General features: G+C 43.3%; 3 protein-coding genes across 5 annotated transcripts; 1 reads left to right on the top strand and 2 right to left on the bottom strand.

The window, feature by feature from the left end:
• Window positions 1–2627: 2627 nt before the first annotated feature.
• Window positions 2628–73915, bottom strand: SLC5A1 (solute carrier family 5 member 1). Of its 3 annotated transcripts, XM_019018692.2 has the most exons (15): window positions 73651–73915; window positions 67102–67173; window positions 50084–50188; window positions 49106–49165; window positions 48532–48636; window positions 34864–34969; window positions 33680–33760; window positions 32171–32391; window positions 31795–31930; window positions 30496–30603; window positions 25099–25249; window positions 17551–17719; window positions 14664–14879; window positions 12010–12115; window positions 2628–6919 (listed from the first exon to the last, which is right to left on the bottom strand). In XM_019018692.2, exons 1-15 carry the CDS (start codon window positions 73783–73785, stop codon window positions 6696–6698), a joined length of 1995 nt encoding a protein of 664 aa, XP_018874237.1. In that variant the 5' UTR covers window positions 73786–73915; the 3' UTR covers window positions 2628–6695. The 3 variants fall into 3 exon arrangements, with proteins under 3 accessions (XP_018874237.1, XP_018874238.1, XP_055230287.1); XM_019018693.3 differs by lacking the exons at window positions 67102–67173; window positions 73651–73915 and adding an exon at window positions 57814–58010; XM_055374312.2 differs by lacking the exons at window positions 50084–50188; window positions 67102–67173; window positions 73651–73915 and adding an exon at window positions 57814–58010.
• Window positions 73916–77111: 3196 nt separating this feature from the next.
• On the bottom strand, window positions 77112–77583 carry LOC101138607 (small ribosomal subunit protein eS17-like). Its single transcript, XM_055374314.2, has one exon. The coding sequence runs from the start codon at window positions 77566–77568 to the stop codon at window positions 77161–77163; it is 408 nt and encodes a 135-aa protein (XP_055230289.1). The 5' UTR covers window positions 77569–77583; the 3' UTR covers window positions 77112–77160.
• A 19986-nt stretch (window positions 77584–97569) lies between these two features.
• On the top strand, window positions 97570–98496 carry LOC101137478 (small ribosomal subunit protein uS5-like). Its single transcript, XM_055374313.2, has one exon. It carries the CDS (start codon window positions 97587–97589, stop codon window positions 98466–98468), a length of 882 nt encoding a protein of 293 aa, XP_055230288.1. The 5' UTR covers window positions 97570–97586; the 3' UTR covers window positions 98469–98496.
• Window positions 98497–121896: the final 23400 nt, after the last annotated feature.

Here is a 121896-nt window from a genome sequence, read left to right as displayed (position 1 = left end):
ACTTCAGAAGCATAGAGAACTCCACTTCTTTTTTTAATGCAGTTTTTACATTATTGAGGTATGGTGAGGCCAACAGATCAGAAGACAACTGCCATTGAAAAGACAGTTTGTAACTTAACAGTTCCCAAGGCAAAGGGGCATGCCACACCACAAAAATCTACATGGGGAAGCCCCAGGGTTGCTCAGGAGGCAGGGGAATGGGAGAAAAACATGGGCAAGAGCATTTATTATGGTTTTGTGGGAAGAAATGCATAAAGCAAGGTAAGCAGGATTGGCTAGTTTGAATAATTTCAGAGGGCTCTGGGGCATAGGGGAGGAAAGGGATGAAAAGTGAAGATGGAGACCGGTGATGTATGTTCACTGAGGTCCATAAAATAACTGGACCAGGAAATAAGGAATGAAGGGAGATGAATGGGCACAAAGAGAGAATAAGAGAAGGTAAAGGGGCCAGAAGAAAGGTTGAGAAAGAGATGGGTGGACTTTTAAGGAAATGATGGTGCAATTCCTGATCAACAGGCTGATGGTGTCCTGCAGCCCTTTGAGCTAACTATAGGAGGTGGAAGGGATTTGTTCTAAGCATGTAGATGTTGGGTAAGATATGGTCAAATTGGTATGGCCCCAGGAGGAGAGAACAACGTCTGAAAGGAAGAAGTTTATTATACTCTCAGATCTCAGAGAGGGGATAGTCATATGTCACACAGGGACATAGGGAAAGCACTGGTGTCATTAGGAGGCAGAAAGGAGTAAAGGAATGGGCCAGCACCTTAACTGGAGTTTCCTTGGGAAAGGCAGAACAGGGCAGAGTAAATGGTTTAGGATTGACTAGTTTGAACAATTCCAGTGGGCTTTGGGCTATTGAATTGGTCTCTAGTTGCCTGGTGCCTGGCCCTAGGATTATTCAGTGCAGAGGAAATACTGGCTTGGTGTGTGGAAGTTGGATTTGGGGTGATAGACTTGGGATTGGTTGGTTTGTATATGAAAGACATGCTCCCAGGCAAGCTCTTTACTACCTGTAAGATAGAAAAGCAGACCTTGCTATCTGTAAGGTAGAAAAGCAGAAGCTGCTTTGACCTCCCTGGGAAGAGCAGTCTTTCCCTGAGTCTGCAAGATCCCCCAAATACCAGAGCATCAAGAATACAGAAAATAATAAACATATAGTTCATTGGCCTTGTGATAAATTGATACCAACTAGACAAATAAAGAATCTTAAGAAAACACAGAACAGGATCTAATCAGTTTGACAAAGGTTAGGGTAGGTGATCTCGGTTCCAAGTGGTAGCACCTAACACTTCTAGCTGACAGATGTGTATTTTTTGTTGAACCATTTTCTTAGGAGGAAATTCTTTTTATTTAAATTTAATTAATTCTTTTAATTACACCTGTGAAATCCCAATTATGTTATCATATAATCCCATTGAAAAAATCATGATGTTAGTATTGACTGGTTTCAGGGTAGCTTAGAAAGGAGCTGAGAGTGGTTCCTGTGTATAAACATGGTTCAAAAGGTAAAGGGATGGCTTGTTCTCATGGAAGGAAGGAAGTTCACAGAGCACTATTTGTAGTGCCTTCTCAGTCTCCTGAAGCGAGGCAGAGGAGAGGGAAAAGTGGAGAATTTCACTTGGCTGGCGTTCCCTAGAGGACTGGATCTGACATGAAGCTTGTGTTATGTTTTGAGTTTTGAGAGGCTAAAGGGAGAGGAAGAAAAGCCACTGGATGGTATGGATAGTGGAAAATGTCTAGACTGTCCTGGATTCGGTTTCTGGTTTTGCCAGTGATTTGCTGTGTATATTTTGGCAAATTATTTAGTCTCAACTGCGTATTTTGTTTTTTTGAAAAATGAGGACATCTACCTACCTCCTGTGGTTGTGATGAGGACACTTTGAAAACGGGATGGGAGCTACATATGCAAAAGATGCCATGCAGATGCTATATTAACCTGCATTATAGTCCCATAAATTAAAATGTATTCCTTTGATAAAAATAAAAACATTAAAACCCCATAACATCCTGATTCCCTGTTCTCCAGAGATTCTGGACAAATACTAAATATATCTATGGTGAGCCTAGTTGGCACAAGATATGGGTCAGGAAGCAGGAGGCCAGGATAGTTGATAATTGGATCTAGCAACTTGAACCATTTTTAAAATATAGGTAAGTTTAGAGATTATTTCAACTGCAGAGCCACTAGTAAACATGAAGTGAGTAACTCTGCCTGTACAATGCCCCGTTAGAATAGACTGAGCTACTTAGGGTGAGCAAATGATAAATTATGCTACAATAATTTCAGGGGCACTATTCATTTCCCCAAATTGAAGATGGTATTCTAGGCCAGGCGCGGTGGCTCACGCCTGTAATCCCAGCACTTTGGGAGGCTGAGGCGGGTGGATCATGACTTCAGGAGATTGAGACCATCCTGGCTAACACGGTGAAACTCCGTCTCTACTAAAAATATGAAAAATTAGCCAGGCGTGGTGGCACATGCCTGTAATCCCAGCTACTTGGGAGGCTGAGGCAGAAGAATCGCTTGAACCCGGGAGGCGGAGGTTGCAGTGAGCCGAGATCAGGCCACTGCACTCCAGCCTGGGCAACAGAGCAAGACTTAGTCTCAAAAAAAAAAAAAAAAAAAAAAAAGAAGATGGTATTCTCTATGGGGTTGAATGACTGCCTATCAGTCCTCAATTTATAGAACTGAAAAATCATGCCTTATCAGGCAAAAAAAACTTCTTTAAATATAGATGCCTATTTAAAAGGAATCTTTCAAAATGCAAAGCCTGGCCTCTGTCCCTACAGAGTGAAGTTGGTCCTGGGGCCTTTGACCTACCTGAGAGCGCTACTTTGCTTGTGTGTAGCTGTGCCCGGCATTGCTGTTCCCTCAGTGACATTCCTTCTTTGGAACTCACTGGAACGCACTCTTTCCTAGTGCTGAAGTCACCATCTTCTAAAAGAGGTGCTGCAGCTTGTGTTTTCTTGTCCTCCTTCACAAAAGTGAACCTCGAGAGAAAAGCATAAGTGAGCTTGCCTGGATGAAAGGGTTTTCTTAACATCCTTCCTATCCTGTCCAAAGAAAATCTCACCTAACCTCCAAATTGTAATTTGATGGATGAAGTTGTTTCAGTGAGGTGGCATTGTCTTGGTAGTTTGGTGGGGATGGGATTAGGGAGGTGTGGATGAGGTCAGTGGGGCCGGTGTTGTGTGACTGGCTCCAAGGGACTCAGGTAAGTACAATTCAGCCCCACAGCCCCATGTTGCATCCTTAACCCAGTCAGCTTTTGAAGTCCTGAGAGCCACTCAGTGAAAGAACAGGCAATTTAATTCCATGTATCCCATGCTTGGGAAACTGGTAGCAAAAACCCATCTGATAAAGGGACCTTCTTCACACAAGAGTGCTGGCAGCTCACACACATGCAGTTCAGAACCAGACCAAGGGCTGCTTAGAGTAGTGATTCTCCAGCTATAGCTTGCATCAGAACCCCTGGAGGGCTTGTTGAAACACAGATTTTTGGGATGCACCCCCTCCCCTGACATTTCTGATTTTGTAGGTCTGGAATAGGGCCTGAGAACGTGCGTTTCTAACAAGTTCCCAGATGATTTTGCGGCTGCTGGTCTGAAGATCACATTTTGAAAACCACTATTTAGAGTTAACTTCTAAAGGGGCTTCATTTCCTCACCAACACTGGAAGAATGGAGAAACCTTTTCCCCAGTTCCTCCTTTGAGATTTGTAGAGCTGTGTTAGGACCGAAAGTCTTTTCTGAAACCAAAGGTGTGTAGGTATGGCTGAGGTACATTACAGCACCCAGGGAAAGAAAAATCTGACCCCATTGACTTTTAGGGCCCATCTGCTTAATTGTGGCCCCTCCTCTACATGTCCAATGCCTGTCACTTTTTTTGGAAATTATTTTTATTTTTTAAATTCACAAATAATAATTATATATACTTATGGCATCAACATATTTTTATATATGTATATATTGTGAAATGACTAAATTAAGGTAATTAACATCTATTACTGCACATATTTTTTGTGGTAGAACACTCACACTACTCTCAGCAATTTTCAAGTATATGTTATATTGCTATTAACTGTAATTGATACATTGTACAATTGATTTTCTGAACTTATTCCACCTAACTAAACCTTTGTATCATTTGACCAACATCTCCCCAGTCCCTCCCTCCCCCAGCCCTTGATAACCATCATTCTACTCTCTGCTTCTGAGTTTGACTTTTTAAGATTCTACATATCAGTGAGATCATGTGGTATTTGTCTTTCTGGGGCAAGGCCTGATATTTTACAAGCTTGACTTTTGTGTTTGGTACTCATTAAATAGTTTATATGCACAACTCCCCACCCACACTGGTTCTCAAAGTCAGTCTCACAGGTGTAATATTTTTTCAGGCAGTAGGGTGAGGGGGAAAGCAGTAATGTTTATTGGGCATCTTCTATGGACCGGGCCTTTTAAGCAATATCAATTGACCTCACCTAATCTTTACAACAGCTCTGTGAAGTCTGCATTATGCTTGGAGGAACCTGAGGTTCAGAGAGATTTAGGGACTCAGCCAAGGTGAGGAACTTGGTGGTCATGGTGTAGGGGTTGACAGTCCCTCCTCCCTGCTGCAGAATGTCCCAAAGCAGCCTTCTAACAGTGATACAGCATCTCTCCTTCAATTCTGAAGACCCTGGAATGGGGATGGGATGTAGACAAGTTAGAAGACCAACGCCTGTTGAGCACCTACTTATTTAAATAAATGTTATATTGATAAATGCTGGCAATGTATAACATTTCAATCTGTGAGCCAGGCATTTATGTCTCTGTTTTCAGATGAAAAATGAAGGTTCAAGGACATTGATCACGTTGCTCGGGGTATATCTGTACTCTGAGCCTTCTCCTCGGGTTGGTCTAGGTGGATATCTTCTCCTGACCAAAAACTGATAGGAGTCAAATATTTTCACCGTCAGAGCAGCTTCTGCTTTTCTACCAAGGTTCTTCCAAAACTTCTGGGAATGCATAACGATGTTTTCTGGTTCTACTTCACCCTGAGCACAAGGGAACCTGGTCCTTGAATGAACCTGCACTCAAAAAATCAAACTAAACACCGGATAGTTTAGATTGGCATAAATGCAAATCAGAGTGTTGGGCTTTGCTTGTATTTGCTGACATGCTATAGTCCCAGAGTCAAGGTGCCAGGGTCCTGGGAGCAACAAATGCATTCCCATTGATTTATTGTTGAAAAACCCTCTGATCAGCCTACCCAAAGGCCCTGCCCTACCCTGCCTTGCCTCACCTACATACGTTCAGTTTGTAATTCTATTTCCTTTTGCTGCACAATAACTGCTTCAGTTTACCTTTTTCACGGGAGACTCTGGCTTGGAAATCTCCAAAATGCATACTTTATCTGTGTTGTGGGTTTGTTTAGTATCTCTTCAAGACTCACTTGCTGACTTCCTAACCCTCAGTTTCTCACAGTGTGACTGTATTTGGAGGTAGGGGCTTTAAAGAGGTGATTAAAATGAAGACATTAGGGTGGGTCCTATTCCAATATGACTGATGTCCTTATAAGAAGAGTAGATTTAGGACACAGACAAAAGGAAGGCCACGGAAGACAGAGTGAGATATGACCATCTGCAACCAAGGAGAGAGGCCTCAGAAGAAACCAACCCTGCTGACATCTTGGCCTCCAACTTCTAGCCTCTAGAACTGTGAGAAAATAAATGTCTGCTGCTTGAGCCATCTGGTCTGTGCTACTTTGTTATGGCATCCCTAGAAAACTAATATAATCAGTTTGACAAATGCATCCCAAGTCATTAGTAACCAGTGGGCATACTTTGTGTAGCCACAAGAAAAGGTTAACTAAGGGCCAGGCTCATGCAAAAAGCAAGCAAGGATTTAAAAATAAATGCCTATGTCATTCATTTATTCAACACGCATTGCTGAAAATCTAAGATATTCCAGGCACTGTGAATGCCAAAGTGAGTGGAATCCCAAACACAGGGAACTCACAATGGACATTTTAAGAAGCCCAGAAAATCCCCTGGACTCAGGCTATCTGCCTCCCCCACTAGCTTGAGGCTGGGGCCCGGGTCCCTCCCTTTTGTGGAAGTACTACCTTCCTCAGGCCTCCACTTCAGAGAGCAAACACCCAGGACAGGGAGCCCATCAAGCTCCATCCTCAGCTTCCATGCATTCCTCAGTTTACCTGATTGACACACCTGAGAGGGAAAGTCCAGGCAAAACTCAAGAGGGATATGATGGGGGGAAAACAGCTTTCTTTTAAAAAAAAAATGGGGAGGAGGATGGACAGGAAAAGTGGCAGGAACCAGGGAGACCAAAGTTTCTAAAACAATATTCAAGGATTACAAACCACACTGACACCCGGAATCTACCTGAGACAGACTCACATCAGACATCAATCACATGGCTTCTGATTCTTAGTCTGCCTTTTTCTGGATGTGACTGAGTGGACTTCCCTTCTGCAGCTCCAGTAGGTACAGATGGCTGTATCACACTGGCTTCAAATGCATAAATTAACAGCAAACTAATGGTTTTCTTCCAGCTAGCCTATAATTACACATGTACACATTTATCTGCCTGGGCAAAATTTACAACTGGCTGATTTCCCTTCAACACCACGGGACGAGACTAAAGGAAGGTGAGTAAGAGTCCAGCCATGGTGAATCTACAGCAAAAGGTAGGACTCAGGCAAAATATGCATGGCAAAAGACAGCCACGGTCACCAGGATGATGCCATTGACGTTCATCACTGTCCTCCACAAAGGCTTCTCAGAGGTGTCCGTCATCTTCATCTTCATGGCTTTCTCCTCTTCCTCAGTCATCTTGGGTGCACCCTGCTGCTCCAGCCCACAAAATAGGTCATAGGCTCTCCTGAAGATTCCTTTTTTCTTCTCAGGAACTTGTGTTTCTGGGCAAAGGCATAGAAGAATTATTGGACACAGAAGCAGGATGGACTAGAAAAGTTTCCAGGGGAGAAGCCACACCATGAAGCATCTGCTATTCTGCAGAAATTTCCCAAAAATGAGAAATTTCCCCAAATTTCCTCCATGTTTTCTTGTTTTAAGGAATGAAAACGGTAGAAAATGTTCCAACAAAGTTAATGACAAAATGATCTTACTATCTGCATCCTTAGGATCAGCTAGTCTAAGTTTTATCTCTATCAGGCCCAATGCAAATTCATTTTGATTTGGAACAGTCAGATCAAATAATAGTTTATAATAAAGGCACATTAATAATAGGCTGGGGAATTGTGCCATAGGAAGGAAAACTCAACTCTGAAACACAAAATCTCATATCTGTTCACTACATCACCAGAAAGCAGTCTGGCTGGCATGATTCAGGAGTGCGTTGGTTACATCTGTCCATTCTAAGGCTTCACAACAAACCCAGCCAGGTGGTAAGAATTGGTCTGAACAGCTCCTGTTGCGGTGCAGCAATGAGCAGTACTTCCGAGGCTTAGGATCTAATGTCACATATCAACACTGCTTAATCAAACTGTCCACACCTGGCCCTGATGCTCAAATTGAATACCCACCAAGGGAACTGATTCCCTCCTCTGAGCCCAGGTGTGGCCCTGGAGGTAGACAAACCTGGTTTCAAATGCCCACTCTGGCACTCACTAGATAAGAGATCAAGCCCACTGTGTTTTCAGCACCACAGTCACAGACCCTGCAAAGCACTTTCCCATTTTTACAAGTCACTGAATTTTATCTTTATTTTTTAAGAGACAGAGTCTTGCTCTGTTGCCCAGGCTGGAGTGCAGTGGGGTAATCATAGCTCACTGTAGCCGTGAACTCCTGGGCTCAAATGATCCCCCCCACCTCAGTCTCCTTAGTAGCTAAGCTGGGACTAAAGGTGCGTGCCACCATGTCCAGTTAAATTTTTTTTTCTAGAGTATCTGAGTATGTTGCCCAGGCTTGTCTTGAACTCCTGGACTCAAGCAATACTCCCACCTTGGCCTCCCAAAATGTTGGGATTACAGACGTAGGTCACCATGGCCAGCATCACAGAATTTTAGCTTTAAAACATCACAGAATTTTAGAACTGGGAAGAATCTCAGTGACCAAGTTCACACGAGTCAGAATTGGGACCAAAACCTGGCTTTATGGTCTTGTTAATTCACCTCCCTTATCTTCAGGTATCAGAAGAATTGGATAAATAATACCTTCTTCATTGTACTAATGAAGAATTTAATGATTTAATGAGAGAGGCTCTAGCTCTTATTGGGGTAGAGCCTCTACCACAATGAGACCTTTTGACACTCAAAATACTCCTAATCCATGTCCCTTGACACAGTAGAGGTCAAAAAGTGTAGGTCTCTTTCTATTCTCTCTTTTGTCTCACACACTCACACCTCTCCCCTTTGACTCACTCCACCAAAATAGCAGAGTGGGGAAGAAGGAGTAATAAGCTAGGATCACTGATGACCTCAAGTGAGAAATACATGACTTTCTGGGCCAATAAAAAGTTGAATGGCCAGCTGGTGCGGTGGCTCATGCCTGTAATCCCAACACTTTGGGAGGCCAACATGGGTGGATCACCAGGTCAGGAGATCGAGACTATCCTGGCTAACATGGTGAAGCTCCATCTCTACTAAAAATACAAAAAAATTAGCAGGGCATGGTGGCATGTAGTCCCAGCTACTCGGGAGGCTGAGGCAGGAGAATGGCGTGAACCCGGGAGATGGAGCTTGCAGTGAGCTGATATTGTGCCACTGCACTCCAGCCTGGGTGACAGAGTGAGACTCTGTCTCAAAAAAAAAAAAAAAAATTGAATGGCCTTAGGAAATTCTCTGTGTCACATTTTCCTGTTCTGGAAAGGAAGGAAAATTGGAAGAATTGTACTTGCATTATCTGCCTTAAGAGGATGATGCATTGCTGAAATGAATCACTAAAGTGTTTATAATTAAAACATGTTATGATCATATCATTATCAATGATGGTGGTGGTGGTGGTGGTGGTGGTGGTGGTGGTGAGGTTGATGATACTGGGACAGTGATGCACCTGCAAAGCTTCCTTGTGTTGCTGTTTCTCAGAGAATGGTGAATGTGACATTCATGGTCTGTAAAATCCCTCAAGATAGCTTAGTTTATTGTGCTTTAATAGGGTAGGATGTTCAGTCTGATTTCACCCTAAGTTCATGAAGACACAACAGAATTTGAGTGCTGCCATGAACCTCAGAGGTCACCAAGTCAAATCTCTAGCCAGTACGGAAGTTCCCTCTACAGAATCCTTGACAGATGTACACATACTGCTCATCCCTGTCCAGACCAACTCAATTAGAAACTCTTCCTTCAAAGCAATCATGATGGTGGTAAATATAGACAATTCTTACAGCAGAGCATAAGAGGCATGGGTTTTCATTTAGAATACTTTTATGTGATGAATCTGAGCTTTAGAACAATGGAATCACTTTCCCAGAGTATTAGGAAGAGAATTGATGATGATTAAATCCCAGTTCTTCCTGATTCCAAATCTCACAGTCTATCTCTGCACTATCTTGCCTCCTTACTCTGAGTTAAAATCGGATGAATTCTTTTCACCCACCAGTGTTAAGTCTGCCTTCTGGCATAAAAATAATCTCTTCTTCCACAATAAGACCTTTTGACACTCAAAATACTCCTAATCCATGTCCCTTTAAAATCTATGATATTCTTACACAGTGTGGAGACATTTTTGGAGGTAGGAGAAGTAGAGGGCATGTTCCTTCCTGCCTGCCTGCCCCAGGGAGGCAGGAAGGGGCTGTTTTCAGCACCATGGCCAGCTGCTGTGTCTCCAGGCTCTCTCCAGTATTTGCAGTCACAAGTTTTAGAATTGAAAGGTACTCGAAGATCAAGAGCAGATTGTAACAAAGCTGAGACCTTAGGCACAGCCTCTCCCTCCCCAAGCCTCAATTTACATGTCTATAAAATGAGATGATAAGACCAAATGATCTCTAGGGCTCTTTCCCCAGGTAGGATTCTATGATGTTCCTGATGGCCAGATTGAGAATCTGTTCTGAGCTACACCTGTGCTCTCCTTCAGATGGAGTGATATGAGGCCTCCAGCCCAGCACCAGGTAAAGCACATATGACCTTGAGCCCCCATAGCTCTGCACACCACACACCTCCACAACCATCCTCCACGTGTGCACGTTTCCCACATAGAGAGGAAAAGTTGCAATACTGAAGTAGAAGAAAGTATTAACTTACAGGATAAGTCTCTGGGCACTGACTAAGCGTTATTTCATTGGTCTTCCAGAGAAATTTGATTTTCTGCATTTGATATTGTAAGCCAGTACGACATAAGATCCCAAGGGCTTCTATCCCCTCATCTTGATGTCACTAGAACTGGCCATAGCTTTGGTTCCATCTGCCCTCAGTTCACAGGCTATGTCAGAAGAGCTCCAACTCTTCTCTTATCCCTGGCCATTCCTCAAATCAAGGCAGGGTGGCAAATTCCTCACCCACACTTACTCACTGAGTGCTGTCAAATATGAGGGGTGAGAATCCAATCAAAAATGGTCAAAAGATTTTAATAGACATTTCTCAAAATATGATATATAAATGGCAAATAGGCACATAAAAATGTGCTCAACATCATCAATCATAGAAATGCAAATCAAAACTACAATGATATATCATCTCATCACAGTTAAAACGGCTTATATCCAAAAGACAGGCAATAACAAATGCTGGTGAGGATGTACACTGTTGGTGGGAATGAAAGTTAGTATGATCAGTATGGAGAACAGTTTGGAGGTTCCTCAAAAAACTAAAAAGACAGCTACCATGTAATTCAGTAATCCCACTGCTGGGTATATGCCCAAAAGAAAGGAAATTAGTATATTGAAGAAATATCTGCACTCCCATGTTTGTTGCTGTACTGTTTACAATGGCTAAGATTTGGAAGCAACCTAAGTGTCCATCAACAGATGAATGGATAAAGAAAATGGGTACATATACACAATGGAGTACTATTCAGCCATAAAGAAAGAATGAGACCCTGTCATTTGCAACAACATGGATGGAACTGGAGATCATTATGTTAAGTGAAATAGGCCAGTCACAGTAAGACAAACATCTCATGTTCTCACTTATTTGTGAGATCTAAAAATCAAAACAATTGAACTCATGGACATAGAAAGTAGAAAGATGGTTACCAGAGGCTGGGAAGGGTAGTGGGGGTCTGGGGATGGGGTAGGGATGGTTAATGGGTACAATAAAAAAATAGAAAGAATGACTAACCTACTATTTGATAGCACAACAGGGTGACTATAGTCAATGAAAACTTAATTGTACATTTTAAAATTAAGAGTGCAAGGCCGGGTGTGGTGGCTTATGCCTGTAATCCCAATACTTCGGGAGGCCAAGGCGGGCAGATCACCTAAGGTCAGGAGTTTGAGACCAGGCTAACCAACATGGAGAAACCCCATCTCTACTAAAAACATACAAAATTAGCCGGGCGTGGTGGTGCATGCCTGTATTCCCAGCTACTCAGGAGGCTGAGGCAGGCGAATCGCTTGAACCCAGGAGGTGGAGGTTGCAGTGAGCCAAGATTGCGCCATTGCACTCCAGCCTAGGCAACAAGAGTGAAACTCGGTCTCAAAAAAAAAAAAATTAAGAGTGCAACTGGATTGTTTGCAACTCAAAGGATAAATGCTTGAGGGGGTGGACACCCCATTCTCCATGATGTGCTTGCTTGCAGGCATGATTGCATGCCTGCATCAGAACATCTCACGTACCTCGTAAATGTATACACCTACTACGTACTCACAAAAATTTTTTAAATATGAGGGGTGAGGGAGCTTGAATGATTCTGTACCCTTTCTTTCCCTTGAACTCAGAGTTAGCTTCCCCAAACCCACTTATCCATCTCATCCCCACCCTGCTCCTCACTGCCCTGGAGGGGAGACATCTGAGCTCTGATAAAATTATTTAGGGAAGAGCTTCAGTAAAGTTGTCTTGTTGTTGTAGGAGTAACTTTTATGGTTTAGGATCTGCTCTGGGTCATAAATCACCTATTTCAATGGTCTCCTTAGGGCCTTCTTGGATGTTCTCCTCTTCCACATCCAGGTCAATACGCTCCTCTTTGCTGTTGCGCAGGCTCCAACACAGACGGTAGAGCTGCAGAGAAGGCAGAACAGGTCAACAGAAAGATCCAAATAGCATCTTGGGACAAGAAGCTGGGGGGGCAAAGAGATATGCATCAAGGAAGGGAAGGGAATGTGGCATCTCAGTACCAAGAAGAACATACACAATGATTCTCATCCATAACATTATCTCTAAAAACATTGGTAACTTAGATGAAAGTAATATACATGTATATACTAGCCTCTATGATATATGCATATTCAGAGCCAAAAGATTGCCTCATATGGAAATGTTTGTTGAATGAACTCTTTTACGTGTGTGTGTGATAAATAATTTGTTCCTTTTAGCACTGGCAGTAGGAAGCAACAAGACAACCATTTGTCCAGGTTAGGAGTGTAAGTTCAGATTTTTGCACTATGTCACATTATGTGGATAAGAAGCTAGAATCATGAGCCATAATAGAATATGGTAGAGCTGAAGGCACAGTTTCTATTGACATAGTCAAGAGCATGAACCAAAAACTTGATCTAGAGCATGAACTCGGTCTAGGGCATCAACTAGAAATGTGTTTGGGTTGTGATACTTTCAAAGACTTGAGACATGAGGAGGCAGTTGATACAACACAAAGAAAGCCTGTGACAGGTCCAGCAAATAGATGTGATTCAGTTCTGCTGCCATAAAAGCAGTCTTTGTTTGACGTTAGGTTTGTCACAGCTCTTAAAAATTTGGCAATGAAGTTGAAGGTCTCTTAGGGATTCCATAGTCTGTGCATGCATGAGTAAAGTAAAGGATTAACAAAATCCTTCTGTTTTCTAGGAATAAATATGACCTTGGGTTAACTTTCTGGCCCTGTTCCCTTGGAAACCTGGAAATCTGTGTTGGGTTACCAGACTACTAATAAAAATGGCTCATAATTGGTCATCTTTATCTAAATTGGGAGAGCCATGAATGAATTCTAAACCAATGGGGGCATCTAGAGTTAAAGAAGAGTAATTGCAACTTTTGAAGTCTTGAATCAATTAGACTTTGATATTGTTAGAAATGTTTTACATCCTATGGTCAATTTTTGGTGGACTAATTTGGAAAAAAAATAAAGAGGCAAACTATATTTTGGGTTTCCCTGAGTAGACTGATTTTTGTAACTAGGTATGTGCTTTGTTGGGACCTTTGAAAGCTTTGACCATGGGACTGTCAAAAGAAATACCAGTTTCTATTTGGAACATAGGCTTCTAAGCCAGGTAGCCCTGTACCACCCATGTGATCTTGCGCACCTGAGCTGTCACTTGGGGAGCAGGTTTCAGAGAATAAGCCCTGGAATAAAGGGTGGACAACTGTGAGGACTCTGACTAAAGACATGGGCTTGATATCAGCCTGCTGGCACACCATGTTTCCTGGCATGTATCCTTCCACGTGAAACCAATGGCAAGTCATGTGAATGTGAATGTAAGATGTATAATTTTGCTGAGGCTGACCAAGAATGTTGTGGCATGTCAACATCACTAATCATCAGAGAAATGCAAATCAAACTATAATGAGATATCATCTCACCCCATTTAAAATGGCTTTTATCAAAAAGGCAATAATGAATGCTGGTGAGGATGGGGAGAAAGGGGAATCCTCAAACACTGTTGGTGAGAATGTAAATTATCACAGCCACAATGAAGAACACTATGGAAGTTCCTCAAAAAACTAAAAATAGAGCCACCATATGATCCAGCAATTCTACTACTGGATATATATTCAAAAGAAAGTAAACCAGTATATCAAAGAGATACCTGTATTCCTATATTTACTGCAGCACTATTCACAGTAGCCAAGATATGGAATCAATCTAAGTGTCCACTGACAAATGAATGGATAAAGAAAATATTGTACAAATATACGGTAGAGTATTATTCCACCATAAAAAGAATGAGATCCTGTATTTGCAACAACATGGATGGAACTGGAGGCCATTATGTTAAGTAAAATAAGCCAGGCATAAAAAGACAAATTTCTCATGTTCTCACCATATATAGGAGCTAAAAGTTTTAAAAACCAAACTCATGGAGATAGAGAGTAGATTGATGGTTACTGAGGCCAGGAAGGGTAGTGGGGAATGGAGGACAGAATGGAGATGGTTAATGGGTACAAAAATACAATTAGAATGAATTAAAATCTAGTAGTTGGTAGCACAATAGGGCAGCTATACTTAATTTATTATATACATATAAGTTAAAGACAGAGTCTCACTGTGTTGTCAGGGTGGTCCCAAACTCCTGGACTCAGGCGATCCTCCCACCTTGGCCTCCCAAAGTGCTGGGATTACAGGCATGAGCCACCATAATCTGTATTTTAAAATAACTAAGAGTGGAATTGGAATGTTCCTAACACAAAGAAATGATAAATGCTTGAGGCAATGGACACCCCAATTACCCTGATTTGATTATTTTATATTGTATGCCTGTATCAAAACATTACATGTACCCCATAATTATATACAACTATTATGTACTCATAATAATGAAAAATTAAAAAAAAAAATAAAGAACATTGCAGTGTGAACATGAAACAAGGACAGATCCCCTAAATGGATACTCACATGCACATCCGGAATGGGTTTGGTGAGGAGGGAGATGACCACGATGGTGATGACAGAAATGGCGAAGAGGATAATGGCAAAGTACAAGTAGTGCACCCCACAGATAATCGTGGGACAGTTGCTGGGCTCCATGCAGCTCCCGGTTCCATAAGCAAACTCAGTAATCATACGTGAAATCCCAATCAGAAATCCTAGGATCAGTCCCCAAAAGGCTCCCTGTGAAAGAAAACCCTGGGTTAACTCATGCTGAACACACAAAACAGATGGCCTTTCTAACATTCTTTGGAGAGGCAGAGGCAGAGGCAAAGGAGCAGAGGTAGGAGAGGTGGTAGCTCCAGGCTCTCTGAACCCAGAACACTGAAGTTCAGAATATGGCTAGGAGTGCTATGCACTCAGACAGACACACTCAGTGTGTCTGTCTATCATGTTTCAGCAACATGATTTCACCTCGATCATTGAACAAGGAGCCATAATATAATGGGGTAAAGTGTCTAATAACTGGAATAGAATGTCAACCTACAGACTTGATTCCAAAAATTCCCTTTAACTTGAAAAATAATTTGAGCCTCTCCACCTGCAGCTACTGTCAACACCAATCTCCAGATTTAGGCATATTCAGATGAAAAGTAATTACTTGTGAGGTAATTTGTATTTCACAAAGACATGGGAAAAGAAATTGGGTCTTTGGAAGATGAAGGAGAAAGAAACTTTTCCATCAAAATATAAGTAACACTTACTTTTTTAGCCCTCTTTGTAGTTTATTTTATGAACTATTTTTAGTTTGAGAACATAAAATTATACTGTTTTTACATTAAATTTTGGGTCTGCATGTTAGAATATGGAAGACTTTAAGAGACCAGAAACATGAGGGGATGATTTTTCAGGGTTTTTTTTTACTCCTTCCTTCCTTCCCTCCTTCCTTTTTTCCTTTCTATCTTTCCCTTAGGTAAGTCCTCACCTAAAGGACTAGGTTTGAGTCTGGCAGGCCAGTGACAAAATAGAATGTGCTCTTAGAAGGGTGGCCCAAAAGAGCTTTCGCAGTTTTATCAGGTGCTGGTCAGCCTCTTTGCTAGCCATTGGTATCCCTGCACTTTCTATTCCAAATTATCAGCTATCCCCCCACATGGCATGGCATGTGTTTTTGTCTCCAGGTCTTTGTACAGCTCATTCTGTCTGGGAGAATACAGGCTCTTCTCTTCCTGGTAATCTCATTCTAGCTTAAATAGGACAAGCTACACAGGGTGGGTGCACCCTTTCTTGCTGTGGCCACAGCACTGTGGACACAGATCCGGGCCAGGACCAACCACACTGCCATGGAATCACAATAGTTCTCTGTCTCCCAATCTGAACCGGGGGATTGCCCAGGAAAGGAAACAGGTTTCATTCACTTTGTGTTGCTAGTGCCTCACCCTATGCTGGCATCTGGAAGTGACTTCTAGATGAAGAAATAAATAAGGAAAAAGAAAAAATATGTTCCCTATTCATCCCCCATACACTGTTTCACTCAAAAAAAATATTTCTTAGCTGGGCACGGGGTGTGCCTGTAGTCCTCGCTACTTTGGAGGCTGAGGCAGAAGAATCACTTGAGTTCAGGAGTTTGAGACTAGCCTTGGCAACACAGTGAGATTCCTGTCTCAAAAAAAATCAATAAATTTGCCACGATATAATTTTTTAAAAATTCAAATTTTTTCATAATAAAAACTCAACAAATTAGGTACAGAAGTAACAAACCTCAAAAACAATAAAGATTATAAGCTATATATGACAAACTCACAGCTGACATCATACTGAACAGGGAAAAATTGAAAGCCTTTCCGGTAAGATCTGGAAAAAGAAAAGGATACCCTTTCACCACTTATATTCAACATAGTACTGGAAGTCCTAGACAGCGCAGTTAGGCAAGAGAAAAAGGGCATCCAAATTGGAAAAGAAGAAGTCAAATTGGCCTCATTTACATATGATATGATCTCATATTTAGAAAAACCTAAAGATTCCACCAAAGGGATCACTGTTAATGAAACCCTGACCTACCTTTCCAGCCACATCTTCCATCTTTCACATTCATAAACTCTCCTTGAGCCAGGTGAGATTCCATACAAGTCCTTCACCCTCACTCCTGTCCTACTTCTGCCTGAAAGGTCTGGGCAGTACTGTTCTCTGACTTGAATGCCATGTCTTCCCTCTCCAACTTCAAATTCTTCCAGCGCCAGCTGGTCCAAGGAGCCTTCCCTGACAGTTTCAGTCCCTGCTAATAAAGCCTTTCTTAAATCCCTTCCTGCTCATATCATGTGCTGTATTGTATCCCTTACTTCTTATGCACTTTGTTTTATGTATAAACTGCTTGTGCACCAGGACTTTGTCTTCACTGAGCCCTGAGAGGTGCTGGCTGGAAAGCCGAGTTCACAGTAGAGCACTGGAGGTACCTCGTGCTAGGACTTTCTCTCACTCACCTAGAGGCTACAGAATGCCTAGGGAGTGCCATGCAGTCAGGTCAAAATCACCAAGATTAGATAGAAAATCTAATCTTGGCTTGTAATCCTAGTACTTTGGGAGGCCGAGGTGGGAGGATCACTTGAGCTCAGGAGTTCAAGACCAGCCTGGGCAACATAGTGAGTCCTCACCTCTATTAAAAAAAATTTTTAAGAAAATCTAGTCTTGGACAGAGGAGACAGAGAGAATGTGGACCCCCCCATACCAACTCCTGAGGAGCTCACTCCAACAGAGAGCCCCATGGTCCCTGGAGGCTTTCCCTACAAACCCTCAGCAGCACATCCGTGTCTGCTCAAGATCTCTGGGAAATAGAATCCCTCCCACAGAGAATATGCAAACCCACATGGAAACTTCTATGCCAGAATGACTTTTCTGGATATGCCCAGATGATACCTACTGGCTCATTGACTCTCTTCCAGAAAATGGCAAGCAGGAAGACAGCTGCAATGGGTGGTCCCAAGTAACTGGTGATGGACTGGATGTAATCGAAGAGTTGCCCACTTTGTGCTGACTGCACAATGGGCACCCAGGCGATGCTGATGCCAATCAGCACCAGGATAAACAACCTGAAATTAAAGCCCCCACAACAAGGTGTCAATAAGTAGCTCTACATGAGTATATATATATATATATATATTTTTTTTTTTTTTTTTTTTTGAGACAGAGTCTCGCTCTGTCACCCAGGCTGGAGTGCAGCGGTGCATCTCTGCTCACTGCAAGCTCTGCCTCCTGGATTCATGCCATTCTCCTGCCTCAGCCTCCTGAGTAGCTGGGACTACAGGCGCCCGCCACCACGCCCGGCTAATTTTTTGTATTTTTTTAGTAGAGACGGTTTCACCATGTTAGCCAGGATGGTCTCGATCTCCTGACCTCGTGATCCGCCCACCTCAGCCTCCCAAAGTGCTGGGATTACAGGCGTGAGCCACCGCACCCGGCCCTCTACGTGAGTATATATTGCTATGTATTATACATATGCATACATACATATACACACTACCACCACCACCACTACCAGCAGCAAATATGACCACAGCAAGAAAAAATAATTTAAAAATGTATGCTTGAAGCTTTTTTTGCCTATAGGAAAGTCATTCATGCCTATGAATTAGTGAAGCACACTTGACTTTCAATAGTAGCCTAGGCCCACTCACCACCATAAGAGAATCTCATTTTGAGAGGCAATAGAGTGTGGGAACAAGGTATGAATTTTAGAGCCTCATAGTCCTGGATTCAAATTCTTATTATTTCTGTGTGACATAGGAGACATTTCTTAACCTCTCTGAGTCTCAAGTTCTTCATCTGTAAACTGGGAATAGGACTGACCTTGCAAAGTGGGAATAAGAATTAGTGATAGTAGTAGTGATACAAACACACTCATGCACTGAGAGAATATTCTGTGGGAGTCACATGACATACACACCAATGACCTCAATACAAGGCCATATATGATCATGTGTACAATACAAACTAAGATCCACAGCAGTATACTTGAGCAAGAATATTCATGTGTTTTTACAAACATATTTTTTCATTCTTTTGTGTAAATATCAAGGAGTGATACTGCTGGATTATAGGGTAGATGGACGTCCAACTTTGTGAGAAACTGCCTGACTGATTTTCAAAGTGCCTGCACTGTTTTGCATTGCTAGCAGCTATGTATAAGAAATGTGTTTGACCCACACCCTCACCAACATTTGATATCAATCTTTTAAATTTTAGTCACTCTAGTGTGTATGGTTTTGATCTCCACTTCCCTGATGCCTAGTGATGGCACTGAATACTTTTTTAATGTGCTTTGTTAGTCTTTTGGCTGTTTCTTAATTTGGTTGTTTTATTATTGAGCTGCTTACATATTCTGGATATAAATCCTTTGTTAGATACACGTTTAACAAATATCTTCTCCCTTTTCACTTGATTAGTGGTGTCTTTGATAAACAGAAGTTTTAAATTCCGATAAAAAAGAATTAGTGATAGTAAAACTAATCTAAGTGATAGTTAACTAAGTGAGAGTAAAACCTTGCAAATAGCAGGCACTTAATAAATAGTAAAAACTATTATTGTTTTCTTCTTCTCCTCCTTCTTCCCTTTTGTCTTCTTCTTCATAATCATGAAGTTATTAATAAAAACACTACACAAGATGATTTTATAAAGGAATGGTCTAGATAGGAAGAAACACTACCAGGTATTTCTACCTCTCCTCCTGCTGAGTTTCACTTCAAGTCCTGAAAAGACTGGAGATGTCCTTGCAAGCTCTTCTTACTTGTGCTCTTGATTGAATTAGAAAGATGACTGTGATTCCTTTTCTCACTTACTTGCAACTTAAATTGACCTCCACAAAGCAATGTTTTCACTCACACATTTCTTCCTCTAAAATGCCTTTCCACTGTCCCCCTTTTCCATATCCCACCCACCATTATGGACTTAGCTCAGGTTCTCCCTTCCCCAGGAGCCTTTCCCAGCCACTCATGCCACACTCATCACTCCCTTATCTGAGCTCCTGGTTGATCTTAGAGTCCCCACAGCAGAGTTTGGAATGGTTTCACATCACTGTGAGCTCATCCAGGACTGGGACAAGCCCCAGGGCAGTAGTTACAGGATACACAAAAATGTGAGCCCCAACATAGTCTCAGGGCCATGGGATTCATCCCTAACGAGGCAACAAAACATTTTCTGTAGGATTTTGCATTTGATACACCTAAATAACTGGAAAAGTCAGTAAGTGCCTTTCTAAGGAAAAATCAATCAAGGTAACAGTGCTACTTTCTATGGCTCAGAGTAAAGATCCTCTGGCACAGTCAGATCTCCTTTGGGTGCCAGGTATCTTGTCAATTGAAAGCGACCTACCATGTTTGCTTTGCTTCCTTCATTCCAATCTTGAAAATGAGACCTATGAGGTAGCAGCCTATACTCCTCCTGCACTCACTGGGAAACTTTCCCTTGACTGATATCCCAGGGACTTGGTCCACCTGCCCTAAGGAGGTTGACCTGCATTAGCCCCATAGAAAAACAAGCAAGGCTCCTGTTGATCCTCTGTCCAGAGCATCTGCTCCATGGATAATCATGATAATGAGCACACCTGACCCAGGTGTTGATACTTTAATGCTTTCAGGACCCTATTGCATTTATTAGCCCATTCGACAACAAGAAATGTGCACAGTGCTTGGTGTTTTAGACTGACTTTACAGAGTATATTCACAAGCACAACTGAACCTTCACAATCGTTCTGCAGAATGTTGCATCAAGGGGTCAAGTCATCAGAGGCACGTGGGCCTCAAAGATGGCCAGTGTGGAGAGCTGCAGTGTGAGGGGCTGAGGAGGACAGTGTGGGGCAGTATAAAGAGCCTTGGACAAGGGCTCAGTTGGCTGCAGATTCCAGTCCTGTCTCTGCCACTGTCCAGACTGTTTGGATTTAGGCAGGATGAGCCTCAACCCAAATGACAGCCTGAGGGGTAAATTAGGTGTTTCTTATGTCCCTTCTAACTCCAGAGGGGCATTGTTCAATGATCTCCAATTTAAAGTTTAACGCCACTGTAGGATCTAGAAAAAAATGGCAGACAGGAGGCAGGACTAAATTGTAGCTCCCACTCAGATGGACAGAGCATCATGCAGAGACTAGCATCATGAACTTTTGCTCCAAGAACTACAGCAGGAATATACCAGGAAAGCCAAGAGGATCCACAGACCCTCTGAAGGAAGCAGATTGCTCCTGCAGGACCCAGGAGACAGCCCAAATACTGTGAGAGCCCAAACTGTGAATGTGGGAAAGGGGGATCATCCGCCCCCAAACACAGACCCTCACTGGGGAACCTGAAGGTCCAGATCACGGGAGAAGTATTTCAACAAATAGCGTGATGAATGGAATAGTACCTCACATCTCAATACTAACGTTGAATATAAATGGCCTAAATGCTCCACTTAAAAGATACGGAATTGCAAAATGGATAAGAATTTATCAATCAAGTATCTGCTGCCTTCAAGAAACTCACCTAACACATAAGCACTCACATAAACTTAAGGTAAAAGGGTGTGGAAAAAGACATCCCATGCAAGTGGACACCAAAAGTGAGCACAAGTAGCTCTTCTTATATTCTTTAAAGTTTCAAAAGAAACTTTAAAGCAACAGCAGTTAAAAAAGACAAAGAGGAACATTATATAATGATAAAAGGCCTTGTCCAAGAGGAAAATGTCACAATCCTAAATATATATCCACCTAACACTGGACCTCCCAAATGTATAAAACAATTACTACTAGGCCTAAGAAATAAGATAGAAAGCAACACAATAATAGTGGAGGACTTCAATACTCCACTGACAGCACTAGACAGGTCATCAAGACAGAAAGTCAACAAAGGAACAATGGATTTAAACTATACCCTGGAACAAATGGACTTAACAGATATTTACAGAACATTCTACCCATTGACCACAGAATATACATTGTATTCATCAGTGCATGGAACATTCTCCAAGGTAGACTATATGATAAGCCACAAAACAGGTCTAAATAAATTTAAGAAAATTGAAATCATATCAAATACTCTCTCAGACCACAGTGGAATAAAACTGGAAATCAACTTCAAAGGGAACCTTCAAAACCATGCAAATACATGAAAATTAAATAACCTGCTCCTGAATGATCAATGGGTCAACAGTGAAATCAAGATGGAAATTTTAAAATTTTTGGAACTGAATGATAATAGTGATACAACCTATCAAAACCTCTGGGATACAGCAAAGGTGGTGTTAAGAGAAAAGTTCATAGCCCTAAATGCCTACATCAAAAAGTCTGAAAGGGCACAATAGACAATCTAAGGTCACACCTCAAGGAACTAGAGGAACAAGAACAAACCAAACCCAAGCCCAGCAGAAGAAAGGAAATAACCAAGATCAGGGCAGAACTAAAAGAAAGTGAAACCAAAAAAAAAAATACAAAAGATAAATGAAACAAAAAGTTGGTTCTTTGAAAAGATAAATAAAATTGATAGACCATTAGCAAGATTAACCAAGAAAAGATGAGAGAAAATCCAAATAAGCACAATTAGAAATGAAACAGAAGATATTACAACTGACACCACAGAAATACAAAAGATAATTCAAGGCTACTATGAACACCTTTATGTGCATAAACCAGAAAACCTAGAGGAGATGGATAAATTCCTGGAGAGATACAACCCTCCTAGCTTAAATCAGGAAGAATTAGATACCCTGAACAGACCACTAGCAAGCAGTGAAGTTGAAATGGTAATTTAAAAATTACCAACCAAAAAAAGTCCAGAACCAGACGGATTCACAGCTGAATTATACCAGACACTCAAAGAAGAATTGGTACCGATCCTACTGACACTATTCCACAAGATAGAGAAAGAGGGAATCCTCCCTAAATCATTCTATGAAGCCAGTATCACCCTAATATCAAAACCAGGAAAGGACATAACAAAAAAAGACAACTACAGACCAATATCTCTAATGAACATAGATGCAAAAATCCTTAACAAAATACTAGCTAACTGAATCTCACAACATATCAAAAAGATAATCCACCATGATCAAGTGGGTTTCGTACCAGTGATGTGACACATCACATAAACAGAATTAAAAACAAAAATCACATGATCATCTCAACAGACATAGAAAAAGCATTTGACAAAATCCGGCATCCATTTATGATTAAAATACTCAGCAAAATTGGCATAAAAGGACATACCTCAATGTAATAAAAGCCATCTATGACAGACCTGTGGGTCATGGCCAATATAATACCAAAAGGGGAAAAGTTGAAAGCATTCCCTCTGAGAACAAGGCAAGGATGCCCACTCTCACCCACTTGTATTCAACATAGTACTGGAAGTCCTAGCCAGAGCAATCAGACAAAAGAAAGAAATGAATGGCATCCAAATCAGTAAAGGGGAAGTCAAACTGTCGCTGTTTGCTGATGATACAATCATATACTTAGAAAACCCTAAAGACTCCTCCAAAATGCTCGTAGAACTGATAAATGAATTCAGCAAAGTTTCAGGACACAAAATTAATGTACACAAATCAGTAGCTCTGCTACATCAACAGTGACCAAGCTGAGAATCAAATCAAGAACTCAACTCCTTGTACAATAGCTGCAAAAAAAAAAGAAGGAGAGAGAAGAGAAAAGAAAAGAAAGGAAAAAAGACTTAGGAATATATCTAACCAAGGAGGTGAAAAACCTCTACAAGGAAAACTACAAAACACTGCTGAAAGAAATCACAGATGACACAAACAAATGGAAACACATCCCATGCTCATGGATGGGTAGAACCAATATTGTGAAAATGACCATACTGCCAAAAGCAATCTACAAATTCAATGCAATTCACATCAAAATACCACCATCATTCTTCACAGAACTAGGAAAAACAATACTCACATTCATATGGAACCAAAAAAAAGAGCCCACATAGCCAAAGCAAGACTAAGCAAAAAGAACAAATCTGGAGGCATCACATTACCTGACTTCAAACTATACTATAAGGCCAGAGCCACCAAAACAGCATGGTACTGACATAAAAATAGGCACAGAGACTAATGAAACAGAATGAAAGAACCCAGAAATAAACCCAAATACTTAGAGCCAACTAATCTTTGACAAACCAAACAAAAATATAAAGTGGGGAAAGGACACCCTATTCAACAAATAGTGCTGGGATAATTGGCAAGCCACATGCAGGAGAATAAAACTGGATACTCATCTCTCACCTTATACAAAAATCAACTTGAGATAATTCAAGGACTTAAATCTAAGACCTGAAACTATAAAAATTCTAGAAGATAGCATCAGAAAAACCCTCCTAGGCATTGGCTTAGGCAAAGAGTTCACAACCAAGAACCCAAAGGCAAATGCAACAAAAACAAAGATAAATAGGTGGGACTTAACTAAAGACCTTCTGCACAGCAAAAGGAACAGTTAGCAGAGTAAACAGGCAACCCACACAGTGGGAGAAAATCTTCACAATCTATACTTCCAACAAAAGACTAATATCCAGAATCTACAAAAAATTTCAAACAAATTAACAAGGAAAAAATAATCACCTTACTCCAAGAATGACTGTAATTTAAAAATAAAAAAATAGATATTGGTGTGGATGTGGTGAAAAGAACACTTTTACACTGTTGGTGGGAATGTAAACTAATACAACCACTATGGAAAACAGTATGGACATTCCTTAAAGAACTAAAAGTAGAACTACCATTTGATCCAGCAATCCCACTACTGGGTATCTACCCAGAGGAAAAGAAGTCGTTATACAAAAAAGATGTTTGCACACGCAGGTTTATAGCAGCACAATTCATAATTGCAAAAATATGGAACCAGACCAAATGCCCATCAATCAAGAAGTGGATAAAGAAATTATGGTGTATATATACATATGTTGGAATACTACTCAGCCATAAAAAGGAACAAATTAATGGCATTCGCAGCAACCGGATGAAACTGGAGACTATTATTCTAAGTGAAGCAATTCAGGAATGGAAAACCAAACATCATACGTTCTCACTTATAAGTGGGAGCTAAGCTATGAGGTTGCAAAGGCATAAGAATGATACAGTGGACTTTGGGGACTCACGGGAAATGGGTGGGAGGGGGGCGAGGGATAAAAGATTACAAATTGGGTTCAGTGTATAATGTTCGAGTGATGGGTGTACCAAAATCTCACAAATCACCACTAAAGAGCTTACTCATGTAACCAAATACGACCTGTTTCCCAAACATGAATGGAAATAAAAAATTTAAAAATAATAAAAGAAAATAATAAGTAAATAAAGTTAAATGCCACCAAAAGGCAAATATAACCAGCCACAGAAATTATTCCCATTCTACCCAGGCATCTGCCAACCTTCCCTAGCTTGAGGGGTAACACAGATGGAACTTCTCTGATCATTCAAGCTTTTGTGGCTTGGGGGAAGCTGCATTTACCTTCCGGCAATCATGAGCTCTTTCTCAGATGCTCTCTTGCGGACCTTGGTGTAGATGTCCATGGTGAAGAGGGTGCTGGCGCTGTTGAAGATGGAGGTCAGGGAGCTCATGAGGGAGGCCAGCATGACTGATAGCATCAGGCCTCGCAGTCCTGGAAGAGAAGGATTTTTCAGTGGCACATAACAGCACCTTCAGCTCTTTTGTACTTGAAAAATATATGAGGATTCAAGATTTGTTTGCCTTCTGAAACCATGCCATGTTATCCAATTTCTCTCTCCAAAAAGACTAGACGCTTTAAGAAGTAGTCCTATGGCTTTAAATTTATTAGCCCATTATAAGCCCACAGCAGCCACAAAGAGCCGGAGACTCAACACACTTGAGGTGAATACTTTGCAACTGGACGATGACGAAGGTGGTGGGGTGTGTGTGTGTGTGTGTATGTGTGTTTCCATCTGAGGGGATTTTTATAAGGTCTCTCACCTGAAATATTTATGATATAACAGAAAGAGATTTAAACTATTATTCAAAAGATGGGGCTCTCAAGAAAGTAAGCCATCCACAGATTGGGAGAAAATACGTGCAAATCGTGTATCTGATAAGGGTCTAATATACAGAACATATAAAGAACTCCTAAAATTCAATAATAAAATGACAACCCAATTTAAAATGCCAAAGGATCTGAATAGACACTTCTCCAAAGCTATACAAATAGCCAATAATGACATGAAAAGATGCTTGACATCAGGGGAATTCAAATCAAAGCCATAGTGGGATAATAACTTTGTACCCACTAGGATAGCTATGATAATAAATTTTTAAAAAACAGAAATAACAAGTGTGAGTGGAGATATGGAGAAATGGGGACCTTCATAGATTGCTGGCAGGAATGTAAAATGGTACAGCCACTGCAGAAAATAGTGTGGGTCAGTCAGTTTTTCAGATGGTTAAACATTCAGCTACCATATTACCCATCAATTCCATTCCTAGGTGGAATTTCATTTCTCTCTACCCAAGAGAAATGAAATTCCATTCCTAGGTGGAATTTCATTTCTCTCTACCCAAGAGAAATGAAAACATATGTCCACTCAAAAACTCATACATTAATGTTTGTAATATTATTACTTGTAATACCCGAAAAGGAGGAGCAATACAAATGTCCACCAAATGATAAGTGGATAAACAAAATGCATAAGCAATTGACAAATGGGTAAACATGTGATGGAATATTATTCATCAATAAAAAGGAATGACATACAAATACATGCTAGGACACAGATGAACCTTGCAAACATTATGTTAAGTAAAAGAAGCAAGTCACAAAAAAACACGTATTATATGATTCTATTTATATGAAATATCCAGAATAGGCAAATCTAGGAATACAGAAAGTATGTTAGTGGTTGCCAGGGACTGGGAGGTTGGGGTGAAATAGGGAGAGACTGCTCATTTCATTAGCAGGTATAGGATTTCTTTATGGCATGACACAAATTTTCTAAAATTTATTTCAGCGATGCTTGCACAACTCTGTGAATATACTTAAAAAACCACTGAATTGTACATTTTAAATGAGGGAATTGTAGGATAGGTGAATTCAAGCTCAATTAAGTTTTTTTTTTTTTTTGAAAGACAAGGCTGTATTTCTAACTCTGATCCTAAGCAAGTTACGTCAAGCTCTAGGCCTCATTTCTTGATGTGTTAAACAGGGATACCTTCCCAAATCAGTATACGGAATACTACACCTTCCCAAATAGGAATACGGAACTCTTGTTATTAAAGTTTTCTCAATTATGGCAAGCCTGGTTGGCTATAATCTCTACTATTCTTCCCATACCAAGGAGTGTACAGGGGGACACCGGCTGAGGCTAGAAGGCCAGGCCAAGCTGAGGACCCACTAACAAGAGTTTTACAGTCTCAGGAGTAAAAGTAACCTTAAGATCACCTAGACCTATCATCCATCTGATACATGAATCCCTTCCACAACATTCCTCTGCCCATCTCTATAGCAACAGGAAATCTCCTACCCTACAGGGAACCTGCCGTCAGACAGTTCTGAGTAGGCTGAAATCTACCTCTCTATAGCATCAAATGTAGTCCTCATGGTACCCAACAGAACAGGTCTTACTCCTTATCCATTTTGCCATCTTTCATATATTCAAAGACAACTCATGTTCCCTTGAACTCTCTCTTCTCTATATTCCTATCTAACTGCATTTAGGAGACCCAAATGTTTAGAACTTCACTTATACCTCTATTAAACTTCAGCTGGTTAGATCTGAGTCAGCATTCATGCCTCTTGAGATCTTTTTGGAACACAATTCTGTCATTCCTCCAGGTTTTATATCTTTAAATAATTTACGGTCTCACCTACAGCCTTGCAAGATGAATTCTAAAGGCTGCCTATTCTAATTATTTTGTCATTTGTTGGGAGGTTTTTTTAATGGCTCTTTCTGAGTTTGTGTGGTATAGATCACAAACTATCAGAGATATAGAAGTTATAAAGATCATCAAGTCCAATTATCTCATTTTTCAGTTGATAAAGGTCCATTTCAAGGAGTTAGTAGGAAGGGCTTTCAGCCCTAGCTCTGCCATTTGTTCAGGATTACTTTGCCTTGAAATTGGTAAGCTGGGATAGAACTTTCCCCACTGTATGACACTCTTATCAGACCCCATTCATTTAATTACTCAACAAATATTTGCTGAACACAATTTTACAGTGCATAATTTTACAGTGGTCTAGGCAAAAAATAATCGTCTATCAGACTAGGGTAACAAAAGTAAAAATAGAGAGATGTACATTAGGAGACAAAATAGACACAAGTTGGTGTGGATTGGTGGGAGGATCACCTACTTGCTGAGTGGAGGAGGCTGAATCCGCAAATGGAATGAAAAGGAGCAGCCAGAGAGGATGGGGAAAATTTAAAAAGACAAACAGGAGAATACAGTATGGTGGAATCCAAGAGAAGAGAACAACTCAAGAAGGATGAGTGATCGATAATGCTGAATGCCACTGAGGGATCCAGTAAGGTGAGGAATGGAAAATATCTATTTAGTCTAGCACAGGGAGGTCATTAAGGAATACAGTAGGCTGGGCACGGTGACTCACACCTGTAATCCCAGCACTTTGGGAGGCTGAGGCGAGTGGATCACCTGAGGTCAGGAGTTTGAGACCAGCGTGGCCAATGTGGTGAAACCCCGTCTGTACTAAAAATACAAAAAAATTAGCTGGGCGTGGTGGCAGGTGCCTGTAATCCCAGCTACTCCAGAGGCTAAGGCAGGAGAATTGCTTGAACTGGGGAGGTGGAGGTTGCAGTGAGCTGAGATCACACCATTGCACTCCAGCATGGGTGATAAGAGCAAGACTCCATTTCAAAAAAAAAAAAAAAAAATAGGAATGCAGTATTTACTGAAGCCAGATTACAGCCAAGAGTAGGGACTAGCAATGGCACAGGGAAGCACGGCATTTTGTTCTGCATGCCACACATCTTTCTGTTGCGCACAGTCCACTCCCGCGTAATGTTTAGTCCTCACTAGGAGGGTCTGCCCACCTAAAGGAATAACATAAACACTCCACAGAGGCCAGTGCAATCCATGCCAGAACTTTTCTAGAAGAGTCACTGTGACTCTTGCTAATTGTAACCTTATGAATAAGCAGCCCAGCTCAGTAGGCTAGTTAAGTATTATTCCCATTTTTATATAATTTGAATGCAAATGGTTTGCCCAAAGTCATGCATGAAGTTTGTAGTTTTTTAATTTTTTAAAAGACTCTCCCGAATTCCTCAATTCCAGCCTTGAGCAGCGTTAAGCAGGCCAAATGCCAGACACCACGTTCCTGCCTGGCCCTGGAAAACTCACCTCCCCTCTATTGGCTTCCATTTCCCCAACTGTAAAATGAAATAATTTGACTAGTCTCTAAGTTTCTTTTCAGTAATACAATTTTATAGGTTTATTCTAAATTTTTCTAGGTAATAACTTTGAAGTTTTGTTCTCCTGAAACCCCCTAACCTAACCCCCTGGCCAGATTTGTATCCCTTGAGCCAGAATTAGGAGATTTTTCTGAAACATGACTGTAATCCCACAGGTCAACTACAAAACTCTCGCTATTCAGGAGTCACAGCTAAGTACTCAATCTCCTAGGAAAACAGATTATTTATGGTGACAAGCCGCCTTGAATGCCATCCATCTCCTGCCTCAGACTCTCTCATTCTAGAGCTGAAATCTTGCCTCTTTCCCCATGTGTTTCCTTGGAAGAGCATAAAAGTCAATTCATTCTCCAGGTAAAACCCCTTGGACCTAGTTCAAGCCTTCATTTTAACATCTGTTGGAGAGCTTTTTAAAAATATTTTTTAATTGGCAAGTAAAAGTTGTGTATATTGAGGGTATATAATATGATGTCTTGAAATATCTATACATTAGCTCAATTGAGCTAATTAGCAAATATATGCATTACCTTAAATACTTAACATTTTTTGTGGTGAGAACAGTTAAAATCTACTCTTGGCAATTTTCAAGTATACAATACGTTGCTATTAACTATAGTCACTATATTGTACAATAGATCTCTTGAACTTGTTCCTCTTAACTGAAATTTTGTATCCATTGACCAACATCTTCCCAGATCCCCACCCCAACCCCTAGTAACCACCATTCTACTCTCTGCTTCTACAAATTTGACTTTTTAAGGCTCTACATATAAGTGAGAATATGTGGTATTTGTTTGAGTCTAAAGTATTTCACTAAACATAATGTTCTCCAGGTTCATTTATGTTGTCATAAATGACATAATTTCCTTCTTTTTGAGGCTGAATAGTATCCCATTGTGTATATACTGTATATTACATTTTCTTTATCCATTCATCCATTCATTCATTGATAGGCATTTATATTGATTCCACATCTTGACTACTGTGAACAATGCTACAGTGAACATGGGAGAGCAGATATCTCTTCAAAACACTGATTTCATTTCCTTTGGCTATACGCCCAGTCATGGGATTACTAGATCATATGGTAGTTCTATTTTTAATTTTTTGAGGGACCACCATCCAGTTTTCCATAATGGGTGTGCTAATTTACATCCACTGTTGGAGAGCTTTGAAAGACCTTCTGTATGAGTATGGAAAGTCATGTTTTTCTCTAACAAGTTTTCAGATCATCTCTTTTCCAAGCCTGACTGATGGGCAAGTCCCAGAACTCACAGAACCCAACCAAGTCATATGTCTCCTTCCCACTGAGAGAGGACATGTCCAAAAACTGAGGACACCCACAATGATGCTTTCCCTTCTAACCCCCCGGCTAAGAAATGTCTTTGCCCAGAAGGTTCACAGGAATCTAGGTGGTGCCTAAACCCAATCAGCCTCCCAAGAAAGACCCTACCAACCTCCCAAGAAAGACTCTCACCATTGGGCATGAGCTCCACCACTAAGGTTGGATAGGCGATGTTGGTACAGCCAACCTTGGTACCGCAATATTTCTCACATTCTGAAGGCACGACACAGGCAATTTTGTCTGGGAAGAGATGGAGAGCCATGTCAGCAAGCAGACATTGGGGAAATATTTCCAAAATTCACCTTCTTTTTTTTTTTCTTTTTTTTTTGAGACGGAGTCTCACTCTGTCGCCCAGGCTGGAGTGCAGTGGTGCGATCTCAGCTCACTGCAAGCTCTGCCTCCCGGGTTCAAGCCATTCTCCTGCCTCAGCCTCCCGAGTAGCTGGGACTACAGGCGCCCGCCACCACGCCTGGCTAATTTTTTGTATTTTTAGTAGAGATCGAGTTTCACTGTGTTAGCCAGGATGGTCTTGATCTCCTGACCTCATGATCCACCCGCCTCAGCCTCCCAAAGTGCTGGGATTACAGGCGTGAGCCACCGTGCCCGGCCAAAATTCACCTTCTTAAAACAAGGTTTCAAACAGGATATTCCTTTCCAAGGCCCTGAAATGGTTCCTCAAGAGTGCAGCTCTCCACAGAACCCTTTGGTGCCTGCCCCGCCCTGCTGGCCCTGACACATTGATGAGCTCTGACTAAGGAAGAAAGACAATTTCTAGGCAAAGGAGGAAAGGAATCAAAGAAACATTCAGGGTGGAAGGGAGACAGCAAGAGATTGCGCAACAATTGAGCAAATATTATTAGGGAGAAGTGACCTGGAGGCATGTCATAACTTTAGAAGATTCGAAAAAAAAAAAAAAAAAGGAGGAAACAATTGTCAACATAAGAGACCAGGGAAGACAACTCCAAAAGTTCCCTCAAGTTGCTCACTGTCTAGCACAGGAACAATAATGCTTGGATATGACCATAACAAATAAAGAAGAGGGCCAGGCGTGGTGGCTTATGCCTATAATCCCAGCACTTTGGAAGGCCAAGGCAAGAGGATCACTTGAGGCCAGGAGTTCGAGACCAGCCTGAGCAACATAGCAAAATCCCATCGCTACAAAAAAAAAAAATTAAAAATTAGGCAGGCATGGTGGTACATACCTGTAGTCCCAGCTGCTCAGGAGGCTGAAGCAGGAAGGTCACTAGGGCCCAGGAGTTACACTTGGAGACTGCAGTGAGCAATGATCACACCACTGCACTCCAGCCTGGGTGACAGAGTGAGACCTGGTCTCAAAAAAAAAGAGGAGGAAGCGGGAAGCTATAGAGCTTTAGAAGTGACTTGGAGACAGAAAAAGGGAGAGTGGTTTGTGGGTCCAGCAGAAGTTATTACCTGTGTACAGAATGCGGCTGATCATTCCTGGCATCACCATGATGAACATGGGCATCAGCTTTAGATACCCACACATGATGCAGCCAGCCTTCACGTGAGACATATTCTTGGCTGAGAGGCAGCGCTGCACAATGACCTGCCAGAAAAAACCCAGTAAGGGAGGTGTGCAGACCAGAGACCCTGTGACACCTTTGTACTTCCTAGCTTCGCCATCTTGGGTCATTGGCCTGGCACTGCTGTATCACTGGGGCGTGGCAACTTACAAACCACCTGAGCTCTCCCCTCCCTGTCCCAACCCTGCAAACCACAGACAGACAGGAGTTCCTGTAGGGCCCTGGGGAAGACTCTGTCCATCCCGCACATCCAGCTTGGGTACCTGATCTGTGCACCAGTACCACAAGGTAAGGATGGACATCCCAAAGATGAACCCAGGCCATGGGAGGTCTCCCGTGATGGGATCTCGGAAGATGTGGAAGGAGTCGGCCCTTGGAGTGTAGCATTTTTCCTGAAAGGTGGTGTTGCCGTCAGACACTATGGTTGGAATGGCTTTCATGTACTTTTCCATGAAGGCGTCATAGCCTCCCACTTCGTGAAAAGCTGGAAAACATCGGTACAGAAATGAACATTCTGAAACCTTCAACTCTTCATAGCAGCTTCTTTCCATAGATGCCTGAGAAACTGCGAGGACCCAACCCACAGACAGAGCCCTCACTGAGTGGCCTTGGGCAAATCACCTTCCCATTCTGGGCCTCAGCTTTGTCATCCATAGAATGAGATTAGTAGCCCTGCCCAGCCCCCTTGGGGGCTATTATGGGGACCAAAGCAATCACTTGTAAAAGTACTCCAACTGTAAACCTCTTTGTAAAAGGGAAGGGACTTTTATTAATCAAAGAAAGACCTTGGTTTGGGACCACATACAAAGACTCTGTTTTTTCCCTCACCCTCTGCTGTCAGCCATGGCCTTTGGAGCCTTGGACTCAAGGCCTAGAGACACACAGACCTAGACACACACAGTGGCCTTTGGGACCTCGGACCCACACCTACCACTCCTGGACCCAGCAGTGTGGTGGGATGGACAGGGAATGGGTGAGGAATCCGGAACCTGCCACCTCTCAATTGTGTGTCTTTGAATAAGTCATTCCACTGCCTGCCTGGCTAACACCCAAGGCCTGCTGGGGAGAACCAAATGAAAGTCCTTAGAAAGCAGAAGAGTGGAGAGCAAATACAAGTTTTTGCAGGATACACAGTGGGCCTTGAGCACCTAGAAATAAAATGTACTTTCTATCCTCCCATAATAAGTACCCTTACCTAGGTTCTCCAGTCTCGTCTTTAAGATTTCATAGACAAGTAAAATTGCAAAAAAAAAAAAAAAAATTAATCGGAGGGCCAACCCTGAGGAGCCAAGTTTTTAATTTTGCCAAATAGGGGCATTAAAAGGAACATTATCACCCACTATCAACAATTCATAAAAGAAAGGACATTTGACATCAAAATGTAGATAAGATATAGCCTAAGATGGAAGACGCAACATTTGACTAGATTTAGCTTGATGGATATTTAGCCTTATCCTTTTTTGTCCAGTTTCTCTGCAAACAGAACACCATGTTATCACAGGCTCACAGCACAACCACTAGCCCAGACTGGTGAGAGAGGGCAGCAGAAAATCCAGGACCAGCCCCAGCTTCAGTCTTCCAGGGATAAGGAAGCTGACCCTGCATACCCACAATGACAGCCCATCTGGGCTGGACCCTCCGTTTGGAAGGGCAGAGCATGCCTCAGCTCACTGCCTAGTCTGGCAACAGGTAGAGAGGCTGGACTTGCCTTCCTCTTCCTGAGGCCCTCTACCTCTGCTCCCACCTCCTCAGCCTGCCCTGGCCCCACTTACCAAACCCAGTCAGGACTAAAGACCCCACCAGCATGATCATCGTCTGCAAGGTGTCCGTGTAAATCACTGCCGCCAGGCCCCCTAAGCAGGCAAGAAGACAACACATCTGACCTCGTGTGGAGGGTGACCTGTCTACTTGCTTCCTTCCCCACTCTCCACCCTCTACTTCCTGCTGGCCTTCTGAGAACATCTCCACAGTGGTTTGCCTGCCTCTCCTTCCTTCCCTCCCTTGTCCTGTTACAGTATTTTGCTATTCAGCGTGTTCCCACAGCTCCACCTGTCACAGAAGTGGCGAATGTTTCTCCCTACTTGAGGGGAAAGAGTCTGGTGTGACCCTTTTGAGCCAGAAGATGGCTCAAAGGAGATGACTCCTCTGTGGTAAGAAGAAGCGTCTTCCACACACAAGGCAGGGAGGAGCAAAGAGCTGGCTGTGGAGATGGTGGGACATATGTCTACCTTTTTCTTAGTCCCCAAAGCTGTGGGGCTGCAGTCAAGCAGCAAGTTCTAAAGCTGATCCCTCCCACCCCCACCAAGGAGGCAGAGTGACCCCTCTGCAAAGGAGCCCCAATTGCTATTTATGCACCAGATTCTTGGGTGGCCACTTGAGTCTTCTTCTGAAACCTCTGTGTGTGAGTCACTTCGTTTCTCCCTCCTTACAGGGGCTCCCAGTCCCTGACACATCAAATCCAAGGCCTCTGCCTGGCTTTCCAAACCCCAGTATACTGTGTTCAAAACACACAGTATACTGTGACCTCATCTGAACTATCAAGCTATATGGTCCCCACAAACCCCCACAATCCTTCAGTGGCCACCCTCCTCCAGCCAAGAGCATCTGCGTGCCCACCCTGCCTCCACTCCCCTGTGCTCACTTATTTCTCCACCTGCCACTGCTCTGATTCTCCCACCTTAGCTAAGTCATCTCCACAACCCACAGGGCCCAGCTCTGCATGCACTCCTGTGAGAAGCTGCCCTGACTATCCCAGCCAACACCACAGCTTTCTGAAACCACTTGTATAACTTGGAGGGTCTATGAGTTGGGACTAAGCAAATACCTCACTCCCAAACTCTTACCTGAGTGTATCTCTCCTCAAGAAGAGAAACCACCTCTCCTACTTCCCTTTATCCTTCACTAGTGCCTGATCCCGAGCTGGGTTTGAGGTGCTGGTTTATTTGAATGGACTCACCTGTAATTGTGTAAAGGGCAGTGATTGCCAATAAGAGAAAGATGGCTAAATACAGATTCAGGCCTAAGGCCAGATTGATGAATATGGCCCCCGAGAAGATGTCTGCCTGGAAGGAGAGGAGAGGCGGAGTTAGGAGGGAGAGTGGTCAGCTGCCTACAGGGCCTATAGTCTCTCTACTCCTGATTTTCCAAGCAAGCTTTATTCAAGATGATAATACGTATTCCATGAGAAAAAGAATTCCATGGTCAAAAAGGTCTATAAAATGCTAAACAGAGTTAAGGCAGTTTCTTTGCCACACAACTTTTCTGAGCCTTTAATATATGCCATGTACAGTCATCCCCAGGGAGGGAACACGGTACATGACATCTCACAAACTCACTGAACTATTGAACTCTTTTTGCCAAGGAACAGCTATTAACACTTAGAGGTTCCTTGCAAGTCACCTGTAGACTGTTGCTCTGAGCTATTGTCCATCTTTTGCACCTCAGTGTACACAGGTTTATCAGAGCTCGTTCCCAAAAGCAAGTCTGAGCGCTGGAGAGTCCATAAGTGAGAAACCCCACCCCCACCCAGGAGCGGGGAGAAACTTAGCAAGTTTGTAATTTTAACTCCCCAACCCGGATGCAGTCCATCTTGACTCAGACACAACTGGAACGTCACCAAGCACCTCTTACATAGCAGGCTTGGTACTTGCTGGTTTTATTTAGATTATTTCATGTAATTTCTGGGAGAATTGCTCCCTCCTCACTCCTGAATTCTTGATGCAGTTCTTCCATCTTCACCCTTTCTCCTCCTTCCTGTCTCTTTCAGCCTTCTCCTAATGAACCTTCTACCTGGCTGGATGGTGCAGTTGCTCATATAAACCAGCAGAGAGCACCAGGGTCACCCCAAATACACGTTCATGTCATCTCCAAAACAATACCAGGGAGGGTAGTATTAAGGGATGATCATGGTGAGTCTTTTTTATTTATTTATTTATTTTTTGACAGAGGCTCACTCTGTCGCCCGGGCTAGAGTGCAGTGGCGTGATCTCAACTCACTGCAACCTCTGCCTCCTGGGTTCAAGCGATTCTCCTGCCTCAGCCTCCTGAGTAGCTGGGATCACAGGTGTGTGCCACCACACCCAGCTAATTTTTGTATTTTTAGTAGAGACAGGATTTCACCATGTTGGTCAGGCTGGTCTCGAACTCCTGACCTCGTGATCTGCCTGCCTTGGACTCCCAAAGTGCTGGGATTACAGGCGTGAGCCACTGCGCCCAGCTGAGTCTTTTGTTTTCAGATCTCCAGGTGTGGACGAAACTGGACTTCCCTAGATGGAATGAATGCACGAACTGTTTCACTGCAGAAACCCTAACATTTCACGGCAGGCAAACAGCGCCCAGACGGAGCCTTGGGGATGGGCCAGCAGGGTTGGACTCTTACTTCTCACATCTCCTCTTATATCTTGCATCTCCTCTCTAGTCCCGTTTCCCAGTCCCCATCCCATTGCTGCTCCTGAGGGCCCTCCAGTGTTTAAGTTTCCCACCATACCTGCCTGTCCCTCCTATGAGAATCTCCTATTCCCTCCCTCCATCAGTTAGCAAAGAGCACATCTAATACCACCTCCATGCTTCTGAGCTAACACATGAGCCCTGGAGGGTGATTCGACCTCCTTCCCGAAGGTGGGCCTTTTGAGGACCTGATGCCATAGTTCCCCTCTGCCCAGATCTCCCCTGAAGATTCTCTCACCCAGGGGACCCAATGTCACCATCTTCCCTGGTGAAGGAGAGGAGGCAGAGCCAGGAGGTGGGAGGAGAGATGGTGAGTTAGAAAGAAACTCCTCTCTCCCTGGAGTTAGCAGTCAGAAGAACCAGCATTTTAGCCCCAGTGCCGCCACTCTAGGCTTGCAAACCTTTGGGCAAAACATTTCCCCTCTCTAATTCTCAGTGTCCTCGTGTTTATGCAGGAAGTCCTGGCTCCAGGGACTTGTGATTCTCAGTGGTTGGAAGTGGGAAAGGTCTGCAGTGAGGAAAGCATTCTTCTCCCGGGTTCTGGACCGCTTCCATTCTGCCTTGCCCTCTGCAGTAGCCCAAGAGGAGGAAGGGGCCCCTGCTGTGCATAAGTCTTGCCAAAAGTGAAATGGCCACTTCTTCCTGACTCTGCACACTGGGCCATTTGAAATTGTAATGAATATTTATAACGCTGGTCCCTCTCCTCTCATGCCTCTACACAGTCACATAAAGTTACTTAAATTCAAGGGGCCCCATTCACTGATTGCAGTGAAATTCTGTTAAATGCACACACGTTTGATTTGGTGGATTAGCTAATAAGTGTAAATAAGCTAGGAAAAGATTACAAAGCTGACACTGCCTTTAAACTGCCCTTGGTTGATTTTCCAGAGTAGTTAATTTTTAATGCTTTATGACAACATGCCATCGTAGACTGTGATACCCTCATTAATATATGCCTTGCTGTCATTAGTCACAAAGAAGCAACACATAAGTTATAAGATAATGCTATAAATGACCTCCATAAAGACTTCTGAAAAGTGTTGGGCTAATAAAAGTCTTGTTTTTATGATATTGTATTTCCTTCTAACAGTACAGATAAAGGATTCTAAGGAAACCTCTCTGGTGAATTGAAGAAACCTAGGACAAATTCTTCCTCACATGAGTCATTCTAACTTCAGAGATGAATTCTGCCCTTGGCATGCCAAAGGCCAGGCTGGGAATACCTTAGCTAAGCTTATGTAGGTGACTCCAGCTGAGCAAGGCCACTCTAGTCTGGGTGCTCTGACATTAGTCTTTGGTCCTTCCTAGCTGCCAAACAAACCTACTAGGGTTGTTTTTTTTGTTTGTTTTCTTTTCTTCATGTTCAGAGAGTTTTACAGTTTACCAAGGACATTTAGGCACATGCGTTATTTTGATCCTCAAAACAACATTGAAAAGTAAGGGACCTCCTTTCTGCTTTCTGGAATATTTTCTACAGAGAGCAAGGTCTTTTTTTTTTTTTTTTTTTTTTTTTGGAGACAGAATCTTGCTCTTTCGCCAGGCTGGAGTGCAGTGGCACAATCTCGGCTCACTGCAACCTCCATCTCCCAGGTTCAAGTGATTCCCCTGCCTCAGCCTCCTGAGTAGCTGGGACTACAGTTGCGTGCCACCATGCCTGGCTAATTTTTTTTGTATTTTAGTAGAGACAGGGTTTCACCCTGTTGGCCAGAATGGTCTCAATCTCCTGATCTTGTGATCCACCCAACTCAGCCTCCCAAACTGCTGGGATTACAGGCCTGAGCCACCATGCTCAGCCAGCAAGGTCTTTTTTAACAACAAAGAAAAAGTTTTTAATTGACTTTTAAAATAAAATCTCAAATAAAATAATGTATGTGTAGGGGGTTAAAATAAACACCACAGGCTAGGCACAGTGGCTTATGCCTGTAATCCCAGCACTTTGGGAGGCTGAGGCAAGCAGATCACTTGAGGTCAGTAGTTTGAGACACCAGCCTGGCCAACATGGTAAAACCCCGTCTCTACTAAAAATACAAAAATTAGCCAGGTGTGATGGCGCATGCCTGTAATCTCAGCTAATTGGGAGGCCGAGGCAGGAGAATTGCTTGAACCTGGGAGGCAGAGGTTGCAGTGAGCCGAGATTGTGCCACTGCACTCCAGCCTGGGTGATAGAGTTTTGCTCAAAAAAAAAAAACAAAAATTGAATAAATAAATAAAAAACCGCAGAAGTTACACACTGAAAAGTAAAAGTAGCCCAAAAGTGACCACTGTCAAGAGATTTTTGTCCACCAGAGGATTTTTAAATGGCTTTCTAAAAATTATATGTCAACAGTTATGTTCTGCAGCCCCTAAAAATAATAATTATGAAAACTGAAACTGGAACATTTACAATTTGATGGTAGGGGTGGGGAGAAGACAACAAAATGATGCCCATATTCTAATTGCAACTTTGTGAAAGAATACACACAATTTGAGCAAGGCCAAAATATGAAAATATTGGTATTGGAGTTAAAGTGTGCATCTCCCACCCCAAGATTTTTAAATGCCAATGTTACATTTTTCCTACAGTTTCAAAAGTGCAGGAAGCAGAAATTTTAAAACAGAATATATTCTTTATGGCTGTACGGGTACCCATATATATGTAGTAAAAATATAAAAACATAGTCTAGAAGAATCCACACCAAGTTCAAGACAGCATTCACCTTTTAGGAAAGAGGAAAATGAGACCAAGAAAAGGGTATAAATAGGTTTTCGGCTATATCTGTAATGTTTTATTTCTTTTCTACAAATAATACATTGTTAAGATCTATAAAATCTGAGTGGTGAATATAAGGGTGCTTGCTATATTCTTTCTGCATTCCTGTATATTTGAAGTATTTCATTAAATTTTTTATCATAAAAATAGGGGACTGTATAGGGAATACAGCACCAGCTTTGATATAAAAGAACTGTCCTGTCATCCTATGAGACCATTTGTTTCACAGCTTATCCCAGATTGCTCTTTCCCTAAATTAATGTTAGCCCTTAAAAGAGAGTAGGGGGAAGGATGGAGGGAGGGAAAGGAAAGGGAAGGGAGAGAAGGAAAGAGAGAACGAAAGGAAGGAAGAAGGGGAAAGGAAGAAAGTGAAAAAAGGGGGAGAGAGGAAGGGGGAGGCAAGGAAGGAAAGAAAGGGAAGGTAACAGAGGGAGAGAGAGAAAGAAAGGAGAGAAGGAGGGAGGGAAGGAAGGGAGGGAGGGAAGGAAGGAAGGAAAGAAGGAAGGAAAGAAGGAAGGAAAGAGGGAAAGGGGAGGCGGAAGGGAAAGAAGAAAATGTCTCCAATGCTGCTAAGCAAAACCAACTTGAAGTGAAATAAAAAATTATGGTCCTCTAGATCAAGAATTGGCAAACTTTTTCTGTAAAGGGCCCGGGAGTAAATGTTTTATGCTTTGCATTTACTGTCTCTGTCACACTCTGTTGTTAAAGCATAAAAGCAGCCACAGACAACACAAACAATGGGCTTGGCTGGGCTCCAGTAAAACTTTACTTACAAAAATAGATCGTGTGTTGGATTTAGCCCAGGGGTGTTGTTCCCATCACGTTGAAAATTTGGCTGAACGATGTCCATGGAACTCATGGGGAATAAAAATACAGACCCCAGTTGGAAAGCATCTGCAAGTAACTGAGTCTCTGATTGGGAGCTTGGGCATGTTGCTTTGCCTTGGCTCTGATGTTTTGAGATCCAGTGATTTTATATGTGTGTGTTTGCTGTCCATTCTGGTCGTAACCAAGATGTATTTGAGCATTCGATAAATCCTGCCTAGCCTCGTGGTTTCAGATGGTGAAGCCCCATTACTCAAATTTCTCTTTCCACTTGTGAAAGTGAGTGGCCCTGGGAATGAGCATTCAAATCTTAAGCAAAAGCAAAAGCTCTTCTTTTCACCCAAGGATCCAAAATGGACAGCAGAATTGCTGTAAACATTTATTGTAGCTGTGATCTGTGATAACAGCCCTAGGAAACACAAATGGGGACATGAACATTCAGTCATCACATGTAAGTCATAAAATCTGAGGCTTTATCTCCAGGGACTGTGCACATTTGCATAAGATGCACATGCCGGGAAGTTTTACTGAATGGAATGCTTCTCAGAGCTTGATAAGGCAGGTGCTCGAGGGAGCCAATAAAATTCAGGAGCTCATGGAAGGACAATCAGTTCTGAGTCTCAGAGCCCAAAAATGCGTGACCAAAAGATGGTAGCCATAGCCAACGCTCCACATCACAGCTGCCAATGGCCTGGACCACATCTGGGCTCTGCACCTACAATGCCCTGTACTTTCTCCTCTCTCGCATTAATTACAACCCCACTGGATCCCTACATTCTCCCCAAGCCTTCGTGGCAGGTCCCTGGTTGTTCACTCTCTGGACAGGAATCTCACACCATCCCTCCTCTCTTCTCACCCATCACAAACCATCTGTGCCCTTCCACACACACATACAATTGGTGAATCTTGGTTTGTGTGGAATATAAATGCCTTATCACCGTATTTTGTTAATGAACAGTTATTTTCTTTTGTCCATGAGCCCTGCATTCCTGTGTGTCTTGAAGTGAGCTTCTAGCAGGTACAGTTGATATCGGTGTAATTCTTTTTAAAATTTCAATGCTCTGTGACCCATGTTGAACCTAAAACCAGCCGAATTTACGAAGACAAAGCCTTGCCTGTCTGCATCCCTCCCTACCCTACCCCCTGCCCAGATGTCCCTCCTTCAGATCCTTCATATACCCAGTGTGCAGCTGATGTTCTCTCCCCACAGTCCTCTCAAATCCTACTCTTGTCCTACTCTTGGCAACTCATTTATATTGTGAGGTTCATTTAACTGGCTCTCTTCATTTTTCCCAGGGTCTTGAATTCTAACCTACTCTGTACTGGAAGAATGAAAGACTTAGAAGGTAGGGGGCATATAATGTCAAAAAGTTTAGATTCAGTGTCAGGAAATCTGCTTCTCATCCCAGTTCTGCTCCTGTTTAACCCCTCATAGTCCCTTCCCCTGTCTGGACCTCAGTTTCTCCATCTGTAAAATGAAAGCGCAGGACATAAGACCACATGATCTATCCCATCCCCTCATTCTATGCCTTCATCCCACCCAAGCACAGGGCAGAACACTGAGAACAGACTTTGGCACTGGAGAGACCCTGCTCCCAGTTCTGGCTTTGCCACATACTAGCTGTGTAATTTGGGGAAATTACCTAACTTCTCTGAGACTCAGTTTTCTCTCCCATAAAATGGAAACTAAAATAAAAAATCCCAGCCAGATGTGGTGGCTCACACCTGTAATCCCAGCACTTTGGGAGGTCAAGGCAAGAGGATCACTTGAGGCGAGGAGTTCAAGACCAGCCTGGGTAACATAGTGAGACCCTATCTCTAAAAAAAAAAAAAAAAAAAAAAGTAAAAAATAGCTGGGCATGGTGGCACATGGATGTAGTCTCAGCTACTCAGGAGGCTGAGGCAGGATGATCACTTGAGCCCATGAGTTTAAGGTTGCATTGACCCATGATCATGCCATTACACTCCAGCCTGGGCAACAGAGCAATACCCTATCTCAGTAAACAAACAAATAAATAATAGAAATCCCTACCCATGCTGTACTCTTCTGAGAATTGGAGAGGGTGTAAGTAAAACCCCTGCTGGAGACTAAATGATGAGACCAGCACTAAGTAGAGGGCAGCTATCAAACTTCTTATGTATTTGTCAAGGGATCCCTGGTCTTGGGCAATGGATGGAGTAAGTATAATGTTGGTCATGGCCTCCACTAATATCATGATTCAGCCTCCTTCACTTTCTCCTCCTTTCCTTCAGGGTTAGTTTTTAATTATAAGATAAAAGCCTGGGCTTTTCAGTCTTATTTGATTAGAGACCAGTGTGTAGAGTCTGGACTGGGAAATGCTGGGAAGGCTGGAGAAATCAGGCTTCAGCTTCCTGAGGGAGGGCAGTGCATCTGTCCAAGAAGAGAAAAGGGAATGTGAGCAGGAGGGTGAGGAGGGTAAGGAGCCTCAAAAATCACACAGAGAGGGAGCAGCACACAACACGTACAATTCAAAAGCCAAATTTAGAAAAAGCGGGCTCCTGGGGGATGGGCTCCATCCAGATCTGAGCTGAAAGAGGCTGTCCCTCAGCTCCCCGGGGGCTCCCAAGTCCAAGAAGGTTTAATCAGTAACTTGAAAAATAGGTGAGGTGATAGAGAAGGCAGGGAGAGAGGTTGGGCACCTAATTTATTTATATGACCACCCCTGCCACCCCTGCACCAGCTCTGAGGACAAAGAGTGCTCTTACCATGGCAACTGCAGTCCACAGACTTTCACCTGCTTGAACTGTGGACTTGGAGGACACTTGCCTGGGAGAAGGGGAGGCCCAGCACCCTTCTCTATGTGCACAGTAGACAGGTACCACCATCCTGCTCATTGCAGTGTGACCTCCTCACCCTCCTGCTCACATTCCCTTTTCTCTTCTTAGACAGACACACTGCCCTTTCTCAGGAAGCCAAAGCCCGATTTCTCTAGCCCTCCCAGCATTTTCCAGTCCAGGCTTTGCACACTGGTCTCTAATCAAATAAAATGGGAAAGCCCAGGCCTTTCATCTTATAACTAAAAACCAACCCGGGGGCCGGGCGCAGTGGCTCACACCTGTAATCCCAGCACTTTGGGAGGCCGAAGCGGGCGGATCATCTGAGGTCAGGAGTTCGAGACCAGCCTGGCCAACATGGTAAAACCCCGTCTCTACTAAAAATATACAAAAATTAGCCAGGCATGGTGGCGCGTGGCTGTAATTCCAGCTACTCAGGAGGCTGAGGCAGGAGAATCACTTGAACCCGGGAGGTGGAGGTTGCAGTGAGCCAAGATCGCGCCACAGTACTCCAGCCTGGGGAATGAGAGTGAAACTACATCTAAAAAAACAAAACAAACAAACAAAAAAAAAAAAACACCAACCCTGAAGCAGAGGAGGAGAAAGTAAAGGAGGCTGAATCACGACATTAGTGGAGAAAGCACAAAGGCATGGGTCGAGGGCAGAAGCAGTGTGAGTCAGGAAGCTACACAAGGAGGCAGCACTATTCCTAGGTGTTGGCCCCAACTCCAAGACAAAACCTTAACAGCATTATCAGCAAGAGCCTGTTTTCACCAAGTTCAGTAAAAACTTACGTGCAAGACCATTCAGTGGGAAAACAATCATTTCTTCAAAAAATGGTACTGGGAGAACTGGATATCCACATGTGAAAGAATGAAGTTGGGCATGGTGGCACATGGCCATACCATATACATAAATTAACTCACAATGGATCAAAGCCCTAAATATAAGCACTAAAACTATGAAACTCTAAGGAGAAAACAAGGGGGTACATTTTCATGACCTTGGATTTGGCAGTGGATTCTTAGAAATGACACCAAAACCATAGGCAACAAGAGATAAAATAGACAAATTGAACTTCACCAAGATTTAAAACCTTTGTGCATCAGAGGACATTATCAAGAAAGTGAAGAAACAACCTACAGGATGGGAAAAAAATTTTTGCAAGTCATATATCTGATAAGGGTCTAACATCCAGAATATATGAAGAATTTTTACAACTGATCAAGAAATAGACACATAACCCAATAAAAAAATGTTTATTCATGTAGGCCAGGACAGGAAGGTAATAATGTAAAAGGGAAAAATAACTGTAGTAGGCTGAAGACCTACACATGTATATTTCCTTTAAAGAAAGAACCAGGGCCAGGCGTGGTGGCTCATGCCTGTAATCCCAGCACTTTGGGAGGCCGAGGTGGGTGGATCACGAGGTCACGAGATCGAGACCAGCCTGATCAACATGGTGAAACCCCGTCTCTACTAAAAATAGAAAAATTAGCTGGGCATGGAGGCACATGCCTGTAATCCCAGCTACTCGGGAGGCTGAGGCAGGAGAATTGCTTGAACCTGGGAAGCAGAGGTTCCAGTGAGCCGAGATCGTGCCACTGCACTCCAGCCTGGTGACGGAGCGAGACTCCATCTCAAAAAAAAAAAAAAAAGAAAGAACCAGATGTGATGTGATCTAGACTTTGTTCAGATCCTGATTCAAACAAACTAACTGTAAGAAAACATTTTTGAGTTTATTAGGAAAATCTTGATATGGGCCAGGTATTAAACTACCTAAATTAAGAAATTACTGTAAATTTTGTTAGATATGATAATAGCACAATGGTTATATTTTTTAAAAGTCAAAGGTACATTCTGAAGAATTTACAGTGAAATCACATGGGATCTGAGATTTGATTTAAAATACTGCTGAGCGTTATTCACAGTAGTAAAGATATGAAATCAACCTAAATGCCCATCAGTGGTGGACGGAATAAAGAAAATGTGGCACATATACACCGTAATACTATGCAGCCATAAAAAAGAATGAGATTACATCCTTTGCAGCACCATGGATGGAGCTGGAAGCCATTATCCTAATTGAATTAATGCAGGAACAGAAAACCAAATACTGCATGTTTTCTCACTTATAAGTGAGACCTAAACACTGAGTACACATGGACACAAGGAAAGGAACAATAGACACTGGGGCGTACTTGAGGGTGGAGGATGGGAGAAGGGTGAGGAACAAAAAACTATCAGGTATTATGCTTATTACCTGGGTGACAAAATAATCTGTACACCAAACTCCCGTGACATGCAATTTAACCATATAACCTGTACATGTACCCCAATCCTAAAATAAAAGTTGGAAAAAATAAAATAAAATAAAATACTGCTGGGAAAAACATTGGAAGAGGATAGATGAACCAAAAATGGCAAAATGTTGACAATTGTTAAAGCTAAGTGATCAGTGTTAGGTCCGTGAGTGCTTGTTATCCTATTCTATCTTTGCTTATATATGTTTGAAATTTTCCGTAATAAAAAAAAATGCAAATGTTATTTAATGTTGCTGTTGTCTCAACTTTAAGTAATCAGGAAAATAGAAACACTACCAACTGTATTTTCAGAACCCTACCTAGCTAGAGTACATGGCTCAATTCAGATCCAATCCAACTCACATCTCACCCAGGGCAGATCTTTTGCAAGATACTGAGATTGGACCAATCTCGCCTTTGGTGCTGGATAGGGGAGAACAACAAGAGAGAGAAAAACTGATCATAGGCAACAAGACCACCATTTTGATAGAGCAATGAGCACTTTGCAACTGCTGGCTAAGGGGAAAAGCTGGAGCTACTCCCTATGTGATCTCAGAAAACACCACCTCTCTCTCTGCCCTACTGCAACCCAGAGAGCTTCTTGCAGAGAGTGGTGAAGGCTCTCAATTAACCATGTTCATTATCATTATATCTTCATTCATTTATTTATTTATTTAGTGACAGGATCTCACTATGTCACCCAGGCTGGAGTGCAGTGGTGCAATCATAGCTCACAACCTTGAATTCCTGGGATCAAGTGATCCTCCCGCCTCAGCCTCCTGAGTAACGGTGACAACAGGTGCACACCACCATGCCTGGCTAATATTTTTTATTTTTTGTAGATATAGGGTCTTGCCATGTTGCCCAGGCTGATCTTAAACTCCTGGTCTCACGCAATCCTCATGCCTCAGCCTCCCAAAGTGCTGGGATTACAGGCATGAGCCACCGCACCCAGCCTCGTTATCATTATATCTTACATTTCAAGAACACTTTGTGTTTTCAGATAAATTCACTGGATGCTCACCAACACCCAGTGATCTAGGCAAGGCAGGAATTACTATCCCCATCTTACTCATAAAGAAGCTAAGCTTTTATGACATTTGCCCCAGGTCACCCGCTAGTGGGCAGGGGAACAGACTAGGAGCCAGCTCCTTCAATTATTCTCCAAGGTAGTTTTCTTACTAAAGTCCTATTTTCTTTCTCTTATTCCTTATCATTTACATTTTCTTTTCTTTTCTTTTCTTTTCATACCATTGCTTTAACCTTTATCAGACTGACAGTCACCTTGGGGACAAAAAAAACGCACACTAAAATCTATAAGCAAACTTTTCTCTTCCTACCATCTTTTGGGCTGTCAGAAAGATATCTCAGAAGTTTAGTGGTTTCCTGATTGTTTTGTGTTTTGTTGTTGTTGCTTTGTTTTGTTTTACAATCAAGAGGAATTGACCTGAACACTTTCAAGGAAGAAAAAGTGAAGTAAAGAAGGAACACAAGGCCGGGTGCAGTGGCTCATGCCTATAATTGCAACACTTTAGGTGGCTGAGGCAGAAGAATTGCTTGAGTCCAGGAGTTTGAGATTAGCCTGGGCAACATAGTGAGGCCCTGTCTCTACAAAAGAGTTTTTTAATTAGCTGGGCATGGTGGAACACACCTGTAGCCCCAGCTACACAAGAGGCTGAGGTGGAAGGATCGCTTGAGCCCAGGAGGTAGAGGCTGCACTGAGCTATGATCATGCCATGCACTCCAGTCTGGCAGTCTGGGTAATACAGCAAGACCCTATCTCACAAAAAGGAAGACGAAGAAAGTAGAAGGAAGAAGGAAGAAGAAGAACGAAGAAGAAGGGAGGGAGGGGGAGGGGGAGGGGAGGGGGGGAGGGAAGGGGGGAGTGGTGGGGAGGGGAGGGGAGAAGAGAAACACAATGTTTGCTCCAGTAGGTCAGCCAAGAGCTGCTCAGCTTTCAAAGGTACCCCAGTCGCCCTCCAATCCTTGAGAAATCTCAGCTCTGCAAGGTGGACCTACAGCTCCAGGTTGTCAAGGACAGCAGGCTAGATGGTAGAGGGGCAGCCCCAGTGGCTGGGTTCAGAGAGAGTAAAAATCCCCCAGAGAGTTAGCAATTAAAGGCCCACAGAGCTGATTCCAAGAAAAAGCAGGAGCCTTGTGCAGGGAAAAGGACAGTGAATTGAGAATCGGAGACCTGGATTCTACTCCTGATTCAGGAGAAGTTCGTTCCAACTCCAGGGTTTTCATTTCTCTGTCCATGAAAGAAGACAGAATCTCAGCAGTGCCTTCCAGAGTTGGCACCGGCTGCTTGTGTTTAAGTGCATGAGAAATGTCACATAGAGTCAGATTTTACCCTGGCAGGGCACAAAGGCCCATGCCTGCCTCTAAAGTTGGGGCCAACCCTTAGATATCCCTAACTTCCCCCTTTTTTAAATTGACAAATAAAAATTGTATATATTTATCATGTACTACATGATATTTTAAACTATATATTATGGGATGGCTCAGTTGAGCTAATTAACATATACATTACCTCAAACAAATACTTATCTTTTTTGTGGTGAAAACACTTAAAAATCTTTTTTTTTTAAGAGGCAGGTTCTCACTACATTTGCCCAGGGTGGCCTCAAACCCCTGGGGTTCCCATCTCAGCCTCCTGAGTTGCTGGGACTACAGGCACACACTACTAAGCCCAGCTAAAATCTTTCTCTGATTTTCAAAACACATTGTTATTAGCTGTAGTCACCATGTTGTACAATAGATCTCTTGAACTTACTCCTCCTATCTAACTGAAATTTTGTATCCTTTGACCGTATCTCCCCAACTCCCCACCCCCTCACCCCCAGACCCTGGTAACCACCATTGTACTCTCTGCTTCTGAGTTAACTTTTTTAGATTCCACTATGCTGTATTTGTCTTTCTGTGCCTAGCCTATTTCACTTAACATAATGTTCTTCAGATTCATCCATGTTATGGACATGGACAGCATGTTCACAACAAATGACAGCATTTCCTTCTTTTTTAAGGCCGAGTGGTATTCCATTATGTATATATGCCACGTATTCTTTATCCATTCATCCGTTAATGGGACTTACATTGATTCTATATCTTCGCTATTGTGAATAGTGCTGCAATGAACATGGGAGTGCAGATACCTCTTCGATATATTTATTTCAATTCTTTTGCATATATACCCAGTAGTGAGATTGCTGGATCATAGGGAGTTCCATCCCTAACTCCCTTTTAATCTTCTGTTAAGAACTGCTTTCCCTGAACCTTCACAAACCTGTTTGTGTTTTCAGCCTGCACCACAGTGGAGGACAGATTTCCATTGAATTCCATTGGCTCCTCGATGCAGAAATAGGACTTTACTCCAAGGCGCAAGAAGGCTTAAGGGGCCAAGTTAATAGAAATGTATAGAACCGCCTCTTGGTGGGCAGCATGTGATGAGGAATGAGAGTGGCAGCTTCTGCGACAGCCCAGCCCTCTGGGGCAGTGGACTCACCGAGATCTTGGTGAAAATGTAGAGCAGCAGGGACAGAAGGGAAAGGTAGACCTGGATCCGGTGGCCTCCAAACCGCTTCCTCAGGTACTCTGGCATTGTCACCACCTGCATGGGGTGCGAGGGAGGTCACTGCCAGCCACGGTGACCAGAGGGCCCAGAGCAGACAGAACAGTGACACCATCCTAATATCAGAGCCACAGAAGTGTGGTCAAGGATTCATAACTTTTGCTGGCGAGAGAAGTCTGCGAGGTGGCCAGATGGCCCCTGACCTCCAGCCGTTTGCTCATTTTAATCCCATATGCCCTACCACTGTAGGAGTAGCTAGGTGTTATCCCAGCGCAATAAACCTGTCACTGGGCATCACTAAGGAGCCAGACCCTTGCCCTGGAGGAGGAGGAGGAATATATCCATATAATGTCACTGCAGACAGTCGGGAATTTCGTAACCTGGGAGTGAAAGCCAATCCACAGATTTTTCTGCCATTTATCCCATAATGTCTCCTCTGCCCTCTAGGAAGACCAAGCTGACAGATACATTTGCCAGCAGGAAATGAAATAACAGAGCAGATACTTACCCCAGCCTTAATGTAGATGGGGACAAACAGCCAGCCCAGCACAACCACCAAAACCAGGGCCTGAAATGAACACAAAAGGTGGACTCAAATTAGGAGGAAATTTGGCCCATCCCTGCCACCTGAAGGGCCCCTCAGCTGCTGCAGAAAAATTACCCAGCATGTTCTCCCCTAAGGAGCCGTTAGAGACTGGAGGACGCCTTTGCTGCCTAACTGACCCATGGAAATAGCAGCTAGAAAACAGCAGAGAGGAGCCCAGGAGGCTGCTCATCAACATCACAGCAGTGGGCCACAGCTAGAGCACTGGGTTCTCCTTCACCTCTTCCCTGGTTTACACACAGTAAAATGCCATTTAGAGAGCTTTAATAATAACAATAATAATAATTAATAATTACATTTATTATTACGACTATTATTATTAGAGGCCAGGAGTTCAAGACAAGCCTGGGCAACATAGCGAGGCCCTGCTTCTACAAAAAATTAAAAAATTCGCCAAGCATGGTGGCACATGCCTGTAGTCCCAGCTACTTGGGAGAGTGAGGTGGGAACATCACTTGAGCCCAGGAGTTTGAGGCTGCAGTAGGCTATGATTGCACCACTGCACTCCAGCCTGAGCAGTGGAGCAAGATCTTGTCTCTAAAAATAAAATAATAAAAATTTAAATAATAATAATAATAATAATGGAAATCTGGTGGTAAGCATTTCCAAACCTCAAACATGGCTAGAAGGGCCTTGGCTTTTTAACATGAAGGGAAAACAGAAAAAATACTATTGCTGTCATACCAGTGGTTTTCTCATGCTACTCTGGTGGAAAGGCAGCAGGGCCCTGAGGCTCCTGAAGTCATGCCCCTCCTCTGTCTGCACCCTGGGATGACCCTGAAGGGTTCCCTAACACCTTCAGCTCCTCCGAGCATAGATTGAACTGGTTGACTGCTAAGGCTCCTTCCAGCCCCAGTGCACCATGGCTGCAGTGTTACTCACATTCCATTCAAAGCCTCCAATGGCGATGCCTGAAGCTGCCCCAGTCCCGGCCAGCCCCACAAAGTGGCCACTTCCAATGTTACTAGCAAAGAGGGAGGCTCCAATCTGGAAACGCAAAAGAAAGTCAGGTGAGGGCTCTGTGCTCCCCCAGGACACTCAGAGTGGGTCAAAGAGAGAGGAGACATGTCAGCCAAGAGAAGGACAAGAAAGAGCAGAGGTGGGCTGGGAGCACAACTGTACTGGAATCATCAGGGACAGCTAGTTCAGAAGGCAGATGTGGAAACTTGGAAGACAGTAAAGATGAAAAGGAGAGGATTGGAGAAGGAGCAGTGGGATGTATCCCAAAACCAGACCATCTGTGAGTCTTTTGTGGGCCCCGTGTCCAATCCTGAAGAAGATATGGGAAGTCCCACAGCCACCAGGCCTCCCTAAAAATCTCCTTCAAGGCTGTGTGCCTAGGAGCATGAGCCCTTGATCTCCATATCCCCCAGCATGCCTGGTGGCTTAGGGTCTTGCCCAATACAGGCTCTCAGTAAACACTGACAATTTTCTTGAGAGAAATCATTTCAAAGGAAGCCTCTGGACCTTAGTCATCTGGTCAAACGAGGAGGGGCGTGGAGCTGATGATTTGCAAGTGATTCCTAGCTATTAAATTATGTGACTCCATGAACTCCCAAGTAACAAGAGATGATATTAATAATAATAATGATTCTCTAGATCATATAGTATTGATACTTTTTACAAAGGTTCTAGGGACCACACGGACACATGCACAAAACACTGCATTTTTCAAGGATACGCACATGTCTAAATACAGATTATAGAAGACAGATTGGAAGCACATGTATCAAATACCCAAGAGTGGAAGACTGGAAGGGGAAAGGAGAATAAGACTGTGAATGGTAGACAAAAAAAGAAAATATCAGGTAAAGCAAGAGAGGGATCTTGCACAACCAATCATAATACTGTGTCAGCAATTCAATTGCATTTGAGGCCAAAAAGAACTCCAGAAAGTTCTAAAGTCCTTCTGTATCCAAGAGGAGAAGGTACAGCAGCATTTGATAAGAACCAAACAAGTGTAATTATCCCCATTCTTGCTAAGCAGATGAAGAGTGGCTTGTAGTTACTTATCTAATGTCCCAAAGATGGTCCAAACCTGGAACAAAACGCTTATTTCCCAAAAGACAGATTATGCCAAGAAACTGTTCTAACTATACCAGCCCCTATTCCCAGTATAAGGCAGCTGGTGCTTAGTGCCAAATATTAAGTCAGGGGAGAGGGAGATTTCTGAAGGCTTAGCCAGAAGAAGTTCTCAGAATGACAGTGGGGAGACAGTGGTTGGTACAGGTGCATTAATACATTTGCTCAACAAATATTAGCATCTACTACACGTGTTAAGCACTAATAACAGCTGTGAATAACACAGACAAAATCCCTACTCTCAAGAAGCTTATATTCAAATACTGTAAACATAAATAAATAAACAACAAAAACAATGATCCGAGAGTGGTAAGTGCTATGAAGAGAATAGAGGGTGTGATAGAGTGATTAGATTGAAGAGTCTGAGAAGGTCACTCTATGGACTTTCTCTAATATTAAAGAATTACTATTATAATTCAGACCTTTAAGCTGAGATCTGAATGACAAAAAAGTTAATCATTCAGAGACCACAGGAATAGCATTCCCCTGACACAGGTATGCACAGTTGAGAAGCAAAAAGAAGGTTGATATATAATAATGATTTGTGATCTTAATATTTTAAAATAGAGTCATTTAGGCTGGGTGTGGTGGCTCATGCTTCTAATCCCAGTACTTTAGGAGGCTGAAGCAGGAGGATTGCTTCAGACCAGGAGTTGGAGACCAGCCTGGGCAACATAGTGAGACCCGGCCACTACAAAAAAAATGTAAAAACTTAGCTGGGCATGGTGCTGCGTGCCTGTAGTACTACCTACTTAGGAGGCTAAGGAGGGAGGATCAGTTGAGCCCAGGACCTGCAGGCTTCAATGAACTATGATTGTGCCACTGCACTCCAGCTGAAGTGACAGAGTGAGACCCTGACTCAAAAAAAAAGTTAGTTTTATTCTAAGTGAGATGGGATGACACTGGAGGATTTTAAGCAGGAGAGGGACAGGACCTAATTTGCTTTTTTAAATTGCTCTAAGTTGTGTATAGATTGCAGTGTTGGGGGCAAGGAAGAAAATAGAACAACCAGGTGGGAGACTATCCCTGGCTTAGGTGAGAGAGGACAGTGGCTTGGACTAGGGAGACAGCAGTTGAGACAAAGGCAAGCGTAGAGATTGGGAAGTATGTTTTAGAAACAAAGTTGGCAGGCTCTGTTGATAGGTTAGATGTGGGAAATGTGGGACAGAATAATCAAAGGTAACTCCTAGATTTGGGACTTGAGTAACTGGGTGGACGCCATTCATTAAGAAGGGGAAACTAGGGGAAGGCAGGTTGTTTAGAGACATCTACCTCCTCCTGCTCAAAGCTTGAGGGGGATAACAGTCCACTTTTTTTTTTTTTTTTCCCTGAGACAGGGTTTTATTCCTGTCACCCAGGCTGGAGTACAGCGGTCCATCTCAGCTCACTGCAACCTCTGCCTCCCAGGCTCAAGTGATCCTCCAGCCTCAGCCTCCCAAGTAGCTGGGACTACAGGCGCGCACCACCACAGCCAACTAGTTTTTGTATTTTTTGTAGAGACGGGGGTTCGCCATGTTACCCAGGCTGGTCTTCAACTCCTGCTCTCAAGCAATCCATCTGCCTTGGCCTCCCAAAATGCTGGGATTACAGATGTGAGCCACCCTACCCAGCCTAACAGTCCACTTTTAATCAAAAGTTTCATTCTGCAAGTGGCCTACCTGCCCTGACCCACTATCTTTTCATTTATCACTTCTTGCTTGATAAATAATTAAGCCTAATGCTGTACTATTAAGGACATAATTACCAGAAATTATTAACTGCATTAGATGAGTCATAAGTTCAAAAAGTCCCCTCCAGTATCTCTCCCAAACAGGGACATTGTCCTTTAAGCAATGTCAGGCTGTCCTGAAGTCCCCACTCACTATCTGAGAAGAGAGTGGAATGAGGCCAGGAGAGTTCGGGGTATCAGAATGTCCTGAGCCCAGGTTCTATTCATTTCTATTAGGGGAACAACCTTCCTCATTCTGGACTCCCTCTCTTTACCCCATGACCTACACTTAATCATTTACCAAAACTCTGACTCTGCCTTCACAATATTATGGCCACCTAGCTCTTTCTAGATAGCCCTTGTGCTGCCTGTCACTATCTCTCAACAGGACCAAGTAGCGGGCTGCTAGAGGATCTCTATTCTCTCCTTTCCGTCAGTCACCTCCCCACCCACCCACATGGCCAAGCAACCTCCCTAAAGCACAGCTCTGATCATAACACTGACCTATTCAGAGACTTTCCTGGACACCCAAAAGGGCCTGTCAGGTGGTCTTCCTGACAGCTACAGGCCTAAAAACTGTCTTAGGAATATAGCAAGGTTTCAAGGTAAAGTTCCCTCAAGTGCAGAGACAGCATGAGCTTTACAACTCAAGTTCGAATGTTTTCTTGACCTCTTACTCTCTGGGTGATTAGAACATCTGCAAGCCTCCGTCTTCTCTCATGGCAGGGTTGGTGCAGGAGTCAAATGAAATTATGAACCAGTTGTGACTGACACAGCTGATTCTCAATCAGTGTCCCTTCCCTCCTTTCTCCTCCCAAGAGGATAATTACTTCACCCTCAAAGACACTTAGCAAAAGCTACAATGGATACTGTTATAGACAGAATTGTGTCCTCTCTGCAAAATTCCTATGTTAAAGCCCCAACCCCCAAGGTGATGGTATTTGGAGATAGGGCTTTTAGGGAGATAATAAGGTTAAATGAGCTCATAAGGGTGGGGCCCCAATCTGATAGGATTGGTGTCCTTATAAGAAGAGACACCAGAAATTTCTTTCTCTCTCTCCCCGTATACATGCACAGTAAAGAGGCCATATATGAGGACACAGCAAAAAGGCAGCCGTCTACAAGCCAGGAAGAGAGGCCTCCCTGGAAGCCAACCCTGAAGGCACCTCGACTTTTGACTTCTAGAACTATGAGAAGACTAATTTCTGTTGTTTAAGCCACCCAGTCTGTGGTATTTTGTTGTGGCAGCCTGAGCCAACTAAGACAGACACCATTGTTTTATGACCTGTACTCCCCTGCCAGGTTTTTACACTGCCGCTCCTGTTGCTGGAACTCACCAACAATGCGTTCATCGTGCCAATTTCCCAAACATTTTCTCTGTCCACTCCTCATCCATGCTCATGCCCATTTGAGAATGGGCACCACTCCCATGCAGGGAGTGACCCAGTGCCGTGAATCATCACGTCCTTCTCTAGAATTTCTCCCCCATGTTCCTGTGAATTCAGGATTTCAGACTTTATCTAAAATTTCCCCAACTTGACCTCACCTCTCACTTACTACTTTACCAACCCTCCTCACCCTCTGATGGGACTCGAAAGGCCATTACAAGTATGTGGATACTTTTGCTGCTTGTTGTGCAAGATGAACTGAGTCTGACCAAACCCAACAGGTCTGAGAGCATGGGAACTGGGAAAATAACATAATGTCACATCACAAAATGCAGAAAGGCTATTTATTCTCTTGATTTTAGGGAATTAATAATCACATTTTACCACGTAGATGTCCTATCCTGGAAGGTTGGTGGGAGGGGAGACGTACGGAAAAATTAACCAATCATTGAATCTTTCAGAGTGGAATGGGTCTGTGGATGCCACAGCTTAAGTCCCCTTTGCAACACCTCCCAAGTGATGGTCAGTTCTTAATGCATACCTCTAGTGACAGAGAACTCGCTACCTTACAATGCAGCTGAATCTGTGGTAGAACAACTCTACTTGTTAAAAAGTCATTCTTTATTTGAGCTGAAGTCTACCCATCAGTCCTGCTTCCACCCTTTATAGTGCAACAGAACAAGTAAAATCTCTCTTCCACAAGTTAGCCCTTCCAATATCTGAGGACAGGGATGGTTTCCCTGCTTCAGTTTTCCCCAGACTTCTCATGTGTCTGTTTCTCTTCTCATGTGTCTGTTCCTCATCGACAGTGGACTTGATTCTCATCACCATTGTTGTTCTCTGCCGCCCTGAGCCCCATCTCTGTCCCCAAAGTGGACCTCAGACCTGAATAGACTATTCTGAACGTGACCCATCCAAAATGAAGCAAGCTGCCCCTCTTGACTTCCCGTAAGATTTTAACATCATCCACCTTCAAATCCTCTTTGAAACCTGTCACTCAGCCATGAGTTCTTGGCCGTACGGAGGACCGAGGCCAGTCCCTCTAATTGCCATTACTATTAAAGAATCCGCCTCTCTGTTATTTGGAACATTCAGCAAGAACACATTTCCTCCCATTGCAATTTAGATTCCTGAAAAGACCGATTTGGTTTGCCTTAACAAGACAATGGCTCTATCACTTAAATTCTTTTTACTTTAGTCCCTCCAGGGTTTGGCACAAATTTAATGTTTCCCCCTTGTGCCTCCTCTAAAGGGAAAACTACCTAAACCAAAAACATCAGGCAAAATCATTTCTCCCTACTGACTTTCTTTTTTTTAAGACAGAGTCTCGCTCTGTCGCCCAGGCTAGAGTGCAGTGACATGATCTCAGCTCACTGCAACCTCCCCGTCCCAGGCTGAAGCGATTCTCCTGATTCAGTCTCCCAAGTAGCTGGGACTACAGCTGCATGCCAGCATGCCCAGCTAATTTTAGTAGAGACAGGGTTTGACCATATTGGCTAGGCTGGTCTTGAACTCCTGACCTCAGGTGATCTGCCCGCCTCAGCCTTCCAAAGTCCTGGGATTACAGGCATGAGCCACCGCAGCCAGCCGCTACTGACAATTAATGTTAGAAGTCAGAAGCTGGCAGGAATTGCATCTGTCTCTCGAACCAAAGACAGGTGTTACTCTATTTAGTGACCCACCCAGACCTATTGAAATCAGAGTAATAAGCTCTTTGGGTGATTCTTATGCCCAACAAAGTTTGAGAAGCCTGCCCTAGAGTGTATTGAAAGCCACTGTTTCCTCCTGAAACTTGTTTTCATCACTCTTTGGAAGCAGGGATGCAGTCTGTAACTATACAATTAGAATGCTAAAATCTGGCCTGGTGGTGTGGTGTCTCAGGCCTGCAATACCAACATTTTGGGAGGTTGAGGTGAGAGGACCACTTGAGGCCAAGAGTTCAAGACCAGCCTGGGTAACATAATGAGACCCCGTCTCTACAAAAAAATTAAAAACTAGCTGAGCATGGTGGCATGTACCTGTAGCCCTAGCTACTTGGAAGGCTGAGGTGGGAGGATCACTTGAGCCCAGTAATTCAAGGTTGCAGTGAGTGTGATCATGCTGCTGCACTGCAACTGGGGGGACAGAATAAGACTGTGTCCCCCCAAAAAAATGCTAAGATCTGGAGGACAAAAAGTGAAAGAGGCTCTCTCCAAAATTCCCTGCTTAACTGCCAGAGTTTTAAAGATCTGTTACCCACTGGGCACAGTGGCTCACACCTGTAATCCCAGCACTTTGGGAGGATGAGCCAGACAGATGAACTAAGGTCAGGAGTTCAAGACCAGATATGGTCAACATGGTGAAACCCCATCTCTACTAAAAATACAAAAAAATTAGCCAGACGTAGCGGTAGGTGCCTGTAATCCCAGCTACTCGGGAGGCTGAGGCAGGAGAATCACTTGAGCCTGGGAGGCAGAGGTTGCAGTGAGCCGAGATCGCGCCATTGGGCTCCAGCCTGGGCAACAAGAGCAAAGTTCCATCTCTTAAAAAAAAAAAAAAATATATATATATATATATATATATGTGTGTGTGTGTGTATATGTGTGTATATATGTGTGTGTGTATATATATGTGTGTATATATGTGTGTATATATATGTGTGTGTATATATATGTGTGTATATATATGTGTGTGTGTGTATATATATGTGTGTCTGTATATATATGTGTGTCTGTATATATATATATATATGTGCGTGTGTGTGTGTATATATATATATATATATAAAACCATGGCACCTGTGCTGCCCAGTGGGTGGCATTTTCACTTCAACCACATGCCAACATATAGAACATGGAGTGAAAGAAACTTTGACTGATCTCACCAGGGAGGCCCCGGAACTGGAAGGCTTGGTAGAATCAAGACTTCCATGATACCATCAGGCTGCAGCAAAGTTATGAAAGCAAAGATATTTCGACTGGAAATCCACTGAAGCTACTCAAAATCTTGGTGGGAAATCATTCCGCAAACAATTTATCTCCTCAAGAGATGGGATTGTGAGAGTTCTCAGAGGTGATCTCAACCACCAGAGACAACAAAGGTTGTTGACCAGAGCACTTTTCAACCTCTCAGCTGTGGCGTGAAATTCAGAAGAGGAATTACAGGCGCTCCAGGCTCTCTGCAATAAAGTCAGTCCCACCTTCTCCAATCTCAGCAGCCCTGCCATGCCCTGCCATGTCCCCTCCACTCTGGCAAAACCACACTGGCTCAATTTCCAAGATGTGCTCTGTGCTTTCCTGCCTCCTGCTTTTGTTTATGACATTTTCGTTTTTCCTGGAATGCCCTCTTCATCAAGCTCTGTCTATAAAAACGCTTCCCTCATCTGCAAAATAAAGCCCAGTCCCACCTCTCCACTGACACCATCCAGAGCCGATCTCCACCCTCCAATCTCTTACCTCATGTGTTGTCTGTTCCCCTCTCCTGGTGCGTGTCACATCCCCACTTTGATAACTGCTTCCACACAAGTCTGCTGCCCCAAATACCTTCTAGCCTTCAAAGAGCCCACTTTTGGGACAGAGTCTTTTTCTGTCGCCCAGGCAGGAGTGCAGTGGCATGATCTCAGCTCACTGTAACCTCTGCCTCTCAGCTGTGGCATGAAATTCAGAAGAGGAATTTCAGGCACTCCAGGCTCTCTGCAATCCAGTCCTGCTTCCACTTAACAGAGGACATTCTTTGCACATGGCAAGGACTCAGTAAAGATCTGCTGAGTGAGTAAGTGATATCAAATCTTTGAATGTTCCACTTGGGGAAACAACAGAAACCATAGCAACCAAATGTCTGAGAGCTGCATTTATTCCCACTGGGGCATGGAGTCAGGACTCTTCTCAGGGACATGCCAAGGACCACTCTCTCCTGAAGAAGAGGCAATAAACCTAGCCTGCCAGGCCTACCCAGGGCCCATAAGAACAGCAGGGTATACTGGAGACTATGAAGTGGCTCTGTGAAATATCAGTCTGGCAACCCACAAGCTCAGTGTTCATAAGAACAAGACCATAAGGGGAACTGACCTTATAGGTTAGTCCGTCAAATAGGATTTTTTTAATGTTAAAGACTTGGTGTTGGCAAGTAAATAGGCTCTCCCACATATTTCATACCATTTTTCGGGAAAGTTGTCGGTTGGTACACGTTAAAATCATTTAAAAGTTTGTCTCCTTCCATTTATATGACCCTATTTTTAGGACTCGGTTTTAAGCAAATTATCAGAGATGCACACAAAGACTTAGATACAAGGATTTCATCAGTATGTTCATTGCTATGTCATTTACAACAGAGGAATGTTGGAAACCACGTAAGGGCCCAACAATTAGAAAAACAATTGGATAAATTCAAGTTCATATTTATGATAGAATTTTAAAAAAATTTTTGTAGAGATGGGATCTCGCTATATTGACTAGGCTGGTCTCAAACTCCTGACCTCAAGCTTTCCTCCCAGTTTGGCTTCCCAACGTGCTAGGATTATAGGCATGAGCCACTGCACCCAGCCATATGATGGAATATTGTGCAGCCATTAAAATTATAGCTTTGAAGAATTCGTTATGACATGAGGAGATACAAACCTATATACCCTATGAGCCCCAAAATGTTTAAATATATGCATAGGTGTGTGTGTGTGTGTACCTGTGTATACATAAATATATCCAAATTTAACAATGATTATCTTGGGAAGACAAAACAATGAGTGCATTTTTAAAATACTTTTCCAGTTTTTTCACAAGGGGTTTGTATAATTTTATAATCAGAACACAATCCTTTAAAATCTTAAAAATAAGGAACAACAATTCCAGAGCTGGCTCAGATTCACTAGCAGAGCCTGAGGACTGAAAGCAAAGTAGACATGTAAGTTATGTGTTTTTTGGGGGGATGTAGAAAAAGACGTGAAAATGTCACTGAGTGCTAACTACAGTTATGTTTTGTGTGCCTGGAAATAGAAAATTGACATCTTAACCCAGCTCATGTGATGTTAGAGCTGGAATTACCTTGGAAATGATTACAGCTGACCTTGTTATTTTCCAATGAAAATAAAATTGTAGCCCAGAAGAAGAAAGTGATTCACGTTTACATATTAATTTTATCTTTACTTTCACACCCTAAGGACAGTAAGTCAGCATGTGCACACTCAGGATCACAAATCCAGGCATCAAGAATTGTCCTGGGGGCTGGGTGCAGTAGCTTACACCTGTAATGCCAGCACCTTGGGAGGCCGTGGCAGGAGAATCACTTGAATCCAGGAGTTTGAGACCTGCCTGGGCAACATAGTGAGACCCCACCTCTACAAAAAAATAAAAAATTAACTGGGTGCAGTGGCACTGTCTATAGTCTCAGATACTCGGGAGGCTGAGGAAGGAGGATCCTTTGAGCCCAGGAGGTCTAGGCTTTGATGAGCTGTGATCACACCACTGCACTCCAGCTTGGGCAACAGAGTGAGATCATATCTCAAAAAACAATGAAAAGAATTGCCTAGGGCAATGGACAACTGGCTTCACAATCAGAGGCAGCCAGGGGATTTTCAAAAAGGATCCTGTATCAATAATCATACTTGAAAGTACAATTAAATGGCATGGACATCCTTTTCCTCCCCTCCTTCAAAGCACACTGTGAACCTTCCAACCTGGTTCTAATCTTGGTTCCGCCATAGCAAACTATGTGACCTTGAGGCAGTCACTTTACTGCTTTTAGCCTCAGTCTCTTCCACTGTAAACCGAGGATAATAATCTTTTTTGGCCTACGCTAGAGGGTGTTACTGGACTTTAATGATGTGACAAAATTTAAGAAAGTTTTGCTCCACAAAGACATGCTATTCTGAAGAAGTATTGATGCTTTTACACAGCCCATGTTTTTATAGATTACCCTGAATTTCCTGAAAGAAACAGAGTCATCGTTTTCTCCTTGAGGAAAAAAGGTCATCATAGCCCAAATGGAAAATGCAGTCAGCTAATTTCAGGAAACATTTTTCTTTGTTAATGAACCATCTAAGACCCAGAATGTCCAGAATTCTGGAGATGGCTTCCTGCTCCCTGCTTTTGTCCTTCTCTTTAAGGGATATCGGGAGATCCCAGGGCGTCTTCTCCATGCCTTCTCTAGGCTGTGCTGGACTCCTCCATTGGGATATCCTCCAATAGTGGTCCTTAAACTTTAACATAATCAGAATACAAGATATACAGTTAAGTCTACCTATCTTGAATATGCAGATTCACAGATAATATATTCATTATACATTTGTAGCATAAGTATGTCCTGAATATTGCATGGGACATACTTATGCTAAAAAAAAAAAAAAAAAAGACAGGAAAGTATGTATTGTTTGCCTGAAATTCAGATTTAACTGGGCATCCTGTATTTTTATTTGCGATATCTGGCAACCCTAATCAGAATCACCTGGAGGACTTAAAACACAGACTGGTCAGGCATGGTGGCTCACACCTATCATCCCAGCACTTTGGGAGGCCAAAGGGGGAAGATTGCTTGAGCTCGGGAGTTCGAGACCAGGCTGCGCAACATAGCGAGACCTCACCTCTACTAAAAATCAAAAATTAGCCAGGCGTGGTGGCACGCACCTGTAGTCCCAGGTACTCAGGAAGCTAAGGTGGGAGGATCATTTGAGCCCAGGAGATCAAGGCTATAGTGAGTTATGATCACGTCACTGCACTCCCACAGAGCAAGACTGTGTCTCAAAAAACAAACAAACAACAACAAAAAAACACACGCAGATTACTGGGCCCCATTTCCTAGCATTTGTGATTCAGTAGGTCTGGTTTGAGGCTAGAAATTTTGCATTTCTAACAAGAGTGCAGGTCTTGCTGATGCTGCTGGTCTGGGTACCACAGTTGAGAGCACCATCCTGGGAGAATAAGAAAGGGAGAGGAGAATGCTAACTTTTACAGCACTACCTTTGGGCCAAGGGTTGGACCATGTATTTCATTTGCTTTTTCTTATTTAATGCCCACTACAGTTCTGTGAGGTTGGTATTATTCTGATCTTCATTTACAGATGAGAATAAGGATCAGAAGATTGAAGTGACTTGCCCAAGGTCTTATAGCCAAAGGTGACTGAAGTCCCAGGGGCACAGGGAGAGGCTGTGGCACACACTGACTTTCTGGTTTTTCCCAGGACATTCCCTTCTGAATGTCCCTGAAGGGGCACAGTGGGGTGAGAACCTCCTACCCATCCCACTGTAAACTCAGGAATGGAATGTGCTCATCTGTGTCATGTTTTCATATTCCTTCTTCACCTTCTAGGAACTTGTCTTTAATCATGATTAGTGTCTCTCTTAGGAAGCTCTCTTTTCACAGAGGAAGTTTGAAAAGATTTAATCTTGGATCATTGCCATCTCAAGGATCACACTTCCTGGATTGGGACAGAAAATCAGATGGAGCTCCTATATTCAGAGTGTTTTATTTCTGAGACTCTAGTAAATATTTAGGCACAGGCTTTGTTCCAGAGTCATCACAGTCTCTATTTACTCAGCCAACTCCTATTCCCATGGACAATGGTCCTCTTTCACTCATTACCTTCATGAACTTCTCTCCTTGCCCAAAGAAACAAAGGGGCAAGAAATCAGGAAACCACTGACATTTTCCCACCAGTTTTTGGCACAAAAGGCAGGTGAGGTCTTCCACTGGCATTTAGAGGTTAAGGAGGCTGAAGACCAATCCATCCTCTCATCGAGATGAGCCCATCTTTGGAATCATCAGCAATTCAGGGTCACTCACTCAAAGCACCTGATCTAAATATACCATCTTGGCTGGGTGCAGTGGCTCACACCTGTAATCCCAGCACTTTGGGAGGCCAAGGTGGGCAGATCACATGAGGCCAGGAGTTCAAGACCAGCCTGGCCAATATGGTGAAACCCCGTCTCTACTAAAAATACAAAAAAATTAGCCAGGCTTGGTAGCACAAGCCTGTAATCCTAGCTACTAGGGAGGCTGAGGCAGGAGAATTGCTTGAACCTGGAAGATGGAGGTTACAGTGAATCAAGATTGCACCACTGCACTCCAGACTGGGCAACAGAGTGAGACCCTGTCTCAAATAAATAAATATATATACCATCTGTACCCCACACTGGCCCCCTTTCAGTTTTTCAAATATCCCAAGCTTCTTCCTACATCAGGGCCTTTGGCCATTCTGTTCCTTCCACTTGGGTTACTCATCCCAGAATCTTCACATGGCTGGCTCCTTCTGATCATTCAAATCTCAACCTGAATGCTCAATCCTCAGAAAGGCCCTCTTTGAGCCTATGTTGAATAAGGAAGACCCTTCTCCCTCCCACTGAACCTCACCCTTGACTCAGATACACTTTCTTCTGAGCACTTAACTATTATTGATAATTTTACATATATTTTGTAAGAATGTGAGGGACATAAACACACACATGCACACGGATATATACCAGCACCTACATGGCATCTGGCACATAGTAGGTATCAACATGCAGTTGTGGAATGAGAGAATAATACTACATAAATAGATGAATGATTCAATTCACAGCTTAAGGAGGAGAAGCTGGAGATGAGAAACAATTACTATTTTATTTTTTTTAGATGGAATCTTGCTACCCAAGCTGGAGTGCAATGGTGCGATCTCAGCTCACTGCAACCTCCATCTCCTGGGTTCAAGCGATTCTCCTACCTCAGTCTCCCAAGTAGCTGGGATTACAGGCACCTGCCACCACACCCAGCTAGCTAATTTTTGTAATTTTAGTAGAGACAGGGTTTCATCATGTTGGCCAGGCTGGTCTCGAACTCCCAATCCAGGCGATCTGCCTGCCTCAGCCTGCCAAAGTGCTGGGATTACTGGCGTGAGCCACCGCACCCGGCTGAGAAACAATTATAATGATGATAATCATGATAGGCATCCCTCGGACAGCATTAACTATATAGTGTCCTAAGAGATTTACGTGTATTAACTAATTTAATCCCAGATATATTTCTAATATGAATAATACAACGAATTCATTTTAACTGATAGTTTCACCACCTTTCTGCCTCTTCCGACTTCTACCAACCAGAAATACGGATTACAAAAAACAGTATTTTTTTTCTGTCTACAGAAGCACTAATCTGTTAGAAAATTCTGGGAAGGCAGCCAGTGAGAAAGGAGAAGCCAGATGCTTAGGTACTAACTAGATGGCAGGGACTTGGTTACACATCAATCAATTGATGCCTAGAAACACCAAGAATACATGGAGTGGTGAGTGGTTGTGTATTAATCAGAGAAGCTACTTAGAGGAGAGACTAAGCTATGAAGAATGGGAGGGAAGTGGTTCCACCAAAAAAAAAGAGAGAAGGATGAAGGGGAGAGAAAGAGGAAAAGAGAAGAGAGGGGAAAGAGAAGGAAGAAAGGGAAGGAGGGAAAGAATGAGGAGGAGGAGGAGAATAAAAAGGAGGAAGAGAAGGTGGAGGAATAGGAAAAGGAGAATGAGTAATAGGAAGAGAAGAAAAGGGAGGAAAAATAAGAAGGAGGAAGAAGAAAGAGCAAAGCAGACACTGCTGTGATAACCCAAAAGCTCCCACCCAAAATATACCAATGGGGAACTGCCAAGTTTTGCAAAACCTCGACTCAAACTGAGAAAACAAATGGCCTGAGGGTGAGGAAACATAGCCACACCAAACTTTACCAAGGAGTCCAGTGTGGGCTGAAATTGGGAACTCTGATTAAGGCTTCCTTTTCCAGTTTTACTCCCATGAGCCTAAATAACAATTTTTCTCTATGCATAAAAACAGAAATTTGGAGCACTGCTGGAGGCAGGCTTTGACTCAGACCCAGCACCCTCCTAACCTCCTGAATTCTTACCACTGTCTATACTGTGTGGCCCCTGCACCAGAGGCCAGAATATAGACTCAGGTCTCAGGTGACACCACTAAGGGGGACCAGCATGAGGGTCTGGGGACATGTCCCTCTTCTCCCTCATTTCCCTTTAATTCAGCCCATATTTGTCAAGTGCCTTCTTGCAGTGCAAGGCCTTGGTGTTGTGAGGCCAAAAAAAAAAAATTAAGGAAAGCGTAGGCCTAACTCTCATCACAGGGCACTGGGATAAGTAAGAGCACATGCAGGTAAAAAGCAAGTAGAGCAGGGAGAGAGGGCCAAATGGACCTGGGCCAGAAGAGGCAGGAATTGTTTCCCCCAGGCTTATGAAGAGTCGAGTACTTATCTTTCCTTCTCACTTCTTCCTGGAGTGCATCCCTGCCTCTCTCATGTCCAGTTGCCTGGTTCCCTCTCTTCCTCTCCAATTCATGAGCTCCCCACCCATGTACTGGGACTACCAGGTTTTTCTAAGACACCCTTTGGCCCCTCTGGTGACATCATAAGTGGCTGGACTTTGATCTGATCATTAGGTTTTAGAAACATAACGATAAAATCAGATATATTTTACCCAAGAGGACTTGAAAAGTTTGAGAACCTGTCCTCTTTCTTCAGGGAAAATTTTCATCAGGGTCTCTGGTCGGCCCCAAATGAAATAATTTCTTGGTTTTCAGACCAATCTTTAGGCCACACCAATTGGCCTCATAAATTTCCATCTCAAAAGACAAGGAAGGAGAAAGAGACCTGAATAACCAGAAGATCAGAGGAAGTCTTAGCTCTGTCATTATCTTGTGTAAACGTGGGCAACCCATGGGGTTAATCATCTTCACTCTACTTACCTCACTAGATCATTGAGGATTCAATCAGATAAGTGATATGACAGTCCTTCAATAGGTTTCAGTTGCAAAGAAGAACAAGAGCTAAACCTGAGGGTGTAATGTGTGCCAGGCTCTGTTCTGAGACTGTGTGTGTGTGTCCTCAAAACAACAAATCTGGCCCTCCACCTATTTTTGCAAATCAAGTCAGCCACATCCATTCATTCATCCATTGTCCTTGGATGTTTTTGTGTTACAACAGCAGAGTGGAGTAGTTGTGACAGAGATTGCATAGCAGCAAAGCCAGAAATATTTAGTATCTGGCCCTTTACGGAAAAAGTTTGTCAACTATTTTGTTGTTGTTTTGTTGTTGTTGGGTTTGGGATCTTTGTTGTTGTTTTGTTTTTTTGGGTTTTTGTTGTTGTTGTTGTTGTTTGAAACAGGGTCTCACTCTGTCCCCCAGGCTGGAAGGCAGTAATGCAATCATGGCTCACTGCAGCCTTCACCTTCCCAGATCAAACGATCCTCCCACCTCAGCCTTCCAAGTAGCTAGGACTACAGGTGCACACCACCACGCCCAGCTAGTTTTTAATTTTTCTGTAGAGATAAGATCTTGCTATGTTGCCCAGGCTGGTCTTGAACTCCTGAGCTCAAGCAATTCTCTCACTTCTGCCTCCCAAAATGCCTGGATTGCAAGTGTGAGTCACTGTGCCTAGCTGAAACTTAGAATTTTAGTCCTGGAAGAGCCTTTGAGATTCCTTATCTGACCAGCTCCACATTATAGAGGAGACTCTCAGAGACTCAGAGATTAATGAATTGCCCAGTGTCACAAAGCTGGAACAAGCCAAATCCTGTGGCTCCTTGTGCAGTTCCCACTCCCTGCCCTTTGGAATGCTTCTTTCTGAATCTAAGGGAGCTGATCCCATGGAGCTGGCTCTGCCAGTAGTCCTGGTAGGTGTGATCAAACTCTTCCAAAACAAGAGTCTCTCACTGGGCTGTGTACCTGGGGCCTCACTTCTCTGTGTAATTTCTGCTGCCAATATCCAAAGAGTGGGGAATTCCCCTTCGAAGCTCAGCCCCTGAGCTTCACAGCTTTCCTACCATCACATCTCCGCACAGACAGCTGTGAGTGAAACGTGGCAAACCCTGGTGCCACATAAAAAGGGAATCCTGGGCCACCAACCAGCCCACAGTTACGTAAGGTACAGTTTCATGGTTTCATGTTACTCAGATGAGTTGCCTTGGCTTGCCTCAAGCATGACTCAGGCTTCCGGGGACCTCCCAGCCCAGATCCCTACGTAAGCTGACTCTTCTTGTAATTTCAATCCTGGAGTCCTTGCTCCTTCTCTCTGACTGTCCCTTGCTTCTATCCTCAAGCCAACACACAAACTGTTTTTCTCTCTGGGCCTCATTCAGTTTTCAGGAACAGAGTCTGTTTCCAGAGTTTCTGAATCTTCACCTGTTTCAGGTCATAACCACTCCTTACAAAGCCGCCTAAACCCCAGGAATGCCCAAAACCACTCTCTATCCAATATGTTTTCAGACTTTATGAGCTTTGATTTTCTCCTACTTTTCTTGTGGGTGACAACCCAAACCCTCTCTGTCTCAGGTATATCAACCCAGGTCAATACAAGTTGTTCCTTCTTCCAGAAGCTTCTCTGCTGCCCACTCTTCCTATGGCACAAAGCAACTGGGATAAAGGCAGATGGAGGGGCAAAGGGCAAGTGAGATGTCAGCAGCGGAGAGCCTCTGACCCCTGTGATATGTTCCTTGGGCCAGCGCATTTGAGAACTAATATTCTGGTTATGGATTTATGGACCAATGATAGGCTTTGAACCAATTTTGTATTTTATTGAAGGACTCTAAGGGTGATTTATTTAAAGGCTATTCCCTTACTACAAGAGATTAAGGGTGCCCAGTAGACCCGATGAGCATGAGACTCACTGTCAAGAATCTGGTTGGGATCCTTGAATCCTAGAATCACCACCACCCAAAGCCAAGAAGAAAATGAGTTCCTAAAGGGAGTATCAGTTAAGCAGTTATGTAAATAGCATTTCAGAGAAAACTTACCGGCCACCACACCATACTTCGGCCTGCCAGGAAGAAGCCTCCAACAGTCCCACGATTGGTGGAAAACATAGCCTGAGGAGGAAAGGGTCAAAAATGTAATCGAAAACTAGAACAGTGGCCTTGCCAGCCAAAAGGACATACCTCCCCATTCGTGCACCTTCTTCTACCCACTCCACTTTCTGAAACACTTTCACATTCCTTCTTCCCCTGCAGCCTCAAAAGACTTAGATGAAGGAGGCAGGAACCTACATTTGACAGACAAGGAAACTGAGGCTCAGAAGATACATACAGCTTACTCTAGGGCTAGTGCGAAATTAGCTTCCAGTATCACTTCCAGCAAGTCACTCCACCTGGATCTGCTTGCTTGTCTGTTAAATGGCAGGAATGGAACTTTTTATGCCTTTCTTACAAGCATATTGAGGTTCCTAATGAATGCTATATTTATTTTAGCCTCCTGAGTAGCTGGGATTACAGCCACATGGTGGCATGTGCCTATAATCCCAGCTACTCAGGAGGCTGAGGTGGGAGAATCATTTGAGCCCAGGAATTCAAGACCAGCCTGGGCAACATAGCAACACCCATCTCAAAAGAAAAAAAGAAAAAGAAATATCATACTTTTAAAAACTACCATATGGGATGTGAGTTATATCTTTGTTACCAGAAAAGTGAAAAAATGCTCTAAGAATGCAAGGCATTTGTACTAAATATTAAATAAAAGACCAGACAAATTCAAGTCTTTCCTCTCTGAGGGTGTAGGTAGCAGGTTACTGGAATCATCATATATATATATATATAAAATGATTATATATATAATGATTATATATATATAATGATTATATATATAATGATTATATATATATAATGATTAAATATATATATATATTTATATTTATTTATTTATTTTAGACAAAGTCTCACTCAGTCACCCAGGCTGGAGTGCAGTGGCACGATCTTGGCTCACTGCAACCTCTCTCTGCCTCCTGGGTTCAAGCAGTTCTCGTGCCTCAGCCTCCTGAGTAGCTGGGACTACAGGCATGTGCTACTACGCCCAGCTAATTTTTGTATTTTTAGTAGAGACGGGTTTCACCATATTGGCCAGGCTGGTCGCGAACTCCTGACCTCAAGTGATCTGCCTGCTTCGGCCTCCCAAAGTGCTGGGAATACAGGAGTGAGCCACCGCACCCAGCCAATATATCATGACTATTGTGTTAGTATAGAGGAAGGGGAGGACTTTGTCAGACCAGGGAGCCAGGAAAGGCTTACAGAGAGAGCAGTATTTCAGCAAATCTTGATTGAAGAAACAGTGGAATTTTATTAGAGAAGAGGGAGGAATGTGGTAAGATTCCAGAAACAGCAGATCTAGAGGTGGAACCTCACCCAGCGTGGAGAAGGAGAGAATGGCGAACAGTGTTATCTGATGAGCCTGGCTGAGGCATTTGAATGGAGAGAGTGGTGAGAAGTGGGGCAGAACACCCACTCACAAATGCCAGGCTAAAAAGTGCAGGCTTTATTGCATCGGCAGTAGGGAGCCACTGAGGGTTCATGAGGAGAAAAATGACATGAATCTTCAATACACGATGACCAGCTCCTCCCACAGATCCCTTGGGATGTTGCCTCTAAGCCTTCGGATTATTTCTGGTCCAGCTCAGGCCCAGGGCCAGTCCTCCAGCAGAAAATGGGGTCAGTGCCTCTGTTCCTGGCCCCTGGCCATCTTCCCTCTTCTTCTTTGTTATTGGCTTCTCTCAGCGGACACTTGCTAATAATGTTAGTAGCTGATAGTGACTTAACCCTGTCAGAGGTGGCACCTTTTTTTTTTCACATGGAGTCTCATTCTGTTGCCCAGGCTGGAGTGCAGTGGTGCAGTCTCAGCTCACTGCAACCTCTGCCTCCTGGGTTCAGGCAATTCTCATGCCTCAGCCTCCCGAGTAGATGGGAGTACAGGCACACACCACCACGCCTGGCTAATTTTTGTAGAGACAGGGTTTTGCCACGTTTTCCAGGCTGATCTTGAACTCCTGATCTCAGGTGATCTGCCCGCCTCGGCTTCCGAAAGTGCTGGGATTACAGGCATGAGCCACCACGCCCGGCCGATGTCTGCATTTTCATAGGTGACCACTGAGGCTAAAAAGCATCACTATTCCAAATCACTATTCCAAAGGCATTAACTCCTGATGGTGACATCTCAGGCACTTAGACACTTATAATTTATTCATCAAACATGCCTGAGACAGATAACATTTTGCTAGGTGCTCAGTCTGCAACGATGTATTGAACTTAGTCCTTTAGGAAGCAGGGCCATTACTGTGTCCCATCAGTCAACATAGATTTCTTGAGCACCGCCATGTACTGGGCAGTACCCGGGAGAGCATGGCTTGGGTCTTTCTGGACTCCTGGCAGGGCTCTTCCTCCCAAAGGAGATACTGTGAAGTCCTCTGTAGCAGTTTTTTTGGGAATAGCAAGAGACCTAAGAATCAGAAAAGGTAGCTAAGGGCCAAAACAGAAAAAATTCCCAAGGACCTGGTCTGTAGCAACTGACCAAGGAAAAGCCATTCTGAAGGTCACTGTGAAGTTGAAGATTGATATCCCCAGCTGGTCTCAGAAATGAAGAGCTTAGAAGAAGAATGTGAGGGCAGAGACTAGAGTGGGGAGCTGAAATAATTCAGGAAAGATGATGGGGAGGGACAAAAGGTGAAGAGAGGTGTGTATGCACCAAGTCTTTTCTTCTCTGGAATTTTCATCTCCTCATCTATGCAAGCCCAGATCCTACCTATTCATCCTTCAAGGCCCCTCAAAATCCACTTCCCCCATGAAACCCTACCTGACACTCCCCCATGGAAACCTCCTCCTTCCCTACAGCCTCCTCACTTCTCCAAATGAAAGTCTGTGAACACCCAGATGACTTCACTTATGCCTTGTTCACAGCCATTACAATTTTTTTTTACTTTGTGTTACCATATTACAAATTTTTAATTTCACATAATGCTTTGGCCATAATGCTTTGTGCACAGAAAATCATTGTTCTGTGAGCACAAGAGGCTCAAAGGAAAACTTTAAAGTTCCAGACACCACTTTGTAAACCACAGTGTTACATTCACCTGTCCACTCTACAACTAGAAGAGAATGAACTCAACAACTCCAAGCTGCTGGGGTAAAAGAAGGACAATTACTGACCCACAATGTTTTGGTTTGGGGTTTACTTGGGTTCTATCTCCATGGAATACAAATATCATTGAGCAGAAAGGAAGAACTTTAGGCCTCTGTCCAGATGAGGAACAACTTAAGAAACTGAGGATGTTGGGCCTGGAGAAGAGAAGCCTCAAGTGTGGCCTGTTGTCTTCTGAAATGTAAAGTGGGACAGACATGATGCTTGGTGTGGCCCACATAGGACACAACCAGACAAAATGAGAGAAGTTCCAGGACATCGGGTCTGAGCCCAGAGCCAAAAGGAATATCCTCTCTGTCAGAGCTGTCCAGAGATGGAAATAAAGCCACTTGGGAGAGTTTCTACTGGAAGTGTTCAGGTGAAGGCTGTTGACAACTAGTCAAGGTGATTTTGTCAAATGATCTAAAGAAAAGCATCAACTTAAAAAAAAAAAAGAGCAAAGGAATTCAGCACCACCAGGACACTGTCACAACAATGCAATGACAGTAAGGACCATGGAGGGAGTATTCCCAGAAAGGCAAGTGTCTTGGGGAGTGGGAAAGGTAGAATAGTGGAAAGAGCATTGGCTTTGGCATCATAAGACCTTGATTCTTGTCCCACCTCTGGGACTGATTCATCTGAATGACTTCTGGTCACCCTCTCCGATCCTCATGTGTAAAACAGAAAGGTTGGGCTCCCTCAAGGGCCATTCCAATTCAATCATTCAATGATGCTGTCAGTTCAAATGACTGCATAAGACAGGGGTCAGTAATTTTTTTTTCTTTAAAGAAAAAGGGCCTGATGGTAAATACTGAGGCTTTGTGGAATATACAGGGTCTCTACTGCAAATTCTTCATATTTTGTTTTGTTATTTCTTTTTCACAACCCTTGAGAAGTGTAAAAACCATTCTTGGCTTATGGACCATACAAAAACAGGCTGTGAGACAGATTTGGCCCATGGGCCATAGTTTAACAACCCCTGGCTTGAGGGGATTTCAGGATAGCTTGATGAACTCTTCCAGGAAGAATAAGGTCAGAGATCCAGCTTAAAAGGATATAAAATTCCCTAAGAAACAAACTGATAGGTGGTGAAAGAAAAATGGAAATTAACTCTGAAGAAGTAAGAAGCCAAATTCTAAAATATGATTGGAGGAGGCAGAATTGTAAAAGAACAAAACAGAACCAAATAATGTTGGAAGAGATAGAGAAGGTGACAGAGGGACATTGACTGTGTGGGTCTTTTCTAAGTTGAAGAAACACAATGGGCCTGGACCATTCTGCCTGTGCAGCCCAGAGATCATGAAGGAGTCAGAATGGCCACCCCTGAATCAAGCCACTCTTGCCACTTTAATAGCAGACAGAGGAGGATAAACTGGAAGAAATCCAAGGCATTAAATGACCAGGGTCCAGAGGCACTGTCTAATGGGGGAAGATTAAACATAGACAAATACTAAACAGGCTATTAAGTAGCATTTAGCAGGACAAGTGATACTGATTCACAGATACTTGAAACATGTAAACACCATTTAAAAAGTATAAACACCTACTAGACTGGCAGGGCTAAAATGAGATTGGTTAAGAGAACCGATATTATCAGAGATTGTCTGGGAAACAGGCAGTACTGTATAGCCAGCAGATGATGGGCTCACACCTTGGCTTCAGCACTTATAAGCTGGGGTGGGGTGGAAGGAGGAAGTCAGTCACAGTGGCAGAGTGCCTGGTACCATAAAAAATCAGGAGTCAAGAGATCTGAGTTCCAGGAACAATTTCATCTATTGTAACCTTAGGCAAATCACAACCACATGAGGCTTCAATTTCCTCTTCTGTAAAATGGGGATTAGCATTCTGGCCTTCCCTGTCTTGTGGCTTTTGTAAAAATATACTACCCACCTGACCACTGCTGCCCATTTTACTTAGAAGGATAAACATTGTTCAGAGCCCAGATCATACCATGGAAGGTAAATGACAATAGTAGTTTTTTTTAATCCTAGAGTCCATAAACAGCTTTCAGATTCACCTCTGCGTATCCTCACCACAACCATGCGGGAGTCATTAGAATAGATAAGAGTGTACCTATTTTAAAGTTGAGTAAACTGGAGGCTGAGGGAAGTTACCCAACGTTGCATGATTTGAACCATGTGAAAGCCAGTAGTGAACTTGAGTATCCCGGCTCCTAGTTGGTCAGTTTCCACTATGTCTGGGAAGCTGAGAGTATTGAGGAAAAGTCAGCCATACTGACCCCATGTGACACTTGGGAGGCATTCTGCCACATCTAGTTTCTACAACTCCTTTGGAAAAAAAAAAAAAAAACCACTTCCTTTTGTCCCTGAAAAAGCTCTGTGTCCACAGAAGTGTTCGTGCCTACCTTCCTCTCCTCTAAGTCAAAAGAGTTCAACACAATCACCAGCTGCTACAGCAGCCTCCCTGGGCTTATCACCTCCACCTCCATAACAATCGCGAGAATGGCTGGAACATCTGCAAACTTTTCATATATTTTTTGTAATTTTTTTATTTTTGTAGAGACAGAGTCTCACTATGTTGCCCAGGCTGATCTCGAACTCCTGGACTCAAGCAATCCTCCCACCTTGGCCTCTCAAAATGCTAGGATTACAGGAGTGAACCACCACAGTCGGTCCTGCACACTTTTAAAACATCTCCTCCTCTAGTTGGTGGGCGTGCCACAGTCTGTCATAAGTGAAATGCTCATGTTCCAGGTGGCTGAGAACAAGTTTCTCTGGTTTGTTGTGTCCCCAGAGTCCCAAAAGGAGACACACATTTCCCTCTCCCCAGTGCCAGGTCACCCCCAGGTCTTCCTCCTTCTCCTTTTCCACCCATCTTTCTCATCTCTAACTTGATCCAGCCCCTGGGATCCTCATGCACAAGGCCTCTGGGTTAGCCTCTCCCAGGAGTGGGGCATGGGTCAGCATCCCTCTGTCTGCCACCTCAGCATCCCCATCTCTGGAGCTGGCAGAGGCTGTGGCTTTCCCACTCCACACCATTTCTTTCCCATCTGAAACTGGATGACTAAAAGGTAGGACAGTAGTCACCTGCTAGAGGCTCATCTCCCAAGCCCCAGAGCCCTCCCTGTAGCTCTAAGCAGCCGCTTTCCTGCCCCTTACACTTTCCAGCGGTCTCTTCAAACCCCTACCTTCCTTCTCTGCTCACAGGCTCAGGTATCCTCCTTGGTCCTTCCTGGCAGGCTGCCCTGGGCACCCTTCTCACTTCTGCTCATCCTTGCTTGCCCTCCTCCCTTCATGCTGTGCCTCTGAGTGCTTCTAAAGTGCTTCCAAGTCATTTCCTCTCCTCTCCACCGACACTTAAGCCTACTGCCCCTTGCAGCTCAGCGAGGCCATTGCTCCTCCTCCGTGCGCACCCTCCCCACCCGCATCCCAGAACCCGCTGCATACCCACAGTCCGACGGCCATCACTACCACGAAGTAGATAACGATGATGGAGATATCGGCTGCATTGCGAATGAGCTCGTGGGTCTCAACAGGCCGGGTGACCGCGGTGGTCGTGGGGCTCCAGGTGCTACTGTCCATGGTGGCAGCGTTGCGTCCTTCCCTCTCGCCAGGGCCGCTAGCTCCTTATACGGCCTCCTGGTTAATGATCAGCACCGGGGGAGGGGACCTGGGACTTTGAGGGAGCAGGGCAGTAGCGCGGGGCCCCTGCGATGCCTTGCGGCTGCACCGTCAGGAAGCAGCTCCGGGCGTGGAGCCCAGGAAGGAGCACCCAGCTGAGCTGTTGGCTGGGGCAGCAGCCCGGCAGGTAAGAGCTGTCCTGCGAATGGGGAGGGGCCAGCCAGGGGGTGGTGCCCGCCTGGCACAAAGGCACACTGTACTCCCACAGCAGGCACCAGCAGCGCCACCGCACCTGCCCTTGCCAGAGCTGGAGTGGCTCCATTGAGGGAACAGGCCACCTGGGGCTAGGGGCCTAGAGGCTTCAGATCACCTGCCACCCATCCTTGAACTAGTCCCATGCCTTCTAAGGACTTGGCTTGTACGCTTGTAAAATGGGTGCAGCACTCTTCTGAAGAATCAGTCAAGTCTTGTTCTCCCTGGAGAACATTCTTGAGAGGACAGAGAGTTGCTGGGTGTCACTGGAAAAAAACCAGCACAATCCTAATCTCTTGGCCACAAGGACAGCCACCCACCCACCCACATTCCTGACTCCCCCTCCACGGCCTGCAGCCCCCAGGTCCACTGTTACCCCCACTGTAAAAAGGAAGAAACTGAGACTGGGGGAAGGGATCTCACCGGGAGCTATTTCCTTGCCCTGTCCCTCTCCCAGTATTGATGCAGGGCCCTCCAGAGGCAGCAGAAGGGAAGATACTAGAGAACCCTTTCCAAGGAGTTCATCAAACCCTGACCTTCCTGGGGACTCAGCTCACCCATCTGGAAACACATGTCTAAACAGCAAGCCAGGGCTGAGAACAGAGATGACCAAGAGAGGAGGCATGACTTGCCCAAGGTCATACAGGAAACCAGCAGCAGAGCTGGCCCTGCAGCCCATGCCAGGGTTCAGAGGGAGGGTTTTGGGGTATTCTCAGGGGCTGGCTCTAGAGGCCACAGAGCAGCCAAAAGTGGCTGTTCCCAAAGAGGGGGGCCTTGCTCTGATGGGGAGGTGCAGGGAGGCAGAGGACCACAGAAACCCTGCCAGGACTCTGGTCTGCCTCAGGCCCTCCCTGCCCACTGCTAGACAACCACCCACTGCCTAAATGTGAGCATCCTGTTCCTTTGCACTCAGTGCTTCAGAGGTCTGCCTCCCCTCCTTCCGTATCAGCAACTGTTCTTCCCACTGAAGCTGCAGACAAAGAATCATTATTTGGACAGCATCCCCACAGGTCTTCCCCATTTCCCCCACACATCCCCCAGGACTGCAAACTATATAAGGCTATGTCCTGGGGCCAGTATAATGCCTGCCCAAAGGAAGCAGGAATTCTTACGAGGAACCTGAAAGCAGAGGCTGTCTGCTGTGGATGCCTCCCAAGACTTAGAGCTCAGCTGTCAGCTGCAGCTTGGAGCAACTCGCCTTTTGCCTGTGTTCATTCATTCCTGCATTCAGCCAAGTTTTTTCACCTGAATGTATCCCAGGAAGAGTCCCTGCCCTTAGGAAGCTTCTGTTCTAGTCTGGAAGTGAACCCACCCACAGGAAAAGTCCAGCCCTGAACCCAGGTGCAGGTGCAGGCAGCCAGGCCATGCCAAGTTCCAAAAGTACAAGGCATAGAAAGTGAAGCGAGCAGGAGAGAGAACTGGAAGTACTAAAGGACTTCAAAGGAGGGACAGAGCCATTCTTTGATCTTTTAGGAGAGCCAAACATAAATGGGAAAAGAAAGGAAAGGATGGTGCCCAGGTAGAGGTCAGAAAATGCATCCATTCATTCATTCATTTATTCTTACAACAAAAGAGCAGCTTCTATGTGCCAGATCATATGTACCGACCCTGGAATACAGCTATGAAAAGACAGAGCTCTTGCCCTCACAGAGCTTCCTGATCAATGACAGAGATAGATCAGAATCAAAGATGAGACAACTACCTGTGAAATTACCATTGTGACACATGCTTTGAAGGAGAAATACTAATACCCCAAATGCCTACCAAGGAATTCAACCTGGGGATAAGGTGAGGTTAGAGTAAGTTCTGTGAAAGCTCTGGTTTGAGCAGGGACCTGAAAGAAAAGGAGGAATAGGCCAAGTAAGCTGGGAGTGAGGGACATTCCAGGAGATGACAAGCATGAGGAGTAAGGAAGGGGTTACAATATTTAGGGAGGGAGTAGCTGGGGCTACAAATAAACATATACAAAAAGCATGTCACCTGTAAGAAACTCCCTACCACAGTCATTCCCCAGGCTGCCTGGGGCCCTTTTGCCATCTCTCTTCCTCATTGGTCTCTTCTAAAGGCCGATTTCCCCTGAATGGATGCTTCTAGGAGAACACAGTGTGATGCCCACCTGCTCCCATGCAGCTGGCCTGAGCTGCTGGGTCACTGCTCACTGGTAGGATCCTGTTGGACTCTCTCTTGCCCTCATTGGTGCCAATCAAAACCAGGATCTGGTCACTAAAGGGGCCCTTGTTAGCAGAACACCCGAGAAAGAAAAAAGCCAGCCAGACACTCAGGCCACAGGAAAGATGAGGCTGATAAGAAAAGACAGAGCTGAGAGCAGGAAGCAGCCCCCTCCCTATCCAAGTATACATAGGTTTACAATCAGTGGTCAGACAAGGGTTCCACATTTAAAAAGAGATGCCCACAGAGCCACAGCCATACCTGACTGTCAGAAAAAGAACAAATATTCAAATGACTCTGAGGTCACTAGTGTCTACAGATGGCAGGGAGAACCCAGCATTATGCAGGGTAAGGACTCATCACTATGTGGGAACTGTCCTGTCTCCTCTTCCTCCTTCCACACTCATCTGTCCAGGACCCTTGGGGGTTCCACCTCTCCTACCAGCCTGGGAGCTTCTCCCCAGGAGACCCAATGGTACAATGTCCACCTCTCACTGGCTAAACTGTGCTTCTTGGCAAAGGACCCCACAGTGGAATGGCCAGCTCCTGAACTCTTGCCACACAAAGAAATCAACAGCCTAGGTGCAGAGGCTGTGAGTTTTGGGAAGTAAGGGGCTGAAGAGAGAACCTACTTGGCTAGTTTGATTCTCAGCTCAGCTACCAACAAGCAGTAGACCATTGACAGCTCACTTGGCATTCGCAGCCCTCTCTTTGAACATCTGTAATACAGCATTGACAGCAATGACTCTCTCAAATGATGGGTGTGAAGGGGCCTCATTGACAATGAGACACCAGCAAAGATGAGGGATGAAGAGAGCTGCTATAATTTTTTCTTCTTTCCCTTTTTTTTTTTTTTTTTTTTTTTTTGCTGTTGTGCCAGGTTTATTGAAAATAATACAGCACTGCAGAAAAAATTCAAACAGGTCCCCGAGGCATTTTGAAGTTCATCCCAACTGTAGGCTGAGTGACCTGCAGGTTGGACAGACTGCTGAAGTCCAAAAGCTTCAGCATTTCCTTAGTGTCAGGATCTACTTCAATTATCTCCTGATCCAAGGCTGAGACCTCAGGAACATAATTGTCTCTCCTTTCTCTCTCCTCCTCCTGCAGCTTGATGGAGATACCTCTTACTGGGCCTCTCTGAATCCATTTCATCAGGTGTGTGACATAGCCTGCTATCTTGTTGCGGAGCTTCTTGCTGGGGATAATGGCGATCTCCTTGCACACGCACTTGTTCGTGTGGAAGTCGTTGCCCAGGCATGTGTAGTACTTTTCTATGATGACCCGGGCCGCCTTCTTCACGGTTTTGGTGCGAACGCGGCACATGTTGGCGGGTCCTTGGTAAAAGAGCTCTTTCCCTTTTTCTCATTGGGAGTTCAGTTGTGGAAAGCCCAGAGAAGCAGGCTATCGATTAGCATACAGTCATGTGTCACTTAACAACAGGATATGTTCTGAGAAATGCGTCATAGGAAGTTTCACCCTTGTGGGAACATCACAGAGTGTCTTTACACAAACTAGATGGGATAGCCTACACACCTAGGCTGTATGGTCTAGCCTGTTGCTCCTGGGCTACAAACCTGTACAGCATGTTACTGTAGTGAATACTGTAGGAAACTGTAACACAATGGTAATGATTTGTGTATGTAAACCCAGAAAAGTTACAGTAAAAATACAGTATAAAAGAAAATAAATGGAGCCAGGAGCAGTGGCTCATGCCTGCAATCCCAACAGTTTGGGAGGCCAAGGTGGGAGGATTGTTTGAGCCCAGGAGTTTAAGACTAGCCTGGGCAACATGGTGAAACCCCGTCTCTGAGAAAGAAAAAGAAAGAAAGAAAGAGAGAGAGAGAAAGAGAGAGAAAGAAAGAAAGGAAAGAAAGAAGAAAGAAAGAGAACGAGAGAAAGAAAGAAAAAGAAAAGGAAGGAAGGAAGGAAAGAAGGAAGGAAGGAAGGAAAACTAGCTAGGCATGATGATGTGAAGGGAGGGAGGGAGGGAGCCTGGGAGGTCGTGGCTGCCATGAGCCATGATCACACCACTGCACTTCAGCCTGGGCAACAGAGCAAGACCCTGTATCAAAAAAAAAAAAAAAAAAGATAAAAATGGTACACTTGTGTAGGGCACTGACCATGAATGGAGCTTGTAGGACTGGAAGCTACTCTGGGTGAGTCAGTAAGTGAATGGTGAGTGAATGTGGTCTAAGACATTACTGTGCACTACTGTAGACTTTAAAAATACTGGACACCTAGGTTCACTAAATTTATTTTTAAAATACTTTTCCTTCTTGAATAATAAACTTAATTTGCTATAACTTTTTAACTGTACAAATCTTTTGTTTTACTTTTTGACTCTTCTGTAATAAGTTAGCTTAAAACACAAACACATTGTACCACTGTACAAAAATATTTTCTTTCTTTATATCCTTATTCTATAAGCTTTTTTCTGTTAATTTTTTTTTTTTACATTTTCAAGTTTTTGTTAAAAATGAAGACACAAACACACACATTACCCTTGGTCTACACAAGGTCAATTATCAATTCAATTATCTCCTGATCCACATCTTGCCCCACTGAAAGGTCTTCAGGGGCAATAACACACAAGGAGCTGTCATCTCCTGCGGTAACAATGCCTTCTTCTGAAATACCTTCTGAAAGACCTACCTGAGGCTGTTTTACAGTTAACTGTTTTTTTATAAGTGGAGTATACTATAAAACAATGAAAAAAGCATAGTAAATACATAAACCAGTAACATAGTCATTGGTTATCATTATCAAGTGTTATATACTATAGATAATTGTATATGTTATACTTTTTTAAAGTGCAAATGCACTTTTTTATTTTTTATTTCCATGGTTTTTTGAAGAACAGGTGGTATTTGGTTACACGAGTATGTTTTTTATTGGTGATTTGTGAGATTTTGGTACACCCATCACCCGAGCAGTATACACTGAACCCAGTTTGTAGTATTTTATTGCTCACCCCTCTCCCCGTCTTTCCCCTGTGTTCCCAAAGTCCATTGTATCTTTCTTATGCCTTTGCATTCTCATAGCTTAGCTCCCACTTATGAGTGAGAACATACAATGTTTGGTTTTCCATTCCTGAGTTACTTCACTTAGAATAATAGTCTCCAATTCCATCCAGGTTGCTGTGAATGCCATTAATTTCTTCCTTTTTATGGCTGAGTAGTATTCCATCATATATATATATACCACAATTTCTTTATACACTCGTTGGTTAATGGGTATTTGGGCTGGTTCCACATTTTTCTAATACTTTTATACGTCTGGCAGTACAATAGGTTTGTTTACACCACCATCATCACTGCAAACATGTGAGAAATGTGTCGTGCTGCCATACTACAACAGCTACAATGTCAGGAATTTTTCAGCTCCGTTATAATCTTATGAGATCACTGTTGCATGTATGGTCCATCATTGACAGAAACGTTGTTAGGTAGTACACAGCTATATTTGTTTCGTGTGGCTGCTGTAACATATTACCATCAACTCAGCGGCATAAGACAATAGAAATTTATTCTCTTATAGTTCTGGAAGGCAAAAGTATGAAATCAGTTTCACTGGGCTGAAAGCAAGGTGTTAGCAGAACCACACTACTGAGGTTCTAGGGGACAATCCTTCCTTGCCAGCTTCTAGTGGCTGCCAGCATGCCTTGGCTTGTACCATATCACTCCGATCTTTGCCTCTGTGGGGGCTGGTGGGTAAACATAACATAAAGGTTACCATAATAACCATTTTTAAGTGTACAGTTCAGTAGCATTAAGTACACTCACAATGTTGAGCAACCACCACCATCATCCATCTCCAAAACTTCCCCAACTGAAACTCTGTACTGTTAAATGCTTACTTCCCATTCCCCCTCCTCCCAGCCCCTGGAAACCACTGTTCTACTTTCTGCCTCTCTGAATTTGACCATTCCAGGTACCTCATATGAGTGGAGTCACAATTTGCCTCTTATCTTCACATCACCATCTTCTCTGTGTCTGTCTCCCTCCCTCTGCCTCTCCTTTATAAAGCCAGTTTTGATGGCATTTAGGGCCCATCTAGATAATCCAGGATGATCTCTCCTCATCTCAAGATTCTTAGTTTAGGCCGGGCATGGTGGCTCACACCTGTAATCCCAGCATTTTGGGAGGCCAAGGTGGGCGGATTGCCTGAGGTCGGGAGTTTGAGACTAGCCTGGCCAGCATGGCGAAACCCCATCTCTACTAAAAATACAAAAGTTAGCCGGGCATGGTGGCAGGTGCCTGGAATCCAGGTACTCTGGAAGCTGAGGCAGGAGAATCACTTGAACTCGGGAGGTGGAGGTTGCAGTCAGCCGAGATCGCGCCATTGCACTCCAGCCTGGGCAACAGAATGAGACTCCATGTGACAAAAAAAAAAAAAGAAAAAAAGATTCTTAGTTTAACCATATTTGCAAAGATTCTTTTTCAAAATACAGTAGCATTTACAGGTACCAGGGATTAGGACTTGATATCCTTGAGTGGCCATTATTCAGGCTATTACAATCAGACATCTGAATCGGGAAGGATTTGCTGGAGAAAGCAGAATTGGAGATGCTTTGAAGTGGGGGAAGGAGCTGCTGGAGGGGGTGAATCCAGGCCCAGGGGTAACAGCTGAAAAGTTACCAGGTAAAGAGAGGGGCCAGAAAATGAAACTATTGAGCTGGCCTCAGGCTACCCTGAGGAACTGATGTCTAGGCATGGGGGCAGTGAAGAGGGAAGATGGAAAGCTGAAAGAGACAAAGCGCTCCTGACCCTTCCTCTAAAGCTGAAGTCAATAAGAGGTTGACCTCTGGTGGGTCTGAGTCCCAGCTCAACCCCTGACATGCTGAGTGACCTTAGGCAAATCCTTTATGTCCTCTGAGTATCACCTCTACAGTGGAGATCAAATTTGATATAATAGAGGCTTACTTAGTGCCTGCCATGCATGTCAGCTTTGGATTGGAACCAGAACCCAGGTTACTGGAACTGCCTCATCCTCTAGACCTCAAATCCCAGACTGGCTTGAGAGAGGAGCCATGGGGTAAGAAGCTGCAAGACACCCAGCCTACCTTCCCCAGAGCCCTTCACAGGGAACTGCCTCAACACTGTCCTCAATCTGGGGCAACAGGAAGAATGTGTTGGCTGGAAGTCGGAGGCCTGGGTTCAAGAGCCGGTTCCTCTGGCCTTAGGCAAGTCATTTCCCTCTCTGAAACTGTCTCCACACCTGTCAAATTTGGCAGAATTTGACGAGCAGGTCTCTTAAGAAGGATCCTGGTGCCAATTCTGACTCTAACCAGGCTCTTGAAGCTCTCTGGGCCTCCATCTATTGTCTGTTTCACTGGGGACAATAAGCCCTGGATAGTTGCATGTCAACCTTACTTCATCCTAAGTTTCATCCCCTGCCATATCTGCCAGGCCTAGGGATGACATTTTCTATTACTCACCACCATTTCTAAAAGCACAAAGTGGGAACACAACCATTGCTGGTAGAGCAGCAAGCTTCTTCCTGGACACTTATCACCCAGTAGACTCAGCAGGGACCTCACAGTTGGGCACACTTGGCTGCAATTCTGGCTCACCCTCTCATTATCTAGGTAACCTCACAATACATTGTCTAACTTCTGAGGACCTCATTTGCAAAACGGAGATAATAACATCTAAGATAAATGAGAGAGCATATGGAAAATGTTGCAGCACACTGACAAGCACATATTTAATGCTCAATAAAATGATTCACTTTTATCTTTCTTATTATTGACACCTTATCTAGACTCAAAGATGGAGTCTTGAGCTGGGGCCCTGACCTCACAGAGCAGGAGACAGACACAAAAAAGAATATATGAACTATGTCTTGTGACAAGGGGTACAGTTTCAATCTTCACAATGACCCTATTGCTATCCCCATTTTACCGACAAGAGCACCGAGACTCAAAAGGGTTAAGTTACTTGACCGAAATCCCTCGGCTGGTAAAAGGCCAAGCTTGCGCTCAACTCCCTGTACCAAAGCCTGTACCACTAGTGCAGAGAGGAGGAAGAGGAGGGAATACAGCAAGGAGAAGTGAAGCCTTAGTCCCAATTCTGAGGCTACTCCAAAGCCAGCATCCCTCTAGCCCTTCTCCCACTTCACCTCCAGTTTGACACTTGGACCCAGCTGTATGAAAGTGAGAGGCATTTCAATGAGTCATTAATTATAAAAAATGCAGGCAAAAGTCAGCAGTGTAATGTAGGCATCATCGTCTGCCAAACACCTTGGTTTTTCTGAAAACTCAGAGGCCAGGATGAGAGCAGGTGGAGTGGGAAGGTTAGATGTCACTCAGCACCTGCAGAAGTCGTCTCTCTGTGAGCCATGTCTCAGTGTGACTGTTACCCCACAGACCTCAGCTCCCTCTGCAATGTAAGATGAGGCAGAGAAGCAGCTCCTGAGAGGAGGTGGCCCACAGGCCTGCAGGCACTGCTGAGGACCTCACCACGGCACTCACCTGTGAGCCTCATCCCCCACACTGCCAGCTGACCACTCTTCAGTCAACCTGCCAGTGAGGCTGGGATTCCAGGAACACAAAAACCAGGCCAGGCACAGTGGCTCACACTTGTAATCCCAGCACTCGGGGCTGAGACAGAAGGATCACTTGAGCCCAGGAGTTAGAAACTGCAGTGAGTTATGATGGCATCACTGTACTCCAGCCTGGATGAAAGGGCAGGACCTTGTAGAGTGATTAGTGTTTCTTGCTTCAGAGACAGGTGTGACCTCTTCAGAGGGTGGTGCCAGCCTCTGTAGGCCAAACTCCTGAATTGAGCAGGTAAAAACATGCTCCTGCCTGAGTTGGAGGAATGAAGGAACATCATCCAAAGGCCCAGTGTTACTTCCCATATCTTGGAATTATGGAACTGGGGCAGATGAGTGGATCATCTGAGGACACTGAGCCCAGGAAAGAGGTGAGGCTTACTCAAGGTCACAGGTCATGACAGTGGCAGAGAATCCCGGGGCTCTGCTTTCCACCACAGGTTCTCTCTCATTTGGCAAATAACACATCAAGCACCAGCTGTTTTCAGGGTACAATGGTGCTGCAACTTGCCTCTGTGCTCCTTATGTTGTGCCTTCTGTTTGGCTCTTCCAGTTTGCCCCTTCAAAATTCCAGGCACATAGTAGGAGCATGATTATTTATTAGTAATATTGGCTTATTAATTGGATTGTTATGTTATCGAGTTAATAAGCCCATATGTAATAGTTAATACTATTAATACTATTACATGCTAATGAGATAATTATATTATCCAATTAATAAGCCAATATTAGTAGTTAATACTATTCATACTATTACATACTAATGAGATAACATGGTATATGCTTAGCACAATGCATATGTTATATCATTAGTCATTACAATAAATTTGTGAAATAGATATTGTGACCCCCGTTTTACAGAGGAGAAAACTAAGTCTTAGAAAGGTTAATTTGTTCAAAGTTATACTACTAACAAGTGATAGATCTTAGACTCATACTTAGGTCTATCAGACTCCAAAACTCTCTTCAATAATTATTATTTTTATTTTTTAGAGACAGGGTCTTGTTCTGTTGCCCAGGCCAAAGTGCAGCGGCATGATCATAGCTCACTGTAGTCTTGAATTACTGGGCTCAAGTGATCCTCCTGCCTCAGCCTCCCAAGTAGCTGAGACTGCAAGTGTGCACCACCATGTCTGGCTAATTTTTAAAAGTTTTTGGAGAGATGGGGTCTTGCTATCTTGCTCAGACTGGTCTTAAACTCCTGTCCTCAGGCAATTCTGCTGCCATGGCCTCCCAAAACTCTGAGATTACAGGTGTGAGGCAACACATCCAGCCTCTGTTCAAGAAATTGTTGCTGAAAGAAAGAATGAATCAGTGAGCAAAAGGCACCATACTGGGCCTATGGGAAGCATTTGGACCAGTTGTTTATGTATTTTGCTAATGCATCCTGCTAGGTGAGGAAACAGGTACATAAATACTAAGGCCTAATATAGATCCACCCATAATAGGGTCAGAATAGTGCTTTGAGGGTCCAGAGAAGGGAGCAATTTCTTCCATTGGGAGTGGAGTGTGAGGAAGTTTAACGGGGTGAGAGGGCATTTGAACCAAGCCAAGTAGGATTCGGACAGGTAAAGGTGGCAGATGGGGCAGTGGGCAAGGTAGTCCCGCAAACTCATTGGAAGAAACAGCACTGATGAAATTCAGGAGAAGGGAGATCCTGGGGCAACCAGTCCAGCTGAGCTGGACTAAGGATGTGTGAGGAGAGGAGGTGGGGGGATGGGAAGCCAGAAACAGGTTGGCACCAGGTGGTGGAGGACCTTGAATATCAGGCTGGGGCCTTTGGGTTTTCTTCAGTAGATGTGGGGAGCCCCTGACAATTTTGGGTCAGAGAGTGACATGGCTCATTATGCCAGATGGAGTGAAGGAAGGAGAGACTTGGAGGAGGGAGACCAGAAGAGACTGTTGCAGTAATCCAGGGAGGGATGATGTGGCCTGGCCTAGAAGAAGCATTCTGAAGGAATACTCCATGGGGTCCAGAAATTGGCTAAGGGATGAAATGCGTGCAAGAGTCAAAGAAACAGCATGGGGTCAGAAGGCCTGAGTTCTGATTCCAGCTGAGTCACATGGCCTCCCTGGGCCTCCCTGTCCCACTTGTGAAAGGTAGGGGATGAGTTATGCCATGTTTAGTGGCTTTTCCAGGGATTATGTTCAAAGTACTCTCTAATTTCCTGGTCTTCAAAAGATGCTGAGCGAGTTGTGACTGAGGCAAGCAGATTTTGGAGGTGCAGACCAGCTGGCTTCCTTGGGGTGGTGAGCTGATTCTGAGCTCCTCTGTGAGGTAGCTGAGTATCCGTGTATAGTGTTACACATGGATAGTCAGGAAACTGCAATAACCGTGTTAGCTACTCTGCTCCCTTAAGCGTTTTTTGCAGCAGAGGTATGTTGGCATGACTTAGGTTATTGCCTAAATTGTGTATCTCCAGAGAGGGGAGTGTGCAGCTTCTCGACTTCTCAAAGTACCAACTCACTAGTCGATAAGGCTCAAGTTATGGGACTTGCAAAGGATCACAGAGAAAGATCTAAAGTGTCAGAAATCTAGAGAACTCCCCGGAGTCTTCTCTCAGTTCCTCCACCCACAGGCTGTCAAGGCTTCAGGTTCCATCCAGAATCTGAGTCTGACACAGCTGGAGATGTGGCGAGAGGCCCCAGTAGCATGATGCAGGAACCCCAGAAGCTTAAAGGCCAATGGGCTGAGGAATTAGGAAGATGGTGGAGGCAGGTTGCTGAGAAGCAGAGAGGGGAGGGGACTTGTTAGGGTGACACAGTGAGTCAGGTGAAACAAGGACTGGAAGCCAGAGTTTTGAGTTCTTTCTCAGATGTTTCTTTATTCTTTCCCCAAGGACACCCTCTCTGGGCATATATATACACATATGTGTGTATATGTATGTGTATATGTATATGTATGTATATGTACAGAGTGACACCCTGTCTCAAAAAATACATGTAAATATATACACATATGTAAATAAATATATATGTATATATGTAAAAAATATACACATATACATATACACACACACACACACACACACATATGTCTCACTTTGTAGCCCAGGCTAGAGTGTGAACACCACTCACTGCTGCCTCAACCTCCTAACCTCAAGTGATCCACCCACCTCAGCCTCCCAAAGTGCTGGGATTATAGGCATGAGCCACCACACCTGGCCAACACATATTTTTAATGTGCATTTATGAGCAATGGGTTCAAAATCTAGTTATGTCCTTCATTAGCTGTGCGATATTGGGCGAGTTACTTAATCTCTCTAAATCTCAGTTTCCTTATCAACAAACTGAGGATGACAGCACCTATGTCATAGGGGTATTGTGAGGATTAAAGGAGATAATGTGTGCAAAGCACTTCCTGCAACGCTGTATAAATGCTAGCAAGGAATTGATTAATGATAGCTCTTTTATTCTTCTTCTAACAATGGTCTCTCAGAGAACCATTGCTTTGGTCTAAGAGAGAGAAGGTTTGGTGCAAAGTCCGGAACTTCACCCTCTTACCTGGACCTGCTCCACTGTCCTGTATACTTTGTTTCCTTCCCTCACAACTTTGGACTTGTCCTGGCTCTGACTGTCCCTTAACACCCACACACCCAGACACACACAAAGTGGCAAATTGAGAGTGCTTCAAGCCACCTTCAGGTCATGTAGGCATTTTTTTGGAAGGAGGTTTCTAAAGACAGTCCCTCTCATACTGCCTGTCCTTGGGAGGGGGCTCCAAAGTGATTTTCAGGGTACCCAAGATACCTCTTTTTTTCCCAGTTTTAGGATAGCCAACTCCCTTGTTTAATACCTTCCTTTTAGAGTGCTTTCTTCCACACGGTGAGGGCCCCTTGTTCTCCCAGCCCTTCTATGGGCATAACAGTCATACTCCTTCCCCCTTGAAGAGAACAGCACACATTCTAAACTCTTCCACATCTTCCACCTTCCTTTGAGCCTCACCTGAAGATAGATAAGTAAAGATGATTGCTGGCACTTGATGCATGGGGAAACTGAGTCCCAGAGACTTGAAGTGACTCGTCCAAGGACACAAAGCAAGTTACTAGCAGACTCAGGACTTAATTCCAGAAATCTTGATTCCTAGTCCAGTGTTCTGGCCTTTATATTCCTGGAAGAATTGCTATGGCTAGATTAATTGGCATCCAAGGACTTTAATCACACAGTCTTAGGTCTGTCTCTACAACCTTCATTCTCATTCCCTTCATGCTTCCCCCTCAGGGGCCTTTGTACTTGCCCTTTTATCTAGGAGGCCTTTCTGCCAGAAATCCATGTGGCTCAATTAATTCTTCTTTCCTTTGACACCATCAGGAAAGACCCTCCTTGGTCACCTTTCTTCTTCCTGGCCCTCTTTATCTCCTTATTCTGCTTTATTTTCCTTCCTAACGCTTATTATTGCCGGACATATCATGTTCTTATTTGCTTGCTTTTTAAAACCTATCTTTCACAATTAGAATCAGAATAGGGACTGTTTTCTTCACTGCTGTACCTCTAGTGCCTAGAGGAGCATGTGTGGCACTTAGATGTCCAATAACTGTTTATTGAGTTGTATGAACATATAGTAAATATCCATCCAAACTGGACCATTCAGGTTCCCCTGCCTTTGCCCAAGCATTCTTTCTGTCATGTCAGAAAGGCTTTATATATTAAATGGGCATTTTACTGTTGCTTCCTCTGTAAAGCCTTTCTTGGTTCTTCAAAGATAATGCTGGAAGCGGTGTACACACCTGTAATCCCAGCTACTCAGGAGGCTGAGATGGGAGGATTACTTGAGCAACCCTCAAGTAGCTGGGATTACAGGTGAGCTTGAGGCTGCAGTGAGCTACTATCCTGCCACTGTACTCCAACCTGGGTGTGACAGAGTGAGACCCCATCTCTCTCTCTAAAAAAAAGAAGATGATACTGCTAAACGCGTTAAACTCAGAATACAAAATCACCTGCTACTGTCATCTCCCATCTACACCTGTACTATGGAGGTGTACATCTCTGTATAATGCATTATAAAAATTGCAGCCTTGAACTGGTAAGCCAAATGTCAAGTTACCCTCTTGTTGAATGAAAAAAAAAGAAAGAAAAAAAAGAAAAAAACAAACCAAAGCAAAACTTGCCAGTAGAGTCACCTCTTGTTTCACAGATAGCCTCTTTGACATCCAGCATTATAAAGAATGGTTAGATATGAGTTCTGCCCAAATTCACTTGTTTTTTTCTAATTATGCCTGAAATATATTATTTTATTTGGAAAAAAACCCGAGGAGGCAATATAGATAAGCCAAAAATAAAAAAGTTTTATTATTTTAAAAAATGTTATGGGGTCTTGCTATGTTCCAGGCTGGTCTTGAACAACTGGCCTCAAACAATTCTCCTGCCTTGGCCTCCCAAAGTGCTAGGATTACAGGTGTGAGCCACCATGCCTGGCTGAAAGTCTTATTCTTAAAACCATATTTTAGAAATTGTCACTGTTAACATTTGGAATATATGTTCTTTCAGACTTTAAAATATATAAAATAAAAGGCCGGGCACGGTGGCTCATGCCTGTAATCCCAGCACTTTGGGAGGCCGAGGCAAGTGGATCACCTGAGATCAGGAGTTCGAGACCAACCTGACCAACATGGCGAAACCCCGTCTCTCTATTAAAAATACAAAAATTAGCCAGGCACGGTGGTGGGTGCCTGTAATCCCACCTACTCGGGGGCTGAGACATGAGAATAGCTTGAACCCGGAAGGCAGAGGTTGCTGTGAGCCGAGATCGCGCCATTGCACTCCAGCCTGGGCAACAGAGCAAGACTGTCTCAAAAAACAAAGAAACAAATATATAAAATATAATATAGCTATATATTACATACATTAATAATAAGTATCACATATTTGCAAAATTGGATTGCACTGTACATTGAATTTTGTAGATCTACAACATATTTTTAAATGACCACAAATTATTCTAGCATATTGATATATTTATATTTACTTAATAAATTCTGTATTTTGGGACGTTTAGGGCAGCTAGAGGTATTATTGTAGATATTGCTGAGATGAATGTCCCTCTAACACTAATCTATTTTCTTATGTGAAATTCCTAATACAGAATGTTAATCAAAGGGCTTGATTATTTTTAAGACTGATATATGTCATCAAACTGCCCTGTGGGGTGACTGTCCCAGATGACACTCATTTTGATGGAATTTTTTTATTGTGGTAGAATATATATAAGATAACATTTACTATTCTAACCATTTTAAAATTCAGTGGTATTAAGTACATTCACATTGTGCAATCATCATCAGTATCTATCTACAGAACTTTTCCATCATTCTAAATTGAGACTCTCTACCCATTAAGCAATAACTCTCTGTTCTCCCCTCCCTTCAGTCCCTGGTAACCACTATTTGACTTTCGGTCTCTATGAATTTGCCTGTTCTAGGTATCTTATATAAGTGGAATCATACCAATTTGTCTTTTCTTTTTTTAGGCTGGGTGCAGTGGCTCATGCCTGTAATCCCAGCGCTTTGGGAGGCTGAGGTAGGCAGATCACGAGGTCAGGAGTTTGAGACCAGCCTGGCCAACATGTTGAAACCCCATCTCCACTAAAAATACAAAAAATTAGCTGGGTGTGGTGGTGGGTGCCTGTAATCCCAGCTACTCGGGAGGCTGAGGCAGGAGAATCACTTGAACCCGGGAAGTGGAGGTTGCAGTGAGCCAAGACCTTGCCACTGCACTCCAGCCTGGCAACAGAGTGAGATTCCATCTCAAAAAAAAAAAAAAAAAATTGTCTTTTTGTGTCTGGCTTATTTCACTGGGCCTAATATCCTTAAGGTTCATCCATGTTGTAGTATCTGAATTTCCTTCCTTTTTAAGGCTAATATTCTATTGTATGTATATACCACATTTGTTTAGCCGTTCACCTGTCAGTGGACATTTGGATTATTTCCACCTCTTGGCTATTGTGAATAATGCTATCTTGAACATGGGTATACAAACATCTGTTTGAGTTCCTGCTTTCAATTCTTTTGAGTATATATACCCAGAAGTAGAATTGCTGGATACTATAGTAGTTCTATTTTTAATTTTTCAAGGAACTGCCATACTGTTTTCCAGAGTGGTTGCACCATTTTACAATCTCACCAGCAGCATACAAGAGTTCTAACTTTTCCACATGCTCACTAACACTTGTTGTTTTCTATGGTTTTTTTTTTTTTAAATAGCCATCCTAGTGGGTATAAAAAGGTATCTAATTGTGGTTATGATTCACATTTCCCTAATGATTAGTGATGCTAGCATCTTTTTGTGTGATTTTTAAAGAATTATTTTAAATATTTGCCAACCTGATACTGTCCACGTTTCAGTTTGGTTCAGTTCAGTTCACTGCAATTTAGTTCACATGTATTTTCACCAACAGAGTTGTCATTCTTCTCAAAGAACACCTGGGGAGGCCGAGTTAGAGGATCGCTTGAGCCGAGGAGTTTGAGACCAGCCTGGGCAACATAGACATGGGCAACATAGACTCATCTCTACCAAAAATTTAAAAATTAGCTGGGCCTGGTGGCATGTGCCTGTAGTCTCAGCTACTGGGGAGGCAGAGGTGGGAAGATCATTTGAGCCCAGGAGGTCCAGGCTGCAGTGAGCCTTACTCATGCCACTGCACTCCAGCCTAGGCAACAGAGGGAGACTCTGTCTCAAAACAAAACAAAACAAAACAAAATACCTGGAGACAACCTGAATGCCCATATGTAGGTAAATGTCACAATCAACTATTGCACATATATACCATGGAATACTAGTGGCCACTGGAAAAAAAAATGAGGCAGTTATCAATATACAGGAATGTTTTCCTCAGTATATAGCTGTGTGGGTTTTGTTGTTGTTGTTTGAGACAGGGTCTCCCTCTGTCACCCAGGTTGGAGTGCAGTGGTGTGATCTTGGCTCACTGCAGCCTTGGTCTCCCGGGCTCAATCGATTCTCCCACCTCAGCTTCCCAAATAGCTGGGACCAAAGGCACACACCACCATGCCTGGCTACTTTTTTTTTATTTTTTTGTAGAGCTGGGGTTTCTCCATGTTGCCCAGGCTGGTCTTGAACTCCTGAGCTCAGGTGATCCACCTGCCTCAACGTCCCACAGTACTGGGATTACAGGCATGAACCACCACACCCAGTCTGGTGAGTTTTGACAAATATACCCACATAACCACCATCTCAATCAAGATGTAGAACATTGACAGAACGCTAGAAAGTTCTCTCATACCCCTTTGCAGCCAATCATCCCTCTCCTGCCTCCCACAACTACTCTGTTTTCTATCACCATAGACTAATTTGTTTTGCCTGTTATAGAGCTGCATATAAATGGAATAATACAGTGTGTACTCTTTTATGTTTGACTTATTTTCTCAATTCAGTATCTACGAGATTCATCCACATTGTATGCATCAGTAGCTTGTTCTGTTTTTTAATTGATGAGTAGTATTCCATTGAGTTGATACACTACATTTTGTTTGTCCACTTACCTGCTAATGAACATTTGGGTTGTATCTACTTTCTGGCTACTTGGAATAAAACTGCTATGAACATTGGTGTACAAGTCTTTTGTGGATATGTGTTTTCATTTTTCCTGAGTAAACACTTAGGAGTGGAAAGGCTGAGTCATAGGGTAGATGTAAGTTAAGATTTAGAAGAAATTGTAGGAGTTTTTTTTTTAAATAATGTTTTGTTTTATTTTTATTTTTGATAAAATAGAGCTGAGGTCTCACTATGTTGCCCAGGCTGGTCTCGAACTCCTGGGCTCAAGTGATCTGCCCAGCTCGGCCTCCCAAAGTGCTAGGATTACAGGCGTGATGAACAATGTTTTTAGAGATGGCGGAGCATTGGATTAGGAACCCAGAGACCAGGGCATAAACGTGGACAAGTCACTCTTACTCCTTGGGTCTCAGTTTCCTCACTGCAGAATGAGGGGATTGGTTGAATGCTCTTAACCCTTTTAAGTGTGAAGAGTCTGTTATTCTTGGAGGTTGTAGAAATCCAAAACCTGATGTATGCCTGACTCAGGTATTAAAGGAACTGGCCCTCAAGGACCCTCACCAGCAGCTACCTGTGCTCAAGAAGTACAAGCAGTTCTCCCATATCAGGCATGTATGGGGGTAATCACAATGTTAATAACAGTTGCAGTATAAAGAGGCCTTTGCCCCATAGAACCCATACCCTTTCCACATGGAACAATGACTTTGGAGTATACTTTGCACTGAAGGAAGCCATTGCAGACCAGGTGCTTTCTCAAGGACTAGGAGTGGGAAGCAAGCAGTGAGTGACTCAGGATGAGTCAAAACAAGAGATTAAACTGAGACCCAGGATGACTTCTGTTTGGAAAGCACAGAAAATGGGCCTTGCAAGTGGTCTTCCATTAAAAATGAGGCTTGGCTGAGCGCAGTGGCTCATGCCTGTAATCCCAGCACTTTGGGAGGCCAAGGCAGGAGGATTGCTTGAGGCCATGAGTTCAAAACCAGACTGGGCAACATAGCAAGACTGTCTCTACAAAAAGTAAAAAATAAAAAAATTAGGTGGGCATGGTGGCACACACCTGCAGTCCCAGCTACTTGGGGGGCTGAGGTGGGAGGATCACTTGAACCTGGGAGTTTGAGCCTGCAGTGAGCTATGATTCTGCCACTGCACTCCAGCCTGGGTGACAGAGCCATACCCTATCTCTAAGAAAAAAGGGGGAAAAAAAAGTCCCTGTGCTGGGACTCACAGCCTAAGCCCATATAAAAAAATCTCAATTTGACTTCTTTGCTCTTTTCAAGCACAACCCTGAATCATCTTCTCTCTCCCATCAGCAATTTATATCTCAGTAAGGATCTATTCCTCTTTACCCCTACCCATCAGAGCCAAACTGAAGCTGGAGTTCAATCGGCAGCCCCTTTTCCAATAATAGAATCACTCCAAAGACAGAGATTTTACGATTTCATATTTGGATAATCATGGCTTTAGAACTGATGGCTTTTCATCTCAGACTTTTATTCTGTGTTTTGGAGTTGATAATTGTGTACGTGTCTAAGTGGGCATATATTTATAGGAGTGTTTATATATGTGTTTGTGTGTATATGGTTCCATTTTCATGTGTGTTATATAATACTGAAATCAAAGTTAATTGGATACATTAGGCTACGCCCCAGGCTGTTGATTGTTGCTCTTTTTCATTCAAGGTAATGAGAATGACACTCCTCTTTTCTTACTTCCTGGTAAGATTTCCCAAACTTGGAAAAACCCTGTTGAGGAGTTTGACTAAGACCCTTAGAAAATCCCAGGGATCAGGGACAGTTGACAGTGAATTCAGTTCTTTTCCCTATTCCCAAACAGAAGATCATTCTCTGAGTATCTGCCTTAATGCTTTGTCTTACCATTTTTCATGTCTCAGCAGGGACAGATGAACCATCATTCAGAAAGGTGTGTGTGCATGCGTATTTATTTATAATGACTCCTACATAATAGTTTCTGTAGGTAGAGGATGAAATAGTGTTAATTAGTACTGAAAGGTCTTTCCATTGGCTGTGACTATGATGATTAGAAAGTAGATGTAGGAGAGGAAAGCCAGTTTTGTGGTTCAGTTATCATTATGCTCATAAACATTGACTGCATTATGAAGTCCATTTCCTTTGCTGTACTTTAAGCCCAGAATAGGTAACAAAACCAAACAGACTGCAGACCTGGGTTTCAGCCCTAGCTGTCCCACCAAGTCTGTGGTTATCTTGGCCAAGGCCTGTTCTTTCTCTGGGCTTCAGTTTCTTACTGATAAACTGTAAGGTCTTTCTCCATTAGATTGTTTACCCCTATACATTTGCATCTTGCTATCTATAGCACCTGGAAGTGTCAGGCATACATGAGTCACTCAAGATGTATTTGTGGAGTCAGTGAATGTATTATGGAGTCAAGCTAGAAGATTGCTAAGGTCCCTTACTGCTTGGATAGCCAGTGATCCTAGAGTCGTGTTCGTTCTTCTTCTTTTCCTTTTTATCATTTTTCCCCTCCATTCCTCCTACCATCTATTGATGCAGTAAATAATACATTCACATGGTTCATAAGGTACATAGGCATAGAGAGAAAGCCTCTCAGTCATCCAAATTTTTTCCCTGAAAGCAATCAATTTTGTCAATTTCTTGTGTATTCAAGAGATTTTTAAATGTACATACAAGCAAATATGTACCTATATTCTTCCTCTACCTCCTCATGTTCTACACTAATGTTAGCATACTATATGTTGCTTTGCACACTTAACTTTTTTTTTTTTTTTTTGAGATGGAGTCATCACCCAGGCTGGAGTGCAGTGGCGCAATCTCAGCTCACTGCAACCTCTGCCTCCTGGGTTCAAGCGATTCTCCTGCCTCAGCCTCCCAAGTAGCTGGGACTACAGGCGCATACTGCCACGCCTGGCTAATTTTTGTATTTTTAGTAGAGATGGGGTTTCGCCATATTAGCTAGGCTGGTCTCGAACTCCTGTCCTCAGGTGATTGGCCCGCCTCAGCCTCCCAAAGTGCTGGGATTGCAGGCATGAGCCACTGCGCCTGGCCACACTTTACTTTTTGAATCCAACAAACTATCTTTGAGATCAATCCATATCAATACACAAGCGTTTTCCTTTTTAAAAATAGCTGGATCGTATTATTCAATTAAATGGATATATTGTAATATATACTAGTGCTTTATGGATGGATACTTATATTGTTTCTAATCTTTTTCAATTACAAGTAGTACCATAATAAATAACTTCGAGTGTAGGTCATTTTGCCCTTACGTGAGCCAATCTATAGCATAAATTCCTTTTTTTTTTTTTTTTTTTTTGAGATGGAGTTTTGCTCTTGTCACCCAGGCTAGAATGCAGTGGCGCAGTCTTGGCTCAGGGCAACCTCCACCTCCCAGGTTCAAGTGATTCTCCTGCCTCAGCCTCCGACGTAGCTGGGACTACAGGCACACACCACCACAGCGGGCTAATTTTTGTATTTTTAGTAGAGATGGGGTTTCACCATGTTGGCCAGGCTGATCTCAAACTCCTGACCTCAGAAGATCCACCCACCTTGGCTTCCCAAACTGCTGGGATTACAGGCATGAGCCACCATGTCCAGCCTGTAGCATACATTCTTAGAAGTAAAATAGTTAGGTCAAAGGATATGTGAATGTATAATTTTTTAAAAATGAACTTTATTCTTTTAGAGCAGTTTTAGGTTCAGAGCAAGATTGAGTGGAAAGTAAAAAGAGTTCCCATATACCCCTGCCGACCCCATGCCCTGCCTCTCCCACTATCATCCAACATTAGCGTGGTACCTTTGACAATTGATAAATCTACATTTACGCTTCGTTATCACCCAAAGTCCATAGTTTAGATTAGGGTTCACTCTTGCTGTTGTACATTTTATGAGTTTTGACAAACGTACAATGACATGCATTCATCATTATAGAATCATGCACAATGTAGCTTTTCTTCCCTAAACATCCTCTGTGTTCTGTCTATTCACCCCATCCTCCCCACTTAGCCCCTAGCAACCACTGATCTTGTTACTGCCTCTGTAGTTTTGTATTTTCCAGAATGTCATATAATTGGAATGATGTAGTATGTAGCCTTTTCCAGTTGGCTTTTTTCATCTAGTAATATGCATTTAAGGTTCTTCCATGTTTTTTCGTGGCTTGATAGACCATTTCTTTTTAGCACTGAATGATATTCTGTTGTATGGATATACCATAGTATATTTATCCACTCACCTGCTGAAGGACATTTTGCATTTTGGTTGCTTCAAGTTTTGGCAATTATCAATAATGCTGCTATAAATATTTATGTGCAGGTTTTTGTCTGGACATAAGTTTTTAACTCATTTACTAAGGAGCACGATTGCTGGATTGTATGCATAGAAAGACTGTGTTTAGCTTTGGAAGGAACTGCCACACTTTTATTCAAAGTAGCTGTACCATCTTGCATTCTCACAGTGGATGAGAGTTCCTGTTGTTCTACATCCTTGCCAACATTTGGTGTTGTCAAGTTTTAGATTTGGGCCATTCTAATAGGTGTATAGTGGCATCTCATTTTTGTTTTAATTTGTAATTCTCTAATTACATAACATCGAGCATCTCCCCATATGTTTATTTGCCATCTATATATCTTTGGTGAGGTGTCTAGACATTCAGATTTTTGCTCATTTTTAAATTAGGTTGTTAATTTTATTATTGTTAAGTTTTAAGAGGTTTTTTGCATATTTTGGATAATAGTCATTTGTCAGGTACATATTTTGCAAATATTTTCTCCCACTTTGTGCCTTATCTTCTCATTCTCTTGATATAATTTTGATAGATGTTCTCAAATTACTGTTACAAGTGGTACCAATTGATGCTCCCCACAGTGATTGTGTGAGAGTACATGTTTCCTCTCACAACGTAATGTGTCATCAATTTGTTTATGATATTTTCCAGTCTAGTAAGTAAAAAATAGTATCCCACTGTAGTTTTGATTGCATTTATCTTATTAGAGAGAGATTTGGTATATTTCAATATGTTTGTGTGCCATTTGTATTTCCTTCAATATAAGCTTTATGTTTTCTTTCCTTTTTCTGCTGAGATTGGTTCTTATAGTTGCCATGGATGGTGAGACTATGTTTGAGCAAATCCTGTGGGCCAGTTCAGCACAGAGCTCAATATCCTCAAGATCTCCTCTCTCTGCACTCTTCATTTATACAAGCTTCTTTGGCATTTGTACTCATTCACTGCCAGTATCCTCTGTGGTGCAAGCTCCTGAATTTTCATTGATACTGTTTATGTTCTTTTGACTAATGTTCCAGTTGTTCTATATTTGGTACTCAATGTGGTTTTACCCAACATGAGTCACTCTCTTCTTTCCCAGGGTTATCACACAGGGAAACCCCATTCTCCGTAGTCAGCAATACCTTAAGTTCTAGTACACAATCCTTTTACTGACACATGCCAACTGTGATCATGAATTATCAGAGTTACTCATCTTTATAAATATTTTGAAACTCCTTTTAACTCACTACTACTGCCATTGTTACAATGGGATCACTGTTACCTCACAGTATCTCTGATGCCTGGTGTGTCATACATGTGAAAAGTATCACATCCAGGACAGGAAACAGCTCTCCTAATTCTCGGTTCGGAGTGCTTTCATTTATCTATCCATCTATTATTCATCTACCCATCCATCCATCCATCCATCTACCTACCCATCCATTCATTTATCATCCATCCATGTAACCATGTATCTGTCCATCCACCCACCAATTCTGTGATTACCTTGCTTTCAAAAAGGACTAAAAATCCCTATGCACCCATGTTCATAGCAGCATTATTCACAATAGCCAAAAGGTGAAAGCAACCCAATTGTCCATCAACAGGTGAATAGATAAGCAAAATGTGGTATATACATAAAGTGGAATATTATTCAGCCTTAAAAAGGAAGGAAATTTGGACACATGCTTTAACATGGATGCCGGACGCGGTGGCTTATGCCTGTAATCCCAGCACTTTGGGAGGCAGAGGCGGGCGGATCACGAAGTCAGGAGATCGAGACCATCCTGGCTAACACGTTGAAACCCCGTCTGTACTAGAAATACAAAATATTAGCTGGGCATGGTGGCAGGTGCCTGTAATCCCAGCTACTCAAGAGGCTGAGGCAGGAGAATGGCGTGAACCCGGGAGGCAGAGCTTGCAGTGAGCCAAGACCGCGCCACTGCACTCCAGCCTGGGTGATAGAGTGAGACTCCATCTCAAAAAAAAAAAAAAAAAAAGCTTCTTTTCCGAGAAAACACCAAATGGCGGATGACGCCGGTGCAGCGGGGGGGCCCGGAGGCCCTGGTGGCCCTGGGATGGGGAACCGCGGTGGCTTCCGCGGAGGTTTCGGCAGTGGCATCCGGGGCCGGGGTCGCGGCCGTGGAAGGGGCCGGGACCGAGGCCACGGAGCTCGCGGAGGCAAGGCCGAGGATAAGGAGTGGATGCCCGTCACCAAGTTGGGCCGCTTGATCAAGGACATGAAGATCAAGTCCCTGGAGGAGATCTATCTCTTCTCCCTGCCCATTAAGGAGTCAGAGATCATTGATTTCTTCCTGGGGGCCTCTCTCAAGGATGAGGTTTTGACGATTATGCCAGTGCAGAAGCAGACCCGTGCCGGCCAGCGCACCAGGTTCAAGGCGTTTGTTGCTATCGGGGACTACAATGGCCACGTCGGTCTGGGTGTTAAGTGCTCCAAGGAGGTGGCCACCGCCATCCGTGGGGCCATCATCCTGGCCAAGCTCTCCATCGTCCCCGTGCGCAGAGGCTACTGGGGGAGCAAGATTGGCAAGCCCCACACTGTCCCTTGCAAGGTGACAGGCCGCTGTGGCTCTGTGCTGGTACGCCTCATCCCTGCACCCAGGGGCACTGGCATCGTCTCCGCACCTGTGCCTAAGAAGCTGCTCATGATGGCTGGTATCGATGACTGCTACACCTCAGCCCGGGGCTGCACTGCCACCCTGGGCAACTTCGCCAAGGCCACCTTTGACGCCATTTCTAAGACCTACAGCTACCTGACCCCCGACCTCTGGAAGGAGACTGTATTTACCAAGTCTCCCTATCAGGAATTCACTGACCACCTCGTCAAGACCCACACCAGAGTCTCCGTGCAGCGGACTCAGGCTCCAGCTGTGGCTACAACATAGGGTTTTTATACAAGAAAAATAAAGTGAATTAAGCGTGAAAAAAAAAAAATGGACGAACCTTGAGGACATTATGCAAAGTGAAATAAGCCAGTGATGAAAGAACAAATACTATGTGATTCCATTTATAATAGGTACCTAGAGTTAGTCAGATTCATAGAGACAGAAAGTAGAATGGTGGTTACCAAGGGCAACTGGGGTAGGGTGGGGGTGGGAGATTGGGGAGTTATTGTTTTCATAAGTATTGTTTAAACAGTACAGAGTTTCCATTTTGTGAGATGAAGGGAGTTCTGTGGATGGGTGGTGGAGATGGTAGCACAACAGTATGAATGTATTTAATGCCACTGAAGTGGATACTTGATGGTTATGAAGGTAAATTTTATGTTATGTGTATTTTACCACAATGAAAAAAATACCTACAATAAGATTTATTGTCAGCAAGGATTTATTGAGCTGCTATAAGTTCCACGCCATGTGTGCTAGGCACTGGAAATAGAGCAGTGAATAAGAAAAAGTCCTAGACCTCACAGAGCTTGTGTTATAGTGGAGAGGACAGACAATAAACAAGTAAGCAAATAAATAAACAATACATTTATATTTTGTTATGAGTACTATGAAAGTCACAGACTGGGGTGGGGGTGGGATTTTCTGATTAGGATGCCCAAGGAAGGTGGTGGTGGCATGATCACGGCTCACTGCAGCCTCTACCTCCTGGGCTCAAATGGTCCTCCCACCTCAGCCTCCTGAGTAGCTAGGACTACAGGTGTGTGCCACCACACATGGCTCATTTTTGTATTTTTTGTAGAGGTGGGTTTCACTATGTTGCCCAGGCTGGTCCTGAATTCCTGAGCTCAAATGATCTGCCCACCTCTGCCTCCCAAAGTTCTGGGATTACAGGCGTGAGCCACTGTGCCTGGCTGGTGGTTGTTCTTAACCTATTTTGGGGTCACTGATCTTTCTGAGAATCTAATAGAAACCATGGGCCCTCTTTGCAAGAAAACACAAATATGACAATTGTGCATAGAGTTTTAGGGATAAATGAATGTCTGAAACCCCCTCTGAGGGGGTCCATCCATGAGTCTTAGGTTAGAAACCTTTGTTTTCTGGCTCACTCCTCAGTGTTCGATGGGATGAATTCCAGTATGCTTAGCAAACTGGCCAACCTCCCTGGTGGTTCAGTTTCTACCCACATCTCTGGCCTTATCTCCTGCTGTTCTGCCCAGCCATGCAGACCACAAGCACTTCCAGTTCTCTGAATACATATACCACATGTTCTGACATCTTCATACCTTTTCCCAACTGTGTTGACTCAGAAACTCCTACTTACCCCTTAAGACTCAGTGCAAATATTCTCTCTTAATGGTTGTCTCTTTTGCCTCTCTCTCTACCTCCCTCAGCAAGACGTGTTAGACAAGTTAGCCATGTTCTGCCTCACCTTGCCTCACTATCACAGCATTTATCACATTATAGTGGTTTATGTTCATTATTTTCATTCATTTATTCACACAGCTAATATTTATTGAGCATCTATTATGTGCTAGCCCAGTGTTAGGCACAGTGATGGCTAAGATAGCCTGGCACTGGCCTCATGAAGCTTATAGTTTAGTGGGGAGCATAGATATTAAAAGTATAGTTATACAAATACATGTAAATTGAAAATTAGGAAAAGTTTAGGAAGGATGACAGCAGGGATCTTTGAGCTATCTAGGTTAGGGGTGTAGTGCAGGTTAGGAAGTATCTCGGAAGACACTCAAGCTCTCAAGCTGAGATTAAAGGATTGCAAGAGTTTGCCTAGCAAAAGGTAAGAGGGAAGCATTCCTGCACAGGGAACCATGTGTTCATGTCATATGTAAACTTTCCCTGATTGACCGAGAGGGCCTCTGAAGCAGAGATGGTGTTGTACTCAAGTCTGCAACCCCAGTGCCTGGCAGAGTGGATATTCTGAATAAATGAATGAATGAATGAATGAGTTTCTCAATGCAGAATTATCAGACTTAGCCATTAGATGGGAGAGTATTCTTTTGATGGTGAAATAAATTCACTTTTTAATCCTTTTTAAATGACACATTGAACAATGAATGAAGCCCATGAAACTTAGGACCAGTCAACAGGTTGGGAAGAAGTTATCTGGGTGGGGAATTTAATTTTGGTCATCTCCTGGTCCAGTGCTGTGTGCATGTTTTATTTATTTGTTTATAAAAATGAGATGAGTCCCAGCTACTCAGGAGGCTGAGGCAGAAGGATCACTTGAACCTGGAAGTCAGAGGTTGCAATCAACCAAGATCATGATACTGCGCTCCAGCCTGGGTGACACAACAAAACTCTGTCTCAAAAAAGAAAAAGAGGTGAAATGCACATAACATAAAACTAACCATTGTAAAGTGAACAGTGGCACTTAGCACACTCACAGTGCTGTGAAACTGCCATCTCCATCTAAAACATTTTTCTCATCCTCGAAGGAAAACCCCCCCATGGCCGGGCACAGTGGCTCACACCTGTAATCCCAGCACTTTGGGAGGCCAAGGCCGGCGGATCACAAGGTCTGCAGTTCGAGACCAGCCTGGCCAACATAGTGAAACGCTGTCTCTACTAAAAATACAAAAATTAGCCAGGCATGGTGGTGGGCGCCTGTAATCCCAGCTACTTGGGAGGCTGAGGCAGGAGAATCGCTTGAACCAGGGAGGCAGAGGTTGCAGTGAGCCGAGACCACACCATTGCACTCCAGCCTGGGTGACAGAGCGAGACTCCATCTCAAAAAAAAACCCATGACCATTAAGTACATGCTTGGGTTTTTAAGCCCCTGAAAGGCAGGGATTATAGTTTGTTTGTTTGTTTGTTTGTTTGAGATGGAGTTTTGCTGTTGTCGGCCCGGGCTGGAGTGCAATGGCACAATCTCAGCTCACTGCAACCTCCGCCTCCCAGGTTCCAGCAATTCTCCTGCCTCAGCCTCCCAAGTAGCTGAGATTACAGGTGCCCGTCACCATGCCTGGCTAATTTTTGTATTTTTAGTAGGGACGGGGTTTCACCATGTTGACCAGGCTGGTCTCGAACTCCTGACCTCAGGTGATCCACCTGCCGTGACCTCCCAAAGTGCTGGGATTATAGGCGTGAGCCACTACGTCTGGCCAGGACTATGTTTTTCTTGTTCATTTTGCACCCCTACTTCTTTTTTTTTTTTTTTTGAGACTGGGTCTTGCTCTGTCACCCAGGCTGAGTGCAGCGGCGCAATCTTGGCTTACTACAACCTCCACCTCCTGGGCTCAAGTGATCCTCTCACCTTAGCCCCAGCCACTCCCCACCAACAGTTGGGACCACAGGATTTTTGAGGCTGGTTTTTGAGCTAGCTGGCCTCAGATTCCATCCACAGAACACCTGGTATGAAACAGAAGCAATCACTACATTCAGGGTAAAAATAAGCAATTCCAGTAAGGACAAAATTTTTAAGTTGAGTGTAAATGTGACTCATCTGATGAAAAACAAATAAATTACATTTAGAAACAATCATATTGAAAGTAAAAAAATTGAATTGTATAAAAATAGTGAACTTTTGTCAATTCAGTATTAATTTAGCTGCTTCATTAAAAAAAAAAACTCATTCTACTTGATGAAAAAATTTACCTGAATTATGTGCATCATGCAATCCAAAATGATGTAACCAAAAGATCTGGTTCATTTTTTCCATTTTTTAATTGTTCTAGTGTTGTGTATAGTCCTAAAGAGTAGACCAGGTCTCAATCACAGCCCACATCATGATTCACAGATGCAAAAGCATCATCTTGAACATCCAGCTGCTCCAAGAAGGAAGTGAGGGGAAACTGGAGGGCGGGGAGGTGTATTAGTTTTCTATGCTGCCGTAACAAATTACCACAAATTTGATGGCTCAAGATTACACAAATTTAATTCAAGTGACAGAAACTCAGTTTAAACCTACATAAGGATAAAACAAAAAGCCAAGTGTGGGTAACATATTTGTATATTCAACAAAATTGTGCAAAAGGGTGATGGAGGTGAATTTACATGTGACTGGACCCAGAAACCCAAAATGTCAAAATTCCCTGTTCTAACTTTGTATCTCATCTCTGCTTTTTCTTTTTCTTTTCTTTTTTTTTTTTTTTTTGAGACATAGTCTCACTCTGTCACCCAGGCTGGAATGCAATGGCGGGATCTCGGCTCACTGCAACCTCCGCCTCCTGAGTTCAAGCAGTTCTCCTGCCCTAGCCTTCCAAGTAGCTGGGATTACAGATGAGCACCACCACATCCAGTTAATTTTGTATTTTTAGTAGAGATGGGGTTTAACTATGTTAGCCAGGCTGGTCTCGAGCTCCCAACCTCAGGTGATCTGCCCACCTCAGCCTCCTAAAGTGCTGGGATTACAGGCGTGAGCCACTGTGCCCGGCCTCATCTCTGCTTTTTCTATGTTGACTTATTTCAAACTATTCTGAGTGTTTCCATGTGTGGAGTATGAATATTATTGAAAAGTATTTTTAAGTCATCTACCATCCAGGTAAACACTACTAATAATTTTCCTCACAGCTTTTACGTGTGTTATTGTTTGTACATACACACACACCAAGTATACATATTTGGGGATCAAAGTGTGTACATATAGTTTCATAGCCTGTTTTTGTTACTCAGCACTTTTTAATGAAGATTTTCCTTGTTATTAAATTTTATTTAAAAATGGGCCAGGACAGTGGCTCATGCCTGTAATCACAGCACTGTGGGGGCCCAAGGCAGGAAGATCACTTGAGCTCAGGAGTTTGAGATCAGCCTGGGCAACATAGTGAAACCTCATCTACACACACACACACACACAAATTTTTTTTTGAGACGGAGTTGTGCTCTTGTTGCCCAGGCTGGAGTGCAATGCCACAAACTCAGCTCACTGCAGCCTCCGCCCCCCACCCCGGGTTCAAGCAATTCTCCTGCCTCAGCCTCCTGAGTAGCTGAGATTACAGGTGTGCACCACCAGGCTCGGCTAATTTTGTATTTTTAGTAGAGACCAGGTTTCTCCATGTTGGTCAGGCTGATCTCAAACTCCTGACCTCAGGTGATCTGCCCGCCTCGGCCTCCCAAAGTGCTAGAATTATAGGCATGAGCCACTGTGCCTGGCCCCCAAAATTTTTTTAATTAGCTGAGTGTGGTGGCACACACCTGTAGTCCCAGCTACTCGGGAGGCTGAGGTGGGAGGATCACTTGAGCCCAGCAGGTCGAGGCTGGAGTGATCACACCACTGCAGTCCCAGCCTCGGCAACAGAGTGAGACTCTGTCTCAAAAAAAAAAAAAAAAAAGAATACAATGAATGAATTGAAAAATCCAATAGAGAGCAGCAATAGCAGACTCAATCAGACAAAAGAATCAGCAAACTTGGAGACAGGTCATTTGAAATTATCCAAAGGAACAAAAAAAAAGGAATGAAAATGAGTAAAGAAACCCTGTGAGACTTGTGGGATAACATCAAGGGAACCAATGTGTGCATTATGGCACCTCCAAAAAGAGAAGAGAAATAAGCATAAAAGCTTATTTAAAGAAATGATTACTGAAAAAAATCCCAAATCTGGGGAAAATTGACATCCAGATTTATGAAGCCCAAATTCTCCAAATAAGTTAAACCTAAAGAGTTCTACATCAAGATACATTATAATTGAATTGTCAAAACTCAAAGACAAAAGAGGTAATTTTGAAAGCAGCAAGAGAAATGTGACTCTTCACATAAAAAGAAATCCCCGTGAGACTGTCAGTATGTCTCAGCATAAGCCTTGCAGGCCATAATAGAGTGAGATAATATATTCAAAGTGCTGGCTGGGTGCAGTGGCTCACATCTGTAGTGCCAGCACTTTAAGAGGCCAAGATGGGAGGACTGCTTGAAACTAGGAGTTCAAAATCAGCCTGGGAAACATAGTGAGACCCCATTATCTACATACAAAAATTAGCTGGGTGTGGTGGTGCATGCCAGTAGTCCCAGATGTTGAGGAGGCTGAGGTGGGAAAATCACCTGAGCCCAGGAAGTCAAGGCTTCATCAAGGTTTCAGCGAGCCATGATCACATAACTGCACTGCAGCCTAGGCAACAGAGTAAGACCCTGTCTCAAAACAACAACAACAAAAATAAAAGGTTCTGGGGAAAAAAAAAAAACCTACCAACCAAAAATACCATACCCAGCAAAACTGTCCTATAAAAATGAAGGAAAGACAAACAAAAACTGAGAGGGTTAATCACCACTAGACTTGCCTTATAGGAAGTGCTAAATAAAGTTTTTCAAGTTGAAATGAAAAGATGCTAAACAGCAACATGAAAGCATATGAAAGTACAAAACTTGCTAGTAAAGGTAAATATATGGTCAAAAACATAATAACATAATAAAGTAATGGTAATGTATAAATTATTTCTAACCCTAGTATAAAAATTAAAAAGGGAATAAAAATAACTTTGTCGGCCGGGCACGGTGGCTCATGCCTGTAATCCCAGGACTTTGGGAGGCCGAGGCAGGCAGATCACTTGAGGTCAGGAGTTCGAGACCAGCCTGGCCAACATGGTGAAACCCTGTCTCCACTAAAAATACAAAAATTAGCTGGGCGTGGTGGCAGTCGCATGTAATCCCAGCCACTCGGGAGGCTGAGGCAGGAGAATTGCTTGAACCCAGGAGGCAGACGTTGCAGTGAGCCGAGATCATGCCACTGCACTCCAGCCTGGGCGACAGAGCAAGACTCCAGCTCAAAAAAAAAAAAATCTTGTCAGCTTTAAAATAAACTGTTATAACTATATTTTATGCAAGCTTCAGGGTAAACACAAAAAACCTACGATACACAAAATATTGAGAGAAAATAATCAAAGCATATCACTACCAAAAAAAATCATCAAATCACAAAGAAAGAGAGAAGAAACAAAGAATCTACAAAATGGAAAACAAGAAAATGACAGCAGTAAGTCCTTACCTATCAATAATTACTTTTAAATGTAAATGAATTAAACTCACCAATCAAAAGACATATAGTGTCTGAATGGACTTAAAAAAAACAAAACGATTCAACTAAGTGCTATCTACAAGAGTTTCATTTTAGATATAAGAGCATACAGGTTAAAATTGAGGAGATGGAAAAAGACCCATGCAAATGGTAGCCAAAAGAGAGCAACTGTGGGAACTGATATTAGACACAATAGACTTTTAAGTCAAAAACTGTCACAAGCGGCTCACGCCTGTAATCCCAGCACTTTGAGACACTAAGGTAGGAGGATCGCCTGAGGTCAGGAGTTTGTGCCAGCCTGGCCAAGATGGTGAAACCCCATCTCCACTAAAAATACAAAATTTGGCCGGGCATGGTGGCAGGCACCTATAATCCCAGCTACTCAGGAGGCTGAGGCAGGAGAATCACTTGAACCCCGGAGACAGAGGTTGCAGTGAGCTGAGATCATGCCACTGCACTCCAGCCTGGGTGAGAGAGCGTGACTCCATCTAAAAAACAAACTGTCACAAGTGACAAAGTAGGTCGTTATACAATGACAACAGTATCAACTCAATAGGAAGATACAGCAATTATAAATATATATGTGCCCAACATCACAGTACCTAGATAGAAGCATTAAGGGATCTGAAGGGAAAAATAGAGAGCAATGCAACAATATGTAGGAGACTTCAGTACCTCACCTTCAATAATGGATAGGTTACCCAGACAGAAAATCAATAAGGAAACACTAGACTTGAACAACACTGTATACCTAAAGTACCTAATAGAAATGTACACAACGTTCCACCCAACCGCAATAGAATACGCATTCTTCTGAAGTGCACAAAGAACATTCTTCAGGATAGAGCACATGCTAGGTCATAAGAAAAGTTTTAACAAATTTAAGAAGATTGAAATCATATCAGATATGTATCTTTTCTGGCCAGAGAGGTATGAAACTAGAAATCAATAACAGAATTTCAGAAAATTCACAAACACATGGAAACTAAATAATATGTTTCTGAACAACCAATGGCTCAAAAAAAGGGGCAAACTTTGAGGCAAATGCAAATGGAAACACAGCATACCAAAATTTATAGGATATGACAAAAGCAGTTCCTTTTTTTTTTTTTTTTTTTTTTGAGATGGAGTTTCACTCTTGTTGCCCACGCTGGAGTGCAATAGCACAATCTCGACTCACTGCAACCTCCACCTGCCAGGTTCAAGTGATTCTCCTGCCTCAGTCTCCCGAGTAGCTGGGATTACAGGCATATGCCACCATGCCCGGCTAATTTTGTATTTTTTTTTTTTTAGTAGAGATGGGGTTTCTCCATGTTGGTCAGGATGGTCTCGAACTCCCGACCTCAGGTGATCCACCCGCCTCAGCCTCCCAAAGTGCTGGGATTACAGGTATGAACCACCACACCCAGCCTTCTTTTTCTTTTTAGTTTTTGTTTGTTGGTTGGTTGGTTGGTTGATTGGAGACAGGGTCTCACTCCGCTAACCAGGCTGTGCAGTGGCATGGTTTCAGCTCACTGCAGCCTCAGCTTCCCCAGCTCAAGTGATCCTCCCACCTCAGCCTCCCGAGTAGCTAGGACTACAGGTGTATGTCACCACACCTGGCTCATTTTTTAAAATTTTTTGTAGAGATGAGTTCTCACTATGTTGCTCAGGCTGGCCTTGAACTCCTGGGTTCAAACAATCCTCCCGCTTCAGCCTCTCAAGGTGCTGGGAGCCTTGGGCCCGGCCCACAATTTTAATAGATGATGTAATTGACTATCCTATTTCAAGTTCTGTGAGATTTCAAACAGTTACAAGTAATTTTGTTTCCTTGCAGTGCTTCTAAGATCATGGCAGTGTGTTACACTAGAAAGGGCAGGGCTCAAAATCCTAACCCTAACTTTATAGGTATGGACTTTCCACAACTTTCTGCTACACCCTAGGTTCCCTCTTTTAAGTTCTTTTTAAAAGAGGCACAATAGAGGCAATAATCTGGTTATTGCAATCAGACTCTATTACAAGACTCTAGGAATCCTAAACTCCTCTTTCCCCTTAGATGACATTGCTTTCATTCAATCCTTTTATGATGTTTGGTATATGTATATGTAAAGTACTGTTATATGTGCAGTGGGGTCATGAAAAGTTGAGTCTTGGCCTTCAGGTTGCTCATAATACCTTCTGGGAAGCCTTCCAGCAAAAAAGAGTGTAACACTCCTCTGACCCATGGGAGGACCTCTTCACCCCCTTTTCTTCCCACCTTCACCTTAGCTGGTATGACCTGGTGTTCTCCAATTGCCTCTCTTCACATCTCTATGCCGTTGCTCGTCTCTCCCTCATTCAATTTCAGCCTTCAGAAATCCTACCCACCCTTCAAGGCTCAGTTCCAAGCTGCCCCCTCCAAGAAATTTTCCTGGAACTTCCCAGGTCCATTATTCTCTCTCTTTGTCTCTGTTTTCATCTGTTCTGACATTATCACACTCCTTGTATTGTACTTATTTGTGTGCGCCTTTTAGTTTAGATCTCTGCCCTTTTTAACAATTAATTCCACTGTGTAGCTTTAATTAACATTCTGCTTTTGAACCTTTCTTTCTCCCTCTCTGGAGGTAACTATCATCTTGAAGTTACCAGTTATCATCCCTATGGTCATTTTATACTTCATTTCCACATATGTTTGCACCCATGAACCTTCTATTTCTGTCTTTGTCTATCCATAAAACACATACACACATTGATAAAGTTTTTGGTGCTTTATTTATGTATTTATGGAGATAGAGTCTCACTCTGTTGCCCAGGTTGGAGTGCAGTGGCACTATCTTGGCTCACTCCAACCTCCACCTCCCGGGTTCAAGCAATTCTCAAGCCTCAGCCTCCCTAGTAGCTGGGACTACAGGTGCACGGCCATGCCCAGCTAGTTTTTGTATTTTTAGTAGAGACAGAGTTTCACCACAGTGGCCAGGCTGGTCTTGAACTCCTGGCCTCAAGTGATCTGCCTGCCTCGGCCTCCCAAAGTGCTGGGATTACAGGCGTGAGCCACTGTGTTCACCCAGTTTTTGGTGCTTTAAAAATGCATATAAGTGCAAGCACATGACACTATACTGTTTTGTTTACTGTGGCTTTATAGCGTCAGTCCTCTTCATCTTCAATATTATGTTGGCTATTCTAGGTTTTTTGTCTACATATAAAATTTAAAATCAGTTTCTTGATAGCCCAAAATAACTTGCTGGGGTTTTGATTGAGATTGCATTGAATCTATAGATCAAGCTTAGAAGAACTGGACAACTTGACAATATTGGGTCTTTCTATTTATTTAGTTCTTCTTTCTTCAGAGTTTTGTCCTTTTCCTCATACAGTTCTTGGTACATAATTTGTTAGATTTATACCTAAGTATTTCATTTTGGGGTGCTAATATAAATTGGTATTATGTGTTTAATTTTAAATTGTACTTGTTTTCTGGTATATAAGAAAGTGATTGACTTTTGTATATTAACCTTGTATTCTGTAACCTTGTTGTAATAGCTTATTATTTCCTCCAGCACCATCTGTTGAAGAGGTGTAAAAGGCTATCTTTCCTCCTTTTGCACCATTGTCAAAAATCAATTGGGCATATTTATGTGGGCCTATTTTCAGGTTGTCTGTTATGTTCCATTAATCTCTATACTATACCTCTGCCAGTACCACACTCCCTTGATTACTTAGCTATATAGTTAGGCCTTCATATCAGGTAGAGTGTTTCTTCCCACTTTGTTCTCTTTTAAGACTGGTTTTTTGTTTGGTTTGGTTTTAGCTATTCTAGGGTCTGTGTCTATAAATTTTTGAATGAGGTTATTTTTGTCTATATAAAATGTTGGAGGAAGTGCATTAAATCTATAGGTAATGTTGAATTTGGGAGAATTGACATCTTTTTTATGTTGAATTTTTTTTTTTTTTTTTTGAGACGGAGTTTCGCTCTTGTTGCCCGGGCTGGAGTGCAATGGCATGATCTCAGCTCACCGCAACCTCCGCCTCCCAGGTTCAAGCGATTCTCCTGCCTCGGCCTCCCAAGTAGCTGGGATTACAGGCATGTACCACCACGCCCGGCAAATTTTGTATTTTTAGTAGAGACGGGGGTTTCTCCATGTTGGTCAGGCTGGTCTCGAACTCCTGACCTCAGGTGATCCCCCCGCCTCAGCCTCCCAATGTGCTGGGATTACAGGCGTGAGCCACCGCACCTGGCTAATGTTGAATTTTCTAGATATTATAATATACATACCATACTTTTCACAGTCTGTTTTATTTTAGTAAAGGATAGAAAACTTACCACCATATAGATTAATCTACTCTCTTTCCTTTATGTTATAGGTGTAATCTGCATTAAATAGATACACATTGCAACTCCCTAGACAATTTATAATTTTACATATACATATATATTTTATATATATACAAAAGTCATATATACCAATTTTTTTGAGACGAAGTCTTGCTCTGTTGTCCCAGCAATATGTAATTGCCTGTAATCCCAGCAATATGGCGAAACCCCATTTCTACTAAAAATACAAAAAATTATCCGAGTGTGGTGGCACACGTCTGTAATCCCAGCTACTCAGAGTCTGAAACATGAGAATCACTTGAACCCAGGAGGCGGAACCCACTTGAACCCAGGAGGTTGCAGTGAGCCAAGCATCTGTCTGCTGGCAAATTTCTGTAACTTTTCCGTAGCTTGAGCATATATTTATTTCACCTTCTTCCTGAATAATATTTTTACTGGATATAAAATTGTGGGTTGGCTGGGCCTGGTGGCTTATGCCTGTAATCTCAGCACTTTGGAAAGCTGAGGCAGGAGGATCGCTTGAGACCAGGAGTTTGAGACCAGCCTGGGCAACATAGTGAGACCCCATCTTTATTTTTAAAAATCTGAGTTGTTTTTTTCCTTTTTTTCATCCATTTAAAATGTTATTCTAGCTGGGTGCGGTGGCTCATGCCTGTAATCCCAGCACTTTGGGAGGCCAAGGCGGGCAGATCATTGAGGACAGGAGTTTGAGACAGCCTGGCCAACATGGTGAAACCCTGTCTCTACTAGTGGTGTGCACCTGTAATTCCAGCTACTTGGGAGGCTGAGACAGGAGAATCACTTGAAACTGAGAGGTGGAGGTTGCAGTGAGCCGAGATAGCACCACTGCACTCCAGCTTGGGAGACAGAGGAAGACTACATCTCAAAAAAAGGAAAATGCTATTCCAATATCTTCTGGTCTTTATGATTATTTATTCATTTATTGATTTAATTGACAATAGAAATTGTATATATTTATGGTGTATAACATGTTGTTTGATATATATATACACACACACACACACACACACATTGTGGAATGGCTAAATCAGGTTAGTCAACATATCCATTATCTTATATATTTATTTTTTTGTGGTGAGAACACTTAAATGTTATAGTTTTTAGTGTACAGATATTTCACCTCCTTGGTTAAATTTATTACTGTTTTATTTTTTGTAGCAATTGTAAATGGGACAGTTTTCTCAATTTTTCAGATAGTTCATTGTAAGCGTATAGAAATGCTACTAAGTTTTATATGTTGATTTTACATCCTGCAACTTACTAAATTTATTAGTTCTAATAGTTTTTTGGTGGAGTCATTAGGATTTTATATATGTAAGATCATGTTATCTGTAAACAGAGAATTTAATTCCTACCTTTCTGAATTGGATAGCTTTTATTTCTTTTTCTTGCCTAATTGCTCTGGCCAGGACTTCCATAGGACTTCCAGTATTCTGTTGAATAGAAGTGGCGAGAGTGGGCATCCTTGTATTGTTCCTGATCTTATAAGAACACCATTAAGTATCATGTTAGCATGGCCGGGCATGGTGGCTCACGCCTGTAATCCCAGCATTTGGGGAGGCAGAGGTGGGCAGATCATGAGGTCAAGCATTTGAGACTTCTAGGTCTACCTCACAATAAGAAGAACATAGATTTGAAGAATTTTGAAATGTTTAAGAATATATTAAGTGTGAAGGCTGAGTGCAGTAGCTCACACATATAATCCCAACACTTTGGGAGTCCGAGGTGGGAGGATCATTAAGCTAGGAGTTCAAGACCAGCCTGAGCAACATAGCAAGACGCCATCTCCCCATCTCTACAAAAAGAAAAAAAAATAGCGAGGCATAGTAGCATACACCTGTAGTCCCAGCTACTCAGGAGGCTGAGGTGATTGTTTGAGCCCAGGAGTTCAAGGTTGCAGTGAGCTATGATCATGCTGCACTCCAGCCTCGGCAACAGAGGGAGATAGATACTGTCTCACAAGAAAAAGAAAGATACTACATTGTATATTATATGTATTTACTACAATAGAAAATAATTTTTAAGTACTTGAATAGCTTCAGCGGAATATAGTCTCCAGTTTGCCACAGTCCCCACCATTCCACATTGTATTCCACTCAATACTCTCTCACATGGAGGTAGCCTGGACCTGAAGGACACGCCATGAAGGAGTGAATCAGGTGAGTTGGGTAGGAGATGGAGTTGAGGGAGTGTTCCAGGTGAACAAATGCCCAGAACATGAAGAGGCCATGATGTATCTCAGGAACTGGAAGGTTCAGGTAGCCAAACTGTGGAGGGAGGCCATAGCGTCCAACTCCTTTATGTGATACATGGAGAAACTGATGCCCAGAGAGAAAAGACTTGTTCAAGCCACACAACTGGCAAGTGACAGACTCAGGACTAAACCCCAGTTCTCCTGCCTCTCCGGTGACCAACTTACCCAAAAGACCTACTAATTCCTAATGAAGTCCCAGAGAGTGTCCAGGACCAGACCCATTCATACCAGCTGCCCACAGGGATTCACACCAATCAGGCAAGAGGCCCTGCTCCCAGGAATTGCTCCACAGTGTCCTCTGCTACTTCCTTGAGTGTGAGTCAGTGCTGAATTTACCAGTTGGCAGGTTTCAGGGGCTGGGATAAGGATCTGCCTTACCTCTACTTTCCTAGGGTGCATGATGACAGGAGAATACCTCTCCCAGCCACATGAGGATGCCTAGAATTTCAACATTCTCCCTTTCTTCCTCTCTCCTGTGTTTCAGTGCAAAATACCCTTGGAAGAAATAACCCTGTCATCTTAGTCTGAGTGTGGCCTGAAATCTGGAAAGCCAGAACCGGAAAGAAACCTAAAGATTAGCCAAGCAAACCCTCTTCTGTTACTCATGGGGAGTATAATCCCTGAGAGAAGAATTTAGGATTATCCAGTGACAAAGCCAGGGTGAAACCCTGGTATCCTGATTCCAGTCCACGGTTCTTTCTACTGCTCCACTCATTAGGTCCTGTCCTAAGAATGTTTTCTTGGAGAAACAGAGGAGGGAAAGAAAAGAGGGCATCACAGAGGTGGGGAAAGGCATTAGAAAAAAAAACAGAAGGAAACTTGCCTTAACTTTATAATTTTTCAAGTCTGGTTTAGTTCCTTCTTTGATTCAACATGTACTTATTGAGATGTAGCCGCACTGGACCAATCTGGTTCAACTTTTTTTTTTCCTTTTTTTTTTTCCCAATCTGGTTCAACTTTTATGTAACAAAGTTGTGAGTTGTTTTTCAGTTGCCACGGACCCTCAGGTCACGTAACCTGAGCGTGTCCAGATGAACCAAGTGTGTAACTATAGGGGGAATCTAATTGCTCAGACCCAAGAGCAGGGACTCAATTGAGAAGCAGACACTGGCTGGGCACAGTGGTTCATGCCTGAACTTTGGGAGGCCAAGGCAAGAGGATCACTTGAGCCCAAGAGTTTGAAACCATCCTGGATAACATAGTGAGACACCCCTCTCTACAGCTTTTTTAAAATTTGCTGGGTGTGGTGGCATGCACCTGTAGTCCTAGCTACTTGGGAGACTGAGGTAGGAGGATTGCTCGAGCCTAGGAGTTCAAGGTTATGCAGCGCTATGATCACGTTATTGCACTCCAGCCTGGGTGACAGAGAGAAACCCTGTCTCTAAAAAAATAAAAAAAAATAAAAGTGGATACCGCATAGCAGGATCCAGGACCCTGGATGGAGCTCTGGTATCACCCCAGAGCAGGATCCAGTCAGATAATGCCTCTCAGGATCACCTCATTGCAAGATCCAATCGTATTACACCTCATTACATGCTACTACACAGATGAATCTTGAAAATACTCAACATTATATGAGGTACCTAAAACAGGCAAATTCACAGAGACAGAAAATAGGCTAGTGGTTACCAGGAGCTAGGGGAAGGGGAAGTAATGGGAAGTTGAATTGTTCAATGGATACAGAGTTTCTGTTTGGGATGATTTAAAAGGTCTGGAAATAGTAATGATGGTCGTACAACCTCATGAAAGTACTTAATACCATTCAAAGGATCTGAATAGATATTTCTCTACAGAAGACATACATATTCAGGAGGCTGAGGTGGGAGGATGGTTTTGAGCCCAGGAGTTCAACTCCAGCATGGGCAACATAGCAAAACTCTTGTCTTTAAAAAAAAAAAAAAAAAAAAAAAGGAAAAAAGAAGACATACAGATGACCAACAGATGTGAAAAAAATGCTCAATACTCAACAGTACTAATCATCAGGAAAATACAAATTAAGAGCACAATGAGATATCATCTCACCCCAGTTAAAATGGCTTATTATCAAAAGGACAAAAAAATAGCAGATGCTGGTCAGGATACAAAGAAAGGGGAAAGCTAGTGGGAATGGAAATTAGTATTGCCACCATGGAAAACAGTGTGGAGGTTCCTCAAAAAACTAAAAACAGATCTACCATCCCATTACTGGGTATATATCCAAAGGATTATAAATCATGCTGCTATAAAGACACATGCACACGTATGTTTATTGCAGCACTATTCACAATAGCAAAGACTTGGAACCAACCCAGATGTCCATCAATGATAGACTGGATTAAGAAAATGTGGCACATATACACCATGGAATACTATGCAGCCATAAAAAAGGATGAGTTCATGTCCTTTGTAGGGACCTGGATGAAGCTGGAAACCATCATTCTGAGCAAACTATCACAAGGACAGAAAACCAACTGCATGTTCTCACTCATAGGTGGGAATTGAACAATGAGAACACTTGGACACAGAGTGGGGAACATCACACACCGGGGCCTGTAGTGGGGTGGGGGGAGGGATAGCATTTGGAGATATACCTAATGTAAATGATGAGTTAACGGGTGCAGCACACCAACATGGCACATGTATACATATGTAACAAACCTGCATATTGTGCACATGTACCCTAGAACTTAAAGTATAATAAAAAAGAAATAGATCTACTATATGATCCAGCAATCCCACTGCTTGGTGTATACCCAAAAGAAAGGAAATTGTGTATTAAAGACATATCTGCACACCCATGTTTATTGCAGCAGTACTCACAAAAGGTGAGATATGGAAGGAACCTAAATGCCCATCAACTGATAAATGAGAAAAGAAAATGTAGTGTATATACACAATGAAATACTATTCAGCCACAGAAAAGAATAAAGTCCTGTCATTTGCACCAACACAGATGGAACAGGAGGCCATTATGTTAAATGAAAAAGGCCAGGCACAGATGACAAATATATGTTCTCCCTCATATGCAGGAAAAGTGTATCTCATGGAGGTGGAAACTAGAATGGTAGATACTGGAGGCCAGGAAGGGTAGCAGGGGGAATAAAGAGAGGTTGATTAATGGGTACAGACAATTAAATGGAAGGAATAATTTCTAGTGTTCAATAGCACAATACAGTGATTATAGTTAACAATAACTTATTGTATTTTGCAAAATAGAAGATCTGAAATGTTCCTAACACAAAGAAACAATAAATGTTTGAGGTGAGGCTGTATGCAGTGGCTTACACCTATAATTCCAGCATTTTGGGAGGCCAAGACAGGCAAATTGCTTGAGCCCAGAAGTTCAAGACCAGCCTGGGCAACAAGGCAAAACCCCATCCCTACAAAAAATAGAAAAAATTAGCCATGGGTGGGTGCGGTGGCTCATGGCTCATGCCTGTAATCCTAGCACTTTGGGCGGCCGAGGTGGGCAGATCACTTGAGATCAGGAGTTCAAGACCAGCCTGGCCAACATGGTGAAACCCCGACTCTAGTAAAAATGTAAAAATTAGCTGGAAATCACTTGAACCCGGGAGCTGGAGGTTGCAGTGAGCCGAGATCATGCCACTCCACTCCAGCCTGGGCAACAGATCGAGACTCAGTCTCAAAAAAAAAAAAAAAAATTCAGCCGAGCGTGGTGGTGAGCAAATGTAGTTCCAGGAACTCAGGAGGCTGAGGTAGGAGAATCACCTGAGCCTGGGAGGTTGAGGCTGCAATGAGCCGTGATCATGCCACTGCATTCCAGCCCCTGGGTGTTGGAGTAAGACTCTGTCTCAAAAAAAAAAAAATTTTTTTTTGAGGTGATGAATTATCCTAATTAGCCCGAATTAATCATTTCAGATTCTATGCCTGTATCAAAATATCACATGAACCCTTTAATATGTGTAATTTTTTTTTTTTAAGATGGAATCTCGCTCTCTCACCCAGGCTGGAGTGCAGTGGCGCGATCTCGGCTCACTGCAAGCTCCGCCTCCCGGGTTCACACCATTCTCCTGCCTCAGCCACCCAAGTAGCTGGGACTACAGGTGCCTGCCACCACGCTGGCTAATTTTTTTGTATTTTAGTAGAGACGGGGTTTCACCATGTTAGCCAGGATGGTCTCGATCTCCTGACCTTGTAATCCACCCGCCTCGGCCTCCCAAAGTGCTGGGATTACAGGCGTGAGCCACCACGCCCGGCTTTAATATGTATAATTATTATGTATCAATGAAAATAATTTTTAAAAAGAAAGTACTTCATGCCACTGAGTTGTTTACTTAAAAAATGGTTTACTAGGTAAATTTAATATTGTGTATATTTTGCTACAATTTTTTTTAAAGTAGCTAGCTGCTCCTTCTAAATTGAGGATGATGGCTGTGGAAGATGTCTCATGCTGCTGTTCAGTAAAAATTAAATTCACACCAGGTGCAGTGGCTCATGTCTGTAATCCCAGCACTTTGGGAGGCCGAGGCAGGCGGATCACTTGAGGTCAGGAGTTCAAGACCAGCCTGGCCAACATAGTGAACCCTCCTCTCTACTAAAAATACAAAAAATTAGCGAGGCATGGTGGTGTGTGCCTGTAATCCCAGCTACTCAGGATGCTGAATCACTTGAACCCAGGAGGCAGAGGTTGCAGTGAGCTGAGATGGCACCACTGCACTCCAGCATGGGTGACGGAGTATGACTCTGACTCAAAAACTAATAAGAAAAGTAAAAATAAATTTGTTTCTTCTCTCCAACCCTGACATAAACATTGACAAAGATGGTTTGCTTGACCAAACTTTTTTTTGTTTTTTTTGAGACGGAGTTTCGCTCTTGTTGCCCAGGCTGGAGTGCAATGATGCAATCTCAGCTCACCACAGCCTCCGCCTCCTGGGTTCAAGCGATTCTCCTGCCTCAGCCTCCTGAGTAGCTGGGATTACAGGCATGCGCCACCACACCCGGCTAATTTTGTATTTTTAGTAGAGACAAGGTTTCTCCATGTTGGTCACGCTGCTCTCGAACTCCTGACCTTAGGTGATCCGCCTGCCTCGGCTTCCCAAAGTGCTGGGATTACAGGCATGAGCCACCGTGCCCAACCTTGGCCAAACTTTAATCAGGTTCCTGAACCTTCTCCTAGGCCAATATATGTGTACTTCTTCATAAAATACAGTTTTAGTAAAGAATCCTACTAAGTCAGTTTTGCAAAAACACTCCTACCCTTGATACCTGATCACCCTCAATATCTGATCAGGTTCCTCATCCTCTACCATGATTCAGGTAATGACTGATCACCCTGGCCTGTCTTCAGCAGGAATCCTATTAGGTCGGTTTAGCCAGAATTCCACTTCCCCCAATACCTCCTCTTAGTAATTTTCCATTCACTGGCCCCCCACCCTGCCCCTTGGCTACTAATTCCCTCTTGTTCATGCTATATTCAGAGTTAAACACAATTTCTCTCCCTCCCACTACAATATCCCATTGTTCCTATACCTATCGTGATGGTCTTGAAAAAAGTCTTCGTTACAGTGCTTTAACCAGTGTCTTTGGATTTTTTTTTCTTAACAAAACACAAATGGTTAAGATCCTAGTGGTTAAGAACAAAGGTTTTGTAGTCAGAACACAGCTGCACATCAAAGTTTGCTTCTGTGAATTGCCAGTTATGTGACCTTGGCAAGCTATATCAAAAAGACTGATGTGTCAGGAGGTAAGGGGAAAGGGGAGGGACAAATACCTAATGCATGTGGGGCTTAAAACCTAGATGATGGGTTGATAGGGGCAGAAAACCACCATGGGTCTATGTATACCTATGTATACATAGGTATAACTATGTAACATGTATACCTATGTATACATAGGTATAACTATGTAACATGTATACCTATGTATACATAGGTATAACTATGTAACATGTATACCTATGTATACATAGGTATAACTATGTAACATGTATACCTATGTATACATAGGTATAACTATGTAACATGTATACCTATGTATACATAGGTATAACTATGTAACATGTATACCTATGTATACATAGGTATAACTATGTAACATGTATACCTATGTATACATAGGTATAACTATGTAACATGTATACCTATGTATACATAGGTATAACTATGTAACATGTATACCTATGTATACATAGGTATAACTATGTAACATGTATACCTATGTATACATAGGTATAACTATGTAACATGTATACCTATGTATACATAGGTATAACTATGTAACATGTATACCTATGTATACATAGGTATAACTATGTAACATGTATACCTATGTATACATAGGTATAACTATGTAACATGTATACCTATGTATACATAGGTATAACTATGTAACATGTATACCTATGTAACATGTATACCACATGTATACCTATGTAACAAACCTGCATGTTCACCACACGTATCCCGGAACTTAAAGTAAAATTAAAAAAAAAAAAAACACTGATGTGCATATAATCCCTTCAGGTACTGGGACTTTACCACAGCCTCAGTCTTCCTGTGAGAAACAATTGGAGTGCTAATATCTGATTCATGGGTTGTTACGAAGACTAGGTGAGACAGTATATGTAAATTGCTTAATACAGTTTTGAGCATTTAGTGAGCACTCAATGAATAGAAACTAATATTCTTCTTCTTCTTCTTTTTTTTTTTTGTGAGATAGAGCCTCCCTTTGTTGCCCAGGCTGTAGTGCAGTGGCGTGATCTCGGCTCACTGCAACCTCTGCCTCCCAGGTTCTAAGCGAGTCTCCTCCCTCAGCCTTCAGAGTAGCTGGGATTACAGGCGCGCACCACTATGCCCAGCTGATTTTGTATTTTTAGTAGAGACAGGGTTTCACCATGTTGGCCAGGCTGGTCTCGAACTCATGACCTCAGGTGATCCACCCACCTCGGCCTCCCAAAGTGCTGGGATTACAGGCGTGAGCCACCACCTCCAGCCAGAAACTAATATTCTTAATTTTTTGCTTAGTCTGCCCTTCCAAACTTAAGAGTCATCTGAGGATTTGACGGGTTTGGGGTTTGGCTTTGGATTTTGGTTTTGTTTTGTGGGTGTGTGGTTGTATTAGGTTTTTTTGTTTGTTTTTGCTATGTATGTACAATTGGGTAGATAAGAACCCTGGCACATGTGGCAAGTTCTTTGCAAGGTTATTTGTGTTCTAGGGAATATGTAGACTTACGTAGATACACACTCCATGGCAGGCACGTGTTTGCACATGGGCAGCTGAGCAGATGTGTGCACGTGTATCTATGGATATATATAAAACACTGTTTCCTTAGAAGACTTTGTCACCAATGAACTAATTCAAAAGTCATTTTCTCTTACTTATCATGGTATCGGCAGAGGTTAGTGAATGGGAAGATAATTAAAGAGTAATTGGTCAAAGGGGAAGATTGCGTTTTAATTGAAGTCTCTTATCCTACCCAAAGGTTCTAGATATTGGAGAGAAATGTGATGACTGGCCATAAAAATTCTGGTCTGTAGGTTGTTGTGGATCACCAGGCTGTACATTTCACAAGGTCTCCTGGGTCCACTGCCAGTCTTCCCAGTCAGAGGAAGGAAGACTGATCTCAGGTGCATCTCATCTTGGGATACCCTTTGTGCTGCTGATACCCTTTCTGGAGAGGGTCTCTGCGGGATTAGGGAAGCTAAAGCTCTAGGAGGCAGGACCTCTGAGTTCTGACAGGCCTCTGCAGCCGATGCACTTTACCATGCCAGGACTCCAAGGTCACATCTACAGAGGAGTGCAGTGTGCAGTGGTTAGGAGCACAGGCATTAAAGTCAGACAAACTCGGGCTTAGCTTCCAGTACCTCTACCTCTCAACCGGTAAATGTGTGATTCTGTGACTTCCTCTTTCTGAGCCTCTGTTTCTTCAACTATAAAACATGGATTTTTAAAATTCCTATCTCAACAGGTTATTGTGAAAATTAAAATTTTGCATTGAAAGTCCCTTGCGTATTATCTGGCATAAGGTGGTATTTAATTAATAATAATGACTCATACTTATTGAACATACCATGAGAGGTCTCATTTAGTCCTTACAACAACTCAGAGTGGTAGATACCATTATTATCCCCATTTTACAGATGAAGAAACTGAGGCACTGGTCCCAGTTAACACAGCTAGTAAGAGGGGAATTTGAGTTCAGGCACTCTCACTCTCTTACACTATCTCCCAGGCTGGAGTGATCAGAGCTCACTGCAGCCTCAAACTTCTGGGCTCAAGTGATCTCCCTGCCTCAGCCTCCCAAGTAGCTGGGACTATAGGTGAATGCTACCACACCTGGCTAATTTTCTAACTTTTTTTTTTTTGGTAGAGATGGGGTCTCGCTGTGTTGCCCAGGCTGGCCTGGAACCCCTAGTCTCAAGTGGTCCTCCAGCCTCAGCCTCCCAAAGTGCTAGGATTATAGGCATGAGCCACTGCACCTGGCCAGATCCCTCTAATGTTAATGTGCATCCTCTCCCCCTGCTTCACTCCTAGGCTTTAGCCACCAATCACTTATTCACTCAACAGACATGCATTGAGCTCCTGGCACATAGTAGATGCTCATGACCTTGAGGATAGAGCACCAAATAAAATAAAGTCTCTGCCCTTGCACTGCTGAGAACTAAACAATGAGGCCAGGTGCAGTGGCTCACACCTGTAATCCCAGCACTTTGGGAAGCCAAGGTGGGTGGATCACCTAAGATCAGGAATTCTAGACCAGCCTGTTCAACATGATGAAACCCCGCCTCTACTAAAAATACAAAAATTGGCCAGGTGCAGTGGCTCACGCCTTTAATCCCAGCACTTTGGGAGGCTGAGGCAGGCGGATCACGAGGTCAGAAGTTTAAGACCAGCCTGGCCAACATGGTGAAACCCCATCTCTACTAAAAATACAAAAATTAGCCAGGTGTGATGGAGCGCACCTGTAATCCCAGCTACTGGGGAGGCTGAAGCAGGAGAATCGCTTGAACCCAGGAGGTGGAGGTTGCAGCGAGTCGAGATCACATCACTGCACTCCAGCCTGGGCAACAGAGCAAGACTATGAAATAAATAAATAAACAAACAAACAAAAATTAGCTGGATGTGCTGGCAGGCACCTATAATCACAGTTACTTGGGAGGCTGAGATGGGAGAATCGCTTGAACCTGGGAGGCAGAGGCTAAAGTGAGCCAAGATGGTGCCACTGCACTCCAGCCTGGGTGACAGAGCGAGACTCCATCTCAAAAAAAAAAAAAAAAAGAGAGAGAGGAGCCAGCCATCTGGAAAACCAGAGGAAGAGTCATATCAGAGGCCCTAAGGTGGGAATAAACTTGGCTGGAATGATCTAAGAAGGGACAGAAAGGCAGTGTGGCTGGAGCAATAAGCAGGAGGAGATGCCTGAGATGAGCCCTTTCCCTCTGTGGAGGTCCAGACTTACAGTTCACAAGCTGAGAGAAGACACCTCCCTGGGTGGTGCCCAGACCCCTTGAATGTCATTTGTCCAAAACAGAAGACATTACTCTCTCCACCCAAACTCCTTCCTCCTCTTCCCTGGCCAGCACAACCAAACACGCAGTTGCCCAAGCTAAAGACCTTAAACATCTTGAATTTGTCCTCTCCTCTCTCACCACCATGACCCCTGCCTTGGTTCAGACCTCGTCAGCAGTCACTTGAGCCATAGAACTGACCACCTAACTGCCCTCCCTTCCTCTAGACTCTTCAGCTCCAACACCTCCCTCAGGCCAGACAGAGCGTCTCAAAACAACCAGGTGAACATATAACTCCCCCAGTGTAAAAACCCTCACGGTTCCTTTTTGGCTCAGGATGAAGTCTAACCTCCTTGGCCTGGCATATAACATCCTTCCTTGTTCTGAAACCATATTTTCAGCCTCATCTCCCACTAGTCGTCCACATGTCTTGGAGCACCAAACATACCCAGTTACTCTT

Source organism: Gorilla gorilla, chromosome 23 (genome assembly GCF_029281585.2).
Source record: "Gorilla gorilla gorilla isolate KB3781 chromosome 23, NHGRI_mGorGor1-v2.1_pri, whole genome shotgun sequence".
In the NCBI taxonomy this organism is placed as follows: domain Eukaryota; kingdom Metazoa; phylum Chordata; class Mammalia; order Primates; family Hominidae; genus Gorilla; species Gorilla gorilla.
This window is presented reverse-complemented; position numbering and strand designations above follow the sequence as displayed.

Excerpts from the sequence above, each read along its gene's own strand:
- SLC5A1 (XM_019018692.2), bottom strand. The coding sequence starts at position 73,785 with ATGGACAGTAGCACCTGGAGCCCCACGACCACCGCGGTCACCCGGCCT. Across the intron at positions 67,174-73,650 it reads TGATGGCCGTCGGACTGTGG|GCTATGTTTTCCACCAATCG; the intron begins GTATGCAGCGGG and ends TTTCCTCCTCAG. Across the intron at positions 33,761-34,863 it reads TGCCCTTTACACAATTACAG|GGGGCCTGGCGGCAGTGATT; the intron begins GTGAGTCCATTC and ends TTGCCTGCTTAG.
- LOC101138607 (XM_055374314.2), bottom strand. The coding sequence starts at position 77,568 with ATGTGCCGCGTTCGCACCAAAACCGTGAAGAAGGCGGCCCGGGTCATC.
- LOC101137478 (XM_055374313.2), top strand. The coding sequence starts at position 97,587 with ATGGCGGATGACGCCGGTGCAGCGGGGGGGCCCGGAGGCCCTGGTGGC.